This window comes from Sorex araneus, chromosome 3, assembly GCF_027595985.1.
Source record: "Sorex araneus isolate mSorAra2 chromosome 3, mSorAra2.pri, whole genome shotgun sequence".
Classification (NCBI taxonomy): Eukaryota; Metazoa; Chordata; class Mammalia; order Eulipotyphla; family Soricidae; genus Sorex; species Sorex araneus.
The window spans coordinates 217,357,719-217,494,981 of NC_073304.1; the positions used below are offsets into that span (position 1 = coordinate 217,357,719).

Below are 137,263 nucleotides of genomic sequence, written 5' to 3' on the forward strand. Positions count from 1 at the left end.
CCGTCCCAGTATTCCTCCCGCCACCCTTACCCCATCCCTCCCGCCTCTGTGGCAGGCACATTCCCTTTTACTCTCTCTCTCTCCTTTTGGGTGTTATGGTTTGCAATATAGGTAGTAAGTAGCCAACATGTTTGGTCTATAATCTACTTTCAGCATGCATCTCCCATCCCGAGTGAGCCCTCCAAGCCTCATTAATTTACTGGTCCCTTCTCTATCCCCGCTGCCTTTTCCCCCCAGCACATGAGGCTGGCTGTCAAGCCATGGAGCAATCCTCCTGGCCCTTATCTCTATTTTCCTTGGCTCATAACTAATTTTTTTAAATACCCCTAAATGACTCTATTGTACAGGCAGGTCTACCCACAAACTAAAGACCCAGCACCGCTGATTGACCACGATCTGGAGGCCAGCTAGACTACTTTTGGTACCAGCAACTGCTTGAAGCAATGTCTCTAGACTGTGAACTAAGCCATAGCCCCACGCCGGCCAAGGAGGGCAAAGGTCCTTCTTTCTTGTTTTTTTTTTTCCCATTTCGGGGAAAAGCGGTGTGACGTCCACCATATTTTGAGGACCATTAAGGAGGCACAAACTTGGTGGCGCGGGAAGGAAAAAAAAAAGAGGTATGAACTTGAAATAGCGGGATGTGTGGGCAGTCTCAGACCGGAAGCGATACCAGCACGCGCTCCTCCGAGATGCGACCCAGATGGCCACTCGTTTGTGCAGCCACTCTGCTGCTGATCAACCAGGATCCGGAGGCCAGCTAGACTACTTTTGGTACCAGCAACTGCTTACAGCAATGTCTCTAGACTGTGAACTAAGCCATAGCCCCATGCTGCCCCAGGAAGGGAAATGATGCAATTTCTAACATAAATCTCCCTGAACTTAATTACTAAAATACTAAAATACAGAAATCCTAAACCAGCATGAAGAATGAAGAATGAAGAGACTTCATATCTCTTCATTCTCAGCAATGGAAAATTAATTATCAAATGCTTCCTTGTCAGCAGGGCTGTGTTTTGGGGGGAAAGTTCAACAACAATAGTGAGTCTTGTATTGAAATATGGAATGTAACCAAGGTAAAGAGAAAATAGGGGCTGGAGTGATAGCACAGTGGGTAGGGCGTTTGCCTTGCATGCGGCCGATCCAGGTTCAATTCCCAGCAACCCATATGGTCCCCTGAGCACTGCCAGGAGTAATTCCTGAGTGAAAATCCAGGAGTAACCCCTGTGTATTGCCAGGTGTGACCCCCATCCCCCCCCCAAAAAAAAGCAAAAAAAAGTTTAAAAAAAAAGAGAAAATGAAGTGAAATTTATCAGCTATACGGCGGGGGTGGAGGGGGGGGTGGGGGGGTGGGGGGGTGGGGGGGTGGGAGGTATACTGGGGTTTTTGGTGGTGGAATATGGGCACTGGTGAAGGGATGGGCGTTCGAGCATTGTATAACTGAGACTTAAGCCTGAAAACTTTGTAACTTTTCACATGGTGATTCAAAAAAATAAATTAATTAAAAAATAAAAGAACCAGCACCTGGAGAACAGGACCTCTAGTTCCTTCTAAGAGCACAGTTTTGGGAACATGGGGATAAGGGAAAATCCTAGTTAAATGAGTGAGTGGATGGATGGATGGATGGATGGATGGATGGATGGATGGATGGATGGATGTGTGAGTGGTTGTATGGGTGGAAGCATAGGTGATTGCCTGGATGTATGGATGGACAGACAGGTGTATAGTTACGTGAATGGTAGCATGGATGAATAGGTAAATAAATGCATGGTTGCATGGATGGATGGATGGACAGACAAATGGACAAATGGACAGATGCATGGTTGCATAAATGGTTGGGTGGATGATCCAATGAGTGGTGGAAAAATTTTTATGTACACTTTATCACCCCCAGCATGCATTGTGCATCATTCTGCATCCAGCGCCTCCTTCCTCCCTGCTCTCCCTCCTCCCTGGCTGAGCATCATCAGCACCACTAGTTGCCTCATCCACCTCCCCGCTGGGCTCTCCTGTGTACCGCACTGTCTGCTTCTCTGCTGTATTGGCCACCCAAATTCCACTTTTTCCTTCTAAAAAGAGATCCCAGCCTCCCATAGGCAGGGTCAACTCTGGTGCCTTACTGGAAGCCCAAGGAGAGGAGCAGAGGGAATGGGTGGGGGTGAGAGTGTTTTGGGACTTTTCTGTTCCACAGTCAGCCACTGTCCTGGAATACTTTCCCCACCCCCACCCCAAGGACCCAAGGCAGAGGCTGGCCTAACAAGGAACTCTCGGCCTTGCTGCTTCTCCTTCCCAAGTCTAGAAATGTGTCTTATCTGATTTCCGGGACCAGTATGAGTCTGAGAAATGCCCCTGCAGATATCACAGGAGTGAGTCAGTGGCAGGGACCGCCCAGAGGTGACATCACTAGGTACCCTACCATCATCAGTCTGGCTCCATTGCTGTCCTGGAACAGCAGGTTCAAAGGTCACCTCCCGGTCCAGTGCCATGGAGACGCCCCCTGTATAGTCACTGGGCCTGATGCCCTGCACTCAGAAGGCCCTGCTCAGGCAGGCTTGGCTCACTCCTGTTGCTGTCTAGGAAATCTTCATTTGTGAACAAAGGGCCCCACATTTCCACATGACACTGGGTCCGACAATTACATGACAAATCCTGGCGGCCCATATCTTAGGAAATCCTTCTTGGCAAAGCCTCCTCTGGATCTGCTATTCCTGTTCCCTTCCACCTCTGATGAACATGGGGGGAGGTTGGTGGCTCAGGGGGCAGGAGCTACAAATGATGATTGGGGTTCAGAGGCCCTGGGGAATGACGTGTCCACAGTCTCCTTGATTTCCAGGCCTGAGGGAAGGCAGAAGTACCAACTCTGGAGTCCAGGGCCCCAGCAAGCTGAGAGAAGCAGAGTCCACTGCGATCCAGAGTGAAATTTGCTGGGGGCGGAGAAGTGGGGTCCGGGGAGCTCCCCAGCAGTGGGAGGGTTGGGGGCACCAGGCTTACAATTCCCTGTGTGGTGCATTGAACTCGGGGCCTCTGCATCCATGGGAATCACTCTATCACTGTATCACTGTCATCCCGTTGTTCATCAATTTGCTCGAGTGAGCACCAGTAACATCTCCATTGTGACACTTGCTACTGTTTTTGGCATATGGGTGGCTTGCCAGGCTCTGCCGTGCGGGCGGGATACTCTCGGTAGCTTGCTGGGCTCTCTGAGAGGGACGGAGGAATCGAACCCAGGTCGGCGTTGCAAGGCAAACGCCCTTGTGCTATCGCTCCCTGTAGGTCACCAGATGAGATCTGGGGCACCTTGCAAAACCCCTTCCAAGTTTTTCTTTTTTTTAGCTTTTTGGGTCATACCTGGCAATGCACAGGGGGCAGGAGCTCCAGGCTCTGCACTCAGGAATTACTCCTGGCGGTGCTCAGGGGACCATATGGAATGCTGGGAATTGAACCCGGGTAGACCGCATGCAAGGCAAAAGCTCTAACCCGCTGTGCTACTGCTCCAGCCCCCCCTCCCTTTCCAACTCTTAAAGGGGCCAAGAACAAACTACAACTGAGCCACGGTGAGAGACTTCAAGCACCCTCTGAGGAGACAGGACTGGGGTCTTCTGGAAGGATGTTTCCCAAGGGAAGGGCTAGGGGAGTTAGTTAGACCTGGAGGAGGAAGCCACAGTGCATAGTTGTGGGTAGAAAAGGAGAGTGGGGAGCAATGGAGTTGGGGCACGGGTTGCTGGAGGCAGTGGGGATGATGGGCCCACCCCAGTTCTTCCCCGCAGGCCTGCCAAGCAGAGGGTCCTTCTGCTGGGCCATGTTCCAAGCCCAGGGCTGAGGTGCCAGGGAGCAGAGTCTCAGATGGACCTCAGAGGAGAAGAAAGTCCAGACGCCGGGGCACGGGGCAGCCCCAGGAAGCCCCAGGAAGCGACAGACTTGTTCTTCTGGGAAGTTCATCAGATCTGGGATCTGCCCCCTCCTGACTGCACCTGGCCGGGCCATGGCTCAGGTATCTGAGACCTGTGGCCTGGAGTCACATGCCAGGAAACCCAACACTTGGGGCCCCTGCCCCCAGCTTCCAGCAGCCGTGCACAAGCAGGACCTCTGGCGAAGGAAGGGCCCTCTGTGGCTGGGCCGCTACTTCCGGTGAGAGGGAAGCATGGGGGAAGGCGCCAACAGGGAGAGAGGCTGGAAAGGGGGAGCAGAAGAGGGCGAAAGGGGGGGCAGAGGACCAGAGAGGCAGGCAGGCAGCTGAGGGGTGCTCTAGGAGAGCAGGAGGGCACAGAAGGGGGCATGTGAAGGGCACAGAAGTGGGGCATGTGGGCCCCTTTCCCTGTTCTAGTGGACATGGCGCCCTCCCGCCTGGGGCTGCCCTGTCCCCCATCTCCTTCACACGGGTGCTACCCAGGCCCCTGGTGCCCACAAGGCCCACCCAGCAGCCTCCACGCAGGCTGGCAGGAAATGACTTTGTTCCAGAGAGGGAAAGCTATACCTGGGTATGGCAGAAGCTCAGAAACTAAGTCCATAAGACTTTGGTCTCTTGTTTGTTTGGGGGTCACTCTCAGCAGTGCTCAGGAACTACCTCTGGCTGGGTGCTCAATTTTCACTCCCGTGTCCAGGGATCAAGCCTGGACCTCCTGCATGCTAAGCCTGGGCCCAGCCCACTGAACCACCTCTCTGGCCCCTGAGCACCTCTGGGACATCTCCAGAATCCTCTAGACATGCTAGAGGAGTCTTAGGCCCAAGAGGCCTCTTCCCTGACAGCCTTAGACCACACGAGAGAAAACAGAACTGTCAGTCAGGTGTGAGAATATCCCCCTTAGAGGAAACCCCCCAACTAGCCCAGAGGAAACCCAGGAGAGGAAGGAGACCCTCCAGAGCAGCACTGATCATCCGGGCCCACCAGACCCCAGTGAGCCCCCAGAATATTCCTGTGAAAATTGTATCAGTGGGGGCCGCAAGCATGAGTCTAGGGGTGAACCAGCAGAACTGGGGGATTCCCCAAAGGGAAGCGGTGGGAAGAGTGGGGAAATGTCAGCGACACCAGTCCGGGCCTGTCTAGAAAGGGCTTTCTCGTCCCCAGCTCCTGCTCGCCCCAGGACTACACCCGCCGGTGGCCATGCTCACCCCTGCCGCCCACCTTCTGCCCCTCCTGCTGGCAATAGGCGCCGGGAGGGCTGTGCCCAGCCCCCGGGCACCTCCCCAGGGCTGCTACGTGGCCGAAGAAGCGGGTGAGCAGACGTTCCGCTGCAGCCAGGCCGGCCTGAGCACCGTGCCCGTCGGCATCCCCAACGACACCCGCAAGCTCTACCTGGATGCCAACCGGCTGGTGTCCGTGCCAGCGGGAGCCTTCCAGCACCTGGCTGCCCTGGAGGAGCTGGACCTATCTCAGAACGTCCTTGCCCACCTCTCCGGGGCCGCCTTCCAGGGCCTGGCAGGCACGCTGCGCCTTCTCGACCTCTCGGCCAACCAGCTGGCCTCGCTGCCCGTGGAGGCCTTCGCTGGGCTGCAGGTCCAAGTGAACCTGTCTGCCAACCCCTGGCACTGTGACTGTGCCCTCCAGGAGGTGCTCAGGCGGGTGAGGCTGGCTCCGGGCACAGCGGCGGGCATCGTGTGCGGCCCGGGGGCCCGACCAGACCTGGTGGGGCAGGAGTTTGTGCCACTGGCCGGGGAGGAGGAGCTGTGTGGGCCGGGGCGGGCCGGGGCCCCGCGGAACACTGACGTGGCCCTGCTGGTCGTCATGGGGGGCTGGCTGGTGCTAGTGGGGGCCTACCTGGCCCACTATGTGTGGCAGAACCGCGACGAGACCCGGTGCCCCGTGAAGCGGGCCCCGGCCCCGCCCGTGCGCTCAGAGGACTCCTCCACCCTCAGCACAGTGCTCTGAGGGCCACAACCCCATCTTGTAGCCCCCCTCCTGCTGCCTCCCCCCAGGCCCCCCAATACTTTCCCACCCCCCTTTCCCTGGCTCCCAGTTATCTGATCTCCTTCTCTCTCAACCAATGGCAGCTTTGGTTTTTTGGGGAGTTTTTTTTGCTTTCGTTTTGGATCACATCTGGCGATGCACAGGGGTTACTCCTAGCTCTGCACTCAGGAATTACCCCTGGCAGTGCTCAGGGGACCATATGGGATGCTGGGAATCGAACCCCGGTCGGCCGCATGCAAGGCAAACACCCTACCCACTATGCTATCAATCCAGCACTAACCAACGACAGCTTTGATGCCTGGAGCTCCAGGTGCCCATGGGACACGCGCTTTGTGCCTGGATTGTGCTGGACCCCAAGACCCAGAGCTCCCTGAGTCCAGAGTCATGGGGTGGGTGGGGGGCAAGAGAATGGGGTTCAGCGCTGTGTGTGTCAACTCAGAGGCAGACCTGGCCACTGTGGGTGCCTGGCAGAGGTGATTGCAAAGGCTTTGCTGGCCGGAGCATTAAACATTGGAGAATAGAGGGGCTGGAGCAATAGTACAGCTGATACGGCGTTTGCCTTGCACGCGGCCGACCCGGGTTCGATTTCCAGCATCCCATATGGTCCCCTGAGCACCGCCAGGGGTAATTCCTGAGTGCAGAGCCAGGAGTAACCCCTGTGCATTGCCGGGTGTGACCCAAAAAAGCAAAAAAAAAAAAAAAAAACCATTGGAGAATAGAGGTGCAGCCCTGGGTTCAAGCCCCAGTGACTTAAATACAACAGAAAAGCTGTGGGCAGGGACCAGAGCAATAGAACTATAGGGCAAGTCACTTGACTTATATATAGTTGACCCAGGTTCAGTCGCTGGCATCCCATACGGTCCCCAGAACATCACCAGGAGTGATCCCTGAGCACAAAGCAAGGACTAAGGCCTAAAAACTGCTGGGTGTGGCCAAAAATCAAACACACACACACACACACAGACACACACACACACACACACAAGCAAGCAAAAGCCAAGGAAAAGCTTTGGGCAGAAGACTCTAGTTGAAAGGAGGGAACAGAACAAATGTGTGAAAGCACATGCAAAAATCTCAGTGGCTTGGCACACCTGCCTAGGAAGCAGTGGGTCAAGAGTCTGATCCCTAGTGTTACCACATGTGCCGAGTATGACCCAGGCAGTGCTGCTGACTGATCCCCGCTCCCTGCATGATTTCTGACCTCTTGCTGCAGCCAGCCATGTATGAGCAACCACAACTGACGGGGATGACCCCCAGCGAGCACCATTTAGAAAGAGTGTGAGCACCACAGCCAGGAAGGGTGACCCACGACAAAGACTGTATGAGCACTGCTCTGACCCCTCCGAGGACCACAGCCAACCTGTAGCAAGCCCTGGGCATCACGGCAACAGCGGCAATGAAGGGGGCTAAGAGCAGGGAGGAGGAAAGGAAGGGAAGGGGACTTTTCTTTTTTCTTTTTTGGGGTGTGGGGACCACACCCAGCAGTGCTCAGGAATGACTGGATTGCTCTGGGGATCAGAGTTGGTGCCAGTTGGCTGCATGCAAGGCCAGCTCCCTACCCTCTCTTTGACTGCTCCAGTGCAGAAGGGGGAATTTTTTAAATAAGTAGTAATAGAAAAATTATAATAATAAAATTATAATAATAAAACCATTTGAAATGTCTGGGCAGCACCAGGAGTCGCCTGGGGAATCATGTGTGGGCATGACGGGGAGGGGAAGGCTGGGAGGGTGGGGGAGCGCAGGGGAGAGGGATGGAGATACGCTTCCATTTCTTTCTGGCTTCTGGCGCTTCACCTTTGTGCCCTGCTCCGGGGGGTCTCCTGACCTGATGTCCCCCTGCTTCCTTTTTCAGAGACTCTGCTCTCCCCTTTACACTCTGAAAAGTTTCCTAAGCTTGTTTCCCTGGGGAACAGGGGTCACCCCTGTGCCCGAGCTGGGGCATATCCCTGGAGAGCTGCAGTGTGGCAGCTCACCCCAGGATGCTCATTAGGAGACAACTCAACAAAAGGCACTCTATTCATGTCCCTCTCTCCGCTGACCATGAGTGAGGTGGGGGTGTGGGCCCTGAACCCCATGCATCCCACATCAGTGCTGGTCCTGTGAGGGTGGCCTGCCAGGTGCTGAATGAATGAGGCACTGGAGGGACGGGGTCAGCAGGGCCAGGAGGGAGCAGCCCGGGAAGGCGGGCAGAGTCAGGGCAGCTGTAGCAGTGGGCGCCGGGTGCCCCGGAGCTGCCCCTGACCCTTCGTCCTTTCTCGAAGCAGGAGTCCCAACCTGGGCCAGAGAGAAACTCCACAGTTGCAAGTCAGTGAGAGAATTCCAGAGATCAGGGTGGGAATCCAAGCTGCCTCTCTCACAGACAGGCTTCTCCGGGACCCCGGGGGTCAGCACGCCCTGTCCCTCTGTCCCTTGTCCTAAGCAGCTGACTTGCCCCTGTGCGCCACCCCCACCCCTGACAGAGAAGTAGCTCTTAGGGGAATCCCATGGGAGCTCAAATAGAAACTAAAGAACCACTGAACCACTGAACCACACAGCTTGGGCCAGAGCCTGGGCAGAGAGGGCGGCCCCTCAGGGCATAGCAGAGAGAAACCTGCCTGCACACACCACACAGACATGCGCGAGCGCACACACACACACACACACACACACACACACACACACACACACACCATCCCTCGGGGCCAGCCTACCCTCCCTGCCCTTTCCAGCACCCCTCTAGCTTCCTGAGGTTCCCCCACCACTCCAAGCTGGGAAGTCTTCTGGGAACCCCCCACTTTACTCAGGCGGCCTGGGCCTCCCCACTTCTGGGAATGCTGGATGGAGAATGAGCTAGAAAGTGGGAGGCTCAGGTTCAGCGATCCCCCCGCCCCCATCCGCCGTCCCCATGTAACACTCCGTCTAAGTCTTCAGCTGGAACCAGGCTCCGGGGCAGGCGTGGTCACTCAGGACCAGGCCCTTCTAGGAACTCCCTCTTCAGCTTCTCCCCACCCTGTGGAGGAAGCAGGCATGGCCTTGGAAGCACCCCAGTGTCAGGGGATGAGGAACATGAACCTAACCCAGGGAATCCCCAAACTAACGGACCAAATGGATCCTGCCCCCCTGGGGAGCTCTAAGCCTGGTGAGACCCAGATAGAAGGAACAGAGTGGAGGACAAGGGAGCACAGGCACAGCCCCCATCTTCCTGCATGCATGCACACACACACACACACACACACACACACACACAAATACGCATGCACGCAACTTGCACTGACCTGCCTGTACAGTGAGGAGGTATCAGTGTCAAGTCAGAAGCAATCAGACAGGCTAGGGCCAGAGCAATAGTACAGTGGGTAGAGTGCTTGCCTTGCAAGTGGTTGATCTGGGTTCAATCCTCAGCATCCCACAGGGTCCCCCAGGCACTGCCAGGAGTGATTCCTGAATAGAGGAGCCAGAAGTAAGCCCCGAGCATCGCTTGCCCCAAGAGCAATGACCAGGCCTCCCCCTGAACTTGGGCCTTTCAGGCTAGAAACCTGGTGGCCTCCTCCCTCTGGGACCCCTTGCCCCCTCCCCAGCCTGGGAGAAAGGATGGCAAAAGCAGTAAGGCCGCGAGGTGCCACCAAACTTACCCAGCCAGTCCTGCAGACAGAGACCAGGGAGCCGTACTCATCTGTGGGGGCCTGACCCTGGGTGGTGCCAGCTCCAGAACCCAGGAGTGGTCCAGGCACACGGGTTATAGAGGGCAGTCTCAAGTGTACACCGGGCATACCCACCATCCTGCCAGCACAGAAATGGCCCAGCATCACATCTCCAAAAGAACTTGATACTGCTGAACCTCCCCAGGTAGACTGGTCCCAGCTGAGCACCTTGGGGCCTTCTCAGAATGGGGCGGGCAGATACCCCTTTCTGCCCGATGGCACAGCAGCCCGCAGTCCTTCCGACATAAAAACGGTCCAGCTCCACAAGTGAACCACATCAAGCTGCCAAGCCCCCAAATTGTTCTAGACCTATAGACCGGACAGCGCGACTAGGATACCTCCTAACTGTCAGCCCAATAGGATCACAGCAAATCTGATGGGAGAGTTGCATAAAAGACCACCAAGCTAAACAATAACACAGAAGGCTCAATGAACACTGACCAGTACAGCGGATCCTCAGACAATGACTTTAGTAACATCATTGTGAGATAGAACAACATCACAAATGGACTGTTACTGATCTAAGAGTTGATCATTTCATTTGCCTTTGTGTTGTGACAAACAGTATGAAGTAAACTGTGCCTGCGAGGATGTAGGTGGGGTGATGAGTAGGAAACCCAGACATTGGTGGAGGGAAGGACTCACTCGTGGTGGATTGGTGGTGGGATATTTAATGCCTCACACAACTGTATTTTAAACAACTTGGTAAATCGCGGTGTTAAGATCTTTTAAACTTGAAATAAAAAAATAAGGCAAACACCAACTGCAGTGCATAGGAGCCCTCGGACCTCACTTCTCTCATTTTTACCGAGAGCACGAAGAAATGTGAAGCTTTGGTTTCCTGGAAACCACAGGATAGTGAACCGTCTACACAAGGGATCGTCAGCGCAGCCCCTGCCGGCCCACACCACATCCGGCCCTGATCATTCTTCCCTGGAGAGAAATGCCTGGCGGAGGGCACATGACACCAATGCCCAGACACCAAGCCTTGTGCCTTGAGGATGGACCTCCCTGGGGATGGAGAGGATTGATCAAGTCACGTCGAGGGGCGAGCGGCGAGATAGGGTTCCGATCTCAGTATCCTACAGACAAAACTCAGTCCCGGCCTGAGCAGCCCCTTCCCTGCATCCTCTGGGGGCACACCCAGTTTTGCCCTCTGAGTTTCACCCGCTGCAGACGCCAGGGTCTACCTGGGAACAGAGCGCAGGTCGGTACCCGGGTGGAGGGGCGGGGCCTACACTAAAAGGGCGGGGTTTCATGCATGGAGGGCGGGGCCTAAATGAGTGGGGCGTGGTGGGGCGTGGTCTGATTAGAGTGGGCGTGGTTTGTGGGCACGGGGGCAGGGCGAAGAGGAGTTCGGCACTGTCTCAGGGCCGCGTGCTGAATTGGGTGGGTGGAGGATGGAGACAGTTGCCCCAGAGCAATGTTCGTTCCCGTTGAGGTTGAAGCTGGCGGGGCGGCGTCAAGGCTAGGGCTGGGTGTGCGGGCGAAGCTAAGGCTGGTAGGGAGGGGCTTAGAGCAGGGGAGGGTGCGGCACCGCATCCTCCAAATTCTCCAATCAGGGCCATCGAGGGCTGGTGCAGGCTGGACTGGAGGCAACCTGTCTCCTTTTCTATCTAGATCGGCCTGCGCATCCACCCCGGGGAGGCAGCTTTAGACTGAGAGCGACTGGGCTTGCTGACTAAGGAAGTTCTCACTCTGAGCCCCGAGATCTGCACCCCTTCGCTCTGGGAGTCCAAACCGTCACTCATATTCTAGAGTATGCATCTGACCAATTCCATTCCGGACCCCGGATCTCAGTGAGCCAACTCCACCTCCTGAGAGCCCTGGGGGCCGGTGACCCAGTCCCCCGACTCCCCCTGAATAACTGCAGTAGACTTCTCTGGCTCTCAGTCCCATACTGGCTGGATCCATCCTCCACCCACTGTGCTGAAGGTGGGGACAGGGTCAGCCCCTCATGTGTCTGACAGATCTACTGGGTTAGACCCAAGAAAGAGGTTGAAGTACCAGGCAGGACCTGCAACATAGCCTGCGGATCTCAGTGCAAAACAGAATTGGGGGTCTTTGTCAAAAAATTTTCAGGGAGGGCCGGAGTGATAGTACAGCGGGTAGGGCATTTGCCTTGCCAGGTTCAGTCCCCGGCATCCCATAATGTCCTCCAAGCACCGCCAGGAGTAATTCCTGAGTGCAGAGCCAGGAACACCCTGAGCATACCTGGGTGTGACCCAAAAAGAAAAAAATAAAATAAAATAAAATAAAAAGCAAAGAAAAATGATTCAAGGAGCCAAGAGATAGTACTGCAGGTAGGTGCTTGCCTTGTATGTGGCTAACCTGGGTTTGATCCCAGCACATCTTATGGTTTCTTGAGCATTGCTAGGCATGGCCCAAAACCAAAACCAAACAAAAACTTATGCAAATTGGGGACAACGACATAACTCAAAGGAATTTCCCCCACAGCAATTTTTTTTAATCTAGGTGAGGGCAGGCAGGCAGATGACAGATTTTGCAAATGGGAGCCCTGAGTTCCATCTTGGCACTGCGCAGGGACCCCCAAGCACCACCAGGAGCAAATCTGAGCAGCGAGTCAGGAGTAACCATTGAGCATTGCCAGGTTTGACTAATAAAAAAAGCCTAGTTGAGTTACTCTGTCTATAAGGGAGCATTAACAGAGATATAACAACCAGGTATTGGGGGGGGGGTCTTTGTTTTTGGCTTTTGGGCTCACACCCAGTGAGGGGGGCTACTCCTGCCTCTGCACTCAGTAATTACTCCTAGAGGTGCTTAGGGGACCATATGGGATGCTGGGGATCAAACCCAGGTAGGCCATGCGCAAAACAAATGTGATAGTACGCTATCACTCCACTCCTGGCACCCAGCTTTGATCTGCACCCCAAAACTCTCAACCTCCCATGCAAAATATAAAATTCCAGGGGCTGGAGTGATAGCACAGCAGGTAGGGCACTTGCCTTGCACGCAGCTGACCCGGGTTCAATTTCCAGTGTCCCATATAGTTCCCTGAGCACCGCCAGGAGTAATTCCTGAGTGCAGAGCCAGGAGTAATCCTTGTACATTGCCGGGTGTGACCTAAAAAGCAAATAAATAAATAATATTCCAAGCCCATGAGGGCCATTCTCCCTACTCTTCCATCAGGAAGACCTGCCCCCATTCCACCAGTTACCCCATTCCCACCCCACCCAGCCATCCCACCCCCCTTTCACTTGGCAGAGGTCTGGGAATATGTCGGGCGCGGGATGCGTCCCCAAAATGTCTCCCCACATCTTAACATCCCCTGCCCCAGAACTTCTTGTTCTGCCCAAGAAGTGATGCTTCCCAGTCTGGTGGACTCCAGGAGGCTGCAGCCCTCTCTTTTCTCACTGGCCCTTTCCGGAAAGGAAAAGAACCAATAACAAAAAGAAAATTGGGTAAGAAAATAATCATTTGTGACCGTGTCTGTATCTGTCTGCATTGCAAAGCACTATGGGGGTCAGGAAGACAATCAATTCGCAAGGAACAGGGAACCAGAACTCTCTCCCCTCAGTCAATTCCCGGCCTTGATCCCCTGTCTCCTAGCAACCGCCCGGAAAGGTCCTCACACGAGCAACTATCACTCGTCCCTCCCTCGACTGACCAGCAGAGGGCAGGAGAGAGCAAAGCCCGCCACCTGCATCCGCACCCCACACACCCCAGGCACCTGTTTCAATACTGAGTCGTTTCTGAATGGCCTGAAGTGTCCTTACCTATGAGTCTCACCGAGGCCTCTTCCAACCCAGTTACAATTGTGTCCTAGATTCCCCTGAACACAAGTCAGAACCCTGAGAAGGAGCTTCCGGAGCCTAAGGGAATGTTGTGCTTGTCCCTGAAGCTATGGGGGTGTGCAATGAAGAGCTGAAAGACCAGGTTTCCTGGGGGAGAGGGGGCTGGTGTGTGCAAGAGGACCAGCACTGCGACAAATCTTAAGTGATGGTTTCAAAATTCCAGGGCCAAGTCTGGAGCCATCGTACAGCAGGTGGGGCGTCTGCCTAACACATGGCTGACTTGAGTTCGATCCCTGAGCACCCCATATGGTCCCTGAGCACCATGAGGAATAATTTTGAGCACAGAGCTATGAGTAACTCCTGAGAACTTCCAGATGTGGACCAAAAGATTTAAAAAGTCCAAAAGCCCAGGGTTTTCAGCCTGGCTCACCCCACAAGCCCCTATTTCTTCTCTCCACCGAGAACCCTCCAAGCCTCCTGCTTAGGACACTAATAAACAGTGAGGGGGAAAGTACAGTGGGGCTCAGGGGGGACAGGCCTGGTGGATAGAGTGACACAGGCCCAGAGAGCACCTGGGAATATGAGGGCTGTGGGAATGAAGGGAGCAGACTCTTGGTTCAGCTGGAAGTTGGGGGACCCTCAGTGAGAGCAGATGCACGGGAGCTTCTCAGACCATATTATGAAGATCTCTGGGTGCCATGGTGGGAGGAGGGGGACCCCAGACCCTACTCCCGTCCTCAGCCGGGCAGCGTAAGCTGGGTGGGGGGACGGCGGAGCTGGGATGTGGAGTAATGAAGGAAGGGCGCCGGCTCAGATCAAGACGAGTGCCATGGCCTCGTGTCTCCCCACTGAGTCAGCTCCAGAGAGGACGAGGAGCAGATCCAGGAAGACACAGGAAAGCAGGAAGAGATGGGGACAATGTCACCTGCAAGTGCTGTCATATGCCAGCCTCTGGGTGACTAACGGCAGCCTCCCTCCCCCACCCACACTGTCACCTCTCCTGAGGAGGCCACACATCTGCCTCAGGTATGGCGAGAGCCATGGGAGGGGGAGGGGGGGGTGATGGCAGTGGAGGGTGGGGAGAGCCATGGTGGTGGGCAGGAGCGGGGGGCCACTGGCCAAGGCTCAGAGAAGAGAGGTCTGAGCATGTCTGTCTTCCTGAGCGAGACCGAGGCAGAGTGAAACTGTGTGGGGTTTGCTGAGCACCATGGGGTTAATCTTCAGCCCCCGCCGGCCTCTCCAGAGCCTCCCTCGGGCGCCTAACTCGCACCAGCGGGTGGGGGCCAGGCCAAGTACTGGACGCTCTCCCCGGTTTTCAGGGCCGCATCCCCATCCTGCCCGTGTTGGGGAGCCCCCAGCTGAGATCGGGAAGGCCCTTGAGTCCACCTATGAGCGGGCACATGTCCCGGCACTCCCGGGTATCGTGGCACTACCTCCACTCTCCTAGGAGTCCCCAGCGAGGGCTGAGGGGCCCCTGTGGGCCTCCAGGACCACCCAAGGGGCCAGAGTTCAAGTCATAGAAATGGGGGGAACCGTGGCATGAGGCTGGGGGTCAGCCGGTAGGACAGGGGTGGCGGGAGGGCACATTGTCCTGGAGCCCTCACCCTGTGTGCTGAGTCTCCTCTAAACTTCCGTCCCAGACGGCCAGAGTGACAGTACAGGGGACCTTACACATGGCCGCCCCTGGCTGCGTCCCCAACACCACATTTCCCCCAACATTACCAGAGGCAGCCCTAGGGTTTCCCAACGCCAGCAGTGTGACCCCAGCATGACCCAAGCAGCACCGTCCAGATTGTCCCAGAAAATTTAAAATAAAATAAAATTCCTCTCAGAGGGCTGGGGCTGCATGTGTGCAGCCCTGGGTTTGCTCTCCCGCACCTCATTCACCCCCCCACTAGCACTAGAATTAGACCTGGCGGCCCCCACCCATCACAGGGTCTGAGCCCCAACTCCCATTCCAACCCAGCACCAGGAACAGCCCCATCTCCCACCCCAGCCAGCCCCACTTTAAGAGAAAGGAAGGAAGAAAGAAAGAAAGAAAGAAAGAAAGAAAGAAAGAAAGAAAGAAAGAAAGAAAGGAAGGAAGGAAGGAAGGAAGGAAGGAAGGAAGGAAGGAAGGAAGGAAGGAAGGAAGGAAGGAAGGAAGGAAGGAAGGAAGGAAGGAAGGAAGGAAGAAAGGAAGAAAGAAAGAAAGAAAGAAAGAAAGAAAGAAAGAAAGAAAGAAAGAAAGAAAGAAAGAAAGAAAGAAAGAAAGAAAGAAAGAAAGAAAGAAAGAAAGAAAGAAAGAAAGAAAGAAAGAAAGAAAGAAAGAAAGAAAGAAAGAAAGAAAGAAAGAAAGAAACCCTGAGCTAGGCAGGTAGGGCTCTTGCCTTGTATGCATCAGATGTGGGTTCAATTCCTGGCATCCCTGCTGGCCCCCCGCCAGGCCCCTTCGGGAGTGATTCCTGAGTGCAGAGATTCCTGAGTGCAGTGATTCCTCAGTGATTCCTGAGTTCAGTTACCCCTGAATAATGCACTCCCCACCCACCCCCCCGAACACTGTCCCGGGCAAGGACCTCAGATAAGGTGGGAGGAAGCCCAAGGGGCTGGAGCACACAGCTGACATGCATGAGTCCCAAATCGGTGGTCCCAGAGCCCTGGATGTGGCCCTGGTGAGCCCCCCACGCCGGGTGCGGCAGCATTCCGCCCCTCACCCTGGGCTGAACTACCCCTCCAGGAGTGGCCAGGCCAGACCCCTGCTCAGAAAGGGAAACAAGGACCAGAGCAAGAGCTGCTGACCCCAGGGAGATGCCGGAAGCCCATGGCAGACACGCACTGGGTTGCCTGCAGACTCTGCCGTGTGCTGCCTATGACCCTCCTGTGTGTGTACTGTGTGTGTGTACTTGTATGTCTGTGCCTATGTGTGTCTGTGTGTGATTGTGTATGTCTGTGTGTCTCTGTCTATCTGTGCCCGTGTGTGTCTATATGTCTCTGGCTATATGTGTGTCTCTGTGACTCTGTCTCTTTCTGTGTGTGCCTATGTGTGTCTTTGTACATCTGTCTGTCTGTGCCTGTGTGTGTCTGTGTATGTCTCTATCTCTGTGTCACCATGTGTGTCTGTGTGTTTATCTGTGCCGGTGTTTATGTGTGTCTCTCTGTCTGTCTGTGCCTGTGCGTGTCTATGTGTCTTTGAATGTCCGTCTTTCTATGTGTGTGTGTCTGTCTATGCCTGTGTATGTCTGTGTGTCTGTATGTCTTTCTTTCTTTCTGTGTGTGTCTGTGTGTCTGTGTAATTGTATGTCTTCATGCGTCTCTGAATATGACTCTGGGTGTATCTGTGTATCTGTGTATCTTCACGTGCGTCTGTGTGACTATGTCTGTCTCTGTGTAGCTATGTAACTGTATCTATGTGTTTCTGGGTGTGTGTGTGATGTGTTTATGTCCACGTGTGTCTCTGTGTCTGTGTATCTAGGTGTGTCTGTGACTGTGTGAGTTTGTGTTTGTGTGTATCTGTTTGTGTGTGTCCATGTCTGTCTGTATATGTCTGAGTGCATGTCTGTATCGGCATCCTTCTGCGTCTGTATGAGTTCATGACTGTTTGTGTGTGTCCGTGTCTGGATGTCCACGTATGTCTGTGTGTGTGTGTTTGTATGTGTGTGTGCACGCACAATATTCCACACAGAGCGGAGACGCTGAACAGGAAACAAAGGTGAAGCCTCCTCCTGTGCCTCCACAGACGTGTGCCTCGGGGGTGCCGCGGACGGCACGTGCAGCAACATAAACACGAGGAGGAAGAAAGCTGCCGGCTGTGCTGCCAGCCCTGCTGGGATGAGCAACACGCAAGCTCTCCGGGCTGGGCCCACGCTGAGCCCCAGGCCGACGGAGCAGCAGACCGCCCCCAGCTCCCCTCCCCCCACGCCCCCAGCTCCCCGCCTCTGTCCCCTCCAGCCGCCACCTGCGTCCGTCTGGGCTCCCCCTCCCACGCTGGCACCTGCCTGGCCGCAACCCAGCCACCCCCTCAGCCCCGGGGAGGTCAGTGCCCAGGCGGGCAGGGCCACGGGAACAGGTTGATGCTGTTCTTCCGGTAGGGAGCAGGAGGAGGTGCTGGGCGGGTGGGGTCTCGGGCGCATCCCTGCCTGAGCGAGGCATAAAGCAGGCACGGTCCCGGGCCGGACAGTCACGGTCGAGCCGGACCAGCTGCCAGACACATCCCAGCCCCGCTCCAGGTAAGAGCTTAGTGATGGGGCGGGGGCGGGGGAGGGTCTCGGGATGAAGAGGCAAGGAAGGGCCTGGACTTCCCTGGAGCCCCCCGGGCGGCATCCTAGTGGGCCTTGGGACGGGAGAAGTGGACTTGGGCCCCTGAGCCCTTCCTGGGCTGCCCTGTCCCCCACCCCGGTCCTCGAGCGCAGAGGGGTGAAGGGGCCCGGGCACTCAGGGTGGGCAGGAGCCCCAGACAGCTGCATGCGGGCAGGTCAGGGGAGTGGACTCCGGCAGCTTCCCGGGCCTCTGCCACTCTCGGGGTGGCACTGAGCAGTGCCAGCTAGCTGCCCAGCAGGGCACCTGGGCTTGAACCGCAAAGCCAGAGAGACCCAAGACTGTGCCCTAGTTTCAAGCAGCCCCCACACCCTGGGGCACTCTCTGCCTGGCATCTATCTCCCAGGGCCCATTCATTGGTCCACTCATTTACTCATTCATTCATTCATTCATTCATTCGTGCCTTGAACATTCTCCAAGCCAGACGCTGGGCCAGCAGCTGGGGCTGCCGAGATGACTCAGACCATTTCCTGCCCTCGGGGAGGCCCCACTCAACTAGGCCAGGGCGTGAGGGAGCGGATCCCAACAACCTGGAGAGGCAGGTGTTCCAGAAGGACCCAGGGCGGAGCGGCCTGCCGGGAGGCGGCCGGGGCCTCTGCAGACTGGCCCCGACTGCAGTCTTAGTGGACGGGCAGCATCCTTTCGGTTGAGAGGAGCGTTTAGCGGGGGGCAAAGGCAAGGAGCCTGGGAAAGTCTGGGTGCCCTGCGCGGTGCCTGGGAGAAGTGGGTTATCCGCTTAGGACCCCGGAGTGAGGCACCAGCGCTGAGTAGGGGGGCAGAGCCGGGTCCTTCACCCACAGCGCCTGCTCCCACTGGCCGCCCCTGCCCTGCCATCCCGCGCCTTGGCTCCTGGCACAGCTAGGTGGAAAGAGCCACACTTCAGGGCTAATGACAGGCCCGGCCTGGCACCAAGGCTGAGGAGGTGGGTGTGGTAGGTGTGGAGTGAGGAGCAGCCTCTGCCAAAGAGAGGGCGCTCGGCTCGGGGCCAGCTCCCCACCACGGAGAATCCAGGCCCCTTGTAGGGGCGCCCGTCCTCCCCACCCGGAGCCTCCCACCTCTCGCCCCTCGGGGCCGCGCCACCTCCTGGTCTCCTGACGTGTCCCTCCCATCTTCTCCTGCCAGACGCCATGACCTTGTTTGAAAATGTCACCCGGGCCCTGGCCAGACAGCTGAACCCTCGAGGGGACCTGACGCCTCTCGACAGCCTCATCGACTTCCAGCGCTTCCACCCGTTCTGCCTGGTGCTGAGGAAGAGGAAGAGTACACTCTTCTGGGGGGGCCCGCTACGTCCGCACCGACTACACCCTCCTGGATGTGCTGAAGCCCGGCTGCTCGCCCTCAGGTCAGCCTCACTTGGGGCGGTGCCCGCCCGCACACAGAACCCCAAAGCGCCCAGGGCCCAGCAAGGAAGGTGTCGGGTGTCCCAGTTCCTCCTTAGGAGCTCAGGGTTGGGATTGGGGGCGGGAAAGATGCCCCCGGGGCCGGAGCATACGCCTGGCACGCACAGGGTCCATGTGGTCCCCTGAGCAGTGCTGAGCGCAATAGCACTGGGGGCCCAGCCTGTGCCCCAGCGTCAGGGGGAAGATCCCCCACCCTGGAGCTGGGAAGGTAGTCCAGCAGGCAGGACACTGGCCTTCCATGTGGCTGACCTGGGTCCAATCCCTGGAATCCCAGATGGTCCCCGCCCCGAGTACAGAGCTCAGGAGTCTCCCCTGACGCTGCCAGGTGTGGCCAAACGACAAACCAAAAACCGACAACAAGCTCGGATGGGGCCTCTCAGCCTGGACGCCTTTATCTGCCCCCTCCTGCAGACCCCATGGACTCCGGGAAATTTGGCTTTAAGAACATGCTGGATGCCCGAGTGGAGGGAGATGTGGATGTGCCAAAGACGGTGAAGGTGTCGGGGACTGCGGGGGTGTCCCGCAACAGCACCCTGGAGGTACAGACGCTCAGCGTGTCCCCCAAGGCCCTGGAGACCATGCAGCAGGAAAGGTGAGGGCAGGCTGGGGCTCGGGGGCTGCAGCGACTGTCACCTGTGTGGTCCCCACTGGGCAGCTCTTACAGACGGGCACGTTCAGGCACTTCCTGCCTGCTTCTCCCGTCCTTCCATAACTACCCATCCCTACCTCACATACATACACACTCACACAACACACACATGCATTCACATGCAGTCACACACATGCACATACATGCAGTCACACATGTGCACACATAACACTCACACATACAAGCATACATTCACACATGGACACTCACACACATTCAGACAGACTCACAGACATACACACTTGCACACAGCCACACATGCGCTCTCACACACAGGCATACATACACATGCACACATACACTCACACACATTCCTGCACACAATTCCTCACACACATTGCCTGTGTGTTCTGTGTGTTCCCACTCACTTACTGTTACTTCTGGGACTTCCGTTTTCTGTCCTAAAAAGTGATGGAATCACTGTGTGTGTGTGTGTGTGCACGTGTGTGCATGTGCGTGCGTGCGTGTGTGCGTGCGCGCGCACGCGCGCGCGTGTGTATGTGTGTGTGTGTGTGTGTGTGTGTGTGTGTGTGTGTATCCCTGGGTTTGCTCCCTGACTCTGAAAAGGAGAAAGGGACTGAATGAATGAAACTCTGTCGTTCCCCTCTTACACTCGATGACATGCAGTTAGAAAGGGGGGAGCTTCAGCTGCTCCTGTGGCCAGCCCCAGCTGGGGGCCCCCCTGAAGGCAGTGTTCACGGGCCACCCACACACTGCAGGCTGCCCTCCAGGAAGCTGCCTCAGTGCTACTGGGTGTGGCACATGCCATGCTGATGCCGGGCACCTCAGATGTCTGGCTTGCCAGGGCACTGAGTCTCACAGTCGTTAAGTAGTGGTTGGAAGAGGGCTGAGTCTGGGAGGCGGGGGAAAGGGCTGGGGTGCTGAGCACGTCGCCCACGTCAGCACCTACGGGGCCTGGACCCTGTGGGGCCTGGACCCTGCAGGGCATCATGCATGGACCTCTCTGTCCAAGAACTTGCCACCTGGGGCAGGGCACCTGGACCCCGGCATGGACCAGAGGGGGTCATTTACATTTGGGGCAGGTCAGAGGGACTCAGGCTGGAGAAGGGAGGACGGCTTCACCCAGCTGTCGAGGGGGGCTCCTGTCTGTGCTCAAAGGAGGGGCAGAAATTCTCCGCAGGGCTGGAGATGCCTCTGAGACTGGCATGTGGGTAAGAAACTCACCACCTGTGAGGCCCACAGAACCGGTTTGGTTGGGAGACATCGGGCAGTCCCCGGCCATGGAGCAGCCGGGCGGCAGGTCAAGGAGGGGCCACTGTCCCGAAGGCTCCGGCAGAGCCTCTGGCAGTGTCGTGGGGGGTCTGGCCAGGACAGAGGGGAGGAGTCAGCAGCAGGATGCAGCGCAGCGAGAGCCAAAAAGCCACGGGCTGAGCAGAGGCCAGGAGAATAAGGGACTCTGAGTTCTGACATTATTTTGATTTCGGGGGAGCCAGATTATAAAGAATTCTATCCTTGACACCACATAGGGTGCCCTGAGCCCTGCCAGGAGTGACCCCTGAGCACTGAGCCAGGAGTAAGTCCCAAGCACCACCATGTGTGACCCCCCCAAAAAATAAATCCCACAAAAAATAAATTAATAAAAAGATTATAAAGAGGGCTGCAGCAGTAGTACAGAGGGGAAGGCGTTTGCCTTGCACACGGCCACTAAGGTTCAATCCCCAGAATCCTATATGGTCCCTCAAGCACTGCCAGGAGTAATTCCTGAGTGCAGAGCCAGGAGTAACACCTGAGCATTGATGGATATGATCTAGACCCTCCCCACCAAAAATAATTATAAAGAATTTAGGGGGGCTGGAGAGATAGCACAGCGGGTAGGGCATTTGCTTTGCACGCAGCCAACCGGTTCAATTCCCAGCATCCCATATGATCCCTCGAGCACCGCTGGGAGTAATTCCTGAGTGCAGAGCCAGGAGTAACCACTGTGCATGGCTGGGTGTGACCCAAAAAGCTGTCACTGTCATCCAGTTGCTCATCAATTTGCTCGAGTGGCACCAATAACATCTCCATTGTGAGACTTGTTGTTACTGTTTTTGGCATATCGGATACGCCACGTGTAGCTTGCCAGGCTCTGCTGTGCGGGCGAGATACTCTCAGTAGCTTGCCGGGCTCTCCGAAAGGGGCAGAGGAACCAAACCCGGGTTGGCCTCATGCAAGGCAAACACCCTACCCACTGTGCTATCGCTCCGACCCAAAAAGAGAAAAAAAAGAAGAATTTAGGAGTGAGTGGTGAGGAAGTCAAAGGGTAGGGTTGGGGGTGGGACAGAGAGATGCCTCAATAGACTAGGCACATGCTGTGCATGCAGAAGGCCCAGGTTTGGTCCCCGGCACCACATGGTCCCCGCAAGCACCACCAGGAGATAAGGAGCAGGAGTAGTGCTGGAGAACTGCTGGCTATGACCCAAAAGCCAAAGCAAAACACACACACACACACACACAAACACACAAACACACACACAATAGATCTGGGCATATCATTTGAGATAGTTTCTGATGAAGCCAAAGGAAGAAGCTGTTCTGTTTGATCATTTGAGAGCAAAAACACCCTGGACCTGTGCCCGTTTCTCTGTGTAAAGAATCAGCAACAAGTGTAGCGCCCACAGACATCCATAGCACCAGAGGAGAGGGGTGGCCATGCCCGGCAAACGTGAGCAGGACTGAAAGATGAAGGTACAGGAGGAAGAAAGCACCCATTTTTTTTAATTTTTGGGTCACACGGGCAATGCACAGGGGTTACTCCTGGCTCATGCACTCAGGAATTACTCCTGGCAGTGCTCAGGGGACCATATGGGATGCTGGGAATCGAACCCGGGTTGGCCGCGTGCAAGACAAACGCCCTACCCGCTGTACTATTCCTGCAGCCCCAGAAAGCACCCGTCTTCCTCCGCCACCCCACCCTGAGCCCTGCGTGCGCTTCCCTGGAGATGGGCGAAGTAAGAAGGCGGGGGGTGGGGGGAGAAGCTCTGACCACTGCCCCCATCTGTCCTGCCAGGAAGCTGACAGCTGAGCACCCGTTCCTGAAGGAGGTGCGGAGCCGAGGCGAGAACCTCTACGTGGTGATGGAGGTGGTGGAGACGGTGCAGGAGGTCACCCTGGAGAGAGCCGGCAAGGCCGAGGGGGCCTTCTCCCTCCCGTTCTTCGCGCCCTTGGGATTACAGGTTTGACACATACAGGTTCACGAATGAGTTCACACCTCTCCTGAGGTCGAATTAATCTTGCCCCTCAGGGCCCACCTAGGAGACTGCAGAGTCCATTCCCAGCTGCTCTTCAGAGAGAGATAGGTCAATCTGCTGGGCACATGTGGGACACCTGGGTTCCAACCCTGGCACCGCATGGTTCCCTGGCACCGCCCAGAACAGCCCCCAAGCCCCACAATGGTAGGGCCTCAAAACCGAAACAGAACCCAGGCCAGCCAGACCCCTCGGGTCAGTGAGGTCCACCATGGTGGATCCCTGTGCCCGATGCTGCAGCGAGTTATCAGAGAGGAAACTCAGTGATGGACTGTTGCTGTTAGCATTCCTGGTGTAAAAGAAAGAGATCCTTGCACTCAGGAAGTTCCCAACTCATGGAGGACAGACAAAGTCTTGGAAACACAGGCCCGAGAACTCAGGCTTGGAAAATCCAATGCCATTAAGTAATGGTCTCCACACCTACATCTGCTGGCTTAAAATAGTCAAGGGGTGAGTTGCAAGTGGAAGGGTTAGTCATGGAAGACTTCCTGAAGGAGGTGAGTATGGAACAGATGGCAAAGAGGAAGAAGGGACCAGGGCCTGGAAGGAAGCTCTCAGGTGGGACTGGGATGCTCAGGTTGGTGGTGATGGAGCAGGTCTGCCTAGTTCCTTCAGGTGTCTGGCCACCCAGGAAGAGATGTGACAGATCTTTAGGGAGATGATCAGCACAGAAGCACTTTGAAGTTTGCTCCCCAGAGCCTGGGCTGGGCATATGATAAGAGGCACTATTATAATCCTATAATCCTGACGTTTTGTCTCTTCCCCAGGCACTCTGGCCTGGCCCTCCACTTACCCTCCCGTCCCTCTCCATTTCTCAATGTCTGACCCTTCAGATCTCTGCAGATTCACCCACCCCCCTTCTCTAATCCTAGGGGTCCATCAACCACAAGGAGGCTATCACCATCCCCAAGGGCTGTATCCTGGCCTTCCGAGTGAGACAGCTGATGGTCAAAGGCAAAGATGAATGGGGTGAGCAGAGACCGGCGTATCTTCCCCTCAACACCAGAGTTAGCTGTGCAGAAACCAGGGCATCCAGGTCCCCCCCTACTTGTGGCAATGCCAGGAAACCAGTGATAGATGAGAGCATTGTGGTCACCTGCAGGAGAGCACTGGAGAGTGAGGACTCCCAGGCTCCCAGGGTATCCTGTGTGTCCCACTCTGTGTAAAGTCCAGGAGGGATGGGGGTCGGCTGGGGGGGCTCAGATTTGGGCAAGCAGGAGCTCTCTGCTCAGAAAACACGTGGCTGGGGAGCAAACAGGCGTGGGCAATGCAACTAGAATGCAGGGCAGAGAAGTTCACTAGCTAGGGGCCCAACAGTACAGAGGGAAGGGTGCTTGCCTGGCATATGACCGACCCAGGTCTGTTCCCTGGCATCCTTTATGGTCCTCCAAGCTCAGCAGGAGTGAGTCCTGAGTGCAGAGGCAGCCCTGAGCACTGCCAAGGAAGAAAGAAAGAAAGAAAGAAAGAAAGAAAGAAAGAAAGAAAGAAAGAAAGAAAGAAAGAAAGAAAGAAAGAAAGAAAGAAGGAAGGAAGGAAGGAAGGAAGGAAGGAAGGAAGGAAGGAAGGAAGGAAGGAAGGAAAGAAAGAAAGAAAGAAAGAAAGAAAGAAAGAAAGAAAGAAAGAAAGAAAGAAAGAAAGAAAGAAAGAAGGAAAGAAAGAAGGAAAGAAAGGAGAGGAGGGGGAAGAAGAGAGGGAAGAAAAGGAAGGAAGGGAGAGAAGGGAAGGAAGAAAAGAAGGAAGAAAGGGAAAGAGAAAAAGGAAGGAAGGAAGGAAGGAAGGAAGGAAGGAAGGAAGGAAGGAAGGAAGGAAGGAAGGAAGGAAGGAAGGAAAGAAGGAAGGAAGGACTAGTTTTAGAACAATTTTCGGGAGGAGAACCATGAAGGAGATTGAGTGAGGCATTTGAGGGCGGATACTCGGCCTCAGCAGAGCCCAGAGACTCAACATTAGAGAAGGAAAAGCGGGTACAGCTGTTACGAGTCCTCCAGCTCCCCTTTTCGCCCCTTGCAGATATTCCACACATCTACAACGATAACATGCAAACCTTCCCGCCCGGAGGTAGGTGACCTTGCTTCCTGGCTCCCCACGTCCTTTTTCCCTCACTGACACTAGCTGCTGAAACTCTGTGCCCTCGAGTAGACTTCAGCGTGGTCCCCCAAAGAACTCCAGATGCCATTTCCCAAGTTCCTGAAAAGACCAACCTCTGGCGTGGGGAATGACAGACAGAGCATAAAACTACTGCCCCAGGGAGACAGAGGTGCGGGGGGCGAGGGGGGGGGGGGAGCACCGGGAACAGGAGTGAGACGGGAAACCGGTGTGCGTTCCCAGACCATGCGGGCGCTGAGCTGCCATCACCTCCGTGGGATTTTGAAATGACCGCTGATGGGCACGATAGGACAGCGGGTAAGGAGCTTATCTTGCACACAGCCAGTTCGGGGTTGATCCCTGGCACTGCATAAAGTTCCCCCGAGCCCTGCCAGGAGCAATCCCTGATTAGTGCTAGGAAGAAGCCTTGAGCATGCCAGGGAGAGACCAAAAACCCAGATAAAAATAATAACAATAATAATTGCTGAGCAAGCTGCCCTGCAAGCGCCCCACAGGTAGGAGGGCACTCGGGGCCCCGTGCTGACCTCCGGGTCGAGGGCCCCGAGGGCTCCCTGCTGACCCGTGTGCCTGTTTCTGTCTGCAGACAGGCCGGACGAGGAGAAGATCACCCGTAAGTGTCCCTTTCACGTCACTACCACGCTCTTGACTCAGAATTTTCCCACGTTGGCCTTTCCCTTCGCTGCTGCAGGGGACGGCTGGCCACAGGGCGACTGTCGGGAAACGTGGCAGAAAGTGCCGTCACCTGGGAAGAGGCAGTGGGAGGGGAATGTCTGTGGACGTGAGGCCCGTGGGGGTCATGCATTTGTCCTCAAAGCCCTTTGCAGCGGTCACTTGTCACAAACCCATGGGCACCTCCACCACACAGGAGCGGACAGGGGTGGGGTAACCATGGCATCAGGGCAACTGTGGTCCAACCCGGGGCCCTTTCTCCCCTCGTACTCGCTTCTCTCCTGAGCCCTTCTGTGCTCGGGGTCAAGTCTCCTTTAGGCGCATGGGGGTGCGCGGGAGACAGGGACCCCCCAGCTGTGCTGCGTTGCCTGGGTGCTGCCCCCTAGAGGACAACCTGTTTACTGTGCTTTCTTTTCCTTCCTCAGTTATCCAGGCATCAGATGTGGGTAAGTACTTAGGGGAGGGTTGCTGGTCTAAAGGCACCTGGAGAAGCACGAGGGCAGGAAGCAATAAGAACTGAGTTTATTTCCAGAAAGCCACTCTCTCCAAAGCCATGGGCAGGGGGGAGGGGTGCCTGCAGCGGGGGGGCAAGGTTCTGGCTCTCCCAGATCCATCCACACCCCGAGAGAGACCCACACTCTGGAGCCATCCCACCAGTTCCCAGGACCCTCCTCTGGGGCAGCTAACACCTGCGATGGAGAAAGGACTTTTACTCCCCACTTTGAGCCAGTCTCAGCGTAAGGGAAGTGGGTGGTTCACCCGGGGTGGGGGCTGAGAGGGCACTCTGGGTGCTGGGCCCCCTCTTCACACCGACCCTCCCGCCCACCAAGTCAGGGCCTGAGGGGAACTTCAGAGCCTCCTTCCTTGGCCAAGGGGAGAGGCCAGGGGGCCAGAGAGATAGTCCAGCACTTGCCTTGCATGAGGTTGACCCAGGTTCGATCCCTGTCACCTATATGGTTCCCTGAGCACCGCCAGGAGTGATCCCTGAGCACAGTCGGGAATAAGCCCTGAGCACTGCCGGGTGTCTCACACACACACACACACACACACACACACACACACACACACACACACCCGCCGCCAAAGCCAAAAACAGAAAGGAGAGGCTAGGCCCAGGCTGGGAGCAGAGCACGGGGCCTGGAGCGTGAATCAGAGAGGGGGCGTAGGGGTGTCAGAGGGAGTGTCATTTGCCACCCTTCCGGTCCCCACAGGGGAGGCCCACGAGGACTTCAAGACGCTCCAAGAAGAGGTGCGGAGAGAATGCCAGGAGGTGCAGAAGCTGAGCGCGGCCGGGAGAGGCTCCCTGCTCAGCTCCCTCAGCAAACTCCTGGGGAAGAAGCAGGAGCTGCAGGACCTGGAGCAGACGGTGAGGCTGGGGGCAGCCGGGGGAGGCGTGGGAGAGGGGCACATCACAGCGCACAGGGGAGCCGGTGCTTCGGTCAACAGTCAGCAGCCAGGGAGCCTGGAAGCTGCCCCCCACCTGGCCTGGCGGTGCCCTTTGGCCGTCTAGAGAAAGGGCAAACTAGCCTATGATACCCACAACCCCCACACATGCTCCCCGCTGTGGGCAGAGGCTGGAAACAGTTGAGTCCAAGGCACAGAGTTAAGGAACCTGCCTACACCCCAGTCCTCATCGGGCCTGGGGAGCTTGAAAGGCAGCAGGGAGGTGACCCTCCACCCCGGGTTTGTTTGGGGTCCGATCTGGAGTCTGGACCTAAGCACTTGGTTGCCCCTCTTCCCCACAGCTCGAAGGGGCGCTAGACAAAGGGCATGAAGTGAGCCTGGAGGCCCTCCCCAGAGACGTCCTGCTCTCCAAGGAGGCCATGGGCGCTGTCCTCTACTTCCTCGGCGCTCTGACAGGTAAGCAGGCGGCAAGTCTTCCTGTAGACACCTTTGCCAGGCTGGGAACCAATCCCTGAGAGAATCCCTAAAACTATACATGCGGGGCCTACAGCTGACTGGGTTCCATCCCCGGCCTCCCCTGTGTTCCCCCGAGCACTGCCAAGAGTAATTCCTGAGGGCAGAGCCAGGAGTTATCCGTGAGCATTGCTGGATGTGACCCAAAAAAATGTTTAGCACTGTAGCCTTGTCGTCCTGTCCTGTTGTTCATCAATTTGCTCAAGCGGGCACCAGTAACATCTCCATTGTGAGACTTGTTGCTGTTTTTGGCATATCGAATACACTACAAGGAGCTTGCCAGGCTCTGCCGTGAGGGCAGGATACTCTTGATAGCCTGCCGGGCTCTCCGAGAGGGATGGAGGAATTGAACCTAGTTCGGCTGCGTGCAAGGCAAACGCCCTACCCGCTGTGCTATCATCCCTCTGCTCTCAGGCCAGGGAGATAGCTCAAAGGGATGTCGTGTCTACCGGAGGGCTGGGTTCAATCCCAGCACTGCAAGCTTCCCTACTCAGAACACTGTCTCAGTAGCAGGACCTGAGCACCACCAAGCGGACCTCCACCCCACGCCCTCCAAAAAAATACAAAGCAAACACACAAAAACTTCCTACTTCCTCAACTCCAAAGTAGACCCCTTGGCTATTGGCTCCCTTCTCCCTGTATCATGATTGCGTGTTCCCCTGTCTTTTCCACTTGACTGCAAATTCCTTGAGTGAAGAGATTTATCTAGCACCCAGCCAAGGTGCCAAGAGCATGCTCCCGACCAGGCCTGAATGCATAAATTAAAGCTGAAAACTCCTTGGAGCTGGAGCAATAGTACAGTGGGTAGGGCATTTGCCTTGCATGTGGCTGACCCGGGTTCGATTCCCTGGCATTCTATATGTCCCCTGAGCACTACCAGGAATGATTCCTGAGTGCAGAGCCAGAAGTAGCCCCTGAGCAATTCCAAATGTGGTCCCAAACCCCCAAACCAACCAAACAAACAAAACCCTGAAAATTCTGGTGCCTCTGACGTCTCTATATCTCTCCGCATGCGCAATAAACGGCACTTTCTCTTTTTGCCTTTGTCTTCAGAGCTAAGTGAAGTCCAACAGAAGTTGTTGGTAAAATCTGTGGAGAAAAAGATCCTACCTGTGCAGCTGAAACTGGTGAGAAACATCAGCAACTGCTGGGGACAGCTGGGGGACACCAGCCTGCCTGGGACAGAAGCTACAGATTGCAGGGCGGGGGGGCCTTCTAAGGGCCCCTACTCACCCCACAAGCGCTAGCCCACTTCTCATGCCTGCCTTTCTTCCCTTGTGCTGTTTCATCACCAGTGGGGGCAGAGTGGATTTCTGGGCGATTACCTGGGCTTTTTAACCCGACCTGGGAAGAAGGGACAAAAACCACTCTGGTTTTGTTTATTTTTTTTTAGCCAGGCGATGTGAGCAAGGATTTTAGGGGCAGTCCCAGGAGCGAAAGCCAAGGCCTCAGAGAGCCAATAATGCATGCTCTCTGCCCTCAAGCTACAGCACCAGACCTGAGCAAATCCTCAGTGTCGGTAAAAAGAGGCTAAAAAGAAAGGCGTCGCACCGTACAGGAGGGCTGTACGAACGCCTGGATCAGAATGTGAGCAGTGTCACAAAAGAAGTTCAAATGCGAGGTTTGTGGGCTCTGAGGAAGAGCACTTTCCAGCTCTTTGTTGTTTCCTTCCAGGTGGAGACCACATTGGGACACAATTTCCATGAGGACAAAGAGGGGGTCTTCCCTCTGCAGCCAGAGCTCCTGTCCTCGCTTGGGGAGGATGAACTAACCCTGACCGAAGCCCTAGTGGGGTTGAGCGGCCTGGAGGTGCAGAGATCAGGCCCTGAGTACACGTGGGACCCAGACTCCCTGCCACACCTTTGCGCCCTGTATGCTGGCCTCTCTCTCCTGCAGTTGCTGACCAAGACGGCCTAACCTGTTCATTCCAAACACTCCCAGCGCCTTCCCCAAGGCCCCATCCTGTTTCCTCAACCCTGAAGCGTATTTCAAAGCCATGATGCTGAGAAGGGAAACCCCAGGACTGAGAGAACCAATTTCCACCTGATCAAACCTTTGCCTTCCTCTGCCCCTACAGCTCCACAATCAACTGAGCCTCTCTGCGATGCTTAATTCCCCTCCATGGAGGAGAAGAGTTCAGGTTTCAAAACTATGAACAGTTTTAGCCAGCTTCCCTCCAAAAAAAAAAAGTTAAATTAATGCCCTACCCCAATCCCCCTTGTTTCTGCCTCCACAAATCAAGCTTCACTGGAATGAACGGAAAATATGATTTCACTTTGGACAATTTTAGTGCTTTTGGTTGTTTTGTTTGTCTTTAAGGTCTACCAAAAGGATATTCATGGGGGTGGGGGGACTGGAGCAATAGCACAGCAGGTAGGGTGTTTGCCTTGAATGCGGCCGACCCGGGTTCAATTCGCAGCATCCCATATGGTCCTCTGAGCACCCCCTGCACTCAGGGGTGATTCCTGAGTGCAGAGCCAGGAGTAACCCCTGTGCATCGCCAGGTGTGACCCAAAAAGCAAAAAAGGGGGGCTGGAGCGATAGCACAGCGGGTAGGGTGTTTGCCTTGTATGCGGCCAACCCAGGTTCGAATCCCAGCATCCCATATGGTCCCCTGAGCACCGTCAGGGGTAATTCCTAAGCGCAGAGCTAGGAGTAACCCCTGTGCATCACTGGGTGTGACCCAAAAAGAAAAAAATAAAAGGATATTCATGATTTGTACTGGGGGAGGGGGGGAAGGCATTATCATATTACGTATAGGTCACATATAGCTGAATACTACAATGTCATCCTAAGGCCAGTTGGAGTTGGAAGTGCTCAGAGTGAATATGAGGGTAAAGAAAGTAGACTCCAGGGTTGGTGAAATAGCACCACGGGTAGGGCACCTGATTTGCATGTAGCTCACCTGATTTCAATTTCTTGCACCCCAGATAGTCCTCCAATCCCCGCCAGGAGTGACCCCTGAGTGCAAGCTAGGAGCAACCTCAGAGCACTATTGGGTGTGGTCCCCAAACAAACTATACTGTGGATTGCAGAGGCCATTTAGATAGTATAGGGATTAAGGGACTTCCTCTTACCTGGTATACATCCAACTCCAGCCTGATCTCTGGCATCACACATGAATCTCCGAGCACTTCCAGAAGGGATTCCCTAAAGCACAGAGCCAGGACTAAGCTCTCTGAGCATCACAGCATGTGGCCCCAAAATAAACCGAAAGGGGCTGGAGAGATAGCACAGCGGGTAGGGCGTTTGCCTTGCACGCGGCCGACCCGGGTTCAAATCCCAGCATCCCATATGGTCCCCTGAGCACGGCCAGGGGTAATTCCTGAGTGCAGAGCCAGGAGTAACCCCTGTGCATCGCCAGGTGTGACCAAAAAAGCAAAAAAAAAAAAAAAAAAAAACCAAAATAAACCGAAAATAAAACCCTGGACCCTGGACTCCAGGGGCTGAGTGAATGTGTTGGATGAAGGAGACTCCAGTCCCTAGAGCCATGTTGAGCTCTGAGCACTGTCAGACAGAATACCGTATCATTCAGTGGGATTAAAAAAAAGAGAGAGAGAGAGAGTTTGAATTCTAGGTTCTAAAATGAGATCACAAGCACCAGCAGCTTTGCGGGGCCTGTAGGTAATAAACTTGATCTAGTGACCAAATAAAATAAAATAAGATCACAGGCTAGAGATAGTACAGGCCATGCATGCCCCACTGCACATGGCCCACTGAGCATTTCCAGGAGTGACCCCTGAACAGAGAGCCAGGAGTAGGCCCTGGGCACTGCCAGGTGTGGCCCCCAAACAAAACAAAATAAAAATGGTAGCCCAAAATCAGAGCCACCCAAAACTTTCCTTAGTGAACTTGTAATTACCTTCTTCCTCCCTTCTGTTCAGTGGGTAGACTTGGCATGTGGTCCTAGTAATATGGAAATGGTAATTTCATCAAACTGCTAATTCATACATACCGTATCGCTTCTATCTCAAGCTGGATTTTGTTTGGTTTTCACTTGTTTGTGTGTTTGTTTGTGGGCCATGCCAAATGGTGATGCTCAGGGGCTACTCCCGGTGGTCCTTGGGTACCTTATGGGATGCTGAGGATCAAACCCAGGTCAGCTGCAAACATCCTCCCAGCTACCCTGTCACTCCAGCCCTTCAAGCTGGGAGTTGACACCTCAAAATAAATAATTCTGATGCTTATTTACTGTAAACAAAATAATCATTTAGGGCAGGGGATGGGACTCAGTGGCAGGGCACAGGTTTCACACGTGTGAGGACCTGGTTTTGATCCCCTGTGCCAACGAAAGTTATTTTTTCTACCTAAAATACTTTTAAGTGTAGAGATTCAGAACAACAGTACAGCAGAGAGGGATTTGCCCTGTACATGACTGACCCGGGTTCAATCCCCGCACCCCATATGGTCCCCTGAGCCCTGTCAGGGGTGATCCCTGAGTGCAGAGCCAGGAGTAAGCCCTGAGCATTGCCTGGTGTGGCCCCAAAACAAAAAACAAACAAAAATTAATTGTAGGCATAGAATAATTCGGATGAGCCTCACACATGAAGGAACCGGCAGAGGAACCCAGGTGTGCAGGACCCGGGGCCGAGATCTCCAAGGCTGCTCGGATCGGGACTGGGCCTCTTCCACCCAGATTCCCCATTTTCCAGTAGCTAGGCAGTCACACCCAGAAACTTACCCCGCTGTATAATCCCATCAAAGCCAACATTCAGAGACTATAAAATCAAGCTCCCGGAAGTGCTTATAGCCTAATTATCCCTCTTGGAGAACCTGACAAGCTACCGAGAGTCTATTGCCCTGCACAGGGAGCCTGGCAAGCTCCTTGTGACATATTCATATCCCAAATACAGTAAAAGATATATACATACCTCTCGGAGAGCCCAGCAAGCTACTGAGAGTATCCCGCCCACATGGCAGAGCCTGGCAAGCTACCCGTGGTGTATTCGATATGCCAAAAACAGTAATGATAGATCTCATTCCCCTGACCCTGAAGAGCCTCCAATCATTGGGAAAGACAAGTGAGGAGAGGCTGCTAAAATCTCAGGGCTGAGTGTAATAGAAATGTTACTGGTGCCCGCTCAAATAAATCCACGAACAACGGGATGACAGTGTTACAGTGATACAGTGATAGAATAATTTGTCCAAGATTTTTGACCCAGAAGTCAGACTCTCCCCTCCTAACTCCCCCCTGTTCCCAGGCTAGTTTCTCCTCATTCACCAAAAAATTCATGACCACCTGCCAAAAGCTTTGCGTTAAGACATCCTGCCCTGTTCTGGGCACCGTCCAGGGTCTCCGTATATTGCTCAAGGACAGAGTGGACTATTTTCCTCTTCTGATGGAAACTTTCTAAAGAGATGAGCTGACATCCCAATGATGCTGGAGTGAGTCCATTAAGATGAACAACAAAAGCCTTTCTTTTTCCTGCCTTTCTCCCACCTCAGTCACAGATGCGGGATTATGAAGAAGAGATGCCATCTGCACCTGTATGAGAAGGAGGAGGAGGAGGAGGAGGAGGAGGAGGAGGAGGAGGAGGAGGAGGAGGAGGAGGAGGAGGAGGAGGAGGAGGAGGAGGAGGAGGAGGAGGAGGAGGAGGAGGAGGAGGAGGAGGAGGAGGAGGAGGAGGAGGAGGAGGAGGAGGAGGAGGAGGAGGAGGAGCAGCAGCAGCAGCTATTGCTCTGGCCCAGCCTTGCTTGTTTTATAGGTCTGTCCTGGTCTAAAACTTGGGATTCCCACTTACAAGAGAAAAAAAGTTCCTAAATATGAAGGAAAAACAAAAAAATCTTTCAATTTTTCTCTTAAGAAACCGGGGGCTGGGCTAAAGCAATATCACAGCGGGGAGGGCATTTGCCTTACATGCGGCTGACCTGGGTTCAATTCCCAGCATCCCATATGGTCCCCCGAGCACCGCCAGGAGTGAGTCCTGAGTGCAGAGATAGGAGTAACCCCTGTGCATTGCCAGGTGTGACCCAAAAAGCGAGAAAAAAAAAAGAAACCAGGAGCTGTGCTGTGCTATGCTGGCACGAGCCGCGAATGAACAGAGAGAGGCAGCTCAGGAGAGGATAGTGAGTTTATATGAAGCTCAGTGCTGAGGACCCCAAGTCAGAAGAGAAAGAGATTTGGAGCCCTATTTGCTGAGAGGGTCTGTCTTTTATTCTCTAAAAGTGGGCTACAGGGGCTAGAGCGATAGCACAGCAGGTAGGGCGTTTGCCTTGCACTCGGCTGACCTGGGTTCAATTCCCAGCATCCCATATGGTTTCCCGAGCACCGCCAGGAGTGAATCCTGAGTGCAGAGCCAGGAGTAACCCCTGTGCATCGCCGGGTGTGACCCAAAAAGCAAAAGAATAAAATGAAATAAAATAAAATAAAATAAAATAAAAGTGGGCTACAATCTACATATATTCATATCAGTAAAACAGGGAATACAGAGGTAATAAGCAAAAGAAAAACAATCAATGTATCGCTCCCACATAGTATAGCCTTCAGGCACCCAAAAGGAAAACAGTGTCAGTATCTCTTGCCCATATGGTGCAGCCTTCAGGTACCATCTCCCGTGCTCTCCCATCAATCTGTCAGGCCCAGTGAGCTCCCACCAATCTGGTGGGCTGGTGGGCCCTTAACTCAGTTGATTGGGGTCATAAAAGGAATGCTTCTCCCTCCCTGCTCTTGTTTAACTTAGGGGGTCAGCTTCAGTTTCCCAGTCCCTGTCACACTTTCTCAATTCTCATTACAGCTTCAAGTTCTCATGACATACAGCTTCTTTTTTTTTTTTAATTGATTCAAACTGTGCCATTTATTAACATTTCTTCTTTGTGGGGCGGGGGTGGGGGGGATTCTTCCAAGTTGCATGCAGGCCTGGGGTCCATTCCGGTATTCTCAGTCTAGCAGGGCAGCAGTTCAATGCAAAGAGTCAAGGATACAGTGCCAGGGAGCCCTGGGTTCAACAGGGAAGTTTACCAGGACCTCCAGGACCACAGCTGGGAATGCCCAGGAGACACTGCAGACCTGGAGATTTCATGGTGCTTCATACTAGGGCCGAGAATGCTGAAGTGAGCACCCCGGGACCAAACGTCACCTGCTTCTTTTTTTTTTCTTTTTGGGTCACACCCAGCAATGCACAGGGGTCTCTCCTGACTCATGCACTCAGGAATCACCCCTGGTGGTGCTCAGGGGACCATATGGGATGCTGGGATTCGAACCCGGGTCAGCAGAATGCAAGGCAAACAACCTACCCGCTGTTCTATCACTCCAACCCCAAACGTCACCTGCTTCTTGAGAAAAGCCCCGGCAACCATTCTTCTTTTTTCTTTCTACATACAGCTTCTTATTTGTCATTACAGCTGGGCGGGAGAGAGTATGGGAGGTAAGGCACTGACTCAGGTTACATGCAGCTGATTTGATTCAGGCCCCAAACACCGAGTACTGTCTCCTGAGCACTAATGAGGTTTGCTCCTGAGCACAGAGTCAGGAATGGGCCCCAGAACATAGTACAGCGGGCCGGGTACTTGCCTTGCATTCCATCCCTGGCACCCCATACGGTTCCCCGGGCCCACCGGGCGTGATCCTTGAGCGCTGCCAGGTATGGCAAAAAGAAAGGAAGTGAGCGGAGAAGGGAAGGAAGGAGGGGAGAGGAAGGGAACCTATATTCTCTTAAGATGTGTTATTTGTTTTGGGACCACACCTGACAGTGCTCAGCCAGCGGCTCTTCCTGGCAGCGCCAGAATAACTGCACAATAAGACAAGCATTTTACCCCTATACTATCTCTCCTGGCCCCTGTAAGATTCTTTTATATTATTAAACAGAGGATCATGAATGACACAAAGAGCTGGAGCTCGTGTGCTTTGCATGCAGGCGACCCACCACCCCGGCGCTTTGATTCAGGGTACCTCAGAGTTTGTGCCCACCTTTCTCTCTCTCTGTAGATATATGGATGGATACTCACGCACCGTGCTTCTGGCCCAACTCCCTTCCCCTGGGGGATTTTGTGACCGTCCTTAGGTACACCAACATTCCCTCCCCGCTTTCACTACAGTGCCCACCTGGATGTATTTTAAAAAGCCGGTGAAAAAGCTCCCTCCCGGTGTCTGGGGCAGAGCTTCCTCGGCACTACGTTCTGGAGCTGCTTTTGGAAGACCACCCCACGCCTGAACGCGTTACCCTGGAACGGACCCCTACATTTTATTAAACCGGGGTGATTGCACACAAATGCACGCTCCCGCGCTCCCCACCCAGCCCGGCCGGACGTCCCTCCGGCTTCCGGCTCCGCAGCCTGGCTTCGAGACTCGCTTTTCTCCCGCTCGCGCGGGATGGCCCGGAGGTGGCCGTTGAGGTCCCAGCCTCGCGGGTCTGCAAAGAGACTCCCCGACCCGGGGACCCACGGGGCCGGTAGGGAGCCAGGAAGGCGCCCGGCCACCGTGACGTCACCCCGCCCGGGGCCTGGGCGAAAGGCGGGTGGGAGCCGGAGGGCCCTCTGGCGGCCGTGCCGGGGAATGCAGCGGCCGGGGCGCGGCGCGGCTCGCCCGAGCGCCCGGGGAGAGAAGGCGCCGGGAGCCGCGCTGGCCCCTCCCCGTCCTCCCGCCGCCATCCGCCGCCATCCTGCGCTCTGGCTGTTGATTTCTTTCCCCTGGGCGGCCTCGGCCCTCGGCCAGTCGGGCCTGGCACTTCCCAGAAGGCCCCGCGCCGGGAAGGGGGTTTGCAGCTGCTCCGTCATCGTGCGGCCCGAGGCGAGCGAGCCCGCGCTCGTGTGCAGGCCCGGCTCGGTTCCTGGTCTCCGGCGCGAGGGCTCACGCGAGGCCCCGGCCTCGCTCCCCGGACAAGGCCGCCACCCCGGGCGCCATGAAACAGGAGGGCTCGGCGCGGCGCCGCGGCGCCGACAAGTCCAAGCCGCCGCCCGGCGGAGGCGAACAGGAGCCGCCGCCGCCCCCAGCCCCCCAGGACGTGGAGATGAAGGAGGAGGCGACCCCGGGCGTGGGCTCCACCGGGGACGCGGACGGCAAGGCGGCCACGGCGGCGGCCGAGCACTCCCAGCGCGAGTTGGACACCGTCACCTTGGAGGGTAGGAGACCCCCCCCGCCCCGGGCCGGGGGGCGCCCGGGTGACAGCGCCCCGGGGACCCAGCCGCTCCGGGGACCCCCGCAGAGCCTGCGCGCCCCCCACTCCTCTGCTCCGACCCCGGCCCGTCCCGTCCCCCTCCTCCCCTAACTTCTCCCTGGCCGCCGCCACCCTGCGCCACCGGAGCTGGGGTCGCGCCCGGCACCTGGCGGTGCCCTCGACGACCCGGAGTCTGGGTCTGTGTGGGGGTCGGGGAGGGGGCGGTCAGGATGACGCCCAGGCCCGGCCCCCGAAGTCCAGGACTTGGGTGAGCAGCATCCCCGCCTCTAGCCCTGCTTCCTTCCCCCGGCAGGGCCGAGGTGCCCAGACCCGCGTCGCTGTAAGGTGCAGTGACTCCAAGTGCCCGGCGTTGCCCTCCGGCTTCTCCACCGACACCCCCACCCGCCCACCGTGACCCCCCATCGGTGCCCCGCCGCTTGTGTCTGGCCGCCCCGAGTCGTCCCCCTCCCCACCCTGTAGCTTTGCTGGTTTCCTCCAAGTTCTCGCCTTACTCTTCCCACGTAGACCATCCCGCCCGCGGCTGGAGCCTCCCGGTGAGATCCTGGGGCAGTTTCCCCGGTTCCGGATCCAGCGGATCCAGCGGCACCGACTTTGTATAGTACAGCGGGTAGGGCGCTTGCCTTGCACTTGCTCCGAACCCCGAACCCCGTAGGATCCCCACCCATCCCAGCCAGGAGTGAGCCCTGAGCACAGGGGCGGGGGGGGCGGCCCCAAAACAAACTTAAAAACAAGCAAACTTGGCTGAGTTTTGTTTCTCCTTAACTGTTTGAGACTAGAGCAGAGATCCACACATTTATTATGTTAGTATTGCCGCCTTTTCAGAGAGAGAGAGATAAATCACCCAATCTTCAAGCAGAGACTCTCCCAGTTGTGCCGCCACCCTCCAGTGGGTTGTGTTGACTCCCCCCCACCCCCCCACACACACTTTGGGAAACACTAAAGCAGGTGGAAACCCTGGGGAGAGGCTGAGGTGCCAGAGCACAGGCTTTGCAGGCTGGGCCTGGGGTCTCAGACCCCCTGCGCTGCCAGTTCTCCAAATACAAAGGGGGGGGGGGGCTGGAGCAATAGCACAGCATCCCATATGGTCCCCTGAGCACTGCCAGGACTTAATTCCTGAGTGCATGAGCCAGGAGTGACCCTGTGCATTGCCGGGTGTGACCCAAAAAACAAAACAAAACAAAAACAAATACAAAGCTGGGAGTGGCCCCCAAGCTGAAACAGCAGAAAGATGATAAAACACTGACGGGAGTGAGGTGGGGCTCACTCACTCCCGTCAGTGATAGTGTTTGGGGCATCAGCTCCTGCCCCAAAGTTGGCAACAGAACCAGCATCCAAGAAAGAGGCTTTTCCCGAAAGAAACAAGGGGCCCCTCAGCGGTGCCTACTGGGGAGATAACAGGTATTCTGTAAATACCCTTTCTTTTTCACTTTTTGTTGTTGGCTCGGAGGTCACACCCAGCGGTGCTCAGGGATTACTCCTGGCTCCGCACTCAGGGATCACTCCAGGCCAGGCTCGAGGGGGCCATTTGGGGCCCGGGAGTTGAACTTGGGCCAGCCAGGTGCTACCCGCTATACTGTCACTCTGGACACAACTTTCTTCCTATAAAGTAATTCATGTCCATTAGAATGAACATGAATTTTTGGGCACATGGGCCGTCCAAAGTAATAGAAGGGAAAACTTCGATCCCTGACCACATTTTTCTCGTGTGATTTTTTTTTTTTTAACTGCTCAGCCTTTCCCGAGTCAGTTTATAAAGGTGGGACAGTACAGTGGGAGGCCAAGCCCTGTTCCATCCCCCCAGAACCCCCAGGCTCCCCTGAGCCCCGGCGGGAGTGATTCCTGAGCACTGCCAGGTCTGACCCAAAAATAATCACAATGAAATAAAGTCAGAACAGGTATGAGTAAATATAGTGTTCGATCTTTTTTTCCCTTTTTTTGTGGTAGGAGGGCAGTGGTAAAAGTAAAAGCGTGACTCTTGATTGCCCACAAGGGTTTGCTCAGGGGTCACTCCTGGCGTTGCTCAGGGAACCCTGTGGGGTGGACTGAACTGGGGTCAGCTGGGTGCCCGTGCAGGTACCTTACCGCTGTACTATATCTCTGATCCCTCAGAAAGTTACTTTGTTATAGTGTCATGAATCTTTCAAGTGCTTGTGTAATTCCCACCCTCCACCCCTTGTTCGCATCTAGACGGTCTTCCTGTTTAGAGCTCTAGTAAAACACTGTGTATTTGTGTTATTTCTCACTTTTCTGTTACTACACCACTTCTCTCACTCAGCTTTATTTTTTGATTTCTTGGTTTTGACTTCAAAGCCAAGGCTTTGCTTTTTTTTTTTGGGTGGGGGGGGAGGTTGAGCCGTAGTAGGCTGTGCTCAGGGATTCCTCCTGGTGGGTTGAGGGGACCATGTGGGGTCCCGGGATAGACTATATGGGGTACTGGGATAATGCGGGCAGGCGCCCTCCGGCTGTACCATCACTCCAGCCCCTCAGTGCATCGTTTAACCGTGTTGGGGCAGAAGCTGTGAAGAGGAGGCTAGAGAGGGAGTACAGGGGTCAAGATGCATCATCAGTCAGCCCTGGACACCAGGGCAGTGATCCCTGAGCATTCCGGGTCGTCCTGCCACCTCAGCACCACCTCGTGTGCCCTCAGATTAAACCACGGTTGGCGGAGATTCACCAGCAGGAGCCCCGGGCCCTCTGGGGACCCGTGCCCCTCCCCCCCAGAACGAGCAGCGAGGCGGCCCCCACATTCTGCCCCTTTGTGGAGGTTGCCCGAGCACTCCCAGCCGGGGCAGCGGGAGCCTTGGGAGTAACGGCACGCTCTCCCCTCTGGCCCTGGCAGACATCAAGGAGCACGTGAAGCAGCTGGAGAAGGCCGTCTCCGGCAAGGAGCCCCGCTACGTGCTGCGCGCCCTGCGGATGCTGCCCTCCACGTCCCGCCGCCTCAACCACTATGTCCTGTACAAGGCTGTCCACGGCTTCTTCACCTCCAATAACACCACGCGAGACTTCCTGCTGCCCTTCCTGGAGGAGGTGAGTGTGCCGGCCTCAGTGTCCCTGGATGTCCCGCTGAGCCTGCCAGAGCCGGGGAGAGAGGCAAAGGCGCCGTTTTTGCGTTATTTTTGCTCTTGGGATCCAACCCCCTGAGAAACCACTGGTTTATTTTTTTATTTTTAATTTTTTTTTTTAATTTTTATTTTATTGAATCACCATGAAAAAAGTTACACAGCTTTCAGGTTTAAGTCTCAGTCATATAATGATCAAACCCCCGTCCCTTCACCAGTGCACATGTTCCACCACCAAGAACCCCAAATATACCCCCGTCCCACACCCACCCCCCCACCTGAGTGGCTAATAATCTTCCCTTTATTCTATCTGTACTTTGGATACATTCAGTATTTCAACAGAGAACTCACTATTATTATTATTATTTGGAATTTTCCCCCAACAATCAAACCTGCTGGAAAGGCATCATTTGATAATTTGGTTTCCATTGCTAAGAATGAAGATTATATGAGCTCGCGTGGCCGCAACAGCCGCGAGAAACCACTGTTTTAAGACATATTTGCTCACCAATAAGGAAAATTGTCTCTCTGCCCCGGGGGCTCAGGTTCTGAGTTCAAGAGGGGCAGAGACTTGGGATCTCTGAGGCAAACACTCTGCCGACTCCTCCCAGCACAGACCACCCCGCTTCTCCCTTTGGTGGAGTCTTTTGTCCTGGGAGAAGGTGCGCCCTCTCTTTGCTGTCTGGGAGGTGGGACTGGCTGGAGCCCGCACTCCGCCGTTGGAACCTTTCAGAGCTTGGGCAGCGTGATCTCTTCAGTCCTCCATTTCTTCGCTTGGCAAATGTCATGGGGGAGGGAGGGCCAGGAAGGCACTTAGAGAGACGCAAACTGTCGGCACGCAGGGAGCACTGGTCGCAGAGGAGCCCTCTCCCCGGAGAGAGTTGTTCCCACATTGCCTCTCCGGCCTCCTCCGTACCCCTGCAGCCCTCCGGGCTTGTAGCCTGTGCCCCGAGGGGAGAGGAGAGAGGTCCTCCATCTCCTCATTTGTTTCGCCAGCGCACACGCTGTCTCCTGGACTCCCGTGGGAGAGGAGTGGTCAGGTCTGCGTCCCCGCCACTGGAGAGCCCGTGGCCCGGCGTAGGTGGCGCTTGTTGAGATAGTGAGTCAGTGTGCTTCTTCGGTCTTGGGATTGATCTGAGCTGTTCCTGGTAACTTGCCCTCTCCTAGCCCATGGACACGGAAGCCGATTTGCAGTTCCGTCCCCGGACAGGGAAGGCCGCGTCCACTCCCCTGCTGCCTGAAGTGGAAGCGTACCTGCAGCTCCTCATGGTCATCTTCCTGATGAACAGCAAGCGCTACAAGGAGGTGGGCTGGGCAGGGGGAGGACGGGCAGCCATCACAGGGTTATTCACCCTCCCCGACTCTCCCCTGCCTACTGACGACGACGAACCCCCTGACTGCTGCCAGGCGCTGTGGGAAGGGCTGGCAGTGGCCGTCCTGTGCCTGTCTAGGACCCAGTGCCAGCGTAGTGCATCCTTGTCGGAAAAGAGGCTCAGAGACAGACCTGGGTTCAGGTCCCCGCTGTGTCTCAGGCAGATTGACCTCCCCGGGGTGGGAAAGTGTCCCCATGCTTGGTTATTATTGGGATTCGGGCTGCAGTGCAGCACATCAGGGGCTTGCCTTGCATGCAGCCGACCCGGGTTCAATCCCTGACATCCTGTGAGGTGACCCAAGCACCACCAGAAGTGATTCCTGAGCATTTTGTTTGGGGGGATTTGAGGCACATCCCGAAGTGCTCAGGGATTAGTCCTGGCACTGCTCCAGGGACCATATGTGACATCAGGATCAAACCAATGTCAGCCATGTACAAGACAAGTTCCTTCTGTTCTGTACTAACTCTCCAGCCCTTTTTTGGGGTATTTTGCTCTTTCTTGGGGGGCGGGGGGCAAACCCAGCTCTGTTCCAGTCTTTTTTTTTTTTTTTTTTTTTTTTTTGCTTTTTGGGTCACACCCAGCGATGCTCAGGGGTTACTCCTGGCTTTGCACTCAGGAATTACTCCTGGCGGTGCTTGGGGGACCATATGGGATGCCGGGGATCGAACCCGGGTCGGCCGAGTGCAAGGCAAACGCCCTACCCGCTGTGCTATTGCTCCGGCCCGCTCTGTTCCAGTCTTATTCTCATTAGTGCTCGGGATCATGTGCTGAAGATTGATGCGGGGCCTCCTGCGTGTGACACCTGTGCTCCAGCCTTTGCAAACACCTCAGGCCCAGCAACACGCTTGCTTTTTTGCTTTTTTTTTTTTTTTTGAGGGCGGGGTATCACACCCGGCGATGCACAGGGGTTATTCCTGGCTCATGCACTCTCCTGACGGTTTTCAGGAGACCATATGGGATGCTGGGACTCGAACCTGGGTCGGCCATGTGCAAGGCAAACGCCCTACCCCCTGTGCTATCGCTCCAGCTCCTGGGCCAGCTTCTTAGTCACCAGAGCAACTGTCCTAGGAGCCCACTTGGAAGAACCACAGGCCCACGTTGCTTCTTCCTTGCTTCCTCCTTTCCTGCCCGTCCTTCCCTCCCATTGGCTGATCTCCTTGACTGTTTCGTTCAGGTGTGACTTACCCCCTTCCGAGTGTACGTACCCAGGAGGGCTCAGTAGGCCAGAGCATGTGCGTCACATGCAGAAGGCCTGGGCTTATTTCTGGCACCACATGGGCACAGAGCCAGGAAGCCCCGAGGCACTGCCAGGATGGCCACAGAAGGTGTCGTTCTGAACCAGAGCGGAGAGGGCACTTGCTTTGCACCTCGTATGGTCCCCTGAGCCCCACCAGGAGTGATCCCGGATACAGAGCCAGGAGTAAGCCCCATTGCTGGGTGTGCCTCACACCGCCCCCCCCCCAAAAAAAAAGTGTGTAATTCATAGGGTCTTATTCTATTCAAGAGGTTGTGAGGTCACCATCATGTAATGCCAGAAACTTTTAATCCAAAAAAGCATATGCTCTGTAATCACTTCCTGTTCTCCCTCTGCGACCCTGGAGGCCGCCTGTTTGTTTTATGTCTCACAGATCTTCCAGCTCATTACGTGACCTGCGGCACTTCAAATCTGGCTTCTTTTGACTTTATGTCTTTTTTTTTCAGTGGGGAGCACCTCCCTCCCAGCGATGCTGGGGATGGGCTCCTACGCAGTGGCGGGAGGGGCCCCGGGGCCTCGCATCCTCCAGGCGTGTGCTGTGCGTGTGAGCGCTGTCCGTTTCTGAGGCCGCTGTGCTGAGGCGCGGCCCGGCCCTCCGTGCCCCTGTGGACGGGCAGGCCTCGGATGCAGAGCCCTGACGAGGGTCTCCTCGCGGTGGGGGTGAAGCCGTAGCAGACTCGTTTCCACCTCTCTGGGCTGTCCCTCGCAGGGGCTCCTGGCCACGTCGGCCCCGGTCAGCCGCGTGAGAAATCCGCCTCCTGATGGCCTCTTGTCTGCTTCCCCAGGCCCAGAAGGTCTCTGACGACCTGATGCAGAAGATCAGTGCTCAGAACCGCCGGGCCCTGGACCTGGTGGCCGCCAAGTGTTACTATTACCACGCCCGGGTCTATGAGTACCTGGACAAGCTGGACGTGGTGCGCAGGTACAGGGGCCGCCGCCTTGGGGGCCGTGGGCAGGAAGCAGGCAGAGGGCCTGTGAGGTGCCAGGGCGGAGAGGGAGGAGAGGCAGGTGGGCTCCCCTGGCCCTGCGCGGTGGAGCGTCCGGCACTGGAGCACGGAGTGGAGAGACCCCTCAGGCAGTAAGAGCTGGCCCCCAGAACCCCCTGCCCCCCACACCCAGAGAGGGCTGATGGTGCGTCCCAAAACACAGGCAGCAGGGAGGGCATTTGCCTTGCAGGCGGCTGACCCAGGTTCAGTCCCCACTACCCCATATGGTCCCCTGAGCCCCTCCAGGAGTCAGCCCTGAGCACCGCTGGGTGTGGCCCAGAACCCAAAACACATAAAAAGACAGGCTGAAAAGCAGTTTCTCTTTCTGCTTCAAACCTGCTGTGGCTCCCCATTTCCCTCAGGCCAGTCCTCGCGGTCCCTGCAGGCTCCGTCTCCTGGCCCTCTCCCCGCCCTCGGCCCTTGCCAGGGCGTTTCTCCCTCTGTCACGCCTCTGTTCTCTCCCTCTCTGCACAGTAAGGGCCCCCTGAGTCCAGCTTCTTAGAGCCTCACCCCCTCGTCTCAGCCTGCGTCACAGTCCTTGCCTGCCTCCTCCCCAGAATCCGAGGGGTCTCGCATCCCCAGCACGAGGCTTCTGAGTGTGGACGCTCCCGGTGGCCAGAAATGACCGTGACTGACCAGACGGCTGCTGTTTCGGAGGACCGAGGGTGGCGGGTCAGAGGCTGCCCCGTGAGAGGTGACTGGTGGCGCCGCTAACCTCTCTCCTTCTCGAAGCTTCTTGCATGCCCGGCTCCGGACGGCCACGCTGCGGCACGACGCCGACGGCCAGGCCACCCTGCTGAACCTGCTGCTCCGGAACTACCTGCACTACAGCCTGTACGACCAGGCCGAGAAGCTGGTGTCCAAGTCCGTGTTCCCCGAGCAGGCCAACAACAACGAGTGGGCCCGGTACCTGTACTACACCGGTGAGCGGCCCGCGCGGGGCAGGCCGGCTGGGCTCCCCCTCAGGCGCCCCTCGCCTTGATCACGGTCCCCTTCCCCTCGCAGGGCGAATCAAAGCCATCCAGTTAGAGTACTCGGAGGCCCGGCGTACGATGACCAATGCCCTCCGCAAGGCGCCGCAGCATACGGCTGTGGGCTTCAAACAGACGGTGAGCGGCAGGGACCCCCCGCTTCTGTGCCCGCCCAGAGGCCGTGTGAAGGGAATGGCAGAGCCTGGGTGCCGGGTCTCAGTGCGGACAGCTGCCACCCACAGCTCTGGCACATGCCCCTCTGCCCCCCCGACCCCCCTGAACGTCTCCTGACATTGCCCCAGGGATGGAACTGGATCGGGCTGATGAAGCCCAGGCCCCTCCACGGACCCTGGGGGACCCAGAAAATCCCCAGGAAGCTGACAGCATGGGGAGCTAAGCCGCTGTCAGTCCCCAATGGTTTTGGAGGTTTTTGGTTGTTTTGACGTTTGTTCGTTTGGGAGCCGTGGCAGTGCTTAGGGGACCAGAGCTGGGGGTCAGTCCCAGGCAGCCCAGGACTCTGCGCCCTGTGAGCCATCTCTGGGTGGCCTTGGCTTTAGGCACCGTGAGACAGGAACAGATAAGAGAAGAGGCTCTTGTTTGGGGGCCACACCCGGTGGTGTTCGGGGCTTACTTCCTGTTCCTTGTGGGGCCTGGGGGACCTTATGGGGGGGCCAGGGATCTGGACACGTGTAAGGCAAGCACCTTATGTGCTCCAGCCTCTCAGACGTACACCTGACCTGGCCAGGGCCCTGGGTGCAGTCCCTGGCACCACAAGGTCACCTAAGCACCAGTAGCAGTGGGCCCATCACACACACACTCTCTCTCTCTCTCTCTCTCTCTCTCTCTCTCCCTCCCTCCCTCCCCCTCTCACTCTCTCCCTCTCTCTCTCCTTCTCTCCCTCTCTCTCCCTCTCTCTTTCTCTCCCTCTCTCTCCCTCTCTCTCTCTCTCTCTCTCTCTCTCTCTCTCTCTCTCATGCACACTCTCAATAAAAGTAAATAAACTATGGCTAGAGAAGCCCGCTGTAGGTGATGGAGGGGCCAGGGAACGGGTTCAGGGCCCACAGGTAAGGGATCCTCAGCGGAGCCGTCTGAGGCGCACTCAGCCTCCTGGTGTGGCCTTTCTTGCTTCTGAGTTCATGGTCAGCACTACTGACTGGCCACTGCATCTCCTCAGGCCCCTCGGTGGCTGCAGCAGCGCATGCACGTTCAGCTCTGTCCAGGGCTGGACATCTGTCCTGTCCGCTTGGGGCTTGTGGACGTGGCTTGCAGGGACCCTCCTGTGTGAGGCGGCCTCCGTTTGCCTCCCTCCCCTTGACATGTCCCTAACACTGTTCTGCTCTGAGATACTTGGGATGGGGTGGGGCTTTCCCGAGTGAGTTTGGAAGTCACGGCTCGTGCCACGGTACAGAGAAGGGTAGAGAAGGGTAGGGCTGGTGCCGGCCCCGATGGGCTCCCCAGGCTCTCCCCACCCGCTCGCTCACTCGCCCAGGACTCCCCCTACATCCTTGGAACTTACCCCTTTCTGGTATCGTCTGCACCCTCGTTAGTGCCATCACCATTCCTGCTCGTCCTCATGGCCACACACTGACTCCCTGAACAGTGCTCGCAGGGCTGCCCGGTGCAGGGTCAGAGGCAGACCTGGCCTTTGATGACACCCATTTCAGGGCCCAGAAAGCCGAGCTGAGACTCGAGCCTGAGGGGTCAGGGCCATCGGCTCTGCCTGTGGGAGACTCAGGTCCAGCCTGCAGGACTGCAAGGTCCTCCTGCCACTGCCAGGAGCGGCCCCTGAGCACTGAGCCACGAGAAGCTCCTGGCCTCACATCCCTTCTCCCAGTCATGCAAAGCCATCACCGGGCTGCCCACAGCTCCTGGGCGCGTCCAGACTCCACTCAGCCTCACTCTGAGGAGGGGTCTAATTGGATGCGGGGTTGGGTTTTTTGTTTGTTTGTTTGTTTTTTGCTTTTTTGGGGTTGCACCCAGCAATGCACAGGGGTTACTCCTGGCTCTGCACTCAGGAATTACCCCTGGCAGTGCTCGGGAGCATAAGGATGCTGGGAATCGAACCCAGGTCGGCTGCGTGCAAGGCAAATGCCCTACCCGTTGTGCTATTTTGCTCCAGCGCCCGGCTGCAGAGTTCTTGCTTGGGTCGGGGGGTGGCGTGCGTGTTTGCCCCCACACCCCCCACCCCTATGCCACCTGCCTCTGCGGCACCTCTGCCCGGGTCCCGTCAGCTCCCGCCCCCCGCAGGTGCACAAGCTGCTCATCGTGGTGGAGCTGCTGCTGGGCGAGATCCCCGACCGGCTGCAGTTCCGGCAGCCGTCCCTCAAGCGCTCGCTCATGCCCTACTTCCTTCTGACCCAAGGTAAGGCCCCACCGCTGCCGCTTCCCGCATGGCGTCCGGGGACGGGCAGGCCCCTGACCTCTGCTCCTCCCCTGCAGCCGTCAGGACAGGAAACCTCGCCAAGTTCAACCAGGTCCTGGATCAGTTTGGGGAGAAGTTCCAGGCAGACGGGACCTACACCCTCATCATCCGACTGCGGCACAACGTCATCAAGACAGGTGGGGGGGTGCTCCGTCCCCGGACCCCCTTGTGGCCCCCAGGCCCTGCTGGGAGTCAGCCCTAAGCACCACCAGGTGTGGCCCAGAACAAACCCAGCCCTGGCGTCAGCGTCAGCCCCGATGCGTCCTTCTCGCAGGTGTGCGCATGATCAGCCTCTCCTACTCCCGCATCTCCCTGGCCGACATCGCCCAGAAGCTGCAGCTGGACAGCCCGGAGGATGCCGAGTTCATCGTCGCTAAGGTGGGCGGGCGCAGGGGTTGGGGGGGGTCCCTTCCCAGGAAGCTGCCGGGGAGGGAGGGAGGACGGGGGCGGGCTGGCCGCTGAGCTCTCGGCGGGGCACAGGCCATCCGCGATGGCGTCATCGAGGCCAGCATCAACCACGAGAAGGGCTACGTGCAGTCCAAGGAGATGACGGACATCTACTCCACGCGGGAGCCACAGCTCGCCTTCCACCAGCGCATCTCCTTCTGCCTGGACATCCACAACATGTCTGTCAAGGTGGGCTCCGCGCCTGGCCGTGGCTCTCCTGGGCCTCAGTGGAGGGGCAGGCGGGGCCCCCGGCATCTACCTCACCCACGCTGATCCCGGGTCCACACACAACCCCCCGAGTACCGCCAGGGGTAACCCAAGTCCAGACAGAAAGAGACCTGCCTTTGCCCTTCTGGGTGTGGAGCTGTGGCGGGGAGGGGGGTCCGTAAATGAGGGCCTGGCGGAGCCGGGGTAGATGGGGGTGGTGTCTCGGCTCCTGCACGACCCTCCTGGGATGACGAGCGGCAGCCACTGCATGTGGGGGCCCATGATGGGCATCGGAGACTGGCCCGACTCCCACCCCCTATAGCTGCCCCCCTGGGCTCAGGCCCCGTCCCTCCTGGTGACTCCCCAGACTGGTGGGCACTGTCCCCAAAGTTAGCTGGAGCCCGAGCAGCTCCTCCTTGGGCAGGGTGGGTACACACGGCCTCCTGCGTGCCCACGGCCTCTTCACCTCCTTCCTCCCCACCTGCCGCAGGCCATGAGGTTTCCTCCCAAATCCTACAACAAGGACTTGGAGTCAGCAGAGGTAAGTGGCCGTAAACTGGGGCAGGGGGCAGGAGAGCGGGGATTGCCCCTGAGGCTAGTGGCGGGGGCATGTGCCAGGCCCTGCTTTGATTCCTGGAGGGCCAGAGAGATGCCCAACAGGCTGAGCACGTTATTTGCATGCGGGAGACCCAGGTTTGATCCCCGATGCCACCAGGAGCGAGCACCACGCATGACTGGGTGTGGCCCCAAGACCAAAGGAAGGAATAATAAAGGGAACGGCCGGGGCAAGCAAGGTGGGGCTCACCCCAGCCTGAGGATGTGGCCTGGTCACCAGAAGCACCGCTCAGCCCGAGGGGCCCCTGTCTGTAAATGGGGGCCAGAGCGGGGGGCGGTTCCTGCGGGGCAGCCCTGGAGCCGGCCGGACTCTGAGCGAGGCTGTGCTGTCCCCGCAGGAGCGGCGGGAGCGGGAGCAGCAGGACCTGGAGTTCGCCAAGGAGATGGCGGAGGATGACGACGACAGCTTCCCCTGAGCCAGGGGGCTGGGGAGGGCGGGGGTGAGTGGGGACGGGCACTGTCTGTCCCCCGGGGCGCCCCTGCCCAGGGCACCCTCCCCTCTTCCCACACGCGGCTCACAGACTGCATCCGTGCGGGGTGGGGGTGCGGGTGCAGGGACCAGCCGCCCCGCCCCACCCCAGGACCGCGCCCCAGCCGGCAGTTTGGCGTGCGGTGGCCGGAGGACGGGGCGGGCCTCCAGGGCAGGTCCTGGCCAGCGGCGTGGGCAGCAGGATGGGACCCCGCACTCCTGCGGGAGGAGGGACTGAACTGGGGACATGCATTGGGGTGTATGTTTTTTGAAGCTTCAATTATGATTTTTAAACAATAAAAAGTTCTCCAAAGTTCCTTGTGAGTTTGCCACTCACTCCACTTGTCTCGCTGCAGCCGCAACAGGCCCGGAGGTTTGTGAGGCGCTTCTCGGCATGGTCCCCGCCCACCCCTGAGACTGGGGATGTCGGAGTTACGGTCAAAGGAGAGGACACACCTGCCTCAGCCTCAGTGACAGTTACGGGGCTGCTCGTCCCTCTCGAGAGTCCTGTCTGGCCCGACCCGTGTGCGGGTTCCCCCGGGCCCAGGTGTTACAGGCGGGGAGGCCTGTGGGTGACCCTCCCTGCTGCGGGGTGCCTGCCCCTGTCACCCGTCCATGCCATGACACTTCTAGGTTTGCATTGTAAAGCTGTTCTTTACCTCCAAGCCCTGGCTCGTGTTTGTGGGGAATGTTGGAGTTGTTGGTTTCTGGTGCCTGGGGTAGAGCTGGGCCTTGAGGTTTAGTCTCCACCCTGACCCCGCAACAGCCCCCTGTTCTCAGAGAGGAGGTGCAGACAGGTACCCCTCGGCCACTGTGGTTACATGAGGCATTCCCGCTTCAGTCTGTGGGGAAGGTCTGAGTATGTTTTTGGAAGGGATGGAGGACTCGCCAGCAGTGGCTCTCAGGCCCCCTGCCCTGGGAGCCACGACCCAGTCCCAGAGGTTCTGACTCGTCACTGTGGTTTGGTTTTGCACGATTCCTGCTGCTTGTTCCCTGAGTCATGTGCTCACTGTCTGGGTGTTGCTTGTATTTTTCTCCCCCGGGCCTGGCCGTCTTCCTGCGGCACCCAGTGTGACTTCCACCCGGCTCCCTGCTCCCACGAGCAGCTCCTTTCATTTGGAACGACAGAGGAGAGCCGTGACTGTCCGCACTGTGTTCCTGTGTCAAGTTCAGTCAGACTGTGAGGGAGTGCGAGGGTGAGAGGAAGAGTATAAAAGAGGGGAAAGCAAGTGTGTGATGCTGTGTGTGTGAGAACGGAGTGAAGAGGGAGAGAGTGTGAGAATGGGTGTAAAAGCGAGTGTGCGGCTGTGTTTGAGAATGTCAGTATGAGTGAAGAGGGCAGAGTGAGAATGAGTAAAAGCGAGTGTGCGGCTGTGTGTGGGAGTCTGAGTGGAGAGTGAGTGAGAATGAGTGTGAAAGCAAGTGTGTGAGACTATGGAAGAGTGAGTGAAGAGTGGGAGAAAGATTGCAAGAGAGGAGAGCGAGGGATGCTACGTATGTGTGAGAGAATGTGTGAGTGTGAGTGAGGAGAGGAAGCGTGTGTGAGAGCACTTGTGAGTGAGGAGAGTGCGCATCAGAGAGGCAGGAGGTCTTCCTTCCAGTTTTGTGGTTTTGTTTTGGTGTCCGGGGTGGAACTTGGCCTCTGCCACTGAGCCACAGCCTCAGCCCTCCAGCTTATGTCCTTACACCACAAAAAGCAACATTGCAGGCCCCAGAGAGAGTACAGGGTCCAGCCCTTGGTTGGCGCTTGGTGACCCCGGCCTGAATGCCCAGCACCACCTAGGGTCCCTGAGCAGCACCAGAGGTCACTCCTGAGCACTGCTGGGTGTCAGGCCCCACGCCAAAGAGAAAAACAGAATTATTTTGAGGTTTTTGTTTGGTTTTGGGCCACACCCGGTGGAATAAGCTCAGGGTTTATTCCTGGCTCAGGGGGCCACATGGGGTGCCAGGGATCAGACCCAGGTTGACCACATGCAAGACAAACGCCCTACCCACTGTACTCACTGCAGCCCTTCTGCCTTTTTAACTGCCGTGATACATCACAGGACCACAGCATACCGCCAGTTCCCTTGCTAGTAGGCCTAATCCAGCCCACACCGCACCCGTGAACAATAAAACTGAAGAAAACAAACTTCCCAAGCTGGCAGATGACCCAGGTTCAGTCTCTGGTACCCTGCAGGGCCCTCCAAGCCCCGACAGGAGTGATCCCTGAGGGCAGAGCCCTGAGCACCGCTGGATGTGGCCCCCAAAACAAAAGAACAAACAACTTTCCTCGTGGGGTTTCTGCTCTGGGGTTCCGGCTCCAGAGAGGCCGGTGGCGAGCCCACAGCCCATGTGCCGAGGCCCCGCCCTTGTCTCTGGGCACTACCTTACTCAGTGGAGGGCATCTCTGGGCATGTCTTCCCAGACATGCCCATCTCGCGGGCCCGTCTCTTTGGCTCCGGAGCCCTGAGATCAGGCCCAGCCGCGCGTCTCTGCCTTCCCGGAATGAAAGTGGTGCTCAGCAGCCGCAAGTAAGCAAATGACAAAGAGGGGGTTGCGTTCCATACAGTTTTCACATGTTATGAAAGTCTTGATTTTCCCTCCCGATCATCTGAAACTGTAAAAGCCGCTCCTGGCTCACGGCCCACGGGCCAAGTCAGCAGCCCGTGAGTCCCCACCTCCCTCATCCTTCCGGATGAAAGGATGTTCCCGATGAAAGTAGGAAGTTCAGGACAGGCCTTTGGGGGATGGAGAGAGGGGTCATAGTGGGGAGCCTGGCCCTGCAGAGCCCCCCGGTACAGGCTGCCCCATTACAGAGCCTCCCCACCCCCAACTAGTTCTCAGGTCCTGAGAAAGGCCCTTGGTTTGTGGCAGGGACCACGCGGGACACAGTGGAGAAGAGAAAGGGGCATGGAAGGTGCCCGACACACCAGGTCAAGCCAAGTTTTGCGTTTGCTTCCTATGGGACAGATGCCAGCACCTTCCCTGCACAGACGGTCACTCTGGCAGCCACCCACCCTGTCTGTCTCATCTCTGGCCACTTGCAAGTCCTTCCCGGGACCCAGGAGGTACCAGGAAGGAAAGGAACACGTGCTCTGCCTGCAGGAGGACTGGGTTCAAGCCTGAATACTCATGGTCCTGAGAAAAGAAGAGTTCCGGGCTCAGGCACAGCGACTGTCCCATGGCAGAGCATCTGGGCCATCCAAGCCGGGCACTGCCCAGCTGTGCTGAGCAGCCTGATGGGGCGGGGGCTCGCCCTGTGATTGCCAGCACCTGCAGCCCAGTGCAGCTACGCTCAGAAAACACAGTCACACCCACAAGGGGGAAGGAAGGGACTTAAAAACAAAAGTGAGGGGCTGGAGCGATAGCACAGCGGGTAGGGCCTTGCACACGGACAACCTGGGTTTGGTCCCGGCATCCCATATGGTCCCCCGAGCACTGGCAGGAGTGATTTCTTGGAGTGCAGAGCCAGAAGTAACCTCTGAGCATCGCCAGTGTGACTCAAAAACCCAGAAAAACAAAAAAGTGTTAGGAGGCCAGAGAGATGCCACAGCAGGTATGCTATCCCCAGCACCACTTACGGTTCCCTGAGCCTGCGAGGAATGATTCCTGAGTGCCGAGCCACCAGTAAACTCGGGGCACTGCAGGGTGTGACCCAAAACCAAAACAACAGCAAAATAAGGCATTTGGGGGTCAGAAAGATAGAACAGTGGGTCGGACGCTTGCCTTGCACACGGACAAGCTGGGCTCCATCCTCAGCTGGTCCCCCCAAGCCCTGTCACGAGTACAGAGCCTGAGCACAGAGCTAGGAGTCAGCCCTGAGCACCGGCAGCTGCGCCCCCAAAATAAATAAGTACGTAAAATTTAAACATAGAAATAAAAGCGTTTTAAACTTTGGCCTGGGCAGAGCCAGGTTCTTCTCCTTGGGAAGTGATCATGCTGGGGGTCGGAGTCTTCCTCTGTTTTGTTTTTGATTTTGGGTCACACCGGGCGATGCTCAGGGGTTATTCCTGGCTCTACACTCGGGAATTACTCCTGGTGGTGCTCGCGTGACCAGATGAGAGGTCAGGGATTGAACCCAGGCGGACCGTGTTTGCAAAGCAAATGCCCTACCCACTGCACTGTCACTCTCGTCTCCAAAGTCCTTGTCTGGAAAGGGGAAACAGTTCCAGCACCTTCCTCAGAGGTTTCTGGACACTCAATCATGTGTTTGTATGCGGTTTTCTTGGTTTGTTTTTGGGGATCACTCTTGGCGGTGCCTGGGGGACATCTGGTGACAGGATGGAAGCCGTGCTGGCTGCGTGCAAGGTGAGCACCCACCCACGGCGCTATCTCCCGCCCTGTCAATCATGTATTTGTAACAATAATCCTTCCAGGGTGCTTGCAAATGTGAGTTTCCTTTCTCCCGGGGTTCCGCTAGGCCCACCCCTAGACTCCCTCAAAGCTGGGTCCAGATCGAGGGTCCATCCCTGGCAGGGGCTGGAGAGGGAACCAATGAGTTGAAGGACCGAAACTGGCCCGATGTGACCCCTTCTAGGAGGCCATGCCAGCTGCGGCCACCAGGAGGCACCCCAGCCCCAGCGATGGTCTAGCCTGACCGGCCACACCCTGGGTGTGAAGCTAGAGGCTCCCCCCCCCCCCCCCACTTCTTAGGGGAGAACCTGGGGAGAAACCTTGGGTGGGGCCCTCCAGACTGCCCTGAGCGGGCCCCCTGGTCCATGAGCCGCCCCTATGCTGGGCCTGAGGCGGAGACTGAGGCTGTGACTGACCCTGCTCGTGACCTTCACTTTGCTGGGCCCTGCCCTGTCTGATGGACATGGTGGGCAGAGGTCCAGGGACCCAGGCTTGGCTGGGAGAGTCATGCGCCCCGCACTTTCTCCTGCCGCGCCCGCACCACACTGGCAGGGGCCCCAGGCCAAACCCCCTGCCCCGAGTCGGGGTGCTGCGGCGGGGAGGACAGCTCAGGGTGTGGGGGGCCCTGGGTGGGGGAGGAAGGGCAGGTGAAGTGAGCCTGGAGGGGCCTTGCTCACTCAGGGCAGACATCCGGCTTCCTGGCCTCGGGGAACGAATGGGTTTAGTGGAATGAGTCACAGCTCGGGGAGTTCCCGGCTAACTGCACAGGACAGAGCTCCTGGAAGCTGACCCTGTGCCTCAGTGTCTGGGAGGAGACGCGGGCAGGACCCCAAAGTGCCTCCACGGGGGGCCCGGGCGGGCAGCCTCTGGGAGCTGATGGGAAACGGGGAGATGATCAGAACCAGAGTGTCTCTCTCTCCAGGCTCCAGACCCAGTGTGGCATGTGGCTGGGAGCACCGGGAGCGTGACAAAGGGGTGCCCAGCGGATGGGCCCCCCGGGAGAGGCCGGGTGGGGGCAGGGAGGCCTGCCTGGACGCTCTCCTGACCCCACCGCAACCTCGCTGGGGCGCACTCTCGGTTCTGCAGGTTTCTGTTCAAACACTCCCAGGGCGATTCAGGCTGGGGGTGGGGTTTGGAGGAGGAAAGGATCTGAAGGGGGCGAGCCGTCAAGGAAAGCTCAGAGATTCCACAATTTCACAAAACTTTCGCAAACAGCTTATCATCGCCCCCCGCCCCCCTGCATTGTCCTGGACACCAAATTTGCATAAATCCTGGGAAGTTATTACTAAGCCTCAGTCCCTGCTCCAGGTAATTTCCTCCCAGACCTCCATGGGTTGAGTATAAAGGCCCCCGGAGCAGAGCTGGTCCTGCCAGAGCCCAAGCCAGCTGCCCGCACCCCAACCCCTCGGACAAGGAGCCACCAGCTGCCCGCACCCAGCCCCTTGGCCAAGGAGCCACCCACCAGCTGCCCGCACCCAGCCCCTCGGACAAGGAGCCACCAGCCGCCCGCACCCAGCCCCTCGGCCAGGCCTGCCCCCGAAGCCCCATGAAGCTCACAGGTGAGCATCCCTCTCATTCCTCTCATCCAGTGGGCAGCCCTGGTGGGGAGGTGGGAGGAGGGCGGGGGACATTGTGTGACCCTCCGTGTCCCTCCCAGTCTTGTTCTGCTGGAGCACCCTGTGGTTGCTTCTTGAAGCCACAGCTGCCCAGGCCCTGCCCCACCGTTTCCTGCTCCAGTGCCTGGAGCAAGTGAGGAAGATCCAGGCCCAGGGCTGGGAGCTGCGGGGGAAGCTGGTGAGTGAAGGGGACCCCAGCCAGGGCCGGGCAGAGCGGGGAGGGGCGGGCATAGCCTCCAGAAAGGGGGGTCCAGAGGCGGAGACGTCGTCCCTCACTGGGCATCCTCCCCCGCCCCCTCCCCCAGTGTGCCTCCTACCAGCTGTGCCACCCCGAGGAGCTGGTGCTGCTAGGACAGTCTCTGGGCATCCCCCAGGCCCGGCCGAGCAGCTGCTCCAGCAAAGCCCTGCAGCCGGTGAGTGCATGTGTGCGCGGCCAAGGGGGAGGCGAGTCCGGGGGGTTCACACTGGGTGTGAGAGCACAGCCCCGACAGCACCACTTATCTCCTCCTCCGTCCCCCTAGACGGGCTGCCTGGGTCCCCTGCACAGAGGCCTCTTCCTCTACCAGGGCCTCCTGCAGGCCCTGGCCGGCATCACCCCCGAGCTGGCGTCCACCGTGGACCTGCTGCAGCTGGACGTCGCCGACTTTGCCACCAATGTGTGGCGGCAGGTGCGTGCAGGGGTGCCCCCTTGGGCCTCCAGGCCCACATCCCGACACTCCAGGGCCGTGGGGGGCGTCCTGGGCGTATGGGATGGCAGGGGGCTCCGGCCAAGGCCCCATCACTGACCTTAACTCCCCCCCAACAGATGGAGGACATGGGGGTGGCGCCGAGCGTGCAGCCCGCACAGGGCCCCATGCCGACCTTCACCTCCGCCTTCCAGCGCCGGGCGGGGGGCGTCCTGGTGACCTCCAGCCTGCAGACCTTCCTGGAACACGCGTCCAGGCTGCTGCGAGGCCTGGCCCAGCCCTGAGCGCCCGCCCGGCCCACCTATTTATCTCTATTTAATATTTATGCATATTTAAACCTATTTAAGTCCTTCTCCTACCGCAGAGAGGAAGCACCCGTACCCCCGTTGCTGAACTGGGGGGCAGTTAGGTAAATACCAAGTATTTACTCCTGTGGCTACTCCCCGGCCCGGATAGGCCGTGGGAAGCAGCACAGTGAACCCCAACCTCAAGGGTGCCCCTGTGGGGCCCTTGGAAGCATCGAGATCTCCCACAGGTGTGGGAGACGCACAACCCTGTTTAATATTTAAACACCAGTGTCGCCCGACGGGTCCGGGACTCCCGGCTCTGGGCTCCCGCTCGCAGTAAGCCCATGAGGGGGCCAGCGCCAGGAGACGTGACCCTGGGGTCCCAGTTTGCTGGGGCATCTGATTTTCCTAAGACTCTTTTGGTTTGTGGGTGCCGGGGAGGGAAGCTGGGTTCTCTCACATGTACATGCTCTACCTTTGAGCCACGTCCTGGCCATGGGGGTCCAGCACCCACACCCAGAGGACAGGCTCAGACACTGGTCGCCGCCCCCGTCCCATGTGGGAGGGAAGTTACCTCTGTCCCCGCACCCACTGTCTCACTGTAACTGAGTGTCAGAGTAATAAAGTGCTCAAGTCAAAGTGTCCTTCCTTCTTGGGTCTAGCTGGGGCACAGTCGGGGCAGCCGAGGAGGCGTGCGGAGGGAGGGGCACCCTCCTGACCCCCCTTCCTTCAACTTGTTTCCGTGTCTGAGTGAAGTGAAGGTGGGTCCCTGCTCGGGGGAGCCCCCGCAGAGGGGACGGGTGGCAACAGGCCTGACCCCCAAGCACTGGCCTGGCCCAGCGCCCACTCCCCTGGGTGCCCACAGATAGGGCCTGGACATGCCTGAGACTGAGTTGGAGACCCAGGGCCGGGCGTCCTATTGGGGACACCCGTGACCCTGTGTAGGAGCCACTCACACCATCCTCCCCGCCCTGTGCTCCCCTTGCCCTCCCCGGGCCCTCTCGGGCGGAGCCCAGCCGAGTTCCCCCTCTCCCCAGTCCCCCCTCTCCCCAGTCCCCTTCTGGGTGGGGTCGGCCAGAACAGAACAGGACTTCCTGCCCGCCCCGGCAGCCTCAGCCAGGGCCGCTCCCTGTTTGCAGTCAAGCCTGCTTGTCCCCGGCCCCCTCTCAGCAGACCCTCCCGGGGAGGGGAGACACCCCCTCCCCGCCTCCACGGGCCCCTCCCCGGCCCCGGCCCAGCAGCCCGGCCACACGGGACAGCTCTGGGCACTGGGGATCTACGGGCTGGGCTGGGGACACGCTCAGGGAGGGAGGCAGCCGGCCTGGCCCGCCTGCAGACCCGACACCCCCTCCCACCCCCGCACCACTGCATCTGTGCCTCCGCCCCAGCCCTGACCATCCGGCCTACCTAGAATCACCGGCATGAGGGTCCCCCCGACCCACCCCAAGACAGAGACAGACCCGGACGCACGAGGCTCTTTATTTGCACAACTATGCTGAGGGGAGCTTCCCTCCCGCGGTACAAAAATAGAGAATCTCTCCCGGCCCCGGGTGCCCGACCCTCAGGAGGGGCTGCACGGGAAATCACGCAAGAAAGGGGGGTGAGGCCACGAGTGGGCAGCGGGCAGGCGCGGGAGGCCCGCGATGCTGACCCGGCTCTGACACGCGGCCGAGCAAGGACGGCTCAGCGTTCCCTGCTGAGGGATCAGGGGCTGGGACCCCCTCCCAGGCTCCCCCAGACCCTCAGAGGGCAGCAATGGCCTTGGCAGCCACCTGGCGGCCCAGGGGCAGGCTGAGGTCCGTGATGGCCAGGACCACCTTGGGGCTGGACATGGCTGACACCTTCACCAGCTCGGACACCTGCAGCGGACAGACACACAGAGACACAGGTTGGGGTGTGTGGGGCAGGGGTGGGGGCGGCGGCGGGTTCCCCCCCCCCCCCCCCGACTCACCGTGGTGAAGGGCATGAACTGCAGGATGCTGCCGCGGCCGCCCTGCTCCAGGCACTCCACGCACTCCTCCAGGAACCAGCGCGCGAACTGCGTGTGCGGGCCGGCCGTGCGCGCGCCCAGGGTGGACGAGAGCAGCAGGAACAGGTTGGCTGTGCCGGCACAGAGTGGGGAGTGGCTCGGAGGCGGGCAGGTGGACGGCAGGGAGCTGCTGAGTCAGTCCCCAGCCCCCAACACGTGGAGGGGTCTCTCTCGGGGCAGGAGTGTGGGGGGGGGAGCTCACCTAGGACACGGTTCAGTGGGTCCCGCATGTTCACCGTGTGCAGCTGCGAGGCCGACAAGGAGCTGTTCATGGGTCGCTCAGCTGTGGGCCAAGGGGGGGACACTGAGTCAAGTGCCGGTGACGGCCCCGCCCACCTGCGGCACAGAGGGACCCCCCAGGAGGTGGGAGGGGACCCACTCCTGGGCACAGCCCAGGCACCAGCTGTGTGTGCCTTCTACCACTGGGTCGCCCCAACGTCTCTCCTTCCTTCCTTTGGTTTTGGGGTCACGCCCAGCTCAGAGCTGGATGGGGGCCAGGGGGGTCACTCCTGGCAGTGCTGGGGGACCACGTGGTACCAGGAGTCAAACTCAGCCTCCTGCGAGCAAAGCCTGCGCCCAGCCTAGCCTGTCCATCTCTCTCCGCCCGACAACGCTAATTCTGCCTTCGGGGCCACACGGGGCGGTGCTGAGGCTCCGCCCAGCTCCCCGCTAGACACCAAGTGGTTCCCGCATGCCCAGCACATGCTCGGCCCCAGAGCCAGCTCCCAGGCCTCCCAACATCTGCGTTCAGAGGGGAAGGTCCTGAGGCCCCGCCAGGACAGGCTCGTCCCCGACACCCACAAAAGGCCTCCAAGGAACTCCAGGCTCAGGAGAACGTGGTACACGGGAAACAGGATGCATGCCCAGGGAAACTGGGGAGGGAGGAGAGGGAAGTCACGGGCATCCAGGAAGTCAGGGGCCGGGGAGCCCAGGTCCCTCTGGACCTGGGTATGGGGTAAGATCAGCGTGAGTCAGCCTGAGTGAGGCCGGCATGACTAAGGCGGGGAGGGACAGGCAGGGGGTCTGGAGAGAGGCCCCGGCCGGCCGTGGGACTGACACCCGCAGCCCCTTTCTCACGGCCTCTGGGGTTGGGCACTGTCCACTCACTGGGGCTGGACAGGAGGTTGGGGTCTTCGTCATTGGAGCTCAGCAGACGCATCAGCTTGGACGGCTGCACGTCGTCCACCGGGAAAAGGCTGGTGTAGTCCTGCAGGGCAGCGGGCGTCCTCGTTACCCCTTGGCCCCCTGAAGCCCTGGGTGCCCACTTACCCCTGGCACCACCCTGAGTCTGAGTGCCAGTTCCCTCTGCCTCGGCCCAGAAATGTCTCCTGACCCTCAGGGCAGAGGGCAGCCCAGGGCCCCCACCTCAATGTCCTCGCGGTGCCTCTTCTTCTGGCGGGAGGACGCCTGTCCCTTGTGGGAGGAGTAGGAGCTGAGGGCGCACCAGACGGCGAGCCTAGGGCGGGACAGCAGGGATTGACCGAGGGTCCCAGGGCACACGCGCGCGTGCACACACACAGCAGGCCTGGGGCAGGGGCAGCAGGAAGCAACCAAGGGTCCCAGGGCGCGCGCGCGCGCACACACACACACACACACACACACACACACACACACACATACACACACACATCAGGCCTAGGGCAGGGCCAACAGGGGATAATCGAGGGTCCCAGGGCACACGCACGCACGCATGCGTACACACACACATAGCAGGCCTGGGGCAGGGGCAGCAGGCGGTGACTGAGGGTCCCAGGGCACACACGTGCGCGCGCGCGCGCATGTGCACACACACACATACAGAGCAGGCCTGGAGTGGGGGCAGCAAGGGGTGAGCAAGGGTCCCACCCGCGGGGCTGCCTACTTGGCCAGGGCCGTGCCGGGCGGGTCCATGAGGCTGTTCCACTTGGCCGAGTCCGTGAGCAGGCCAGGCAGGATGTGGCCCAGCAGGACCAGGGTGACCTGCGGCATGTCCAGGCAGAAGATGGAAAAGAGCAGCTCCACGGCCCGCAGCGTGTGCTCCTTGCGGGTCTCCTTTAGCAGCTCCTGGGAGGCAGGGGGTAAGGACGGCTGAGCCCGCCCTCCTCCCAGTTGACCCCGCCCCTCTCCCAGCTGATCCCGCCCCTCTCCCGGCTGACCCCGCCCCTCTCCCACCTCCCGAAGGGGGCTTCTGGGGTAGCCCCGCCCAGTACCTTGACGAGGTTGTTGCAGAACCAGTAGGCGCCGCCCATGTGCAGCAGGGCGTCGAAGACGTGAATGGCGCGGCTGTCCACCCAGCCCTTCTCCAGCACGCGGGCAAACACGCCGCTCAGTACCTCGCGGATAGGCCGCCGCGGGGGCAGCGGGTTCCAGTAGGGCATGCTGTCCATGCCGGGCGACAGGAACTTGATCTGTGTGGCCGTCTGCTGCAGCACATCTGCACACATGTGCTCCAGGATGGAGCTCATGATCACCACCCTGCGGGCACACGCACAGGGCAGCTGAGCCCAGGACCCGGCCACACATACACACGCATACATATGGACACACACACACACACACACACACACACACACACACACACACACATACACACGAAAGGCTGAGCCCCAGGCCACACTGCCCTCCGGGGCGCCAGTGATGGAGAAACCCCATGCCCTGCTCAAGGAGGGGACAGGAGAAGGGGTGACCCCAGAACTGGCTCCTGGCCTGGGGTCTGGAGAGGCAGGGGGGTGTTCCCCGAGGTTGTTCGTGCTAAATGGTGACATTCTCTCTCCAAGTTTCTCCACGCCCAGGCCGGCCCTGCCAACCCTCTGACATAAATACATACAATCACTTCCCCCTGAGTGCTGGGGGTCCCCACCCAGCCTTGGCCTCCTCCCAAAGTCAACTGCCACTTCCAGGTCAGGGGCCCGGGCTGCCCCACGGAGCTCTTCCCGGCCCGGAGCCGCACATGTAACTGTATCTCCAGGAATTCTCTCCTGCGGGCGGGAGCGCTGACGTCCCGGATGAATGGGCATGAGAACAGTCAGGGGGAGCCCCCTGTGCCCCACTCCCGAGCGTCAGCCCATGGCTGGTGGGGGAGGACGAGGGAGACAGTGTGAGCAGCCGTCAGGGCCGCAGACATGGCCACTGGTTTGGGCTACATTTCCCACTTCCCCTCGGCAGGCATCCCTCTGAGTCTCATTCTGGCGCTGGGGCCACTCCCAGCAGTGCTCAGGAAACCATGTTTTGACAGGACCAGAGCTGTGGCAGCTCCGCAGGGCGGCGGTGTGCCCCAGCCCTTCAACAGGGGTCTTTCCGGCCCCTCGCTCTCTCATTTTTCGTTTTCCTGAGACCAGTGGCCAGGGACCTACTCGGGCCCTCACACGTGCAGGGCGAGAGCTCGCTGCTGGGCCACACCCGGACGCTTTGCTTCTCTCCCTTTACTGCACTTCTGGCCTGAGGCCAGACCAGCGGTGCTCAGGGGCCACTCCCAGCTTGGAGGACCTCTGCCAACAGCTCTGAGGACTACATGGTGCTGGGGGCTGGGCCCAGCAGGCCTGCATGCAGAAAGCCTGTACTTAACCCACTGGGCAAGGTCATCAGCCACACTTGTTGCTTTGTTGTTTTGGGGCGACAGCCGCAGTGTTTAGGGCTCACTCCTGGTGGCACTAAGGATTGAACCTGGACGCGTGCATGGCAAGCACCTTACCCACCGTGCTGTCTCCCCAGCCCCAAGATACCTTTTGGCCTCCCAAGCAAACTTGGAGGACCAAGGCCACTCTCAGGACTCCTGGCCGGCAGTTCACTGAAGGGGCCCGAGGACGTGGGGCTCTTTGGGCCCCGTGGGTCATAATGATCCAGGCCACCCCTGCAGGGCTCAGCGGCCTCCGAGACACTCAGGAGGCAGGAAGCTGTCAGGGATCCAACCAGACACATAAATCCTCGTCCTATCTCTCAGGGCCCCCTTTCATTTTCATTTTGTTTTTGGCCCATAGCCAGTGGTACTCAAGACTTACTCCTGGCTGTGTGCTCAGGGTCTACTTCTGACAGACTCGGGGGACTCTATGGGGTGTGGGGATCAAACACATGCAAGGCAAGTGACCACACCCCACCTTTTATTTATGTATTTAACCTTTTGAGGGGTCACACCCGGCGATGCTCAGGGGTTACTCCTGGCTCTGCACTCAAGAATTACTCCTGGCGGTGCTTGAGAGAACATATGGGATTCAGGGATCGAACCCGGCTTGGCCATGGGCAAGGCAAATGCCCTAACTGCTGTACTATCGCTCCAGTCCCACCCTTTTTATTTTAAAGGGCAATGCTCAGGGGACCATGCAGTGCTAGGGATCGAACCTGGGAATCCCACATCACAGAGCCTGCCCCCAGCACTCTGACCCCGCTCCACGACCCAGATGATGGGCTGGTACTTGCCCATGTCCGGACAAGTCAGGGCAGGCAAACAGCACCAAAGGCCACTGGGTAAAAGGGCTGGGGCCAAGTCTGTAGAATGGGCTTTGCCAGGACTGCTGCTTCCTTAGCGGCCCACTGTCGCTGGGCAAATGCCCCTTCCCTAGTTGGTCGGGACCTGTGTGAGCCTGCACTGCCCCCCTGCCCTGCGCACAATGGCAGTTGCTAAGTCAGCACCAGGAGGGGGAGGAGGAGGAGCAGGAGGAGGAGGAGGAGGAGGAGGAAGAGGAGAAGGAAGAGGAGCAGGAGGAGGAGGAGGAGGAGAGGAGGAGGAGGAGGAGGAGCAGGAGGAGGAGGAGCAGGAGCAGGAGGCGGCGGGGAGGGGGCGCCTGGCCCGGCGCAGGCACACTGACCTCTCCTGGTAGAACTGCAGCGTGTTCTCGCTGTATAGCGGGCCGGCCAGCTGGCGGATCATCTGCAGAGACTTCTCCCGCTCATCCAGCCCCAGCATCCGCACGTGGGCCACCAGCCACGCCACCGCGCACACGGCCAGGCTGCAGACCTTGCCCTTGATGTTATCCGTGATTTTCTGGAGACAGGGACAGAGCGACCGGGCCCACTCACCCAGAGTCTGGGGGCAGCTGCGCCCACACCCGGCACCTCGTCCCACCCGAGTTCACTCCTCCAGGGAGGTCTGGGCAGGAGGGCAGCAGGTCCAGACCCAACATGGGTGCCGAGAGCAGGGTTCTGTCTCTGGCCCCCACCCGGCCGTGTTCACTGCTTACTCCGGGCTCCTGCTCAGGGCAGACAGTGCTGGGACCAAACAAGACTCGGGCCCGCGTGCACGCCCAGCGCCTGAGCCCCGCACCATCTGCCCAGCCCCAGGGGTCTCCTTGTTCTTATGAAAAATGACAAGGGGGGACCAGAGCCATAGTACAGTGAGAAGGGCACTTGCCTTGGATGTGGGCAACCCGGGTTCGATTCACAGCACCCCATATAGTCCTCTGAGCCCCATCAGGAGTAATTCCTGAGTGCAGAGCCAGGTGTGGCCCCAAAACAAGATGAAAAATAAAAAATATTTTAAAAGATGGGGCTAGGGCAATACTACAGGGGGAGGGGCATTCGCCCTGCATGCTGACAACCCTGGTTTGATCCCTGGCACCCCAATTGGTCCACTGAGCCCCACCAGGAGTGATCCCTGAGTGCAGAGTCAGGAGTACGCCCTGAGCTTACTTTTGGGTGTGACCCAAAAACAAAAAACAAAAAACAACAACAAAAAATGACAATAGGGTCAGAGCAGTAGTACATTTGTCTTGCCTGGGTTCGATTCCATATGGTTTTCTGAGCATGAACAGGGGTGATTCCTGTGCACCCAGGGGTGCTCCCTGAGCACTTCCAGGGGTGGCTCCAAAACCAATTAAAAACAAACAAAAAACCCAAGCCCCCAAGGTAACAAGCCTGGCCCTGAGGCGGGTACCTGGATGGACTCGAAGGCCAGCACCCCATTCTCCCAGGCATTGAGGATCTCCAGGATGGCCGCTGAGATGCTGAGACAGGCTTCGTGCCACTTCATCTGCCTGTGGGGGGTGCGGGGAGCAGAGGGCTCAGCAGGCGGGAGGGTGGTGGGGACCCCCACCGCCCGGGGCCAGGGCCCCGCCCACTGACACCAGCTTCATCTCCGAGGAGCTGTTGAGCAGGGCCACCAGAGTCTCCACTTTGGTGGAGTCGGGCCGGAAGCAGGGGTGGTCGGGGTTCAGGATTTTGCCCTCCTCGGGCATGCACGTCTGCATCCAGGTCTCAAAGAAAGGCACCTCGGCCCCCATGCTCGACTCGGACAGAATCACCTGGAAAGGAGGCGAGAGGCAGCAGCAGAGTGAGGGGTGGCCCCCTGGTCTCCTCCAGCAGGACCTGAAGCCGGGGACCCTGATCAGAGGAAGACGGGGCTCTGCCGCCACCTAGTGGCCCGCTGTGGTGGGCACCAGGGCCACCAGAACTGGGCAGCCAGCAGAGGATTACAGGGTACAGCAAGGGTGGCATGAGACACGGGACTGGTTTGTTTTGGGGGGAGGGGGGAGGGGAGCATCACACCTGGCATGGCTCAAAATTCTACTCCTGGTTCTGTGCTCCGCATCACTCCTGGTGGGCTCGGGGGACCATATGGGGCACCCAGGATCAAAATCGGGTTGGCCATGTGCAAGGCAAGCGCCCTCCCCGCTGTGCCTTCTCTCGGCCCCAAGACGGTGCTGCTGTTTTTTCCCTTTCCCTCTGCCTGCGTCCCACCCGTCTACCTCTCACTCACCTCCGACCCGTAGGTCTGGGCCACGTGGCACAGCATGAGGAAGGAGATGTCGAAGAGCAGGGCACGCACCGAGGCCGCTTTGACTGTGAGGGGCGAGAGTGGATGCTGGGGCGGGCCAAGATGCTGCTCGGGAAAGGGAGCATGGGCTTCGCCTCCAGGAAGGTCAGGGACCAAGTGGCTCCTTCAGAGCTCTGAGGCTCAGAATCCTTTTCTTGGGTCTTCAAGGAGCATCATCCCTTCCTGGGCACCCTCGTGTCCCCACCCCAGCACCCAGCCTGGCCACCCTTGTTCCCCAGCATCCAGCCTGGGCACCCTTGTCCCCAAGTACTCAGTCTGGGCACCCCGGCCCCCAGCATCCAGCCTAGCCACCCTCACCTCCCAGCACCCAGACTGGGTACCCCCAACCCCGAGCCCCCAGTCACACGGAAAGGCAGAACATTTCCCCAGTCCGAGCCTCTCTCCAGGTCCCCCGGAAGCCTCGGTCTGTGCTCTGGAGAGGACCAGCCTCCCCGGGCACAGGTCAAAGTCCTCCATGTGGCCCACCCCGGCCCCCGCGAGCTGACTTACCGCCTTCTTCACTGCCGTGCGTCGTGAACTCATTCAGGCTAGGAAAGGGAAGGAGACATAGCGGCTGTGGGGGCTGGGGCCGGGAGCTGTCCCAAGTCTGGTGACCGACACGGACAGTGCCCTCTAGTGCTCGCTTTGATTTTGTCTGGGGCCACACTGGCTGTGTTCACTCCTGGTTCTGTGCTCAGGGCTCACTTCTGGAGGGGCTCCGGGAGACCATTTGGGGTGTCGTGGATCAAACCTGGCCAGCCACTTGCAAGGCAAAATGCCCGACCTGCTGTACTATCACTCTAGCTTCTCTCTCCCCTTGCCCCGCCAGTTTAACAAAAAAACCCAAATTTTTCTGGGGCTGGAGCCATAGCACAGTGGGTAGGGCGTTTGCCTTGCACGCGGCCGACCCAGGTTCGATTCCCTGCATCCCATATGGTCCCCTGAGCACCACCAGGAGTAATTCTTGAGTGCAGAAGTGCAGAGTCAGGAGTAACCCCTGTGCATCACCGGGTGTGACCCAAAAAGAAAAAAAAAAACAAACACGAATTTTTCTTTTGGGCTGCAGAGATGGATCACAGGGCCAAGTATGGATTCTGCATGCAGGAGGCCCAGATCTGACCCCCAGCACCACATGGCTCCCCAGGCACCACCAGGACAGAGCTGGGAGCAGCCTCGAGTTACTGGGGGGGGGGTTCCCCTTACCCCCACAAAAAATAAATAAAGAAAAATTCTATACCCAGTAGTGCTCAGGGGTCACTCCTGATGGAGCCTGGGGAAATTTCTGGTGTCGGGGACCAAACCACCTGTGAGGTAAGTACGCGCCTTAACCCCTGTACTATCTCCAGCCCTAATGCCTTTTTGCGGGGGTGGGAGGGAGGACTTAGGTCACACCTGGCTGTGCTCAGGGCTTTCTCCTGGCTCTGTGCTCAGGGATCGCTGCTGGCAGGGCTTGGGGGACCCTAGGTGGGGTCAGGGATGGAAGGCGACTCAGCTGCCTGCCCGCTATACTACTGCTCCGGCTCCCGAATTCTCTTTCTCAAAGATCTGCAAAGCCAGCGAACGGCTCAAAGGAACGATGTTCTCATATCAAACCCCAAATCAACCGAAACCGTGCAGGGCCCGAGAGTGGAGGAACGCAGCACACGCGGGGTCCTTTCACACCCACTGCTCACCGCCTTGTCACCCACCAAGCCCCTCCTCTCACCCCAGAGAAATGAGAAAAACAGAAAAGAGTTCAAGGGCTAAGGAGATAGTACAGGGGTGAGGCACTGGCCCTGGCCCCATCCCCAGCACTGCTGGGAGGCGCTGGGGGGCCCCAGCACCAACCCCAGCACCCCCTGGGCCCCTGGTTGGCGACAAGCCCCCAGGAGTGCCCCCAGGTTCAAGCACCACTTACAAAGCCCTTCCTGGGCCAGGGCTGGGCCTAACGGTGGGCACTGCCCTGGGCTCACGCCAATCTGGAGGGCCGGGCCCATCTGCTCAGGGCCTCGGGCCTCACTTACTTGATGAATTTCCGGGCGAACGACTTGAGCTTCCCAGTGGCGGCGGCAGCAGCCAGCAACAAGTCCAGGCTCTTCCCAGACAGCATGTGGCCCAGGACGCCCAGCAGCCCCTCCGGGGACTTGGAGTGGTCCGCGTCCATCGTCTGGGACGGCACGGGAAAGCCGGCCCCGATAAGCTGCAGCCCCTCGGTCCGGCCAGCGTCCCCGCCCGTCCCCACGCCTGTGCGTCCATGCACATCTCTCTCTGCATCTGGGAGTCTCTAGAGGCTCCAAGCTCTGTGGCCAGCGGGGGTCCCCTTCTCCAGCCCCCCACAGGCCCGCTGCTGACCTTGGCTTCCAACACGTCTCGCTGCCACACCGTCCCCTTCCCATGCAGCCACAGGGGTGAGCGGCTCAGCAGCGAGGGTGGGCAGTGGGCAGCGGGTGGCCGGCGGCGGACCTCACCTTGAGGATGTTGGTGACAGTGGGCTCCGCCCGGAGGATCAGTCCCGGGTTCGGCTGGATGTTGGCGTTTTCCCCTGATTTCAGGTGAGGCGCCTGCTCGCGGTCAGCTGTGCTGTGGGCACCGGCCAAGAGGGAGAGAGACGAGTTCCCAACACTGACCTCCCCTCCCCCAACAGGAAGCCGGGGAGGGCACGCATACAGGGCCACGGGGCAGATGTCCCTGTCCTGGTTGCTCTGACTTCGCCCTAAGTCCTCACACCTGGGTGCGCCATGCCCCCCGCAGGGCAGAGGGAAGCCAGCCGCGGGCTCGGGGTTCCGCTCACAGGGGGCCTGGAAGCTGCACGGCCCAGGCAGGGGAATCGGGGTCCCTGGCTCCCGGGAGGCCTGGCCGCCCAACGCTCAGTTAGGGGGGCTCCAAGCAGCCCAGGACAGGAAGAGACAGCCTGAGAAACTGGACACTCACCGCTTGGCCATGAGGTTGGCCACGCTGGCCTCGGACAGCAGCCCCTGCTTGCTGCACTCCTGTAGCAGGAAGTTGGTGCAGTCACAGCTGTGAGGGGACGAGGACGAAGACACTGGGCACAGCGCAGGGGGGCCAAGAACCCTCAGAGACCACTCAGGCCGCTGCCCCAGCCCTGCCAGGGTGAGGCACCCGGACACTGTCCCCAAAGGGTGAGCTGGGAAGGGCCCGAAGAGGCCTCAGACACAGTGGGGAAGGGACGTACTTGCAGCGATGGTCAGCTTTGTCCAGCAACGGGGTGAGCTTCAGCAGGAACTCAAAAGCACAGTTGACATCTTCGGTGAAGTCCTGCAAAGAGCCGACAGCCACCGGCTGGCAGCCAGGCCTCCCCGATGCCCCGGCCTGGGTCACAGGCCTGAGGGACTCCACGCCACGCCCTGCAGGGCCACCAGCCCTGACGGTCTCGGACACCCTGGCCTCCTGGTGAACCTCGCCTCGCTCCAAGACGGGGCTGGACACACAGACAGATGGACAGATGTGTGGGTGCTTCTGACATGGCACGTGCCACCGGGACGGACAGAGAGACGTGCAGGTGCTTCACCAGGTATGCGCCCCCCCAGATGGACAGAGAGTGCCGGGTGCTTCCGGCCCAGCCCACACCCTTGCACATGGCCCCCGGGGCTCTTTCCTTCAGGGGGAGACGAGGGGTCCACAGCTCACCTTGTCCCCATGACAATACTTCTTCAACTTCACCAAAACCTGGGGGATCTACAGGAGAGGTAGGGGGACAATAGGAAATTGAGTCTCTTCTCTCTGCCCCCTCCCCCCGGGCCCCCTGTGCTGGGCAGACAGGAGCCAGGCAAATGCTCCGAACCCACTGGGCAACTGTCAGGCCCCAGCATCCGTGCGTGGAGCCAGCACGGTGGAGGTCCCTCCTGCTGCAGGACCCAGGGAACGCCATGAGCCTCCATCCCCGGCTCCCCGGCTCCCCTGCCCTCGGTAGACAATGGAGCCAACGGCCCCGCCAAGCCCAGGGCGGCAGAGACCAGGCTGAGGGTAGCGAGAGCAGAGCAGCAGGGCCATGAGTGCTGGGCCAGCGGGCAGGGGAGACGGGGTCTCGCAGGCCAGTACCTTGAGGAAGGTGAACGCCGTCCACTTGAGCTCCTCCGTGCCCTCTGGAGACTCAATCAGCCCCACGAAGCAGGCTTTCCAGATCTCCAGGACAAAGAGTGGGGTGGGGATATGCTGGAGGGAGACCCCAGGGAGAGGCGTGAGGGTCCCCAGGGTGGGGGACTCAGGGTGAAGGGGTCAGACCTGGAGCCCCCTGCCCGGGAAGCCAGAGGAGGAGCCCCCGGAGCCCCCCTGTCCGTGCGGCCCCCCCACCTGCATGCGCTTCACCATCATCAGCTGCTCCACCAGGGGCTGCATCTCGCCCGTCAGGTTCATGGTGCCCTCGAGCAGCACGACGGCGTGCACAGTGGGGAAGCTGGTCTTGTGCAGCGGCGGGGAGCGCACGGACAGCATGGTGGGGATGCTGCGGGCAGAGGCACACGGGGCCTCAGGGGCGGCCCGCATGCTGGGCCTCTCCCCCCCCCGCCCCCCGCTGGGCGCCGGGTACCTCCTGATGAGGGTGCCGCAGCGTTCCGCCTGGCTCCGGAGCTGGGGGCTGCTGAGGCTGGCCAGGGTGTCCCCGAGCTTCAGGAGCGAATGCTCGATGGCGGTCCAGGAGGCTGGGGGAGAGAAGGACAGCCGACGAGATGACGAGCGGCAGAGAGAAGCAGAGGCCGGCCCCAGGCTCCACCGCCGGCCAGCCCGGGGCCGTGAGGCCACACAGGGAGGCGAGTCCGGGCGGGAGAGGCAGGGCCGGAGGGCAGCATGCACTGTTTCCAGCAGGGGTGGGCGCAAAGGGCCCCGGGCACTCTTCCCTGATGCCTGGTATCGGGGGACACTCACAGCTGCCGCCAGAGCTGAAGTCCACCCACTGGCAGCAGCCTGGGGCCCCAGAGGCTGCTGGAGTGCAGCGCTGAGCAAGGAGGGCATCCGGCTCCCTCGGGCCGGGTCCCGTCCACAGCCGCCCCTGCCGCGCCCAGCGCTGTGCCTGGGCCTTTGCCTGCACTGCTCCCCTCTGCCCAGAGCCGGGCCCAAGGCCCTCACCCCACAGAGTCTCGCTGCCCTTCACATCTCGTTCAAGGCCCACCACCTTTAAGAGCCGACCGAACTGGTCCGGCTGACCGAGTTCTCGGAAACACCTGCATGCCCGGGCTGTGTCACACAGCTTAATTAGAGGCCGCTGATCCCAACACGGTGTAGCGGGGGACATACTGCCTGCCTAACACTCCCCCAGCCCCGAGATCTACAGAGATGGATTCAAATGTTCATCCTTCCCTCAGCCCTGCAACATTGGTTCTGCATTCAAATTATGCAAAACCTCTCCATAGAGCCCGTTATTTACTTCGGGATCATCTTTCTGGACTTTTCATAGGCCAACAGAACGTCCATGGGGCCCCCTGTGCAACCACTAGACCCCCACGGCCCTGCGAGGCAGAGTAAGGGCCCTGAGCAGGGTGTCACTTCTGACCGGCCTGAGGCCCCCCACCCCAGGGCCTTGTCCAGAAAGGTTATCTATCCCCCACTAGGCGGGGGTAGGGTTCCGAGACTGAACATCTGTACTTGGGTCCCCAGGACGCAGGCACAATGGGCCGACAGCAGACATCTCCACACTCAAAGGGACAGTCAGGTGACACTCGGGCCCCGGAGTCTCGGTGCTCGGGCCTGGGTTACCATGGAGACAGACGCCCGGGTGGCTGGCGCGCTTGTTGTGTCTGCTCCTCCAGTCCGGGTGCGTGACACACCAGGCCTGTGCCCCACTAACCAGCCTGCCTGCTGGGCGGGGAGGGGGGCAGGGACCCTGCCACATGCTCCTCGGGCAGCCCCCCACCCCCACCCCAGCACCTGGGCGCAGTGCTGCGCACCCAGTAATGCTCAGTAAATACCTGTTGGTTGACTGGCTCGGGCGCCACCCAGCCCAAGTCCCTGGGATGTATGCAATGCTTATGGGGAGAAAAAAAAGGAAGGGGGATGATTTCGGCTCCTCCTGGAAGGAAGTGGGCTGGCACCCTGCCTCTCCCCTCGCAAGTCAAGAAGGGGCCGTGGGGGCGGCGGCTCGGGGGAGCCAGGGCACATACAGGCCTCCTCCAGCTTGGCGATGTGCAGCAGGGCCCGGTTCTTGGTGCTGTTGAGGGTCTTCTCCAGGCGCTGCAGGCACATGGTGAGCAGCTTCTCCCCCGCCGCCGGCGAGCCGCCTTCCAGGCCCTCCCGGAGCCGCTCGGCAGAGGCTGCAGTGCAGCGCAGCAGCCAGTGGAGGGCGCTAAGGAGGGCCCGGCAGAGCCCCACGCACTCCTCGGCTTTGCCATGACAGCTGCAGGGAAGAAGCGAGGTGGGCCTTGGCGCCCCAGCTTGAGAGCGGGGACCCACCCGCCCTACTTCCCAGAGGGCTGGGCCCAGTTCTGGCAGGCAGGGGATGGAGCAGGCTCGCCCCTAGGGAAGGAGCAAGCAGGAAATGCCGGGAGGGGAGCGCCTGGGAGCACATGGGCTGGAGCAGCGAGGGGAGAGCCCCAGGGCTGGTCTGTCTGTCTGTCTGTCTGTCTGTCTGTCTGCCTGGGTGCCACTCACTGAGCTCTCGCTGGGAGGCTGGGGCCCCTCAGCCCTGTGTTACCTCAGTCGGTCACAAAACATGTCCCAGATGTCCAGCAGCGCCTGGACACACAGGTCCCGAGAGAAGTCGTCAAACTGCGGGAGGAAGGGCAGAGGGTCTGCGGGCCGGCCGGGCAGCCTCCTGCCTGCCCTCCCTCCCAGCTCCGGTTCCAGCCTGGTCCAGGAGGGGATGCTGACGGGCTCCTCACTGCTGCACCCCCTGCCCAGGGTCCCCACCCCCACCATCTCCACCAGAACCAGCACAAGAGCATCAGGCCTGCATGGTGGCTGAGACAGGTGGCTGTGTGTGTGTGTGGGGGGGGGTCCTGGCATGGCCAGATCTCTGCCACCCCCTGCCCCATTCTGCAGCGGCTCTGCCCATACCTTGCTGATAGCTGTGAGCACCGAGGAGCAGGACACCATCTGCAGGGAAGAAAGAGAACAGAACGGTTGGGCAGAGTCCCAGGGCATCGGGGAAGCAGCACCGGCCCGAGGGGAGCTGCAGCTCTGCCCCTCCAAGCCATTCAGGTTACACAGCGTGATGGGTGCCCTGCACGTGGCCCCCTCAGCCACACGGCATTCTCCAGTGACCCCCAGCCCCACAGCCACTGGGCCTGGCACCAAACCCCCAGCCCAGACAACTGAGAATTATTGGAGCTGCCGCCAGGCCTCCTAAGCACTGCCTGGGAAACGCCCCCAATTTTATTGCAAAAATGAAAGGCAGGCACTGGGCCAGAGAAAAGTTCCATGGGTTTGGTGCAGGCTTTACATGCAGACGCCCTGCGTTCGATCACCGGCACCACACAGCCCCCAAGTGCTAAGCACCTCTCAGAGGGATTCTCCTCTGAGCAAAGTGGCAGGAGTAGAAACAGCATTGCTGGAGTAGAAAACCCCCCAATAAAGAAACTCCAGGGCCCACGATGTAGTCCAACGGGACTTGTCTTACTTGTGGTGCTCAGGACCTACTCCTGGCTCTGCACTCAACAATCACTCCTGGGGCTGGAGCGATAGCACAGCGGGTAGGGCGTTTGCCTTCCACGCAGCTGACCCGGGTTCGATTCCCAGCATCCCATATGGTCCCCTGAGCATGACCAGGAGTAATTCCTGAGTGCATGAGCCAGGAGTAACCCCTGTGCATCACCAGGTGTGACCACCCTTCCCCCCGTAAAAAAAAAAAAAAAAAAAAAAAACACAATTACTCCTGGTGACTATCCAGAGTACTGGATATCAAACCCAGGCTGGCTGCACGCAAGGCAAGGGCCTTAGCCACTGTACCATCTCTCTGATACAGCACTTGCAAGTGTGAGGCCCTGGTTTTGATTTCCAGCACCACACGCACAAAAGTCTAGGGCCAAAGAGACAGGCAGGTCCTCAATTTGATCCCCAGCACTGCCTGTCGCTCCAGCTCTGCCTGTGTGGGCCTGGTGGCCCCAGGGGCACCTCTCCACCTGGGCAGGGTAGCCATTAGGCCTGACAGTGCCAGGAAGAGTATCGTTAGCAGAGCCCTTGGCCCCCCGAGCACTGCTGGGAAGACTGTCAAAAAGTATAAACATAAAAAACAGGGGCCAGAGCGACAGTGCAGCAGGTGGGGTGCTTGCCTTGCACGCGGTTGACCTGGGATTCGGTTCCTGGCATTCCATATGGCCACCTGAGCACTGCCAGGAATGACTCCTGAGTACAGAGCCAGAAGTAACCCCTGAGCATCACTGGAAGTGACCCAAAAACAAACAAAAAGAAAAAGGAAAAAAAAAAGTAAAAAAGAGAGACAGACATATATCGAGCCAGAGAGAGTCCCCCGGTGCAGGCTCTGCATGCAGGAGACTGGGTGGGCCCCCAGCACTGCGTGTCCCCTCGAGCACACAGCCAGTCGGAGCAGCTCCCAAATACCAAGCTGGCTAAATATTATAGAAAGGCAGGGGGTAGTGGAGAAGTACTATTGTCCCCACTGCCCTCAACCCAGACCCCCAAAAGATGACCTTGTTGTTCACGCAAAGGCACCAGGTTCCATGCCCACATGTCACCCGGGAGCGCCCCCACATGGCTCTTGGGTATGGGTGAGCACCGGCTGGCACATGCGCTCAGGCTATTGCACTCCCCCTCCTGTCACGAGGGAGTTCACGGGGACGGGCAGGCACCGAGGAGGTGGCGGCGCCCGCACCCCGAAACAGGCCCTGGACCCCACTGCCTACACTCTGACTCAGCACTTCTCCGCAACATAGGCTCATGTTCTCCCCAGCAGCCCAACCTCCCTGCCAAAGCTAAAATTCTTCCTCTGGGTACCAAGGAATTCCCTTTGGGGGGAGGCGGGAGGGCAAGAGGGAGGGTGGGGCCACACCCTGCGGTGCTCAGAGCTTACCCCTCCCTGGATCTGTGCTCAGGGATCAGTCCTGGCAGGCTCAGGGGACCATATGGGGTGCTGAGTGAACAGGGCTGGCCACGCGCCAGGACAGTGCCCTACCCACTATACTATCATCACGCACACCACGGAAGTTCTTCACATCTCACTGCACAAGGGGTGCTCATGGCACCCCTGAAGTCAGGAGCACTTTTCTCAGTGACTACCATGAACCTGCCAGTAACGTCCACAGAATGAATATGTGAAAACACACTCTTAGACCGGCATTTCCCAAATTAGACGCCAAGGCTGCCCTAAACACTAGGGAAGCTGCCAGCCACAGGTGACTGATAAATTGACATGAACATTAGACACAGCTAAACTCTCTGTTCATCACTCAAGCCACCTCTCAAGGCCCAAAAACACATGTAGCCACGGCAGCGGTGGAGATACAGCAGAGACATACTGGCAAAAATATAGATTATCTCTATTAGTGTAGAATGTTCCATTGACCCACTGTTCTAAAGGTTCCTCGGAAAGTAGTTTCAAGACCAAAGCACATGGCTAGTACAGCAGGTCAGGCGCTTGCCTTGCATGCAGCCAATCCAGGTTCGATCCTGGACATCCCATACGGTCCACCAGGAGTGATCCCTGAGCACAAAGCAAGGAGTAAGCCTTGAGCATCACCAGGTATGGCCCAAAACCAAAAACAACCAAACAAAAAAGGTAGAGTCTTACACAGACACAGACACACACACATACACACACACACACACACACACAGACACACAAAGTGTGTGGTAAGAATTTAGGGGGCTGGAGAGATCGTACTGTGGGTAAGGCACTTGTCTTGCACGTGGCCACCCTGAGTTCAATCCCTGGTATCCCATAGGGTGCCCTGGGTTCTGCCAGGAGTAATTCCTGAGTGCAGAGCCAAGAGTAGCCTCTGAGCATCACCAGGTGTGACTCAAAAAACTGAAAAAAAAAAAAATTAAGAATAACATTTGCATCTCGAGGGCTGTTGGGCCCCCATGCCCCCCATGCCCTCAGGAAATTCCAAGGGGGCCAGAGGTGAAAACTGCATAAACGGGAGGGCCATGGCATGAGACCAGGGGGTTGGCTGGTAGGACAAGAGGGGGAACAGGAAGGAAAGAAGGTCAGAAGGGGCCACAGTTGGAAAAAAGGTCCAGAACACTGTTCTAGTTGAACCACACATAAGAAGCTTTTCTTCTTTTTTTTTTCTTTTTGGAGTGACATCCCCTTGCCCACCCCCACCCCCCAGTAATCAATATGCCAGGTGTAGAAACAGCATTGTCAGGGTACTCCAACTCCCCCCCAAAAAAATACAAATAAAAAATTCCAGGGTCCATGATGTAGGTTCAATGATATTTGTTTTAGTTTTTGAGCCACACCTGGCAGTGGTCAGGGCTTACTCCTGGCTCTGTACGCTAACAATCACTCCAGGCAGTGCTCAGAGGACCATACAGAGTGTCAAACCCAGGCTGGCTGCACGCAAGACAAGAGCCTTAGCCACTATACCATCTCTCTGGCCCCACTGGTACAGCACTTGCTTTGCATGTGTGAGGCCCTGGTTTTGATTTCCAGCACCACACACACAAAATTCTAGGGCCAAGGAGATAGGCAGGTCCTCAGTTTGATCCCCAGCACTGCCTGTCGCTCCAGCTCTGCCTGTGTGGGCCTAGTGGCCCCAGGGGCACCTCTCCACCTGGGCAGGGCACCCATTAGGCCTGACAGTGCCAGGAAGAGTGTCATTAGCAGAGCCCTTGGCCCCCCGAGCACTGCTGGGAAGACTGTCAAAAAGTATAAACATAAAAAACAGGGGCCAGAGCGACGGTAGGTAGAGCACCTGCCTTGCACATGGCCGAACCAGATTCAATTCTCATCTCATATGAGTGATTCCTGAGTTCAGAGAAGGAGTAGCCCCTGAGCATCACCAGGTGTGGCCAAAAAAATTAAAAACTGGTGCTGGAGATATAGCACAGCGGGTAGGGCGTTTGCCTTGCACGCGGCCGACCCGGGTTCAAATCCCAGCATCCCATATGGTCCCCTGAGCACGGCCAGGGGTAATTCCTGAGTGCAGAGCCAGGAGTAACCCCTGTGCATCGCCAGGTGTGACCCAAAAAGCAAAAAATAAATAAATAAATAAATAAATAAATAAAAATAAAAAACTGGGGCTGGAGTTAGCACAGCAGGTAAGGCGTTTGCCTTGGACGTGACCGACCCGGGTTCGATTCCCAGCATCCCATATGGTCCCCTGAGCACCACCAGGAGTAATTCCTGAGTGCGGAGCCAGGAGTAACCCCTGTGCATTGCCACGTGTGACCCAAAAGAGCAAAAATATATATATATATATGGCTGATAAAAAGATTAAATATAGAAAATTGTTAAAGAGCATACACAAAATTCAGTGGCAAAAATATACCAAAACAGGGGCCAGAGACAGTTGAATGACTTGGAACTAATGCTGTGTGTGCAAGAGGCGGCCCGGGGTTCCGCCCCTACCACTGTTTGGGGCCGCCTCTGGGCAAACAATCCGAACCAGAAGGCCAAGGCAGAACTCAGGATAATCACCTGCCTCCGGGGCTGTCGTCACTAGCGGAAAGGCAATGTTCAAAGCTTTCAAACAGCAGAGCCGGCCCCACGCCCTTCCTGGCGCATTTCACAGGCACAGCCGTTCGGGCCTTCCCTGCTCGAGTCCTCCACCGTGTGAACAGACCACTCTCTGTGCCGTCGTCTTTAACCCGTGTCTGGGAGACACGGGAGCCAAACACACAGAGGACTTAAGTACACAATCGGCGGCCGCGCGCCGTGCCCTCTCCGCGGGACGTGCCGCAGAGACCCCAGCGAGGGCCTGACAGCGGCCATCAGAGAGTTGGGCGCCTGCCGGGGCAGGATGACCAGAGCGTTCCAGGCAAGTGTTTGTTTATTTATAACTGATGTCCCCATAGCAAGCGCTTGGCAGGGAAACGGCATCCTGCTGGATGCCGACCTGGAGGGGGAGCCGGCCCTTCTCACTGGAACCTGCCCCCCACACTCCCACACGAGACGAGACGCCCCGGCTCGGCGTGCTGCGAGGGGAGGCGCCGGTGCAAAGTGCACCCGCGATTCCCCGAGCAGAATTCCGCTCCGTGAATGTTTGCTAGACCAGGGGAGCGCCGCTACTCCAGAGACCTAAAAATACCTTCCACGTGCTGAAGTGTTTTTCACGGTGGGATCTAACCTATGCCAGTCTCCGTGCGCCTATCCCCGCGAGGGCTGGGGGACCGTCGGCGGCCAGAGTGCCTGCGGCTCTCCCGCACCCCCACGCCCTCTCCCGAGCACCCGCAGCTTGTGCTGCATGAGATGGAAGGGCCTCTTGCCTCTGCGGATGCAGTGACGGCACGGTAGGTCCGGCAAGTGCGGACCACCGTGCGTGAGGCCCGGGGTTCAAACAGAACCAACCAAGTCCCGGAGGCCTTTCCCTGCCTTCGTTTCTTGACTCTAGTCAGGCATCTCACCCCCTCTTGCCTGCTCTGCCAGACACAGCTCAAGATTCTTCCTGGGCCGGAGCAACAGAACAGTGGGTGGGACACTGCCCTGGCACACTGATAACCTGGGTTCAATCCCCGAGAGCCCACCAGGAAGGAGGCACAATCCCTTAGCACAGAGCCAGACACCTTGAGCACTGCTTGGGGGTGGTTCCCCCCCAAACAAAAATCCTATTTGGGGATGGGGGAGGTATGAGAGGAAGGTTTGGGCCACAGCCAGTGATGCTCAGGGCATACGCCTTCCTCGATGCTAGGGGGTCATTTCTGGTGGAGCTCAGGGGGACCCTATGTGGCACCAGGGATCAAAATGGTTTGGGCTGTACTGGGCCACACCCAGGGTGCTGAGGACTTACTCCCCACTCTGGGCTCAGGGATCACTCCTGGCAGTGCTTTTATCCTGGCCCTCTTAGAGGTCAGGTTTTCATTTTCTTCTTAGGGCACTGCAGGATGTGGCCAAAAATTACAATGAATAAAGAAAAAGAAAACAGAAAGTAGATACTATGAAGATACTTTGTATCACTGGGGGCAAAGTTTAAACCCATGCTTCTGAAACTGCGGGTCATCATACCATTTGGGGTCCTATAACTGAACAGGAAGGGACTGTGAAAAATGTTGGCAACAGTTAAACATTTCTAAAGGCAAAGACAGAAAAAGGAGTTCAAGATCAATAGCACGGGCTGGAGAGAGCTCCGAGGGCTGAAGGCAGAGAGAGAGCACAGAGGCTGATGCTCTTGCCTTGCATGTGGCAGGCGCCAGTCTCAGCCCTGGCACCACATAAGGTCCCTTGAGCCCCACCAGGAACGATCCCTGAAACAGAGCCAGGAGTAAAGCCCTGAGCACGGCCAAGTGAGGCCCAAAAGCAAACAACAACAAAAAGGAAAAAAAAAGCCAAAACTGCCTCATGAAGCTGAGATTCCTGGTAGCGCCACACGTTGCATTTCTAGGGCAAAAGGGTGACAAGTAAGTAAAAAGAGTGGCCCACACCACTCATCTTGCCGGCAGAGAGATGGTCCAGGGAACGTCTCTGAAAGAACCTGATACCACCAAGTCTTTCCAGGTAGGCAGGTCCAGCTGAGGACTCCGGGGCTTCTGGGAAAGAGGGCAGGTAGATCGCCTTTTTTTTTTTCCTTTTTCCAGAGGGGCACACCTGACAGTGCTCAGGAATTACTCCTGGTGATGCTCAGGGAACCATATGGATGCTGAGGATCGACTCAGGTAGGCTGGATATAAACACGGTAAACACGGTACCTACTCACTGTAACTCTGGCTCTCGCATTCCCCTTCCTGTCTGAAGGCACAGCAGCCCGAAGCCAAAACAACACCCTCTGACAAAGAAACGGCCCGGCTCCGGGGATTGAATCTCATCAAACTGCCAAGCCAAATTGTTCCAGATCTATAGCTCCTGGGCGGCGCAACCACAACTCCTCCAAATTTCATAAAACCCTCAGCCCCGCAGGACCATAGCACATCTGAGGGGAAAGCTGCATAAAGACCAGCAAGCTTAGGGGCTGGAGCAATAGCACAGCAGGTAGGGCGTTTGCCTTGCACTCGGCCAACCCGGGTTCGACTCCCAGGATCCCATATGATCCCCTGAGCACCGCCAGGGGTAATTCCTGAGTGCAGAGCCAGGAGGAACCCCTGTGCATCACCGGGTATGACCCAAAAAGAAAAAAAAAAAAACACAAAAACAAAAAAAAGACCAACAAGCTCAGTGAGCCTGAACAGCAATGCAGAAGACGCAGCTAGCAACACACAGACCCTCAGACAAGACTTTAGAACCATCGCTGTGAGATAGAGCAATTACCACAAACGGACACTTAAACTGATCTAAATTTTGATAATTCCATTTGCCTTTGCATTGTAACAAACAATATGAAGTAAATTTGTTTGTGCCTGAAAGGGGTGAGGTAGTAGATAGAAAACCAGGGACACCGGAGGAGGGAAGGGCACCCAGGTGGTGGGATTGGTGCTGGAACACTGAATGCCTGAAACAACTGTATTGTGAGCAACTGGGTGAACCACAGTGTTGTCATCAAAAATAAATTGTTTTTGAGTTTTTAAAAAGTAGAAAGTTTACAAAGCTCTGGTCAAAACTGACAGCAGGGGGGGCTGGAGTGATAGCACAGCAGATTGCCTTGCACACGGCCGACCTGGGTTCGATTCCCAGCATCCCATATGGTCCCCTGAGTACCGCCAGGAGTGATTCCTGAGTGCAGAGTCAGGAGTAACCCCTGAGCATCGCCGGGTGTGAACCAAAAAGAAAAAAAAACAGATTTTATTTGGAGGTTTTAGGAAGGGGAAGGAGGGAGAGAAAGTGGAAGAGAGTAGAGTAATGTGCTCAAGAGAGCGTGGATTTCTCCAAGGGCAGAGAGAGCCCTACACACATCCCAGCATTAGATAGGAAAGTGTGAAAGTACACATCTCAAGAGGAGAGATATGGGCGACACACGTGCTCAGGCACCACATGTGCTCGGCCACATGGACACAAGCAGCACATAGGCTCTGGCAGCATATGTGCAGGAATCACTCTTGAACACAGAACCAGGAATAGCCCCTGAGAGCCACAGATATGACAAAAAAATAAGAAGAACAATAATGATAATAATGTATTCCTCCCTTGGGCTCAAAGGGGTAGCTCAATGGGCTGAGTACATGCTTCACATGCATAAGGCCCAGATCCTAGAAAAACAAAAACAAAATAAAAAAAAAAAAATGGGGCTGGAGCAATAGCAGAGCAAGTAGGGCGTTTGCCTTGCACACGGTCGACCTGGGTTCGATTCCCAGCATCCCATATGGTCCCCTGAGTACCGCCAGGAGTGATTCCTGAGTGCATGAGCCAGGAGTAACCCATGTGCATCTCCAGATGTGACCCAAAAAGAAAAAAAAAAAAACACAAGGCCCAGATCCAGGTTTGATCCCCAGCACCACATGGGCCCCTGAGCACTGCTAGGAGCAACTCCCAGGCACTGAGCTGGGAGTAGTCCCTAAATATCACCAGGTGTGACCCAAAACCAAAGGAACAAAAAACAGGTAACAGGGGTCTAAGCGATAGTACAGCGGGTACTTGCCTAGCATGTGGCCAACCCGGTTCAATCCCTAGCATCCCATATGATCCCCCAAGCACCATGAGTAATTCCTGAGTTCAGAGCCAGGAGGAACCCCTGAGCATCGCTGGGTGTGACCCAAAAGAAAAAAAAATAAAATGTTTTGTTTTTGTGCCATACTAGGCAGAGCTCAGGGCTTACTCCTGGCTCTGTGCTCAAGAGTCACTCCTGGTGGGCTTGAAGGACCATATGCTGGGGATGGGACCCAGGTATGGCTACCCGCTATACTGTATTTCCAGTCCTCTAACTGAAATAGCTAATGTATAAGGCCAGATTTTCTTTATATACCTCAACCAAACTAGCCCATCACAGCAGCTGAAAACAGAAGCAGAAGTCAGCTGTCTTCTGTCAGTCAAATATTACAGAGGTGTGCAAAAAGGTATTTGGGGGTGAGGCTTGGGTGCTTAGGGGGCTACTCTCTCCTCAGTGCTTGGGGGTTACTCCTACCGGTGCTCAGGGGACCAGGTGGTACCAGGGATAGAACTTGAGCTTCCTGCATGCCAAATCTGCATTCAGCCCATTGAACTCTCTGACTCTGCTTTATTTTGCGGGGGAGGGGCACTCCCAAGCAGTGCTCAGATGGCCCATAGTATACTCCTGGAAACTCCTGGGCAACCAGGCTGGCAGTTTATTGCTGAGGGCCTGAGGCTGAAAAGTACTACCTGGGCCTGAAGTACTAAGACCACCAGGGCCATACCCAAAGGTGCTAAGGGGACTGACTCCAGGTCTACACCCTATGGTCCTGGGTGGGGGAATGTGGTGCCTGGATGGAACTAGGGTTGGGTGCATGGAAACCAGGTGTCTTAGGGACAGATAGTACAGGAATTAAGGTGCTTGCCTTGCACACAGCTGACCCCAGTTTGATCCCTCGCACTGTGTATGGTCCCCCAAGCCCTGCCAGGAGTGAAAGCCCTGAGCACAGCTGGGTGTGGTGGGAGAACAAAACAAAATAAAACAAAATAAATTCTCCATTTGAATGTCTAAAGTTGATAAGCATAGAGGGCCGGAGCGATAGTCCAGCAGGGAGGGCCTTTGCCTTGCATGCGGCTGACCCAGGTTCGATCCCCGGCATCCCATATGGTCCCCCGAGCTCAGGAGTAATTCCTGAGTGCAGAGCCAGGAGCAACATCTGTGCATTGCTAGGTGTGACCCAAAAAGGCAAAAAAAAAAACAAAAAAAAAAAACCAGTGATAAATATATAGAAGGGTATTAACAAAAACTCTGGAGTCACAACTGGGGGGGGGGTGTTGAGGGGCATACCCCACGGTGCCCAGGGGCTACTCCTGGCTTGACTTGGTGATTAAAAATTAAAAAGGCGGGGCTGGAGAGATAGCACAGCAGGTAGGGCGTTTGCCTTGCACGCGGCCAACCCGGGTTCAAATCCCAGCATCCCATATGGTCCCCTGAGCACGGCCAGGGGTAATTCCTGAGTGCAGAGCCAGGAGTAACCCCTGTGCATCGCCAGGTGTGACCCAAAAAGAAAAAAAAAAAAATTAAAAAGGCACCTGAGGGACTGGAGCAATAGCCCAGCGAGTAGGGTGTTTGCCTTGCACGCGGCCGACCCGGGTTCGAATCCCAGCATCCCATATGGTTCCCTGAGCACCGCCAGGAGTGGTTCCTGAGTGCATGAGCCAGGAGTGACCCCTGTGCATCGCCGGGTGTGACCCAAAAAACAAAAACAAAAAAAATAAATAAAAATAAAAAGGCACCTGAGCCCAAGACTAGAGCTCTCACCAGACCAAATCATTTCCAATTCTGACAACATCACGTGGATTTTACATCTTAAACTTTACACTTCCTTTTCTTTCTGCTTTGAGCACAATCTTTTTTTTTTTTTGCTTTTTTTGGGGTCACACACATCATATTTATCTATATGATGCTCAGGGGTTACTCCTGGCTCTACACTCAGGAGTTACACCTGGCAATGCTTGGGGGACCATATGAGATGCCAGAGATTGAACTCAGGCTGGCCACATGCAAGGCAAATGCCCTACCCACTGTGCTGTCGCTCTGCCCTTGAGCACAATCATTGATGAGCCTCGAGAACTCCTCCTCCACCACATTCGAGCCTCAGTTTGAGCACCACCCACCCAGTTTGCTCCCCCTGGATCTGCTGCTGCCCCCATAGGGCACTCCAAAACCAAATCCTAAACCCAGTCCGTGCCCAGTCACTGCCACCTCCACGACACGCCGGCTGAGACCAGGCCTTGCTCTCAGGACGAGCCTGCGGCAGGATCCAGCACACAGCACTGGTGAACGTGAATGGGTAACGTGAATGTGAACATTCGCCACAACCACTAAGTATTACCATTCTCGTGACAAACCTGAGGTTCAAAGAAGTCATGTGTTTGGAGCTGGAGCAATAGCACAGCGGGTAGGACGTTTGCCTTGCACTCGTCCGACCCAGGTTCAATTCCCAGCATCCCATATGGTCCACTGAGCATCACCAGGGGTGATTCCTGAGTGTAGAGCCAGGAGTAACCCCTGTGCATCGCCAGGTGTGACCCAAAAAAACCAAAAAAAACAAAAACAAAGAAATCATGTGTTCAATCAATTCACCTAGGAAGTGTAAGGTGCCAAGGGCAGCCCCAATCTTGGACCTCCGACCCTCATGCCCTGGAGAAGGTGAGCAGTTTACCTGGGAGCTAATGGCATACTTCAGGTAGGACAGGATGAGAGGGTTGGGGGAAGGTCCGATCATAGCCTGCTCCAGGAGTGCTTCTGCAAGGGGAACACAGGAGGATTGAGTGGTTGCCACTTCTCTGGGCGCCCCCTCCCGCCCCTCCTTCCTCCACTTGAGACCTGCGAGGTTGAGAATATCCCAGGTGGCGCCTTTAGGGAAGAATTTCTTCATGTTGATGGCCCACTGGTAGTCGCTCCATCGCTCCTTCCAGGCTTGCAGAATTGCTTGCTTCAGATTCACCACCTTCATGATTTCACGGACGAGGCGGGGCCCGGGGCTGTCAGTCTAGAGGTGGGGGAAATCTTGCGAGACGAGGGGAAAGGCGATTCCGAGGAAGAGGAGGGGGGCGGGCAGAATGGACTGGCACGGAGGAAACACGGGAAGACTAGCGAGGAAGAGGAGCTAGAGACGCGGGTAAGGCAGGGACCCTGTCAGGTTCCGTCCTTCCGAACCCCCTTCCTGGAACCAGAGCACTGAAAGAGGGTGTCAAAAAGGGATGGATGCAAAGCGAGTAGTCAGGAGTTAAGCCAGTTCCAATTGACTAGTTACGGGTAGCATCCCTCAGTCACTACTCCCCCAAATCCCCACTTGCCCTTTTCTCCACCTTTCCCAACCCTAAAACCATAATTCCTGTTTTCATTCCATCCTCCCCATCTCCCCCAAATGTAAGCGTACCGGACAACCTAGCTCTAGCGCCTAGGTACCGCCATCTTGGCACTCATCAAAGAGCTAATTTTCTATTGGCTAGGAGCAAAACGCACAAGCCAATAGGAATGCAAGAAGAACCAGGTTTCACCGGGGTGTCTTCTGGGAATTGTAGTTCTTTAGCATTAGGCTCGCGAGGAGCTAATGGACTAAGCCAGTGGACCCACGCTGTTTCCTCCTTTAGGGAGAAATGGAGAAAGACACAAGCGCATCACGAAACTCCTGAGGCCGAGCTGGTGGTGATGAGGGTCGTGAAAGGCCTCTCGCCTCCAGGCCACGCCCAATGACATCACTGTCAACCGGGCATTTCAATCCTATTCCAACACCCTTTCACAGCCTGCTAGCCAGCGAGCACTGCAGGGGTGTGGCATACGTATGGCTAGCAATCTGGTTCTTTCTCTTTCCTAGCTTTTTGTTTGTTTGTTTGTTTGTTTGTTTGTTTTGTCGTAAATCCTCATCTCCACCTGTGCTCCAGTAGTGACATTGAGGCTTCTCCATCCGTGAGAAACCTTGTCCTCTCTATCCACCCTCCCCCTCCCCATGATTACCTTGCATACTGCTTGACTACAGGGAGCAGGGAGGAGGAAACTGAGGTTAAGGCTTTTAGATACAGGGAGCGGCCAGATGGATAGTACAGCGGATAAAGGCGCTTACTTTGCGGACGGCCCACCCGTCATTTGATTCCAGCATCTCATATGGTTCCCCGAGCACTGTCAGGAGTGATCCCTGGAGTGAAGAGCCAGGAGTAATCCCTGAACATCCCTGGATGTGGCCCAAAAACAAACAAACAAAAAAAGAAAAATAGAAACAAAGAAACTCTGAGAAATGATCCTAGCCAAAGAGGCCAAAGATGTGATGAGTAAATGTGACCTAGTATCTTGAATGTGATTCTGGAACAGAAAAAGAGTACTGTTGGTGGGCCAGAGAGAGAGAGAGAGAGAGAGAGAGAGAGAGAGAGAGAGAGAGAGAGCATAACAGGCTGAGTGCGAGCTGTGCATTCCAGAGTGCCTGTTCCAGTCCCAGCACTGCGTAGTCCCCCAGCACTGCTGGAAAAGTGCTGTGTGCACAATGCAGGAATAGCCCTGGAGCACAGCTGGGTGTATCCCGAATTCAAACCAAAAATGCTGGTAAAAACTTAACTCTGAATAAAGAATGACTTAATTAGGGCTGAAAGACAGTACAGGGCTTCAGGCATAAGCTTTGCATGCAGACTATTGTTTTGGATCTTTTGCTTTCTTGGGGGGCTGGGGGGTATAGTAGGCCATACCCAACTGTACTCAGGGCTTACTTCTGACTCTGCTCTCAGGGATCATTCTTTTTTTTTTTCTTTTTGGGTCACACCCAGTGATGCACAGGGGTTACTCCTGGCTCATGCACTCAGGAATTACTCCTGGTGGTGGTGCTCAGGGGACCATATGGAATGCTGGGAATTGAACCCGTGTGGAAGGCAAACACCCTACCCGCTGTACTATTGCTCCAGCCCCATCTCAGAGATCATTCTTGGCAGTCTTGGCGGTATATATGGGATGGCAGGGAACAATCAGCTCAGCCCTGTAAGCCTACCCACTATACTGTCTCTCCAGCCCCCCCGGAAGACAGGGATTTTATCTCAAGCATGATCCCCTAAGATCACGGGTGACCAGGTAAATGGCCAGTACTTGCAGCCTGAGCAGTACCGCATCCTCTTGCCCCAAGTTCCTGAGCACCATTTGGGATGCCAGAAAAAGAAAAATGGATGCTAGTTAATGCTAATAATATGAATATTGGTTCACTCATTGTTTTGTTGTTGTATTGTTTGAGGGCCATACTCAGCGATATTCAGGTGTTACTCCTGGCTCTGTGCTCAGCGATCTCTCCAAGCAACACTCAGGGGACCATATTTGGTGCTGGGGATTGAACCTAGGTCAGCTGCATATAAAGCAAGTGCTTTCTCTGCAGTCCCTGATTTTTTTTTTTTTTTTTTTTTTTTGCTTTTTGGGTCACACCCAGCAATGCACAGTGGTCACTCCTGGCTCATGCACTCAGGAATCACCCCTGGCGGTGCTTAGGGGACCATATGGGATGCTGGGATTTGAACCCAGGTCGGCTGCGTGTAAGGCAAACACCCTACCCGTTGTGCTATCACTCCAGCCCCTACAGTCCCTGATTTTTGTTTTGTTTGATTTGGTTTTTGATTTTGTATTATTTCATTGCATTGACAAGGATTGAACTCAGGACAAGACATGAGCCACACCCTGACCTTGTTTTGTTTTTGTTTGGGGGCCATACCCTGCAGTGCTCAGGAGCCATTTCTGGCAAATGCTCAGGGCTCTGTAGTGCCAGGGATTTGAACCAGGGTCACAGTCACTGTTGCTACATGCAAGGCAAGTGCTTCCTACAACATCTCTCCAGCCCCTGATTTATTCATTGTAACACTGTACCAAGCATATGTCAGACATTAATATTTGGGAAAAATTTGATGTGAAGTATGTGGGAATTCTCTACCACCTTCATTTTTTTTTTCTGTAAATCTAAAACTAATTCTAAAAAAAAAAAGTTTTTCAGGCCAGAGAGATAACTCAAGTGGTTCAGCATATCCTTTGCTTGCAGGAGGCCTGAATTTGATCCCAAGTTTCACATGGTAACCTGAACATCCCAGAGAGTGACCCTCAAATACTTCCAGGTGCAGCCCAAGGCCCCCCAAAAAGCATAGCAAGGTCCTGAGAACATAATAGGCAAGATGTTTTGCCTTGTATGCAGTCAACCCAGATTTTATCTCTGGCACCACATATGATCCCTTGAGCCCCACCAGGAGAGATCTCTGAACCCAGAGCCAGAAGTCAGCCCTGAGTACTGCCAGGTATGTCCCAGAAACCAAATATACATACATATATATTTAAATATATATATTATACATTATTTTTTAAGTTTGTCGACATCAATACAATGGTTTTGTTTTGTTTTATTTTTTTGCTTTTTGGGTCACACCCAGCCATGCACAGGGGTTACTCCTGGCTCATGCACTCAGGAATGACTCCTGGCAGTGCTCGGGGGACCATACAGAATGCTGGGAATTGAACCTGGCTCGACTGCGTGCAAGGCAAACACCCTATCCGCTGTGCTATCGCTCCAGCCCCACATCAGTACAATGGGGACCAGAAAGATGGTTCAAGGGTAAGGGGCTAAGATGCTTGCCTTGCATGCAACTGACCCAGAGACCACTTATGGTCATTGGAGCACTACCAGGAATGACCCCTGAGCACTGCCAAGTGTGGCCCCCAGACAAGAAACAAACAAAATCAATACTGTTCCTCCCTTTTCCTTTGGAACTGTATTGCAGAAATGATGTCTAGGGCTTTGCACAGTAGCCTCTTTCCCCAGTGAGGAATCCAAAAGTCAGTGCCACCCTCCCGGCGCTGTAAGGTCTGCATCTTGCTCTCCACAGTGCTCATTGCTGTCCTGCCCGGTAGCAGGTTGTCTCTGACATTTTTCAACCCAGAACCCTTAGCCAGTGTCCTGCTGCCTCAGAAGAGATGGCTATCTTAGCCCGGGAGTCCTCTCTCAGTCCTTATCTCTCCACTGACCACCCTTTAAGGGTCAGATCAGTCCTCCGGGGAAGGATCTGGAAGAGCGGCCCACTCGGTCTCTGGAAGCCAACATGAGAGACTCACAGGATTCTGGGGGATCTGGAGCACGGCCTAAGGAGGGGGGCAAGGGTTCCCTTTCCACAGGAAGGGGGCGCATGGCTGGAGGAGGGCTGGATGGCTCAGCTCTGAGGTCATGACTGCCTATGGCCTTTTTCCCTCCATACACCCACCACACCCCCTCCTTTCGGCTCCCTTTTTGTGCCTGCCCAAGTGACACCACTGGGGAATAGTGTTTACACAAAACAGCTGCCAACTATGTGCAGCCGAAGCTTCCAAAGCAAGGAGGGAGAACCCAGATTCTTCACATCCAACCTCCAAGCCTACCCCCACGCTGCCTCCCGTGTACCTGGGCCCATGCTCTTGCTTTTGCTCCTCTCCTCCCTTTCCTGTTAGAGCAGTGAGTGTGTGCGTGTGTGTGTGTGTGTGTGTGTGTGTGTGTGTGTGTTGGGGGGGGGTTGGGACGGGGAGGACCCTGAGGCATTCCTGGATCCCGCAGCTTCTTTCCCGAATCCTAAGCCCCTCTTGGAGAGACCCTCCACTCTGACCTCTCCTGACTGTATTAATGGGTGTTGAGTCTGGCCCACATAGGAATAAAGATGACTTGGGCCCTGAGGATAGTCATACGCTGAACTTGAAACCAGCCCCCCCCACCCCGCTCTGGCAGGAAGCCTGGCAGATGGGGAGGGGGGTCCTTCCCACTTCCAGCCATAGAGAGGTGGCTTTTGTCGTCGGGCCATCTGCCTTCCCTGGACCGCACTTCTCACCAGAATCTCTTTCTCTGTGCTTGGCAGGATTCCCTCTAAGGCCCAAGAATTGGCCTGTGGAAATTCATGGGCACCCTTAGTGCTGAGTGATTATAGGACACTTTTTTTTTTAATCTTATTTTATTTTGGGCCACACCTGGGGATGCCCAGGCTCAAGGCTTACTCCTGGTTCTGTATTCAGAGATGCTGCTTGGAGATGCTCAGGGGACCACAAGCAGTGCAGGGAATTGAATCTTGGTCGGTCATATGCAAGGCAAGCATCTTACCCACTATATTGTCTCTCCAGCTCACCCCCTACCCCATCCATTCATTTTCTTTTCCTCTCTCTCTCTCTGTCTGCCCCTCCTCCCCCCCCCTCACTTTCCTGTGATGCTCAGGGGTTCCTCCTGGCTCTGCACTCAGGAATTACCCCTGGCGGTGCTCAGGGAACCATATGGGATGCTGGGATCAAACCCCGGTCAGCCACGTACAAGGCAAACGCCCTCCCTGCTGCACTCTGGCTCCGGCTATGGCCCCAACCCCCCCGCCCCGGTCATTTTCAATGTCTCTGCATTAGTTGACTCTCCTGCCTCTTTCTGCTCCAGTATCAGCAATGGTGTTGCACGCCTCATCACCTCCCTCTATGCCCTGACGGCTTCCTAGGACCAGCTCTTTGGCTTCCCCGTTGCCAGGACAGGTGGCCAAGATGACCCTCGAGAGGGAGGGTGCTAGGAAACACACCCCTCCCCCCACAGCTATCTGTAGCCCCCCACAGCCCTTCCAAAGCTAGCCCTCCACAGCCCCCATAGTACTCTGAAGCCCCCCGTAGCCCTCTGAGCTCATCTGCAACCCCCTGCACCCCTACACCCTTCTGTAGCCCTCCGCATCCCTCTGAATCCCCCTGCACCCTTCTGCATTCTTCTGCAACCCACTGTAGCCCCCCACAGCCCTCTGTGCCCCTCTGCAGCCCCACACAGCCCCCCATGCCCTCTGTGCCCCTCTGTGCTCCCCTGCAGCCCCTCTGCCTAACTCTTCTCCTCATGCTGACCCATCTCCCTCAGCTCCGTGGGGGCTCAGCCTCCACTTCAGAGTCCCAGCCTCCTCGTCTCATGGGCCCCATCTGGCGCGGGTCTGGTTGGGGAAGGTTCTGGCTGGGAAAGTGGGCCAGGTGGAAGTCAGCAGGGCTGAGTGACATGACCACTCTGGTGCTGAGGCAGAAAAGGAGCTAACTGGAGTGGGGGGCGTGGGATGAGCTAGACCAGAATGGGGGACACGGGGTGAGATTAGAGGCTGTAGGGGTATAGGGTAGCCAAGGGGTCCTGATTAAGGGAGAAAAAAAAAAGGCGTAAGGAAAAGTGGCCGGAGTCTGGGGCCAGTCCTGGAAGACTTGCTGCTGGGACTGACGTGGAGGCTTTGGGCTCCCTCTTCTTGCCAGGGAAACGGAGGCAACCCTTCATAGGGAGGGGTCCTTGGGAAAGGCCTGCGTGCCCCCATGCTGAGCTTACAGGCAGCAGGTAGAGGAGGGGAGAGGGACACTCCACACAACCACATGTGCCTGGCACATCTTGGCTCTCGGGGCAGAGGGCTGGAGCGCAGACTCGGCATGCGGGAGACCCAGGTTCCGGTCCCAGCACCGGCTAGAGCAGCCCCCAAGTATCTGAGGTATGGAAAACCCAAAACCCAAAACAAAACCAAAGGGACCAGATTGATAGTACAGTGGGGAGGGCATTTGCCTTGCATGTGGCCTACCTGGGTTCAATCCCTGGCATCCCATATGGTCCCCCGAGCACTGCCAGGAGTGATTTCTGAGTGCAGGGCCAGGAGGAACCCTTGAGCCTCACCGGGTGTGACCCCAAAATTAAAAAAAATCCCCTCTGCTGCCTGTCTCTGGGGGAGGGGAGGGCAAAGAAGGCCTAGAAGCTGACCTCTCTCAGCACCGGGACCCTGGGACTCCCATCTCCGTCTGCTCATTGCCCTTCCCTGGGTCCACCCCCTCCCCCATCCTGAGATGTGGTCTAAGCTCCGGACCTCACACTGTGGTCACATTGTGTCACACTGTGTCAGGCCCAGTGGTGTGTGGGGTTGCTCCAGGCCCATGCTCAGGGGTCATCCCTGGTGGTGCTAAAGATTGAATGTAGGCAAAGCACAGTCTCACCCTGTGGGGTCTCTCTCCATGCTCCACAGTTCTCCTTTAACCGAAGGAGGTTAGCCTGGTCAGGCCCAAATCGGGGCAAAAACTGCTCCCCTCCTTCTCCCTTTTGTGCCACAAAGGCAGCAGTGGGGCATTCCTTGCAGGAGCCAGGGAGTCTGGGGCTCTGATACTTGGCACATAGTAAGTGCTCAGGAAATCATGTCAAATGAATGAAAAAAAAAAAGTAGGAGAAACCCTGAAACACGACCTGGCGAAGATGTCGATGTCTTTTTCCACTTCTTCCCTCGGCCCGAATCAAGGCTCTAACAGATCTCATTCCCCCTTTTTTTTTGTGACTCCCCCAACAAAAACAGGGTATGTGATGGGATCCAAGTGATGGATGGGGGGAATTAAGTGCCCACTTGGCTCGAAGCAGGGTCATTATTGGCAAATTTCCCAGTCTCTGCCAGCCTCTTCCTCCCCAGTTCCCAGAAATGGCACCTTTTTTCCTTTTCTACCATCCCTTTCTTGGGGGCAGGGGTCTTTGGGCCACACCCAGCTATGTTCAGGGTTACTCCTCCTGGCTCTATGCTCAGTATTACTCCTGGGGTGCTCAGAGGACCATATAAACTCTCCATCTGCTACACCATCGCTCCGGCCCCTCTACCATCCTTTCTAAACAAGGGAACTGCACAGAAAATAGGTTCTCGTAGCCTGTGGCACCTTACTTCCCTTGGCTCCCTCCCCAGAACGCCTTAATAAGTGGCGCTGTACCTGCCAAGTCAAGGGTGACTACTGGACACCACTTGCTGTCAGCCCCCACCCCCACCCCAAAGAGAAGAGGAGCACGATGGCAGTGGGGCCACAGAGCCCCTTCCTAGGCCGGCTGGCAGAGAGATGTACCCACACAACCCGGGGCTTCTTGGCAGACGTAGAAGATGCTGTAGGATCTGGGCTTCCGGGCTTTGGGGGGATCGGCGGGAGTGGGGGGGGATGTGCATCAGAAGGCTGTCTGGACCCCCTGGTTTCCAGGGCTAGGACCCTGGAGAAATATTGGGGTGCTTCCTAGCAACCATCTGGGAAGCAGGGAGGAAGAAAAGAGAGAGGGAGGGGCTTGGGCTCGGCTCTGCTGAGGGGAGCCCAGAGAACAAGCTGTCCCTGCTGCCTCCTTGGCAACCACAGTGGAGGAGGGAGGGGACATCAGATGTGTCCGCTCGCTCGCTCAGAGGGTCTCGCTCCAGCCTCACTGGCCCCACCCGCCCGCTGTCCCCTGGGACTCAGCGCTGAAGCGGAGGCGGCGAGGGGGATGGGAGGAAACAGCCAAGTGGGTTTCATAGCAAGGAGAGAACAGGAGCTGGGGACAAAATGGCTGATCGAGGGGGCGAGGGTCGGCCGGGTACGTGGGCAAAGGGGGGAGAGGCGCCAGGGGTGCCCCATGTGGACTGGATCCCGACAGTGACAGGCTCCCCGTGCCATTCACTGTGTTCTTGTCCAAGGCTGCTCCCAGCTCTAACGGGAGTCAAAGAAGTGACAGGGGTGGGAGCGGAAGGAGAAGCTGAAATAAGTGTGGGCACTGGGTTCAAGGCGCCCTGATTCAAGAGACACTTTATTTCCTGTGGCTCTGGGTCTGGGATTTTTTTTTTTTTTCTAGGAGAGGGGGTGGGAGCTGCACCTGGCAGTACTCAGGGCTTCTTCCTGGCTCTGTGCTCAGTCATCACTCTTGGCAGTGCCGGGGTATCGTATGTGGTACTGGGGATTGAACAGGACTTGACTGCATGGAAGGGTGCAAGGTGAGCGCCTAAACCCCGGTATTGGCCTGTGCGTCTAGAATTCTCTCTTTCTGGGGCCGGAGCGATAGCACAGAGGGTAGGGCGTTTGCCTTGCACGTGGCCGACCTGGGTTTGATCCCCGGCATCCCATATGGTCCCCCAAGCACTGCCAGGGGTAATTCCTGAGTGCAAAGCCAGGAGTAACCCCTGAGCATTGCTGGGTGTGACCCAAAAAGCAAAAAAAAAAAAAAAAAAAAAAAAGAATTCTCTCTTTCTGGGAAGCAGGGGTAGGCCCAGCTGTTCTCAGGGCTTACTCCTGGCTCTGTGCTCAGGAAGCACTCCCGGTGGACTCAGGAGACGGACCATATGGGATTGAACCTGGGTCGGCTGCCTGCAGAGCAAGCACCCGCCCCACTGTGTGATCGCTCTAGCTGAGTCTAGGATCATAAATCTCCCTTCTCCAGTACCTAGGGGGCCTTTTATTAAGGAGAGGGGCTGCGGGGAGCCAGCAAGGAGAGGAGATGAGCACTCATCTTTCCCCTTGGCCTTTGACCCCCGGCCTTAATCCAGGCTGGTCCTCTCCGTCGCCCCCTGATCACACCCAGAGTACAGGCAGCACCTCCCTCGTCTACATGCAGGCCAGGCCTGGATTCTCTCCCGATGCCTCGAGCGGCACAATCCCAGGGGACTCTTTCCTTCCCGAGTGTAGAGCCAGCGCCCGCCCTGAGCCCCGCACCGCACCGCAGCCTGGCTCCCTGGAGCTGCAGCCAAATCCAGTCACGGGGAGGTGGAACCCGCTGGCAGACAGCCACCCTCGGTGCACCTCGCACTCACTGCCCGCTGCCTGCTGCCCTGACTCTGCAGGAAGAAGCTCTGGTCCACACTGCAGCTGTTGCACGTCCACTGGGAGCCCAGGCTGAACCTGCGTGTTCACTGCACGCTGTGGCCTCTGTGCCCACCGCAGTGGCCACTGCCCGCTCCTTTCCCCTGCGCCCACTCTTGACTCTGCATCCCCTGGGGTTCATCCGGGCTGCCCTTCTCAGCCCTGTGATTGCAGAGGGCCTCTCCCTCCCCTCCAGGCGCTGAAAACCCTAATAGCCCTGGAAGAGAAGAGGGCCCAATAAACCTGAGGATGAAGCCCCCACACACCCACACAGACACATCAGACACATTCACACACAGACAGAGACACACTCAGACGAACACAGACGCTCAGACACACATTCACATACACAGGCACATGCAGATACACAGACACTGGGGCACACACTTAGACACACATACATTCACACACTCAGACACAGACAGACACACTCAGACCAGACACTTGACACACAGATACACAGACACTCAGACACACATTAAGACACAACACTCAGACACACACAGACATGAGGACACACACACTCAGACACACAGACATATACAGACACGCGGACATACACACACAGACACACGGACACACACAGACACTCACATATTCCGACACACACACAGACACTCAGACATACACACACAGACATGCGGACACTCACTGGGACACATTTGCACACTCTCCCCTGCCCAAGAGGCAGCTCTGGAGAGGCCCCGCCCTGGGAGCCGTGGGAAGGCAGTGGCCCCCGCTGGTAAAACTGGGCTAATGACAGCGGGGGAACCGGCGGGGCCAGGGGGGGTGCTGGGGTAATTAGAGCTCAGCCGGGCGCTGGGAGATCCCGAGATGAAAGGGGCTCCGGCGTCACTGGGACGGTTTTATGTCCATGAAAACGGGTGCCTGTGTGTGCATGGGGGTGGGGGTGCTAAGGGGGGAACCTCTCGTTTGGGAAGGGGATCCAGGTTTATGCAGCCTACTCCCCTTCCTCGACGCCCTCCTCCCCGGGGACTATTGGGGCTTGGGCCAAAAGACCCCATGTGCGAAGCGGAGCAGGTGCGTGCAGCCTCGCCCGCCCCCTCCCCAGGACGGGCCTGAAATGGCTGGTGCTGATGAATAGAGCCGTCATTGGAGGGGGTGACATTTGAAACGCGAGGGAAGGGGAAGCGATGGGGAGTCCTGGAAACACAGGCAGGGAGAAGCGGACAGGAACTCGGGGTTCACCTGCCCACCCCTGCGATTTCACGGTTGCAGGACGCTCTGCCCCTGCGTGCGGCGTGATTCGCCCAAGGTCACCCGGAGTGACGCGCAGTGACGGGACCCGAACCCAGAAACGCTCTCCGCCTCCTCGGGCTTCGGGTCTTGACTTCCTCCCCGCTCGAGAAGGTGCAGGCGGCCTCGTTGATGATCCACCCCTTCTCCATCCCCCCACCCCGGTGCAAACCGCACCCCCCATCCAAAAAAAAAAAAAGAAAAACCAAAAAGAAAACCCCCAACCCCCCCAGCCACCCATCCCTCGTGCAAGCAAGGGCCGAGTTTTGCACCGGCCTCCTCCCCCGAGGTGCCACCCGCGCCCCTCCCCGCGCGCGGCGGGCGGGGGGCGCGGCGGGGGCGCGGGCGCGGGCCGGCGGCGGCGGGCCGGCCTGCAGGGAGCAGCCGCGAGCCGGCCGGGCGCGCCGCGCTCCAGCCCCACCGGCGCGGGGCGGGGGAGGGAGGAGCCAGCGCGGCCGCCGCCTCTGCCGGAGGAGCCGCGGGGCCGCCACACTCGCCCCCCGCCCCCCCGCGCTCACTCGCACTCACACCCGGGCGCAGGCGGCGGGCGGCCCGGGCCCCAGCGGCCCCCGATGGACGGCGCCGGCACGGGGCGCTGAGACCCCCGCCTAGCTGCCCTGCCCGGCCCCGCGCGCCACGCCGAGGTAAGGGGGAGGGCGCGAGGGGGCATTAATATGCAAATGCACCGCGATTGATTATGCAAAGCCGCGGGGCTCGCGCTGGCCCGCGCCCAGGCGGGGCCGGGGGCGGCGGGGGCGCGGGGCGGCGGCGGCGGGCGCGGGGGGCCTCGGCCGCCGGCCGCGGCGCGCCCCGGCGCCCCTGTCACAACCCCCCGGGAGCTGGCCGCGGACGCCCCGGGGCGGGGGGGAGGTGTTGCCGGGAGGTCGGTGGGCCGCGGGCCGGGCGGCCGGAGATGGCGTCCGGGCCTCCCCCTCGAGGGCCCGCCCGGCCTCTGTCCGGCCCGTCTGCGGCGCCTTCCCCGGCCGCCGGGCCCCGCCGCCGGCCGCCCCAGCTTCCCCCGCCCGCCGCGCCGCGGTTTGTTTACGGTGCGCGGGAGGCCTGGCCCCCCCCAGCCCCCACCCCCGGCCTCGGAGGCCAAGGCCGAGTGGCCTCTGCAAAGCTGCCTGCAGCTGCGGAGGGCAGCAGGGGTGGGGTGGGGGGTGGGCTTGCACGGACCCCGGGCGAAGGAAGTGCCTCCCCCCCCAGCACTCACCCGCCTCCCCGACTGAGCATGGCTCTCCGGGTTGCAACACTGCTAATTGCAAAAACGCGGTTGGCGGGGTGTGGGGGTGGGGAGTGGGCACGGGGGCGAAGTGTGTTGCGGGGGTATCCCTAGGTGATTCGGGGAGCTGCAGGCTGGGGTGGCGGGGGGAGGGAGAAGGAAAAATGGACCCGTGTTGTGGAGCCCTGCTCCTCGTTTCCCTCCCCCCTTGCAACGTGTCTCTGGGGCCCTCCCCTGTCCAGCGTGAAACGGTAGGGTGAGGGTGCTGGGTAAGGGCCACGGAGACAGCCGCCCCGTGCAGGGCTGGAGGTGGGGGGTGGGGGGAAGAAAACCAGTGGGGTGAGACCTTCCCCCTCCGTTCTGGATCTTTCTCAAAGATGGGGGGAAGGATGAAAGGGCCGTTGTGGAGGGTGGGGGGGGGTTTGCAAATGTGACGCCGTTCAGATATGCCCACGCTGCCACATGCACACGCAGGACACACAGGCAGACTCAAGGGCAAGAGCTGCTGGACACACCCACATGGGGACAAGGCTGCGGCTGCATGGGGCACCCGGAGGGGCAGGACACACCCACGGAGCCCCGGCATGCACAGGACCCAGGTGTAGAGGCTGTGACACATGGGGGGGTGGGCAGGAGGTGTCGGTCACCCACACAGGCAGAGTTCCTTGCACGCCTATGTGCGTGCAGAGCAGCAGCAACGCACGCACGCACATTACAAAAGACCCTGTCACTCGCGGGCACACACATGCTCCCATGAGCCCCGGGCATCGGCGCTAGCCGTGACAGTCCCCACCACGCAGTCCCCGTGGGGGGGAGGGGGGACACGCTGCCCGTCAACATATGTCTGCCCGCGGTGGTAGCAACATGTCTTCCCCTGGCCTCTCCCAAGGAGCGCTGGGCTCTGTGGACACACAGCAGCACCCCTGTGCCCGGGAACCTCAACTTCAGGCATGGCGACTCTGTGTGCCTGCCCCTCCCCGGCCCCTGCACCCTCCCGTCCGTCCCCCTAGCTGGGGGAGCTGCTAGACCCAGGAGGGAGAAGCCCTCCCTGCCGCCCAGCCCTGCCACACGGGGGAACGTTCTGTAATAACATGTGGCTGCAAAGTGGGGCGGTGCGCTGCAGACACAGGTGCATGCGTGTGCGCACGCCCGGCCTGGCTCAGGTGGCGGCTGCGCTGTGCTGTCCACATCTTCCAGGTCCCTGCTGCCAGCGGGGGACCAGACACCCCGGGGAGGGGCGGGGGAGGTCACCCCTAGATGTACCCACATCCAGCATCCTCCCCACCCCCTGCCGCCAGCCAGCCTCCTTCTAGCTTTTTCCTCTGGACTAGGACCTTTTTTTTTTTTTTTAAATTGTTTGGAGGGACTGGGAAACTAGAGCAGAGAGAATAGGGGCAGGGGGGTTCCAGAGGGCCGAGTAAGGGGCCTGCGGCAGCCTCCAACAGCGTCCAGCAGCTGGGGCTGTCCTGGCTGCAGAGGGGAGGAGGGTCGGGGGAGAGCTGCCCCTGGGGAACCCAGATCTCCTGCTCCCCACCCTGCCCCCCAGAAGCAGGCATTGAGGAGCCGCTTCTGCCATGGGCATTGGTCTGAGTCTGTCCTGAGGCGCTGGGGCCCCTTCCTCGCCCCCCTCTCCCCCACTGTGAGCCCGCCCCCCCCACCACCACCTCTGCCCTCCTGTCTAAACTTGGAAGCCCTCCTAGGAGCCTATGCTGGTGAGTGTCTGGATGAGTGATGTGTATTTTTGACTTGGAATTTCTCTCCGACTTCGTCTCTGGGCCGCTGTCTTGCTGTGTCTGCCGCGGCCTCTCCCGTCCCCTGCCAGTCTGGAACTCTCTCTCACCCCGCGCTGCCCCTGGCCACCCCTGCTCTCTCGTCTGTTTCTCTTCCAGCCTCCTTTCTCCAAGCTGGGAACTGGCAGGGATGTTCTTCAGACTTTTCCAGTTGTTCCTACTCCAGCTCCGCCCCTTGGCCCGCCTGCCCCTGACTCCGGGGTCAGCGAGAGGTTGGGGTTGGGGGCGGGGAGAGGGAGGGGGGGCACTCAGGACATCCTGCATTTCCTCCTCCCTGGGGGCAGGGGCAGCAGGCCTGAAGGGAGGGGAGCTGCTGCCCATGCTGACCTCTTGGGCTGGCAGGCACTGCCCCCCTGGGGTTCAGCCTGCAGAGAGCTACCTCCCAGCCCAGCCTGGGGGGGGGCTCCCCACCACCCTCACTTGCTGGAGAATCAATGCGCCCCCCCAGGAGCTATCCCAGGGGTTGGCACCACCTGACCGAGCCGAGCCATCAGCCGCAGGACTCGCAGTGGCCTCCCTCCACCCCCCTGGCAGCTGAGACCCACCTCAGAGATGCCCAACAGCTGTGCCCCTCTTTGCCCAACCTCACCAGGCGTGCCGAGGGTACAGCTGCCCAGAGTATGTGCAGGGGGGGGGGGCCGAGTGAGCCCTTCCTCCGGGGAGTGCAGGCTCCAGCGTGGGGTGCGTGGCTGACGGTTCCCGGGGACCCTGGTAGGAGACCAGAGCCCAGGGTGGTCCTGCCATTTCTGGGTTCGCACCCCCCCAAGCACGACCTCTTGGGAGGGGGGCAGCACCAGCCGTGAGTGAGTTTGTCCTGAGAGAATCCCAGGGGCTGCTGCTGGAGGGGAAACTGAGGCTTGGCCACAGGGCACCCCAGGCTGTGTGAGACTCCCAGGTATGGGAGAGGGGCCTTCTCCGGAGCCCCCTTCTGAGCGGCCTGGAGGTGGCTTCCCCTGTTTAGCCCTCCCCGGCCCTGCCTGTGGGTTGGGAATGATGGTACCTGCCTCATGCAGACCTGTGTTGGCTCTGCTTTGGGGACCACACCTGCTGGTATTCGGGAGCTACTCCCTGCAGTGCTCAGGGGACCATACGGTGCCAGGGATCGAACCCATGAACACATACGTGGACAGAGCCCTTTGAGCTGTCTCTGACCCCCATTCAGCTTTTCGAGGATTAAAGAAGTTAGACTATGAAATGCTGCAAAGGAAGTGCATAAGCACAGTGTATGTGTGTGTGTGTGTGTGTGTGTGTGTGTCTGTGTGCATGCCTGTGTTCTGTTCAGTTTCTGTGTGTCTGTGTTTTTCTGTGTGTGTGTGTGTGTTTTTGTGTGTGCATATCTACGTGTGTTTCTCTGTGCATGTCTGGGTGTGTCTATGTGTGGCTGTTGCCTTAGGAGGCCTGTGGGTCCGGGGCCCCCTGGATTTTGCAGGGGGGGAGCTTGGTGGAGAATGCGTCTCCTAGATCACCCTGGGAATGGCACTGGGTGGGGTACAGTGAGCCCCTCACTCTGGTCTCCTCACTCTTCGCGTCCCCCTGCTGCGTTCTGGGTTTATTTGCTTGCTTGTTTTGTTTGGGGGCCACACCCAACAGTGCTCAGGGGGTGCCTGGCTCTGAGCTCGGGAGCTGCTCCTGGTGGTGCTCAGGGGGCTCTCTGGGTGGCCGGTGTCCAGCCAGTGTGGGCCATGTGCACAGCAAGTGCCCTCCCCTCTGTGCTATGGCTCCAGCCCCCTCAGAAGGATTTTTGGTTTTTTTAGGCCACACCCAGGGTTGCTCTGGGCTTACTCCTGGCTCTGTGCTCAGGCATAACCCCTGGTGGTTCTGGCTGGGGTAGGGGAATCCCTGTGGGGACCCCGGGGATCAAACCCAGGTCAGCCACGTGCAAGGCAAACACCCTCCCTGCCGTGCTTCTGCTCCAGCCCTTTCCTCGAGGACTTTTGCAACCTCGAGCCCCTCAGCCCGGCTCCCCTTGGCCCCACACCCGCTTCTCTGGAGGGGCCGGACATGTGGAGGCTGCCCTCCAGCCTCTTCACCGGAGGAACCTGGGACACCTCCCCGCCACCCAGCGTGAATGTTGGGGCGTCACTGCATCCCTGTGGGGGCCAGTCAGCACAGGGGGTGCAGCGGTGTGCCCGCAGGAGACTAGACCCCATGCCTCCACCCTTCCTTCCTGCAGAATTCAGCCCACCCCTCTCTCCTGGGGACCCAGCGTCCCAGCTGCCCCCTCCCCGCCCCCCCCCTCGACAGGCCTGTGTGGAGGGGCATCAGTGGAAGGATGGTGGTCCAGAGAAAGGCCCAGTGTGGACTTTGTGGTCACTAAAGATCTGGGCTCTGTCCGCAGATTCTTTCCTCTGTGAGTCCCATCTTTAGGCTCCTCTGGCCCCAAGATCCCTTTCACTCAGCACCTGCGCGTGCGCTTGAACACACACACACACACACACACACACACACACACATACATACATACACACATATACACACACACAGAGTACAATGAGGGGGTACCCTGTGGGCCTCTAGGGAGGGTGGGTCCCTGGATTTCCTGGATTGCTGGGGGACCCCCCTCCCAGGCACGGCAGGAGGGGAAGGTGCAGGCTCCCTGCTGAGGGCCTGGAGGCCGCTGTGAGGGAGGGAGGCTGAGTAAGCACACGGAGGTGGCACCTGTGTTCATCCATGCGGCATTCTGGCAGGAGCTTGGCGTGTGTCCCCCTCCTCTCGGGGGCCTGTCATGCTGCGGGGTGGAGGGGGGCGGGGGTCTCTGACTGCAGCATCTGGGACTGGTGTGTGGTGGCAGGGGTGAAGGGTACAGATGGTTTTCAGGCCTCCCCCCCACCCTGTGGTGCCCACAGGAGGCCCACCCTCTGTGTGTGGCCATTGTGTGTGGTGGTCCGGAGGGAGGAGGTGGTGGGATCTCTGGGTGGGCCTGGGAGGATGCTCCTGGAGCCTGGGGTTCAGCCCCCCCAGCAGGAAGCCCCCTCCCCCAGAACCAGCAGGTGTGTCCCAATCCCCCCCCCAATAAAGAGATGCAGTCTGGGTGGACAGGCGGCAAGATGGAGCACATGGTGGGGGGGCTAGAAAGGAAGCCTGTGCCCCCCACTCTCTCCTCTCCGTGGGCCCCTGTGTGGGCACAGCCACACGCCCCTGGCAGTGGCAGCGAGTGCCCACCTCCTCTCCTGCCTCTGCCCAGGAGAGACGGGCAGCTCTTGGCTCCCCGGCCTGCGTTTCATTTTCTCTTTCACCCAAGCCCGTGGGCAGGGGAGGGGCACCGGGACCCGCGGCTCCGGGCGTTTTCGTACACATCAGTGAGTGGGTGTGTTGTGCGCACGCCATGTGTGCGTGTTTGGTGCATGTGTGGGCTGGGGAGGGCTCTGAAGATCTGCTGGAATGGGCGAGCCCGTGGCTCTGCGCATGCGGGTGGGAGCGAGAGAGGGAGAGGGAGGGAGAGAGAGAGAGAGAGAGAGAGAGAGAGAGAGAGAGAGAGAGAGAGAGAGAGAGAGAGAGTGTGTGTGTGTGTGTGCGCGCGCGCGTTTCTGCACGTGTCCGTGTGTGTGCAGAGACTCAGCTGCATTTGCCTGGACGCGCAGGCGCAGGCAGGCAGGCCGGCAGCTCTCCAGCTCTCTCCCTCTCTCCCCCGCTCTCCCTCTCTCCCTCACTCTCTCCAGCTCTCCCTTGCTCTCTCCCACCCTCCTGTGCTCATGGTGCTCATGCTCTCTCTCTCTCTCCCTCTCTCTCTCCCTTTCTCCCTCTCCCTCGCTCCCTCTCCCTCTCTCTCTCCCTTTCTCTCCCTCTCTCTCCCTCTCCCTCGTTCCCTCTCCCTGTCTCCCTCTCCCTCTCTCCCCCTCCCTCCATCTCTCCCTCTCTCTCTCCCTCGCTCCCTCTCCCTCTCTCCCTCTCCCTCTCTCCCTCTCCTTCTCCCTCGCTCCCTCTCCCTCTCTCTCTTCCTCTCTCCCTCTCCCTCTCCCTCTCTCTTCATCTCTCCCTCTCTCTCTCTCTCTCTCCCTCTCCCTCTCCCTCTTCTCCATCTCTCCCTCTCTCTCTCTCCCTCCATCTCTGTCTCTGTCTCTCCCTCTCTCTCTCACTGGCTCGCTCCCTCATGGCTCAGGCTCGCTCTGCTCCCCCTTCTCTATTTCTCTCCCTCCTCTCCGTTCCCTTCCTCCCTCTCCACCCCTTTTTCTCTCTCCCTCTCTCCCCCTCTCCGCTTCTGCCAGTTCTGCCTGGGTGCAGGCTAGCTGGCTCCTGCCTCCCTGGGGTGCTGGGGAGAACAGCCCTGCCTTTCATTCTTCCCTCCGCCATGCTTCCCGGGGCCTGCACGCAGCTCGGCTCCACAGCAGCCGCTCCTCCTCGGAGGGGAGTGGAGTGGAGTGGAGACGAGAGAGGGGACCCCCCCTGCACCCACGATGCTGCTGTAGCAGGCACCCCGGCCCTGCGGCCTCCCCTCCCCTCCGTGCCTCCAGCGTTCAGCTGCCCGGGCTCCCAACTCCCAGCTCCGGTTTCCCTCTAGCTGCTGGGGGAGGGTGGGGAGCACGTGGCACGCGGGCTCAGGGGTGCTCCCAACTCGGCCTTCTTGGCGGCCCGGCTCTCCCCACCACCCTTCCCCAGGGGCACGAAGTTCTGGGCTCTTGCAGGGAAGGGGCCAGGCCGTGCACCCAGACATGTTCGGGGAGGAAGCGGGATGGAGGTAACCTCGAGGCAGGGCACCCACCCTTGTGGCCTGCCTGAGCCTGGGTGGGAGGAGGCAGAGGGGAGCAGCAGGTGGGTGAGGTGGGGGGGCAGGGCCTTTGAAGTGAGCACTGACTGGGCATGGGGCCCAAGCCAAGGCTGCTGTTTATGTCTTTCAGCCTCTGACCTGCAGGGGGTTTCCTGTTATATTCTTTGGGGGGAGAGGCGCCTTTGTTTAAGGAACTGTCTCCCCCCCATGTCCTCCCGCCCACCCCCATCTCCCATTCTCTACCCGCACAGCCAGGAGCTCACACTTCTCTCTGGGGGGGCTACCCACAGAAAGCGCCCCCTCCCCCAGCACCTCCCGCCTCCCTCTTTCCTGCTTGCCAAGCTGGTGCCTGCGCCACTCCTTACCCCTGTACCTGCCAGACAGCACCTTCCTTCCCGCCTCTCTCCCTTCTCCCTGGCTCTGGGCGTCGGAGCAGGGTGGGGCCCGCGCTGCGTCCATGCCTGCAGGAGGCCCAGTGTGTAAGGAGAGAGAGGTCCCAGCCTCAGGGGCTCCTCGGTGCCGGCAGGGTCTCTGTTGGCACAGGCGGCAGAGGTGCCCGCACACGACGCTCGTGTTTGCCTGGGCGTGCTGGTGTGTGTGCAAGCCTGTCTGTGTGTGTGCCCCTGTGGGTATTCTGTGTGCGTGCCTGTATGTGCGTGCAAGCCTGTCTGTGTCTGTGCGCACGTGTCCATGCAAATATGTGTCTGTGTCTGCATGTGTGTGCAGGCCCATGTGTGTGAGTGCCCGTGTGTGCGTGCGTGCCCATGAGTATGTGAATGTGTGAGTTTATTGTGAGCAGTGTGAATGCATGTGTGTGTGTTCCATGTGCATGTGTGTCCATGTATGTGTGTGTCTATATGCTCGTGTGTCTGCATGCATGTATGTGCACCTCATGTGTTTGTATGCATGTTCATATGTATGTGTAAGTGCACATGTGCCTGTGTCTTTGTGCCAGTATGTGTGCATTCTGTGGGTATTTGTATGCCTGCATGTATGTGCACATGTGTTTATCTGTGTGCATGCCCGTATGTGTTCACACCCATTTGTATGTGTGTGTGCATAACTCTGTGTGTGTGTGCACACCTACGTATGGTTTGGGTTCCAGTGGCCACCTAGACCCTTGCACCCCCTTTCTTGGCCCCTGGACATCCTGGTAATCGGGAGGTGCAGCAGGCAGGGGGAGGGGGAGAGGGAGGTGAGAACCTACCCACAGCACTATTAATAGCCCACATGCCAGGCCACCATGAACCAGCTGTCACCGTGGAAACCAGCTCTGCTCCCCCCACCCCCAGCCTCCATGGGGTGGGACTGAGGCGGGGCATGAGGCACCCCCCACCCATCTTTCTTTGTTACCTTTCTCTCTTTGTCTCCCCTCCCCTTCTCTGCACCTCACCCCTTCTCTGCCCCACCCCCTCCAAGTGCCTTTCTTCCTTCCCTCTCTGTCATTGTCATCTCTCTAACCCACCCCTGCCCATCTCTTTGTTCTGGTCCTCCTCTTCTTTCTTTCCCTCCTGCTCTCCTTCCTGGTAGCCCCCCTCAGGTTCTCCTGTCCTGGCTAGCAGGAAGGCCTGGGTGGGCTGTCCGTAGAACATTAAGGACCAAGTTTGGGAGCCCCCGGACAGGTGGGCCACAGCACGCTGGTACACCTAGAACTGGAGTGTGTGTGGAATTCTGGAGTAAGGTCCCTCTGTCTGCCCAGGGTGGGGTCTCAGGGGTGTCCCTGGGCTTCTGCAGACTGGAGTGGGCCGGCTGGCGTGGGAACCTGGCACGGTGCCCGCGGATGCCGCAGCAGGCCCCGTCTCTGTCCCCTCCCCCCACTTGCTAAAGCACACAAGCTTAATGAAATGCTTCCCCCTCCGTGGGCACCATGCCCACACTGCCACCCGCAGCTCTTAGCCCACATGGGTGGGTGGCCCGCCTGGGCAACAGGTGGGCCTGGACTGGGGGCAGGGCGGCGGCTGGGCCCTGTGTCTCCGCGTCCTCCCCCCACCTTTGGGGAGAGGCCACCTTCAGGCTAGGTGTCCCTGCCCAGGACTGGGCTGACCCTGATGGGCTCCCGCTAGCGACCACGGGCCTCCGCGGCAAAGGCCCGGCAGGGGGGACTGGGCTTCTCCAGGGGTTCTCGGCAGGTGCCCTGCGAGGACGCCCTCAGCGGTCAGCACTTCGCTCCTTGCTCCTCTGCCCACCAGCCAGGGCTCAGCCAGGCCCCGGGCCGGCCCGCCGAGCCGAGCGCAGAGGTGGGGCCGCCCCCCCTCCCTCAGGCACGTGCAGGCCCTTGGCAGTGCCCAGACACATTTGGAGCTAAGGTTGGGCTGGGGCGGGGGAAGGGAAAATAAACTTGGTGGCTGAGGTTGGCAGTGCCCCAGGTATGCCCTGTAGCAACTGGCAGTGCAGGGGGACGTGGGGGAGGGGTCCCCTGAGTCACGGCTGGCCCCTGCTGGTGGGGCTTCCCCAGCCTGGCCCCCAGCTGTTGACACCCATTCCCACACCCCCTGGCCCTCGGTGGTGCCTGCCCCTAGGGCTGGCCCGCACTCGGGTGCCCACTGCTGTGCCCGCCTCCTCCCCTCCCCGGGGGCGCTCGGGCCTCGGCTGGCGAGTGGATTTTTCCAGCTTCTGTAAACAAGTGGTGGCAGCCGGCCAGGTGGGCAGGAGACGGGCGGGGGCAGCACCGCAGCAGGGGTGCGCCAAGCCCCGACTCACAGCGCTGGGGGGGACAGGAACCATCCTGACCTGGAGACACAGAGAGAGGGGGAGACTGAGAGAGAGACAGAAAGAGCCAGCACGCGCCAGCCACCCGGTGACAGACGGCGGGGAGGAAGCCTCGAGGGGCAGAGGACTGTCCTGCTTGACTGCCCTGGCCCCTCTCTGGCCGAGAGCGCCCCCCGGTGCCCAGGCCTTGGGCATCCCCCCCCATCTCTGCCCCTCCGTGCAGGCTCCGCCATTATAAATTTATAACAGGAATTTCTCCACAAGCCAAGAAAAACTTGACCTACTTTCTTGACGGCTGCTTGGGCTGAAGACTCCCCATTCCCTCTCCCCAGTCTCCTGTCCAGCCCCTCGGGCCGCCTATCCTGCTGTAGGGGGGAGGGGACCAGAGGCAGAAGGGCCCCCTCCCCCCCAGCCCTGCAGCTGCCCCACGCTGGGGGCTCTCTGGCTGCAGAGGCCTGTCCCCCGCCCTGCCCTGCCCAAGTGGCCTGACTTATCTCTCCCTTCCCATCCTAGTTCCTATCAGTTCCTGGGGGTGGGGTGGGGGGCCCCTGGGCCCAGTTGCCCGACCGCCGCCACGTGGTGGGTGGTGGAGGTGGGGTGGGAGGTAGCACCCTTTGCCCCCTGTCCGTGCCCGTACCTGTCTGAGCGTGCATGCACAGCAGACTCCTGTCTGCCCCCGAGGTCAGGTGCTGCATGGAGGGAAAAGTGGGTTCAGCTCGGCCGTTGCCCTGGACTCGAGGGTAGAACCTGACTGACATCTGAACTTGTCTGTAAGGGTTTTTTGGGTTTTGTTTTGTTTTGTTTTTGGTAGAGGGGGTGGAGGGGCTGGGTCACAGCCTGTGATGCTCATGGGTTACTCCTGGCTCTGCACTCAGGAATTACCCTGGCAGTGCTCGGGGACCATATGGGATGCTGGGGATTGAACCTGGGGGTTGGCCGCGTGTAGGGTAAGTGCCGCCTGCCTGGCGCACTATGGCTTTGGCTTTGGGGGGGCCACACCCAGCAACACTCAGGGCTCTGCTAGGGGTTGCGCCTGGTGGGTGCTCGGGGGACCCCACGGGATTGGGGGTTGAAGGGGGAGCTCCTGTGTGCAGACCATACGCTCAGCGCCTTGAGCTGTCTCTCCACCCCAGCCCGCAGGGGTTGCAAGCCCACGCCACCTGCTTTCTGGCCCCTTAAAAAGAATTCGAGGCGCTGGCCAAACTTTCAGAGACTCGGTTTCCTCCTCCTTGACTTCGGATCTTACTGTGGGGGACACGTAGCTGTTCGGTGAACACGTGGTGTTTCCCGAGTCTGTCCCCTTGGCACGGTAGCAGCTGGGCGAGACCCAGGAGGGAGACCAGTGCTCAGACTGGGAAATACGGTTTGGAGCTTGGTTGGGAAGCACCAAGGGTGTCCTGGCAGGGCTGGGCTGGGGCTTGTAACTCGGCCAGCACCCCCCCCCGCCCCACTCTCAGTGTCCCTCCCACAGGCTCTCAGAAGGGCGTGCGTGATCCCCAGGTGCTGACTGGACACGGGCTTCCCTGGGTCCCCCCCTCGGCCTCCGCTGACACCCGTCTCGCCCCCTGTTGCTGACGGGAGTTTGGAAACCTTGGCCCCACGGCCAGTGTGCCAGAGCTTCGCTCAGGGCCAGGCACTTGATTGAAAGGGAGGCTTGAGACGCGCCGCATGGATGACCTCATTCTTTCCCTGCATCCTCTCGCCGTCTGCCATGGCTGCCGCGCTCCCCTCGTGGGCTGAGGGCTTCTCCCGTTCCCCTCCCTGTGCCCACTTGCATCCTGCCGCCATCTGGGCATGGACCCAGGAGCCCCCAAGGTTGCCAGCGGAACCATATCCCGCCCACAAGGCCTCCTGACCCCCCCTCCTCCCCTCTCTCCACAGGACCCTCTGGACAGGACCAGACTCCACGGCTCCCGCCCAGCCCAGGACCACCCCTCACCTCACCCGCCGCCCAGCCCTGCCACCTGCCACTCCCTCCCTGGCCCCTCTCACCGCCCAACCCCCCTTTGGGGCACAGGGTACGGTGTGACAGGCCAAGTGCTGAGGCGGGGGCCATGGGTGCTGTGCCCTAGGGCCTGGGTGGTTAGGGGTTGGGCAGTCTGGGTGTGCCGGGGGGGCCCTGTGTGCCCACCCGTCTCTTGGCGTGCTGGAGGGCATCGTGGATGGAATTGAAGTGAATGGAACAGAAGCCAAGCAAGGTGGAGTGTGGGTCAGACCCAGAGGAGAACAGGTAAGGGGGCTGCACCGCTGGGCGGGGGGGGCACTGACTGTGGCCCTTAAGCATCTCGGAGTCGCTCCGACCTTTGCCCAGGAGCTGAGGAAGTGAGGCCCCTGGATTGTGAGGAGGTCTCCTTGGAAAAGGGCTGAGAAATTACGAGCACTCAGCCCCCGCCTGCCTGTGCTGGGGAGCCCCCCCCCCCCCGCGCCTCCAAGGGCCCCCTGCTGCTGGGGGCTTGCTTGCGTGTGCCCACCGGTGTGTGTGTGGGGGGTGGGTGTGTGTGTGTGCATGACATGTGGACACAGACCCGGTGACCCGCACTCACAGCCCAGACTGCTGTTTGGAACCTACGGGGAGCCCCACAGGCTCTTCCTTGTTCATGGGCAGGGGCGGGCACTGCCCGGGTCCCCTCCCAGGAAGTGGAGGTGAGTGCCAATGCGGAAGGTCTGGCTCCCACGTGGAAGAGGCTGCCCGGGCACAGCACTCCGTCCGCTCACCTAGGAGCTGTCGGGGCGCCCTGGGCAAGCCCAGAGGGTCTCTGCCTCCTCGCCCCTCGGCTCCAAGTCACTCCGAGCTCTGTCCCAGTTGGCATGGTGCCTTGGGAGCTGGGTACAGCCTGTGCCTATGGCCAGGGAGAGGGGGGAGGGGGGCTCTGGGGAGCAGAGTGGCCGTTGCCTAGGAGACCAGATCCTGAGCCAGGAGGCCTGAGGCTTGGCCAGGCAAAGCCCTGGGGCCCAAGACTTGGTCCCTGAGCGGCGGAGGAAATTGATGGGGCCCACAGGTGGGCTAGGGTACCTGGGGGAGCCCCTCCCCTAAGGCTTACCCCAGGGGATAAGGGCGCTGCAAAACATCTGGCCTTTCACTGTGGACCTCTCGCTCACAACTCTCCACCTTCCTGCTCAGACTTATCTGGAGCTGGGAAGGTCGGCTTCTAACTGGAGGATGGGGCGTGGTGTGTATGTGGGGTCGGGAGCACCCCCAAGTCTGCAGCCCCACCCCCCCGCTTCTCCCCTCCCCCAGGCCCTCGCGCCACCTTGCGGCTGTCTCTGGTACTGCAGCCTAGGGGTGCGCCGCCGAAGCCGCCGTCTCCGCGGAAAGGCCCGGTGCTCTCCTGGCCTGGAATAAGAGGGAGGTCTGACCCTCCGACTTTTGTAGAAATCCGGGTAATCCCCAGGGGGCGTGGAGCACAGAGTTGTCTGTGGCTGTGACCCTGGCCAAGGTCACTGTGTCAGTGTGCTGGGAGCTGCCTCCCGTGCCAGGAGGAGGGGCCGTAACATGCCACGGGCCGGCGGGCGGCTGCTACAATCCGGGCATGCATGTAGGAGGCTTATGTAACCCGTGTGTGCCCAGGTTATGTAACACGTATGTGGAGAGGCTGGAGAGACACGCGTGCCGGCCCACAGGGAGGGGCTGGGGCCTCGGGGCTGCCGTGCTGAGCGGAGTTGGCAGTCCCCACCTTTCTTAGGAACGTGGACAACCGTATGCTTCCATCCTTCTGGCTCTTCTCCCTGGGGGCCTGCAGGTTGCCGGGGAGTCCCGGAGGTTGTTCCAAGGTGCTTGTTCCAAGGCTCGGGTACCACGTGGCCATATCCAGCGGTCGTAACCCACCTCTGGGAACGCCCTGCACGGTTGTGTAGGCTGCACAGTGGGCTCCAGCTGCCTGTTGCCCTGGCCGTGGTGGGCGCTGGAAGGGCGAGCTTCTTCCTGAGTGCTGGTGTTGCGATCTCCTGAGTTTGGTTTGGTTCTCGGCAGAGCCTGAAGACCCTGTCTGTGTCCTGACTTAGTGACTTGGTAGCTCTCTGGGCATTCGAGGTGCTGACAGGCTACGGGCTGTGTGTGCGTGTGCGTGTGCATGTGTGCAGGCTGGGGCCCCGGCCCAGCCCTTTATCTCTGTCCCCTCCAGTTCCCTGATAGCTGGATCCTTGGGGTTTTGTCAGCTGACCTGGGATTGGGAGGTGGAGTGGGGACACGGGACAGAGGGAGTCAGCTGTCGGGGGGTGATGCTCGCCCGCTGGAGGAGGGGGATGCCCAGGGATCACAGCGTGGTGACCCTGCCTGCTCTACCCCCTTCCAGTGCCAGGTCACCAGATGGAAAACGGAAAAGAAAGAACGGCCAATGTTCCCTGAAAACCAGCATGTCAGGTGAGCCTGGAAGGGCCCCGTCCCCCCAAGCAGGCCAGGCGTGTGCCCCCCGCAGAACCTCCCGGCCGGCTTGGGCTGGACTTGTCTGCAGGCGAGAGGGGTCCTGCGGGCATGAGGACCCCTTTCCTAGCCCCCGGAGGGCTGTTCTGTGAGGTGAGCTGCTGACGTTGGCTTCTGCTTCTCCCGCCTCCCCTGACTGCTGGCTGCAGGAAGAGAAAAGTCCGAAGAACGGGGGTCCTCGGTGTTCCTCGGAAAGGGGCTGCACAAGGGGGGCTCTGTGCCATCTCCAGGGCTTCCCCCACCCCGCCCCCCGGGAACCAGGAAGGCAAAGCTGGGGGTGGGAAGAGAGCAGGAGCCAGCGGGAGGCCCCCGCCATGCCGCGTCCCTGCTCCCTTCCTCCCCAGGGTATATCCCTAGTTACCTGGACAAAGACGAGCAGTGTGTCGTATGTGGGGACAAGGCGACCGGTTATCACTACCGCTGCATCACCTGTGAGGGCTGCAAGGTATGGACCAGCCACTTCCGGCCCCTGCCTGTCACCTGTGTGCCCCCTGACCCCCCCCCACCCCATCTCACTCCTCCATCGCCCGGGGGCCCCACACCATCCTGCCCGAGGATCAAATTCTCCTCTCATCACTCACCTGTCCCTTCCTCCCTTCCCTCCTCACTTCTGCTGGACCCTCCTGAGCCTCAGTTTCCCCATCTGTCCCCTGAGGAGTGTCACAGCAGCCACTCACGGCACTGCTGGGAGCATTCAATGAGTTCATTCACATGAGGAAGCGGGGTGAACGCGTGCCAGGCACGGGAGAAGGCCGCCGTCTGCCGTCTTCCGCGCCTGTCGCTTGTGGATTAAACAGGAGGGGTGTCTCCTGGGCGCTGGCGGCAGGAGAAGAGACGAATGGGGCATCCTGGCCATGGTGCACGGACGGTCTCCTCAGCAGCCAAAGGCCTAGTCCCTGGCCCACTCCATTCCCACTCGCCCGAACCTTGGGGTGGAGCCTCTGCCTCCACATGCTTCCGAAGGCCGCATGGAAAGGACGAGAAATGAGTTTGGGGAAGGGGGAGAAGGTGGGGTGCAGAGGGGCTGGTGGCCAAGTCTCCCTAGCAGAGGGCTCAGAGATTTCACTCTAGTCATTCCTTCCTGCCTGGGTTCCAAAGCCTTATCACTGCATGAAAGTGTCAGACTTCCCAAGAAACAGAAATTATTATAAAATATGCCGGACTGAGAGTGGAGCGACAGCAGGGAGGGCTCTTGCCTTGTGTGTGACTGACCTGAGTTGGATACCCCAAGCCTCACAAGAGGTGATGCCTAAGCACAAAGCCAGGAGTAAGTCCTAAGCACTACTGGCTGTGACCCAACATTCCCCCTGTGCCCCCCCCAAAAAAAAGCCAGGCTGGATATATATGGAGATGTAGTTCATTAATGGGGCATTTGCTTTGCATGTATGAGGTCTTAGGTTCGATTCCTAGGTCCACTGATAAAAATAAATAAAGGGATCAGAGAGATAGTACAGGGAGTAAGATGCTAGCCTTGCACACAGCCAACCCGGTTCTATCCCAGCACCCCATGTTGTCCCCCAAACACATCGAGGAGTGATTCTAGATACAGAGCCAGGAGAAAGCCCCAGGCACCACTGGGTGTGACCCAAAACCAGAAACCTCCTCTAGAAGTAAATAAATGAATGAATACCAGGCTAAATTAAAATATATTCAGGATGGTAGAGGACTGGGGTAGTAGGGCACCCGCCTGGCCAGGTGGAGCCCTGAGTCCCATCCCTGGCACTGCATGTTCCCCTGGGCACTGCCGAGTGGGCTAAAGTGACCCTGATATTAAAAAATCCAACAACAGGGGCTGGAGAGATAGCACAGCGGGTAGGGCATTTGCCTTGCACGCGGCCGACCCGGGTTCAAATCCCAGCATCCCATATGGTCCCCTGAGCACGGCCAGGGGTAATTCCTGAGTGGAGAGCCAGGAGTAACCCCTGTGCATCGCCAGGTGTGACCCAAAAAAGCAAAAAAAAAAAAATCCAACAACAGGGCTGGAGCGATAGTACAGGGGGTAGGACTTTTGCCTTGCACGCGGCCGACCCAGGTTCGATTCCCAGTGTCCCATATAGTCCCCAAGCACCGCCAGGAGTAACTCCTGTGCATCACCAGGTGTGACCCAAAGAGAAAAAAAAAAACAACAACAAGACTTCAGGGACCCGTGCCCCTCCCCCCATCAGCCCAATCAAGGCTATTAGGGGTGTTGGGTCAAAACCCAAAACACTCTTCCTGGAGGTGATATAAGCAGGGGCACCTCAAAAAGAGATGCCTCCTCTAGGGCCCATCCTCGGGAATCTGATGACTAGGTCTGTCATGAGGTCCTGGGGCTGGCAGGGGGCTCAGAGGTGAGCACTTACCTTGTGTCCCTGTGAGGCCCTGGGTTCGAGTCTAGAATTGCAAAAAGATGTACTAAGAGTGAGGGGATTGGAGAGTTGCACAGTAGGGGTAAGACACTCGCCTTGCACACAGCCAGACTTAGGTTTGGTCCTCAGCACCCCATATGGTCCCCCCCAAGCCCTGACAGGAGTGACCCCTGAGCACTGAGCCAGGGCCACACCTGGCCTTGCCAGGGTTCCTCCTGGCTCTGTGCTCCTGGCAGCGCCGAGGAAACATACGTGGGGGCCGGGTCTGCTGCGCCTTCAACCCTGCTCTCTCTCGGACCCTGGCACCTGTTTGAGTAGCTCCCTGCGTAGTAGCACCCCAGTCCTGAGAGCTGCAGCCCTGCTGCCCCATCCCGCGTATCCGTCCTGGCTCTGCCCTGTGTAGGCAGATGACTTGGGCTGTCTGCCCCAGCTCCAGATTCCCAGGGGTCTACCACGCGGGGGAGGCTGCCTCCTCCTGGGCCCCGTGTGAGACGGGAGGATGCTGAGGGAAAAGACTCCCCAGTGCCCGCACACAGCAAGGCCCCCTGAGATGGGCGTTCTGGGCTGGGACCCGAGGTACCCTAGTGCCCTGCCACTGGGCTGCACCCCCGGCCCCAAGACACAGCTTTACTCTCGAGGCCTTTCCCTGAAGCAGAGGCAAGGTGCTATACATACAATGGAAAATTTTCTTTCAAAACTATTAGAGTTCAGGGGCCGGAGCGACAGCACAGTGGGTAGGGCTTTTGCCTTGCACACGGCCAACCCGGGTTCGATCCCCAGCATCCCATATGGTCCCCCGAGCACCGCCAGGAGTAATTCTCTGAGTGCATGAGCCAGGAGTAACCCCTGTGCATCGCCGGGTGTGACCCAAAAAGTAAAAACAAAAAACAAAAAAACTATTAGAGTTCATTCCAGTGCCTTTTCTTAACTTTTGGTTTGTCCTGGGGCCACACCCAGTGGTGCTCAGGGACCACGCAGGACTGCCATAGTTTGTACCCCGGCCTTCCACCTGCAATGCATGTGCTCCAGCCCTCCTCTTTAATTGGGGGGCCACCCCCAGCGGTGCTCAGGAGTTACTCCTGCCTTCTACACTCAGATATCATTCCTGGTGGTGCATGGGGAGCTATATAGGGTGTCAGGGATTGAAACTGGGCCAACTGTGTGCAAGGCAAGTGCCCTTCCCACTGTACTATCTCTGACCCCAAACTCCAGCTTTTTTTTTTTTTCTTTTTGGGTCACACCCAGCGATGCTCAGGGGTTACTCCTGGCTTTGCACTCAGGAATTACTCCTGGCGGTGCTTGGGGGACCATATGGGATGCCGGGGATCGAACCCGGGTCGGCCGCGTGCAAGGCAAACGCCCTACCCGCTGTGCTATCGCTCCGGCCCCTTTTTTTTTTTTTTTTTTTTTGGCCTTCCATACCCACGATGCTCAGGGGTTACTCCTGGCTCTGCACTCAGAAATTACTCCTGGTGGTGCTTAGGGGACCATATGGGATGCCGGGAATTGAACCTGGGTTAGGTGCATGCAAGGCAAATGTCCTACCCACTGTACTATTCCTCTGACCCAATTTTTTTTTCTTTTTTGGGTCACACCCGGTGATGCTTAGGGTTACTTCTGGTTCATGCACTCAGGAATTACTCCTGGTGATGCTCAGGGGACCATATGGGATGCTGGGAATCAAACCTGGGTCGGCCGCGTGCAAGGCAAACACCCTACCCGCTGTGCTATCGCTCCAGCCCCTGCTCCCGTCTTTTGAGCTGTCTCCCCAACCCTTTTTTTGTTTTGTTTTGTTTTTTGGGTCACACCCAGCAATGCACAGGGGTTACTCTTGGCTTTGCACTCAGGAATTTCTCCTGGCAGTGCTCAGGGGACCATACGGGATGATGGTAATTGAACCCGGGTCAACCACATGCAAGGCAAATGTTAGTACAGCAGGTAGTGTGCAAGGCTACCTGCTGTACTATTTTACAGCCACGCCCCAACCAGTTTTCTTTGCGTTGGGACACCACCTCCCATTTTATAACTCCACCTGCCAGGCCACGGGCAGCCTAGTGGTGTGGTTTGGGGTGGGGTGGTCTCAAGGCTTCTGTTTCTCCAGGCCTCCTTGTACCTCAGATGTCCTAGTCCCACACCCGCCATGCCATCCTCATCCTTACCCCCATTGCTCCCGCTCCCCACCTCCCCACCCCTCAGCAGCCTGGGGGCCTGAAGACACCTGTCTGTCCGAGGCCCTTGGCCCTGGGCTTCCCTCGCCCGGCAGCCGCGGCGGCGTCAGGGGCTGCCTCGTCTCCCCACTCCCAGGGTTTCTTCCGCCGCACAATCCAGAAGAACCTCCATCCTACCTACTCGTGCAAGTATGACAGTTGCTGTGTCATCGACAAGATCACCCGGAACCAGTGCCAGCTCTGCCGCTTCAAGAAGTGCATCGCTGTGGGCATGGCCATGGACTGTAAGGGCCGGGCCCTGGGCACCCCCAGACAGCGGGACAGGCCAGAGCTGGGGCCCTCAGAGAGGGGCTTTTTGGGAAATAGAGACCTGGAGCCCCCTCCCCCTCCCCAGAATATACCCCTGCTTCGGCTTGGCTCAGTGTTACAGGAAGGACTCAGTCCCTCTCCAGCCCGGAGCTTGCCACTGCTGAGAATCAACCCAGAGGGGAGTCGAGGTGGGGGTGGGAGTCCCAGCCCCCCAGCCCTGTGATTCTCTGGGCTGTCCCCAGGCCCCCCGGGTCTCCGTCTCCGCACCCCCGGGGAGGAGGAGTTCCTGAGAAGCCGTGGGGTGCCCGCACAGCGCCTCCTGCCTCTTTGCCCAGTGGTTCTAGACGACTCGAAGCGGGTGGCCAAGCGGCGGCTGATCGAGCAGAACCGGGAGCGGCGCCGCAAGGAGGAGATGTTCCGCTCCCTGCAGCAGCGCCCCGAGCCCACGCCCGAGGAGTGGGACCTGATCCACGTGGCCACCGAGGCCCACCGCAGCACAAATGCCCAGGGCAGCCACTGGAAGCAGAGGCGCAAGTTCCTGGTAAGGAGAGCGGGCAGCCTCTCGCCAGGCTTGGCCACGGCCCGCGGCAGCTCGCCTCCTCCGGGGAGCTGGGGGGGCTTCCTGGAGCCCACCCCTTGGCAGTCCTGGTTCAGGCGCCTGTTGCTGTCTGTGGTCTGGTCCTGCCCCTTCCGTCTGATGACCGTCTCACCCTGCTCCTTGAATTCTCTCTGGGCAGAGGAGACCACGCCTCTTTTTCGTGGATGGGATGGGAGCAGGGGTGCAGGGGTGAAGTGCACGGTCACTGAGCGGCATTGGGAGCACTTACCAGGTGCTCGTGTCCTGCCCTGGCAGGACTGAGTGCCCAGGGGATGGCGAGCTTGCAGGGAGATGAGAGAGTCCAGCTGAATGTGTAGGGCAGGCAGGAAGTTGGCATCTGGGTCCTGGTAGGGCATGCTGGGTATGACCCAAAAAGAAAAAAAAAATCATCTAAGTTCAATCTGATCGTCACCTTTTTTTTTTTCTTTTTTGGATCATGCCCAGCGATGCTCAGGAGTTACTTCCTGACTCTGCACTCAGGAATTACCCCTGGTACTACTTAGGGGACCATATGGGATGCCAGGGATTGAACTCAGGTCAGCCACGTGCAAGACAAATACCATACCCACTGTACTCACTCAGGAATTACCCCTGGCGGTGCTCAGGGGACCATATGAGATGCTGGGAATTGAACCCGGGCCAGCCGCATGCAAGGCAAACATCCTACCTGCTGTGCTATTGCTCCAGCCCTATTTTTAATTCTTTTGGGTCACACCCGGCAATGCTTAGGAGTTACTCTTGGCTCTGCACTCAAGAATTACTCCTGGCGGTGCTCGGGGGACCATATTGTATGCCCAGGGTCAAACCCGGGTCAGCCTCATACAAGGCAAACAGCCTACCCACTGTGCTATTTCTCTCGCCCCTGTTTGGGGCTTTTATTTGTTTGTTTTGCTTTTTGGGTCACACCCGGCGATGCACAGGGGTTACTCCAGGCTCTGCACTCAGGAATCACTCCTGGCGGTGCTCAGGGGACCATTTGGGATGCTGGGAATTGAACCCGGGTTGGCCGTGTGCAAGGCAAACGCCCTACCCGATGTGCTATCGCTCCAGCCCCCCTATTTGGTTTTGATTTGGGACCTGTACCAAACAGGGCTCAGAGATGACTCCTGGCTCTGTGCTCAGGGATCATTCCCGAACTGGTCTGGGACCATACAGGATCCTAGGCTTGAATCTGAGTTCAGCCATCCCATACCAGCTGTTCTCTCTCCAGCCCTGCAGCTTCTATTATTATTCCATTAGTTCTACTACGGCATGATTATTGTTATTATTAGCCAGCTGACTGCTCTGGCCCTACTCCGTTCTCTGCCCCAAGGTGAAAGAGAAGCCTTAGGCGGGGACCCAGCCAGTGGAGCGGCCCCCTTCCCCGAGCTGCCTTGGAGCTCCCCCTGGTGGGCAGGGAGCCTCAGCCAGGAGCTGGAAGGGGTCTGTGACCCCAGCTGACCCCAGTCTCTCCCTCCAGCCCGATGACATTGGCCAGTCACCCATCGTCTCCATGCCGGACGGAGACAAGGTGGACCTCGAGGCCTTCAGCGAGTTCACCAAGATCATCACCCCGGCCATCACCCGCGTGGTGGACTTTGCCAAAAAACTGCCCATGTTCTCCGAGGTGAGTAGTACATAGGGCGGGGGAGTATGTGGGGGGGTGGGGATCGCAACATGGTGCCCCACCAGAGGAAAACGGGGGCTGCTCCCCGCATCCCCCCGCTCCCGGGACCAGCAGCTGCTACATGTGAGGGGTCTCCGAACAAGGAGAAATTCTAGAGGTCGACCTACCCAGCACACAGCTACGCTCACACACAGGCCCGGGGCTAAATGACGCCCCAGCCCCCCAGCCCTACACGGACCCTCCCTGCCCCCCTTTCTCTCCCTGGGCGGCCATGCCTTAAAGGGCCCCACTCCCTGGGGGGACGCTGATGCTGGCCCAGGGTAGCCAGTTAATCCTGGAGCACTGTGGCCGGCCATGGCGGTCGTGAGGGACCCAACTCCCGAGCCTGGGTGTCAGGAGCGTGCGAGCAAGCCGGCCAGCGCGGGGGCCGGCGGGACCCCCAGAGGGGCTCCCTTGGAGACAGAGGGGGTGACGCGCCCCCGTGCTCCTGCCCTCTGCTGCAGCTGCCTTGCGAAGACCAGATCATCCTCCTGAAGGGGTGCTGCATGGAGATCATGTCGCTGCGGGCGGCCGTCCGCTATGACCCCGAGAGCGACACCCTGACGCTCAGCGGGGAGATGGCCGTCAAGCGGGAGCAGCTCAAGAACGGCGGCCTGGGCGTGGTCTCCGACGCCATCTTCGAACTGGGCAAGTCACTCTCTGCCTTTAACCTGGACGACACGGAAGTGGCTCTGCTGCAGGCTGTGCTGCTAATGTCAACAGGTACCGGCCCGGGGGCGGGGTGGGGTGGGGCGCGGGGTGGGTGCGGGGTGCTGGCAGGGCCCGGGAGCTTTCGGCACCCCAGAGCGGGCTGGGCTCCGGGACTGTCCCTCTCCTACAGGCTCCTTCTGCCCGCTGCCCCCTCATCCTCCGTGCCCTCTCCACCCCTGCCCCTCCACCTCTGCCACCCTTCGCCCCTGTGTTCCAGGCTCCGGGCCCCTGTCTTGCTGTCCCAGCCCCTCTGGTCTTTCTGCTCAGGGCTTACTCCTGGCTCTGTGCTCAGGGGCTGTTCCTGGCTGTACTTCAGGTTTTGGTTTTTTTTTTTGGGGGGGTCACACCCGACCCTGCTCAGGGGTCATTCCTGGCTCATGCACTCAGGAATTACTCCTGGCGGTGCTCAGGGGACCATATGGGATGCTGGGATTCGAACCCGGGTCGGCCGTGTGCAAGGCAAACGCCCTACTCGCTGTGCTATCACTCCAGCCCCTGTACTTCAGGTTTTGGTACAGCTCGGGGCGGGGGCATATGAAGCGCCTTCCCCCTGGTATGTCCTCTCTAAGCCTCTCATCTTAAATTCCTCTTCCCCCTTTTTCACGGAGGAGGGTATTCGGGGCCATATTCCGCTGTGCTCGGAGCTTCCTCCTGGCTCTGCGCTCAGGGCACTCCTTGGGGGGCTCAGGGGCCCAGATGTCGTGCCAGGGATCGAACCCAGAGCCAGCTGCCTCTACGGCAGGCACCCTACTCTCCCTCCTGTCTCTCAAGGCCCCCCCGGACTTGATCTTGGCCTCGTTTTCCCCCTTGCCCCATCTGCTATCACCCACATTGCCTTGTCATCGTCCCCCTGACTTGGTCCCCTCCACGTTTGATTCCCCATCCCTCCGGTCCCCACTCGCTTCCCCCCCCCCCCCCGTCCCCGACTCTCTCCTCCTGCTGTGCCCCCTCCTCGCCCCCTCTCTGCCCCGGCATCCACCTCTGCCACCCCAGGCTTCCTCTTCTTCCCGGGTCCACCTCGCCGACCCCACCAGCCCGCGCCCGTGCCGCTGCGTTCTCTGCCTTCTCTGCCTGCCGGCGCCCGCCCACCCGCTCACCCTCGCCTCCCCTGTCCCCCCCGCCCCACCCCCGCAGACCGCTCGGGCCTGCTGTGCGTGGACAAGATCGAGAAGAGTCAGGAGGCATACCTGCTGGCGTTCGAGCACTACGTCAACCACCGCAAACACAACATTCCGCACTTCTGGCCCAAGCTGCTGATGAAGGTGACTGACCTCCGCATGATCGGGGCCTGCCACGCCAGCCGCTTCCTCCACATGAAAGTCGAGTGCCCCACCGAACTCTTCCCCCCACTCTTCCTCGAGGTCTTTGAGGATCAGGAAGTCTAAAGCCTCAGACGGCCAGAGGGTGTGCGGAGCTGGTGGGGAGGAGCCTGGAGAGAAGGGGCAGAGCTGGGGGCTGAGGGAGACCCCCCCCACACCTCTTCTCTCCTTCCTCTCGCCCTCGGATAGATTCAGCTCCCACACACACCCGCACTGCCCCCCGTCCCTCTCAGAGCCTGCAGCCCCGGGACAGGGCAAACCAATGAACTTCCTATGAAAAGGACAGTGTGGGAGGCGGGCGGGGGGAGCCGTGTCCTGCAGTGTCCAGGATCCCGGCCTCCAAGAAGGTAGGGGAGGGGAGGGAGAACGCACAGGGCACGAGCCATCCGGACCGTAGAGGGTCCGAGGAACCGTGGGGTGGGGGACGATGCCCTCTACTCACCCCTGCGCCCCCCCCCCGAGAGAGCCCTCCCCCCCCGCCCGTGGCCGAGGTGCCCCTCCAGGCTGAGGGCTGCTCTGCCTCCCACATGCCTGGGTGCCGAGGAAGGCTTGGCCTGGCTCCTCCACCGGAGGCTAAACACGATAGTCATTCTAACTGCACTTTGGAAACCAGGCACGGGGAGAAGAGACATGAAGAAGAAGAAGAAAAAAAAAAAACCTAGACAGAGAGAAAAAGAAAAAAAAAAGAGAGAGAGAGAGCGAGAGAGAGAGAGAGAGAGAGCGAGAAAGCGTGCGCTTGATAGATGATATTAAGTTATTAACTGAGGCTGGCCAGAGGGGAGGACCCCCCCCAACCACCCCCAAGCACTTTGAGAGCTGCCCCTCCTCCCCCCAAGTCAGAGAGAACTGTCCCCCTGCCCCCAAACCAGGGCCTCCCTCGAGGGTAGGGCTGCCGATCAGAGCTGTGAGTCCACACACAGGGTCCTGGCCACCCCCTTGCCTTGCCCCTGCCCTCGGTGCCCCTTTGGCACGCTCGCCCCAGGACCCCCTCTGCTCTCTGCCACTCGTGCCCGCTGAGTTCCATCTACCTCTCACGCTGGACGCCAGCTGGCCCCTCACCAGCCTGCCCTGCTGCCCACACAGCGACCCTTTCAAGTGCCCAGCCCCAGGGGCCTCCCCGTCCGCCCCCCACTTCTCCACCTGGACCCCCGCACGGGAGCCCATGGCCCCCGCTCTGCCTCCTCCTCATGTCCTGCAGTATTAGCTCCAGTCCAGATGCTGCACCGGGAGGGGGTGCGCTGCGCCCCCACCCCACGCAGACCCTGTCTCCCATCTGGCTTCTGGGCGCTCTCCCCCCCCCCCTTGCCCTCCACCCCCCCACACCCAATGCAGGTGGGGCAGGCAGGCACTGGACTGGGGGGCGCTTAGATAAATGGCACTTAGTTGGGGCCCCAGGAGAGGGGCTGGTTGGTGCTCCCCCTTCTCCCCCGGAAGCTCTTTAGGCCAGCTGCCCCTCCGCCCCTGGGGACTAACCCTCTTTTCTCTAATTCAGGGACTTTGGCTTGAGCCCCTCCCCCCACCCTGGTGGGGAGCGCTCTGTTGGTCTGCACTGGGGGAGCCACCCCCCCCACCCCGCCACTCCTCCCGCCATGGGCCCCAGCCCCCCTCTAGAGGAGGGGTGGAGAGGGTGGGGAGGGGAAAGGGCGGGCGGGACAGAGCAGACCAGAGGGCCCTGGGCTCAGGGCTGCGTGACGGCAGGGATGGAAGGGTGGACGTAGATGCCCCCCGGAAGCCATGGGCAGTGGGGCAGGGTTGGGGGGAGGGTGCCAGGGCTTCCTGCGCTTTGCACTATTGGGGCAAAAATGTCTTAAGCGGTGGGGAACCTGCCACTCCATCCTGACCCTCAGCCTGCCACAGCCCCCTCCACATACACACACACACACACACACACGCACACGCACATACATGCACACACGCGCGCGCACACACACACACACACATGCACGCACAGACGCACACCTGTGTGCTGGCAGGCCATGCTGTGCTGCCTCTGGCTCCGCCCGTCCCCTCTGTCCAGGGTGGAGGGGAGGCTGCGGGCAGCCACTGTCACCTGTGCGTGTGCCTGCCCCGCCCCCATGGACCCTGGGCCGCCATGCTGTCTTTGTCTGTCTCTCTCCTCTCTCTCCTGGGGTTCTGATTCCTGTATTACTCGGGTCCCAGGCGTGATCCCTTCTGTCCCTTCTGCCACCCCCAGAGGCCCAGTGGGTTCCTGACCCGTCCGCCCCCACCCACGTCCCTCCGTCCCTTTTCCCCCCCCATCGCCATTCTCAGCCATGGCCTCTCCCAGGCCCTGGGGAGCCCCCCCACCCCGTCCTCGGAGCTGTGACCCCCCCGTGCCGCCCCCTCCCTCCCGGTGCCGTGGGGGGGTGCTTTCCTCTGCGTGAATGTGTGCGTGAGTGCGCGTGGCGGGCGGGTGGGGGGGAGCCGGGCACTCAGGGGTGCCGTGCGCCTGCTCTCAAGGCAGCTGTCCCAGTCCCTGCTTCGGAAGTGGGGGACAGGGCCCCCTCCCCGGGGGGCCATTGGTGCTAATGAGGGGGACGGCCTTGACGCAGGTGCTCAGCACGCCTCCCCCGGTATTGGCCCGGGCACTAGGGCAGGCAGGGTGGGGCAGATGGTGCAGTATTGGTGGGGGGAGACCCTGCTGGGAGTAGGATGAGGGGGCCAGGCCAGGACAAGGGGGTGCCAGAGCCATGACCACTAGCCCGCCCCCACCATCGGCCTCTCCATCTCAGTATTCCCCTCCCATCACTCATAACACACATACCTCATCCAGCCACCTCCCTGCTCAGACCTGGGGAGGCGGGGGGAGCCCCGAACCCTTCCCCTGGGGGCGGGCCTGCAGGGCTGGGAGAGGGCAGGGCGATGACAGACACGGCCGTGGGGGGGACTGTCATTCCCGACCCCCCTGGGGGAGGGGGACTCTTCCCTGGAGGCCCTACTGAATGTATGAGAAGCTGGTGCTGGGGGGGCGGGGAGGGGGGGTTGCGGCCAGAAACAGGGAAGGAAGTAGGTCCCTTCCCCGGGGTGGGGTGGGACTGGTAGGGGTGACTGGGGGGGGCTTGTACTCCTGCCCCACGTTGACAATCAGTATGTCTGTTATGTGCGATTTTTCACCCCGTTGTGTTTTGGGTCAGGATTTTAAAGAAAGATATTTTTATGGTAATTGTTGCTCGTCTATTTTACTATATATTTATGTAATAAATATATGATGAAAATAACCCCCTTGGGCACCCCCCTTAGACTCGTGTGCTGTTTCCCTATATCCTCCCATCTGCTGGCAGAGACCCCCCATCCCACACACTGACCAGATGGAGAGGTGCCCCCACCCCCAGCCTTGGCAATATTACCAGCCCCCCCCACGCCCCGGCCCCCGGCAGTGCCCCCGGCCCCCCAAAGAGCACACAGTACAGGAGTCAGCTGCGAACTATTGGATTTGAGACAAGAATAGAACAGCTCGGGGTGGGGGTGGGGGCGGGAGCCAGAGAGTGGGGTGGGGGGGGGATAGTGGTTTAAACAGGGGAGGGGTGGGAGGTGTGCAGAGGGCGGAGGGAGGGAGGCAGGTTATTTACAAGAAGGCTCAGGGGGCCAGAGGCTCATCTCGGAATATTTTATAACAATATAAATAAGATTCTGGTTTGCTTTTCCTTTTCGTCTCGCAAAGGAGAGAGAAGTGCAGAGTTCGATTCTGTACAAGGGGGCAGCGGCGGAAGGCCGGCCGGGCGGGTCACTGGGCGTCCACCCGGAAGGACAGCAGCTTCTCGGAATGCATGTTGTTCAGGGTCCGCAGGTCCGGCAGCTTGAGCAGCAGCTTGGTGAAGCGGGAAGTCTCCAAGGGCCGGTTCTTCAGCACCAAGGCCCGAAGAGCCCGCAGCAGCGTCTCCTGGAGCTGCTCCACCGATGCGGAGTTCTCCGTGCCGGAGCGGTCTGTGGGGAAGGCGACAGCCGTGAGGCAGACACCACCAGCTCCTCGGGCGAGGAGGAGGAGGAGGAGGAGGAGGAGGCGGCGGTGGAGGAGGAAGAGGAGGTAGCGGAGGCGCAGGAGCCCCAGGTCCTCGAGGAGCCGCTCCAGTTCTACCCCCAGGTCTACGCGGAGCCGCACCAGGTCTACGCAGAGCCGCCCCAGGTCTACGCGGAGCCACCCCAAGTCTATGCGGAGCAGCCCCAGGTCTACGCGGAGCAGCCCCAGGTCTACGAGGAACCGCTCATGGTCTACGAGGAGGAGGCCACCGACGCCGAGGCCGCAGGCTGCGCAGCCTCTCCCTGAAGCCAAGGAGGGAAAGCCCCCTCCCCGGGGGGAGGCCGGGGAGGGGGGAGCACCACCCCACTCCTCTCTGAGATCTCTGCCCACACCCCCACACCACCCCTAGCAGGAGAAGCCTGAAGGTTGGGAGCGGGGCTCAGCCGGGCTGAACACCTCCTGACCTGACAAGGCCACTTTCCTGCCTGCCACCGGCCGTCACGGCCCCCCACCTGCTTTCTGCGCTGTAGTTCCCGCTGCCTGGGTCCCCTTCCCCCACCCCCTTTGACCAGCATCTTTCCTTACCCACCCCGCCTCTCCCCGCCACCCCACTCCACCCCACTCCTCCCCCCACCCCCACTCCCCAGCCGCCTCCTCCTTCCCCAGCTCCCCCAGGCAGAAATAGTTGTCTCTGCTTCCAAAGCCTTTGGTTCATGCTTCTACTGTGACACTTATCTCACTGTTTTATATTTAGTGGCGTATGAGTCTGTCTCCCCAGCTAGACTGTCTGAATCACGTCTGTATCCCCAGTGCCCAGTGCGGGGCCTGGCATAGAGTAGGTCCTCCATAAAAGGTGTGTTGAATCCAACTGCGTCCGCCTCCTCCCGGGGTCCGGCTCAGGCAGGAGCGGGGCCTACCTGCCGAGACCAGCACCACGGCCGTGAAGAGGCCCAGCTCCTCCTCGGTGAGCGCCAGGGAGTTGAGCTTCTCGCTGAAGTCGAACATGGCGTTGAGCAGGTCGCCCATGCCCATGGCGCCGAGCTCCTGCAGGCTGTAGGTGGTGCGGCTCAGAAACATGACGGTCTGGTCCTTCACGTTGAACAGGGACGCGAAGCGCACCATGAGGACCTGGCAGGAGAGGGGGCTCCATTATCCGGGCCGGGTGGTGGGGGGGAAGGGGAACGGGCCTGGTCATGCCTCGTGTGTTCCGGAGACAACTGGCACAGGATGGGGGTCGGGGGGCAGGTGGAGGGAGGGGAGTGTCCCCCCACCCCCCCACCTCCGAATATACAAATCCAGCGGGCAGGCTCTGATGCTCACGCAGGCCCCTCCCCTCGAACCCATTTGCTCCTGTGTGGATTGACAAATGGAGGGTGTCTGCCGCCAAAGATGCTATTCTAAGGTCCTGGTGTGTGGTTAGAGCCCAGTGGATGGGACAAGCGTCCCATCCTGCTATCCCTGGACAGACCCTAGGGGCTTTCAGAGGTGGCTGTTGCCCACCCTGGATGCCTCGCCTACTCCCAGCTGTCCTCTCCAAGGCAGGGAGCAGGGGCGCAGAGGGGAGACTCACTTCAAAGGTGCCGGCCTTAAGCAGGGTGACCTGGTCGTGCTGAGAGAGGTCACGGAAGCCGGGGATGTGCTTGGCGAACTCGACCACCTCCCGCACGGCGGGCGTGAAGCTCATGGAGAAATCCTCCCAGATCTCCTGCACGGTCCGCCCGCTGCGCCCGTGCGGGTACATGTTCATGGGGCACGCCTGGTGGAGGAAGGGACGTGAGGGAGGGAGGAGTGGCCGGGTGGAGTCTGAGGGGCTCCGGACGCTGATTCCTAAAGGGGGACGGAGGTCCTGTGGCCCCCGGATGGCTCATCCGGGTGCCAGATGGCAACCACGGATTCTAGGCAGAGCCGTGCCAGGGGCGGGGAGGCGGAGCGTCCTGCCTGGGCACGCACACCCAGCTGCCCCGTGCTAAATCCAGTCTTCCCGGCCCCCTGCCCACCTCACCCACGGTGCCCTCACCAGCAGAATGTTCTTGGAGTGGCTCTGCCGGAGACTGTTGGCCGGTGCTTCAGTTTCTGGGGCTGAGTACACGTGGGTGGGGCAGAGACGGTGCCCGTTGCCGTTGGGCTGGTGGCAGCTGTGGTGGGCAGGGCCGGGGGGCCAGGCGGGAGGGTAGGAGGAGGGGGCCGGACGCAAACCATTCAGGGCCTCGTTATGGCGCTGGGCGGCCAGAGCGTTGTCATTGGTGGCCGGGGGGCCACCCGGACTTTCCCAGCGATGTGGGGTGCTGGCCGGAGGGCTGTTGGAGGCATGGTTGGCATTGAAGGTGCCCGGGGAGGTGCCCAGCTTGTCGTGGGCATAGGTGAAGATCTCCCGGTGGGCCCGGGCCACCTGAGAAATCACATCCTCCACAGTGGGCTCCGGACTTGGGGAGCGGGGGGGCGTCAGCTGCTGAGGGAACTGGGAGAAGCCCACCAGTGGGGCAGGCGTGGTGCCCAGGGGGCCTGGGGGTGGGGGTGGGGTGGGCGAGCCGGCCGGCGGGCACTGGCCACTCCGCTGGTTGTTGGCCAGGTTCATGGCACTCTGCATCTCCGCCAACATCCGCTGCTTCTCTCGCTTGGGGATGCGCCCGAAACGCACAGCTGTGACAGGACGAGAGCGGGGTCAGGAAGCCCAACACACACACACACACACACACACACCCCTTCCTTCCTTCTTCCTGAAAGGGCCAGACTCTGAAAGCCGGGGTTCCAACGGGGGCCTAAAACCAGCCACCAAGGGGGTTTCCCGAGGAGGGAGCGTGCAGGAGGTGACCTGGGGGACCAAGGGGGAAGAAGCCAGTGTTTACCCGGGAGGGTGACATCCGGCCTCCGCTATGCAAACTAGATGAGCTGGGTGTGTGTGTGGGGGAGCGGGGAGGCTCGGGGTGGACAGGACTTTCTGGAAGGGAGGAGCCTGGGCACCCCCTGCCTCACCGTCCCGAGACATGCCCACGGACAGACACTTCTTGAAGCGGCACTGCTGGCAGCGGTTGCGGTTGATGCGGACGATGGAGCAGTTCTCGTTCTTCAGACACCTCTTGTACTGGATATTCTGCTGGATGCTCCTGCGGAAGAAGCCCTGGAGGGCAGAGGGGACCCCTGAGCTCACTCAGCTCCCCCAGACTGGAGCTGCGAGCTAACATCTTCCCCTCCCCCCCGACACACACACACACACACACACACACACACGCCCCTGCATGCCGCAGCCTCGGGCCGGGCTCTGGGTTCTGTCCTCCCCATCGCCTCACCTTGCAGCCCTCACAGGCGTGCACACCATAGTGGAAGCCAGAGGCCACGTCCCCACACACTTTGCACAGCAGTACCATGCCGTTCAGCTCTGTCGGGAGAGGTGGCAGGAGAGTTTGTCAGGGTGGCCTCCCGAGATGGGGAGGTTGTCTGGGCTGGGCACTCTGGGGACGGGGGAACACTAAGGATATGGGCTCCAGGGTCCAAGGGAGCGGGCAGAATGCCAATGACCGGACGGGCTGGCGCAACTCAAGAGGCCCGAAATTTATCAGGCTGCAGAGATGTATAGCAAGGAAAACGCTTGCTTTGCACACAGCTGACCTGGGTTCGATCCCCAGCATCCCATATGGTCCCCTGAACACTGGCAGGGAATCATTCCTGAGCGCAGAGCCAGTAATAACCTGAGCAATTCTGGGTTTTCCCACCCCCCAAAAAAAAATTTAAAAAGTCCTGGGCTGGAGCGATAGTACAGCGGGTAGGGCGTTTCCCTTGCACACGGCCAACCCGGCTTCAATCCCCAGCATCCCATATGGTCCCCCGAGCACCAAGCACTGCCAGGAGTAATTCCTGAGTGCAGAACCAGGAGTAATTTCTGAGCATCACTGGGTTTGACCCAAAAAGACCAAAAAAAAAAAAAAAAGTCCAGGATTGATTGAGGCTCTTGCCCCCCCCCCAATCTAGGCCTAGCTGCCTCCCGTCCCTGAGGTCGCTGGAACTAGACTCACTGGTGATGTTGCCGGTGTTCTTGCTGGGGGACACTCGACTGCTGTCTTCCAGGGCCACTTGCAGGCCCCCTGGGGGGTTTCCATTGTAGAAAGAGGAGGAGGACGAAGAAGGAGGGGGGCCCTCCTCCGACAGGCTGGGTGGCATGCTCCCGAAAGTGCGTGCGGGGTCCTGCGTGAGGGAGCCAGTGGGGGACGGTGGGAAATAGGCAGGGCAGCCTGGGGTCAGGGACTGGAAGCTGCCATTGGAACTGTCGCTGTACAAGGACTCTGGGCTGGTGCCGCTTGGGGAGGAACCGCTGGAGCCGATGTAGGTGATGACGCCACCTGGCAGGAGAACAGGGAAAGGGAGTCGGATGCCATTCCCTGGGGAGGGTGGGGGTCCCAGGGCGCCGTCTCTCTGTACTTCCCTTCCCCAATCACAGCTGGACCACGTGAAACCCCTGGCCTTGGGAGTCCCCGGGAAAACCCTAAGAGCAGCTCCGCACACTAGACAGGGTTTGTCATGCAGCCGCAGGCGCCACTAACCCACACTCAGGGACCTTTTGCAGCCACTCAGCTTCCTCCTTAGAGTAAGTACTTCCCAGAGTCATGACCCTGTGGGTGTCTGATGTGTGACCACCTGCCCTGGATGCTCTCCCCGGGACTGCAGGAGGCCTGTTGGGACGAGCAGCTGAGACCCCCTTCATCACGCCCAAATGTCCCCCAAATAAAGGAGCAGCTGCTGGTGTGAAGGGCAGGCCTGTCCCCTGTGGCCAAGAAGTGGGGGCTTCTCGGAGAGGAGGGTCGTCACATGCCTCCAGACCAGAAGCTGTGTTCTCTGGGGGGTGCCGAGCCCGCCGGGGCCGCCACAGCAGAATCAAGTCAGGGAACTTGACCACTGAGCCCACGAAGGACCCAGCCATGGAAGCTGTAGGAAGTGGACCTGAAGGACAAATTGTTTAGCCCAGGGCTCTGAAATTCCCCTTTGCCAGTCTCGCCCTGGTCGCAATGACCTTGGCTCTCTGGCCACTCGGGGACTTTGGCCTTCTGGGCACGCTGTAGTCAACCAGGTGGCTGCGTTCCTGTGGCATGAGCAGGAGAAAAAGGTGACCTGTCTGCCACACCTTTGCCAACTGGCTGGCCATAAACTGGACAGGAGAAGGGAGGATCCCTGGACATGTGGGAGCCAATAGGGGCCAGGCGGCGGTGTCCACAGAGGCACATGTCTTGCTCACCCACTGACACATACTAAGCTGAGCAGGGCAGCCTCAAAATAGCCCAAGGTTGGTCAGGGTGAACCGAGCTCCCTGGAAATCATTGCACAACAGATCCGCTCCTACGACTTCAAGGCTGGGGTGGGGGCTGGGAGACGGATGGGCTGGTAAGTGAACTTGACCTAGTTCACCCAGCCCCAGAAGGGGAGAAAAGACTTTCACTGCCAAGAGGCCTCTAAGCTGGAAATGAGGGGCCTCTGGTTCCAGATCTAATCTCTGGCCAGCGACTGCACTGTAAAGCCTCATAGAGATCCACTCCCTCCTGGGGTCTATTTTCCTTTCTGTAGAAAAAAAATGAAATGAAGGAGACTTAATACCCTTTCTGGGAGATCCCCCAGGGGCTAGCCCGGTGAAGGTGGGGCCAGGTAATGCTGGCAGGAATGCCTGGGGCGGGTAAGGAGCTGGGCCTTCAGGCACCAAGAACAAAGGGAGCGAGAAGGGCGGCTGGCTGCCGGTGACGCCCCCGAGGGGTGTAAACTGGGGGCCAGAGAGGTCAGAGCAGGCTCCATCCTATGGGGCGCCCCCGATGGGGGAGGAGGGGCACCCGGCAGGCCCACAGGAAAAGGAGGCAGGCGGGGGCGGTGAGTCAGCCCGGCTTCACCCAGATCTCGGCGGGGCGGGGCGCGAGCCAGGCCCTCAGCCGGCCTCACGTCCCCGCTCCACGTGTGCCACGCGCACGTGGCTCTCCAACGAGGAGCCCCCGATCTCGAGGCCCCGCCCCCCGGCCGCCCGTCAATCAACCGGGAGCAGCAGCCCCGCCCCCGCCCCGCCCCTCCCGGGCGCCGGCCCGCGTTGGCCGGACCCAGATCGCTGGTGGGGCCGGGACCACCGAGGGGAGGAGAGACGGGGACACGCGTTGCCGGGGCGACCGGGGGCGGAGCTCATTATGTAACGGGGCCGGGAGGCAACAACCAATGGGGTGGCGGCCACGGCTGCTGCTGAATGAAAACAAACGCAGCACGTGGACCCGGTTCCGTGTCCATGTGAGCCCTTCGGGCTGCCCCGGCGCTGTGGGTCTCTTCCGTGGGGCTGGGCACCACTCCCTGGGCTCCTCCGGTGCCTCTCTCTATGATCACGGAGGATTCCCCAAGGGGATCCCACCCGGTCCTCCAGCCCCTCCTGCCCGGAGTGCAGGTCCCCCCACTGCTTCCAAGCTTTCCTGGAGCTTGAGGGAAGAGGAGGAGGGGCAGGAGGGAGTCCTCCTTCCGCGATGTCCATGCATGACATCGCTGCAGGGGTGGACAGACGGGGGCGTTTCAAGGTACTGCTCCAAAGCTTCCAGTCCCCCTCTCAACTGTTCCTCCACCACCCGCACCCGCTCTCCATTTCCCCTGCCCCCAGATCTGAGTCCGTCCTTCAGGTTCAAGGGAGCTTCGGAACTCTGGGGGGAAGGGGGGCACTCCTCGGGGTGTATTTCCAAGTGAATGACCAAGCCCCTGACCCCTGAGCCCGCTAGCAAATCTCCGGAGCCGAAGGAGTCCCTAGTCCCTTAAGAAGTTCCTCCCGTTTTAAGGTGCAGAGACGGAGGCAAGGAAACAGTGACAGGTGACCGCAAAGGAACCTCCGTACCTGTGTTGTTGTTGGAATCCAGGGTCGTCATGTCCTCACCGGCTGAGAGTGGTCATTCAAACTGGACCTTGACACAGATTGGAGGTTGCAATTGCGGTTGTCGTCCCCTGGACACTGGCTGAGGGCGGGGAGCACCCCGCGGCTTACGACCCGGATCCGAGGCACCTTGCAGCAAGGTCTTGGGGTAGCCGGGAAGCAAGCCTGCAGAAGGGTGGGACGCCGAGGCCGCGGAGGTCTGCTTTGCACGGGAAGAGCAGAGAGAGTGTGGGGGAAGGGGAACGGGGGAATCAGCTGCAGTAGTTCGGGCTAGAAGGCAGAGAGGAGGGTCGCGTCTCTGCAGTACCCGGGATGCCACTGCCAGCCGGCTCCGCAGCACTGCAGGGTAGAGAATCTGGATCTCCCGGTGCAAAAGTCCCAGTGGGAGAGAGGTTGCAGTCAGGAAGTAAGTAGGTGATGGGGAGAAACGGGGCGCCCAGGCGCAAAGCAGCAGGACGTGTGCCCTGCTACGTTCCCTCGGCAGCAATATTTCACTCTGCCAATCTCAGCCGCCTTTTGCCCCAGCCTTTTTCCCTGGGACAGAAGGCTCTGCGCAGGCGCCAGCAACCCAGGGTTCCCGGGCCGCACGCGGCACTGGAGCAGGTACCATGTGATCCCGGGGAGCGCCTCGTGCCCCAGTGACACACTTTTCCAGCAGCAGGCACGTTGAGCTCCGTGCGCCTGCGTCGCGCCGAGGCTGTCGGGATTTGTAGTCGCTGGCAAAGCCGGCGGACTGCGTCTGTTCCCCCCTTTCCGCCTCGCGGAGCTCCTGCCGGCTTGGGGAGGAGCTAAGGTGGGGGGAGAGCGTTGCAGAGCCTGGGTGGCGTGTTTGGAAAGCTTGCAAGGCAGAGGCATGTGAATGCACGAGGAGGGACCGGCGAGCTTGGCTGCTCCCCGGGAGAGCATGAGTGAGCCGGCTTCTGCAAACCTTGCCGAGGCGAGCGCTTCACGTGATTGAACCCTGCTCTCGCCTCCGGGTTACCGCTGACTTGCGGGGAAAGAGACTCCGAGCGGGGGAAGAAATCCTGGTGCCCAGATAGTCCTGAATGTCTTCTGAAGCTGAACTCTTGTGCCCCAAAGGAAATGTGTGACGGCTCTTCTCTCATTCCCTTTCGGGAGAGTAGCCCTTGGAAAAGGAATCGCCCTGGGTGGGGGCGGGGGGAAGGGTCCTTCCCGGGTGAGGATGTCCCTAGGGACTCCCTGTTTGCTTATATGTCACCACCCCACCCTCTAGCCGGCTGACTTTCCAGTGACTCACGGCCCTTTATCTGGGAAATAAAAAAGGGCAAAGGGAGAGGAGCTTTATGGTGAGTGTTTTGAGGACCTAGGTAATGGGACCAGAGGTGAGCCCCTGTGCTTTGGGGTACTGTGTGGATTCCACAGAAGTAAACAGATTAGTTTAACCCTTTGGTGAGGACAATGAGGCTTAGAAGAATGGGGCTGGAGGGATAGCACAGCGGGTAGGGCGTTTGCCTTGCACTCGGCCAATCCGGGTTCGATTCCCAGCATCCCATATGGTCCCCTGAGCACCGCCAGGAGTAATTCCTGAGTGCAGAGCCAGGAGTAACCCCTGTGCATGGCCGGGTGTAACCCAAAAAGCAAAAAAAAAAAAAGGAAAAACCCAGCTCCTTGGGGCTGGAGTGGTAGCACAGCAGGTAGGGCTTTTGCATTGCACCCACCGCTGGGTTTGATCCCCGGCATCCCATATGGTCCCCTGAGCACAGCCAGGGTTAATTCCTGAGCCAGGAGTAACCCCTGTGCATCGCCAGGTGTGACCCAAAAAGAATAAATAAATAAATAAATAAATAAATAACCGGCTCCGGGTCATAGCCTTTACGAGTTAGTTCCACCTGCCCCTACTACAATATCCAGAGTTGGGCTGATGAGTGAGGGAGCACTGAGCTCAGAGCAGTCTTTTAATGAGAACAGAATCTCTAAGTGAGCATGTATCCTGTTTGAGCTTGTTTTGTTTTGTTTGTTTGGGGGCCACACCTGATGGTGCTCAGGAATTACCTGTCAGTGCTAGGACCATATGGGTTTCCCAGAACAAACCCAGGTCTGTAGCATGCAAGACAACTGTCCTACCCGCTCTACCATAGCTCCAGCCCCTCTTGTTTGGACTTTAAGAGATGTTTTTGGTCTTTATTTGGTTTGAAACTTTTTTTTTTTTGGAAGAGATGGGGAAGCCTACTTGGTGAGGCTGAGGAATTACTCCTGGCTCTGCACTTGGGGATCACTCATGGCGGTGCTCCAGGGCTGTACGGGGTGCTGCAGGATTGAACCTGAGTTGGCTGTGCACAAGACAAGCACCTACTTACTGTACTATCTCTCCAGTCTCCGAATCTCTTCTTCTTTTTTTTTTTTCTTTCCGGGTCATACCCGGCGATGCACAGGGGTTACTCCTGGCTCTGCACTCAGGAATTACTCCTGGTGGTGCTGGGGGACCATATGGGATGCTGGGAATCAAACCCAGATTGGCCACGTGCAATTGGCCACATGCCCAACCCGCTGTGCTATCTCTCCAGCTCTGAATCTCTTTTTTTTTGGGGGGGGGCGTCACACCCGGCAATGCACAGGGGTTACTCCTGGCTCTGCACTCAGGAATTACTCCTGGCGGTGCTCGGGGGACCATATGGGATGCTGGGATTTGAACCCGGGTCGGCCGCGTGCAAGGCAAACGCCCTACCCACTATGCTGTCCCTCCAGCCCCGCTCTGAATCTCTTTCTAAAGTTGTTTATCATTTTAGTTTTGGTTTGGTGTGGTTTGAGGGCCTTACCTGATGGTGCTCAGAGGTCACTCCTGTCAGTGCTCAGGGGACTATGTGGGATGCCAGGGGATCAAACTAGGGTCAGCCACGTACAAGATAGGCACCTTAACCCCCGTACAGTCTCTCCAGCTCAAACACTATTTTATCTTTGTGTTTATTCTGGGGGTCACAGAGTGCTGTGTGAAGTTCTGGTGCCTTGTGGAACCTGGAGCTTCTACACTCAGAGGATGCTGCCTGACTCTGTGAGCAGCTCCCAGCCTTTTAACCTTTTTCTTCCCTTCCCTTTTCTCTTTTTTTGTTTGTTTCTTTCTTTCCCTCCACCCAGCAGACCTCAGGGAATATGACCAGCTTCCAGAAGAGGTTGGTGGGCCATATGGTGACAGAAACTGAACCTGGACTTCTTTCATGCAAAGCACGTAATCAGAGTCTTTGGAGGCATCTCTCTGGCCCCCTTGAGCCTTTTGTTTGTTCTTGGGTGACACCCAACAGTGCTGGGGTACCGCACGGTACTGGGATTAAACCCAGGTCTCCTGTTTGCCAAGTCTGTGCTCAGTCTGTTGAGCTACATTTCCAGCCCCAGCCCTTGAGCCTTTTAAAAATTTTTATTTTATTTATGGGATGGGGCCAATACTTACTCCTGGCTCCATGCTCAGGGATTGCTCTTGAAGTATTTGGGGAACCATAAGAGCTGCCAGGTTTGGAACCAGGGTCAGTGTGTGCAAGGCAAGCACCTCTCCAGTCCCTTTGTTTTTGTTTTGTTTTTGGCTCTTTGGGTCACACCCAGCAATGTTCAGGAGTTATTTCTGGCTCTGCACTCGAATTACTCCTGGCAGTGCTGGAGGGGGGGGGGGGGGTGTGCATATGGGATGCCAGGGATTGAACCCAGGTCGGTCGCATGCAAGGCAAATGCCCTACCCGCTGTACGATTGCCTTGGCCCTCCAGTCCCTTCTTCAGCCTTTCTTAAAATCACTTACCTAGGACTGGGAAAGATAGCTTGAAGGACTGGGGTGCATGTGAGAGCTCTAGGCTCGATCCCCAGTACCGCCAGGCCCACCAAGTACTGCCTGCAACAGCCCCCAGTACTGCCGGCTATGGCCCCAACCCTCCTCTCAAAAAAAAAAAAAAAGCAGCTGTTTATCTTCAAACTGGATATCTTGAGGAGCCAGAGCCACCGCCAGCTTTGCTTCCTTGTCTTCCTGCTCCAGGCTTTTAGGAAAGGCTGCTTTGGTTTGGTTTTTAAAACCGGAAGCCCTTCTCCTTTTGTTCACAGGCAGCTCCCTGTCCCTGGACAGGCTGTTTTATTTGGTTTTTTTTTTTTTTTTATTTTTTTTGCTTTTTTGGGTCACACATGGCAATGTACTGGGGTTACTCCTGGCTCTGCACTCAGGAGTTACTCCAGGCACTGCCTGCGGGACCATATGGGATACTGGGAATCAAACCCAGGTAGGCCGCGCGTGCAAGGCAAACGCCCTACCTGCTGTGCTAACGCTCCAGCCCCCTCCCTGGACAGCCTTGAGGAGTGCCTGGACTTGTGATCAGCACCAAGGGATGGAGAAAAGGAGGCACATGGGGCCCAAGGAAAGTCAGTGGGCGAGTGCTGAGGGGGAGGGAGAGATGGCCTGACCACCGACTCTCAGCCCTGGCAGAAGAGGGGCTCATAGGAGAGAGAAAGTGAGGGGTCAGGGTGTTTTTAAGGGGAGGGGAGGAGGGGGAAGAAGGCAGAAGGGAGAGGGAGAGGGAAAAGAAAGAGGAGAGAGAGAGAGAGGGAGGGCTGGAGGGAGGAAGGGAGAGAAGAAGGGGAGGGAAGGGGAGGAGGGAGGATAAACTCCCTAGAAGGGCCTGGGATTTCATTTTATTTCCCTGCACCAAGGAGGGTGGAGGAGTGGGCACTGGGCAGTGGATGCCCGCCCCAGCCTGCCCCACCCTTTGGCCAGCTGGGAGCTGCTGCAGAGTGTGGGAGGGCTGGGCGGGGCTGGTACCCAGGGCCAGAGGCTTTTCAGGAAAGCTCAGCCTCTCCTGCCTCCTCCTCCCCACCCCACCCCCACCCCGGGGGGCTCTGGAGGGAAAGCTGGGAGGTGAGCCTCTATGGGGCCTGCTCTGCCCTCTCTGGAGCAGCGTGTGGGCACCTGCCAGGCCTGGAACCCCGGACACACTCTCTGCAGTGGCCCTGGACCGTGGTCCCCCAGGCCATGCTCAGAGCGTGCTTCTCCCTGCCTTCTGATCCCGCAGGGGAAAGGCAGGGTCAAGACTCCCTCCAGCAAGCAGGAGGGGGAAGCTGGGCCCAGAGCTGGAATCCAGCCGGCCTGAGTTCCCTTGGCAAGAGGCTGGGTTGTTTTGCAGTCTGTGTGAGGTATGGTGGGGGCCGGAGGGAGGAGGCCCCAGCCGGCCCCCGCTGCCCCCGCCTCCCCTGCACTTCCTCTTCGGCCTCTCCTTTTCTCTAGGTTCAAGAAATAGCTGGGCTTTTCCTTTCCAGCCAGAGAGAATAAAGTGGCAGGACTTTCCCTGGGCTCCAGAAGTTTTTCCGTCTGTTCTCCTGGCGGCCAGCGGCTGCTGAAAGGACAGCGCTTCAAGGACCCAGAGTCACCAAGAGGAGGGAGGCGGGGAGGCTGGGGTGTCTGCCCTTCAGAGACTGGGACTGAATCCTGCTTTGGCCTCTCTTTGACTTCCCACCAAACGGACATTCCAGTTTTACTTCTACGTCTGTGTGTGCACACACGTGCAGGCAGGCGCGCGCACACACACACACACACACACACACACACACACTCCTCCCTTGACCAAAAGTAACTGGATTTGTTTGTTTTGAGGCTACAGCCAGCAGTGCTCAGGGCTCACTCCTGGCTCTGCACGCAGGGATCACTCCTCGCAGTAATCAGGGGACCACAGGCAGTGCCGGGGATTGAACTCAGGTCAGCTGCATGCAAGGCAAGTGTCCTATCTGCTGTACGATCTCTTTGGCTCCTGGATTTTTTTTTTCCCTATTAAATGAGAGCATTTCTTTTGGGTGGTGATCAGTGGTCCCACCCAGCTTAGTGTTCCTGGCAGTGCTCAGGGGATCATGCTGTGCCCAGCATTGAGCCAGGCCTCCCTCCTGCCTACAAAGAAAAAATACGGACGCTCGCCGCTGAGCTACCCCCAGACCTGCGACTGCTCTCACTGCCCTGTGTAGTTGGAAGCCTGCCTGTCCAAGGCCTGCCATAGTCCTCACTCCATGCTCTGCACAATTCCACTCAGATTCCTGAGTTTGGGGTTCTGAAGGACTGACCTCACCATTCAGGGTAGGGCTGGAAGCTGTTTATTCATGTAGTTCCAAATATGTCTAATTCTCCTGAATTTTTTTTCTATATTTTTTGTTTTTTAGGCCACACCCAGCCTTGCTCAGGGCTTCCTCAGGGGGTCACTCCTGGGAAGGCTCAGGGGACCATCGGGGGTCCTGGGTTGGGACCCAGGTTGGGCGGGTGCAAAGCAAATGCCCTGCCTGCTGTACTCTCTCTCCAGCCCCTAAATCTGAATTTCCCTGGATGAGAGGGCAGCAGAGATAGAGAAGGGAAAGGATGGAGGGCTCTGAGCTCTGGAGAGTGTGCCTAGGAGGGGGTGAGTATGGGCTCAAGTCCACATATGCGTGTGTCACCAGGAGCGGTCGATGTGGACGTGTGGTTCATGCAGGACCAGGATGCATTCTCTTAGCCAGTAAGTGGCTCTGGGCTGCAGGGCCACGCCCTGTGCCAATGTGGGGCAGGGGGTGGCCTCAATCTGGGTGACTACTTCCCTGACTGACAGGGTGGGTCCTTGCTGGAAACCAGGTCAGGCCACACCGGGTACTTTCCCATCCCCCTCCTTTCTCACCAAACCAACCTGCTGCCCAGGTGATGCAAACCCAGAACAGAAACCTTTGGGACGCCCCAGAATCACACTGCTCCAGATGTGCCCTGCCCTGCCCACTTCCTGTCCCTGACTTTGAAAAGTCAGCTAAGGGCGGGAGAGATGCTTCATGGATTGAGCACATGCTTAGCATGCAGAAAGCCCAGGACCCATCCCCTGCACCTTGTGATCCGCCAAACACCACCCAGAGAAGCTCCTGAGCAAACCAGACTGAGTTACCACTGGGTGTGTTACAAAAAGCTACCTCCCCGAGCGTGTGTGCACACACTCACACACACACGTCTGCTAGCTTTCCAAGCCCAAGCCTCAGATCTGGGTAGAATTTCAAGAACATGCCACAAAATCAGAGTGGATTTGTTCTTTGGGGGTGTGGGGGGGAATGGACAAAGGCAAAGGGCATGACCCAAGGTTGGGTTCCATGAAAGTGTTTGTCTCAGATTCTTTTTTTTTTCCCCCTTTGGAGGAAGGGGGTGCCCACATCCACCTGTGCTCAGGGCTTGCTCCTGACTCTGTGCTCATGGATCACTGTTTTTTTTTTTCTTTTTGGGTCACTCCTGGCGATGCTCAGGGGTTACTCCTGGCTCTGCACTCAGGAATCACTCCTGGCGGTGCTCAGGGGGGCCATTTGGATGCTTGGAATCAAACCTGGCTCGGCGGCGAGCAAGGCAAACACCCTGCCCGCTGTGCTATTGCTCCAGCCCCTCATGGATCACTCTTGGTGGGGCCCACAGAATAAGATGCATTGCCAGGAATGGAACCCAGGCTGGCTGCATTCAAGGCAAGCACCCTGCCTTCTGCAATATCTCTCTAGCCCCTCATCTCAGATTTTTTTCTTTCCCTCACTATTCCTTTTCCCAAGGATAGGAAAGAATGTGCATGAAGTACCAGCTGTATTCCAGGCATCGAGCTAAGACTCTCATACACATCTCTCTTTACTGCCCACAACGACCCTCTAATATAGGTCTCATTCTTTTTGTTGTGTTTCGTCTTTTAATTATACCCGGGGGTGCACAGGAACCATTCCCAGCTCCTGGCCGTGCTTGAGGGACCATGTGGTGCCAGAGATCTAACCTGGCCCTCTTGTTTTTTTGGTTTTGTTTTCTTTTGTTTGCTTTTTGGGTCACACCTGGCGATGCACAGGGGTTACTCCTGGCTCTGCACTCAGGAATTACTCCTGGTGGTGCTCAGGGGACCATAAAGGATACTGGGAATCGAACCCAGGTTGGCCGCGTGCAAGGCAAACACCCTACCCGCAGTGCTATTGCTCCAGCCCCTAACCTGGCCCTCTTGCATGGAAAGCATTCGTGGCTCCAACCTGGTGAGCTCTCTCCGCTCTTTCATTCTTATTTTTGAGGTGATGAATCAGAAATGGACTTACCCGGGGTGCCACAACGGCTAGGCAAGTTGTCAGGAAGTTATATTTACATAGAACTGAATTTAAGATCGAAAAGATGCCACAGCTAAGAATGCAGTTGGTGGAAGTTACTGGAGGGGCTAAAGGTAACAGAACGTACGTAGCTCAGAATTACCACAGTCAGGGCACAAAGAGGCTGCTTTGTGGCTCAGTAGTAAAGCACATTTTTTTTCTTTTTCTTTTTTTTTTTTAAGCTTTTTGGGTCACACCCGACAATGCACAGGAGTTACTCCTGGCTCTGCACTCAGGAATTACTCCTGGCAGTGCTCAGGGGACCATATGGGATGCTGGGAATCAAACCCGGGTTGGCCTTGTGCAAGGCAAACGCCCTCCCCACTGTGCTATCGCTCCAGCTCCAAGCACATATTTCTTATGTGCAGCCCTGGGTTCAATCCTGGCTGTGCAAACAAAAATCATAAAAACAGCCACAAAATGGCTGGGGAGGTGTCTCAAACGACTTCACATGCCACACAGGCAGGAGCCCTGGGTTTGGTCCCTCGTTTCTGATTTCGTTCCCCACACACTGCCAGGAGGCTCTAAGCCAGCACCCCCAGGTGTAGCCTTCGACTATATATTTTTTAAATGGTACGTGGTTGTTGGTGGGGGGTACATGCCAGAGAGATACTATAGGGGCTTAGGTACTGCCTTACATGTGGCTGACTCTGGTTCAATTCCCCACCACAACCACATATGGTTCTCCAAGCCCCGCCAGCAATGACTCCTGAGCACCGAGCCAGGAGTAAGCCCTGAACACAACCTTACAACCGGGTGTGGCCAAACCCCCACTAACAACAAAACAAAGGCACCTGGGGGCCAGAGAAATGGTACAGGGGT

General features: G+C 58.5%; 7 protein-coding genes and 1 non-coding gene across 11 annotated transcripts; 5 read left to right on the forward strand and 3 right to left on the reverse strand.

Annotated features, from left to right (window-relative positions):
- Positions 1-5,098: 5,098 nt before the first annotated feature.
- LRRC3C (leucine rich repeat containing 3C) lies at positions 5,099-5,863 on the forward strand. The gene has a single exon (XM_012932833.2). The coding sequence runs from the start codon at positions 5,099-5,101 to the stop codon at positions 5,861-5,863; it is 765 nt and encodes a 254-aa protein (XP_012788287.2).
- Positions 5,864-18,754: 12,891 nt separating this feature from the next.
- Positions 18,755-29,530, forward strand: GSDMA (gasdermin A). The gene is given in 12 exon segments (XM_004608935.2): positions 18,755-18,901; positions 18,903-18,969; positions 19,439-19,619; positions 22,687-22,852; positions 23,797-23,893; positions 24,932-24,979; positions 25,611-25,637; positions 26,122-26,142; positions 26,908-27,062; positions 27,442-27,556; positions 28,667-28,740; positions 29,288-29,530. Coding segments are annotated over 12 exon segments (1,341 nt in total).
- A 6,685-nt stretch (positions 29,531-36,215) lies between these two features.
- On the forward strand, positions 36,216-48,850 carry PSMD3 (proteasome 26S subunit, non-ATPase 3). Its single transcript, XM_055133121.1, has 12 exons — positions 36,216-36,670; positions 39,566-39,756; positions 40,956-41,093; positions 43,202-43,338; positions 44,135-44,325; positions 44,408-44,511; positions 46,621-46,735; positions 46,813-46,932; positions 47,070-47,173; positions 47,276-47,431; positions 47,940-47,990; positions 48,403-48,850. Exons 1-12 carry the CDS (start codon positions 36,451-36,453, stop codon positions 48,478-48,480), a joined length of 1,605 nt encoding a protein of 534 aa, XP_054989096.1. The 5' UTR covers positions 36,216-36,450; the 3' UTR covers positions 48,481-48,850.
- A 2,170-nt stretch (positions 48,851-51,020) lies between these two features.
- On the forward strand, positions 51,021-55,454 carry CSF3 (colony stimulating factor 3). Its single transcript, XM_055132237.1, has 6 exons — positions 51,021-51,046; positions 54,228-54,427; positions 54,526-54,662; positions 54,790-54,897; positions 55,006-55,152; positions 55,290-55,454. Exons 1-6 carry the CDS (start codon positions 51,021-51,023, stop codon positions 55,452-55,454), a joined length of 783 nt encoding a protein of 260 aa, XP_054988212.1.
- A 1,465-nt stretch (positions 55,455-56,919) lies between these two features.
- On the reverse strand, positions 56,920-83,855 carry MED24 (mediator complex subunit 24). 4 transcript variants are annotated; one of them, XM_055131914.1, is made up of 27 exons: positions 83,840-83,855; positions 82,600-82,765; positions 82,436-82,518; positions 71,195-71,233; positions 70,833-70,906; positions 70,303-70,535; positions 70,111-70,167; positions 68,736-68,847; positions 68,501-68,651; positions 68,249-68,362; positions 67,838-67,885; positions 67,383-67,465; positions 67,121-67,207; positions 66,658-66,769; positions 66,214-66,356; positions 64,721-64,758; positions 64,154-64,236; positions 63,520-63,698; positions 63,332-63,431; positions 62,268-62,443; positions 59,676-59,940; positions 59,348-59,529; positions 58,852-58,942; positions 58,594-58,693; positions 57,689-57,769; positions 57,409-57,557; positions 56,920-57,316 (listed from the first exon to the last, which is right to left on the reverse strand). In XM_055131914.1, exons 2-27 carry the CDS (start codon positions 82,727-82,729, stop codon positions 57,200-57,202), a joined length of 3,027 nt encoding a protein of 1,008 aa, XP_054987889.1. In that variant the 5' UTR covers positions 82,730-82,765; positions 83,840-83,855; the 3' UTR covers positions 56,920-57,199. The 4 variants fall into 4 exon arrangements, with proteins under 4 accessions (XP_054987889.1, XP_054987891.1, XP_054987890.1 ...); XM_055131916.1 differs by lacking the exon at positions 83,840-83,855 and adding an exon at positions 83,156-83,200; XM_055131915.1 differs by lacking the exon at positions 83,840-83,855 and adding an exon at positions 83,156-83,173 and having other exon boundaries at positions 82,600-82,953.
- LOC129404106 (small nucleolar RNA SNORD124) lies at positions 64,301-64,403 on the reverse strand. Its single transcript, XR_008629695.1, has one exon. It is a non-coding gene; the product is annotated as a small nucleolar RNA SNORD124 (small nucleolar RNA).
- Positions 83,856-94,008: 10,153 nt separating the features above from the next.
- On the forward strand, positions 94,009-120,757 carry THRA (thyroid hormone receptor alpha). Its single transcript, XM_055131917.1, has 9 exons — positions 94,009-94,238; positions 105,902-106,250; positions 108,313-108,380; positions 108,785-108,885; positions 113,093-113,240; positions 113,601-113,806; positions 115,323-115,469; positions 115,973-116,231; positions 117,354-120,757. Exons 2-9 carry the CDS (start codon positions 106,198-106,200, stop codon positions 117,602-117,604), a joined length of 1,233 nt encoding a protein of 410 aa, XP_054987892.1. The 5' UTR covers positions 94,009-94,238; positions 105,902-106,197; the 3' UTR covers positions 117,605-120,757.
- A 194-nt stretch (positions 120,758-120,951) lies between these two features.
- Positions 120,952-128,995, reverse strand: NR1D1 (nuclear receptor subfamily 1 group D member 1). The gene is made up of 8 exons (XM_004608751.2): positions 128,329-128,995; positions 125,507-125,830; positions 124,784-124,872; positions 124,470-124,614; positions 123,514-124,136; positions 123,067-123,252; positions 122,414-122,624; positions 120,952-121,462 (listed from the first exon to the last, which is right to left on the reverse strand). Exons 1-8 carry the CDS (start codon positions 128,357-128,359, stop codon positions 121,263-121,265), a joined length of 1,809 nt encoding a protein of 602 aa, XP_004608808.2. The 5' UTR covers positions 128,360-128,995; the 3' UTR covers positions 120,952-121,262.
- Between the last annotated feature and the right edge of the window lie 8,268 nt (positions 128,996-137,263).

Coding starts and splice junctions, on each gene's coding strand:
- MED24 (XM_055131914.1), bottom strand. CDS start 82,729: ATGAAGGTGGTGAATCTGAAGCAAGCAATTCTGCAAGCCTGGAAGGAG. Junction 71,234..82,435: donor AGTATGCCATTAGCTCCCAG/GTAAACTGCTCA, acceptor TCTTCCCTGCAG/ATGGTGTCCTGCTCCTCGGT. Junction 58,694..58,851: donor GGCACCGCGAGGACATTGAG/GTGGGGGCCCTG, acceptor GCTGCCCTGCAG/GACTACACCAGCCTTTTCCC.
- LRRC3C (XM_012932833.2), top strand. CDS start 5,099: ATGCTCACCCCTGCCGCCCACCTTCTGCCCCTCCTGCTGGCAATAGGC.
- CSF3 (XM_055132237.1), top strand. CDS start 51,021: ATGAAAGTGGTGCTCAGCAGCCGCAA. Junction 51,047..54,227: donor GTGGTGCTCAGCAGCCGCAA/GTAAGCAAATGA, acceptor CCCCCGGAGCAG/AGCTGGTCCTGCCAGAGCCC. Junction 54,663..54,789: donor GGGAGCTGCGGGGGAAGCTG/GTGAGTGAAGGG, acceptor CCCCTCCCCCAG/TGTGCCTCCTACCAGCTGTG.
- THRA (XM_055131917.1), top strand. CDS start 106,198: ATGGAACAGAAGCCAAGCAAGGTGGAGTGTGGGTCAGACCCAGAGGAG. Junction 113,241..113,600: donor TGTGGGCATGGCCATGGACT/GTAAGGGCCGGG, acceptor CTCTTTGCCCAG/TGGTTCTAGACGACTCGAAG. Junction 116,232..117,353: donor TGTGCTGCTAATGTCAACAG/GTACCGGCCCGG, acceptor CCACCCCCGCAG/ACCGCTCGGGCCTGCTGTGC.
- NR1D1 (XM_004608751.2), bottom strand. CDS start 128,359: ATGACGACCCTGGATTCCAACAACAACACAG. Junction 123,253..123,513: donor ACTCCAAGAACATTCTGCTG/GTGAGGGCACCG, acceptor TTCCTCCACCAG/GCGTGCCCCATGAACATGTA. Junction 122,625..123,066: donor TTAAGGCCGGCACCTTTGAA/GTGAGTCTCCCC, acceptor CTCTCCTGCCAG/GTCCTCATGGTGCGCTTCGC.
- PSMD3 (XM_055133121.1), top strand. CDS start 36,451: ATGAAACAGGAGGGCTCGGCGCGGCGCCGCGGCGCCGACAAGTCCAAG. Junction 43,339..44,134: donor AAGCTGGACGTGGTGCGCAG/GTACAGGGGCCG, acceptor TCCTTCTCGAAG/CTTCTTGCATGCCCGGCTCC. Junction 46,736..46,812: donor CTACTTCCTTCTGACCCAAG/GTAAGGCCCCAC, acceptor CCTCCCCTGCAG/CCGTCAGGACAGGAAACCTC.